General features: G+C 49.1%; 1 protein-coding gene across 1 annotated transcript; it reads right to left on the bottom strand.

Annotated features, from left to right (window-relative positions):
• Positions 1-219: 219 nt before the first annotated feature.
• Positions 220-108,388, bottom strand: ARK2C (arkadia (RNF111) C-terminal like ring finger ubiquitin ligase 2C). Its single transcript, XM_081263357.1, has 8 exons — positions 107,909-108,388; positions 20,488-20,803; positions 18,769-18,879; positions 11,449-11,578; positions 10,525-10,629; positions 10,154-10,249; positions 7,112-7,218; positions 220-6,623 (listed from the first exon to the last, which is right to left on the bottom strand). Exons 1-8 carry the CDS (start codon positions 107,967-107,969, stop codon positions 6,506-6,508), a joined length of 1,044 nt encoding a protein of 347 aa, XP_081119483.1. The 5' UTR covers positions 107,970-108,388; the 3' UTR covers positions 220-6,505.
• Positions 108,389-121,896: the final 13,508 nt, after the last annotated feature.

Raw genomic sequence — 121,896 nt, 5'->3', positions numbered from 1 at the left:
GAGACATGAAGGAGGAGGAAGGGTGGGGGTGGAGAAGAAGGAGGACAAGGGGGAGGGGGAGGGGGCAGGGGAGGGGGGATGGTCCAAGAGGGATGACAAAGAGGATCTGGCAATTTGATGGGAGCCAGATCATTGCTGCCACCTCATATCTCGGGCGAAGGCTTCCTTTGGATGTGACCTGGGTATGCGTAGAAATAAAGAGCCAGCACGAGTAAGGTGTAGTTAGCAATGCAGTTCATTTTTATTAGTTATAAATAAAGTACAAAAAATCCACCAAAAGTGAATCTAAGCATTTACACAATTCCTAATGTCTTCGCCTTTTCATTGATGCACTATTGCTTTAATATTCATAATAAATATTCTTCTAGCTTTCTGCTATAAAATAGTCTATGTAGCAAAATGTTGCACAGCACAACAGAACAGAACAGCAGGAGGATTACAAAAAAGGACAATCAACACTGAGGATAATCCTTTCACTTACCAGGGGCAACCAAATCACCCCCTGGTGTGGCCAGCTCCAGAGCTGAGAAATTAGCCACATCCATTGCCAGGGGTGGAAGAGGGGTGGGGGTGGTAGGGGAGGCTTGAGATTGGGGCACAGGCCAGCCAGGGCACAAGGCCCTGTTCACTCGGTCCCCGAGGAGCAGCGTAAGGCATGCCCATCCGGGAGCCCTGCCAGGGCAGTGTCTGCCAGGCCCGACAGCATGGTGGTCATACACCCACCAGCGTGATGGGGGACTCCACAGGCTGTGTCCAAGCAAAGCAAGGCTCCAGGGTGGAGGCCGAGGGCAAGCTGGGCAGCAGCAGGCAAGAAGCCCCAGGAAGGGTTCCTGTCCCCAGACTAGAGCAGAGATGGGTTTAGCGGCCATGCCCCATCTGGCCACTTGGGCAAGCCTAGCCAGACAGGGTGGCAACTCTAGGTGTCCACTTCCTCCCCCATGTCAGCACCATCTATCCCCATGGGGCCTCTTGTGGAGGGTGGAGTCCCCACCAGGCAAAGGCAGTGATGGCAAGAGCCAAGAGGGAAGGCAAGCTGGAAAGGAAGAGGAGGACGAGAGAGAGAGAGAGAGAGAGAGAGAGAGAGAGAGAGAGAGAGAGAGAGAGAGAGGAAGGGCGTGGGGCAGGTGCCAGCCCACTCAAAGGCTGCTCCCGAGGGCCTGGACCTCCTCTCCCCTTTTGGCTCAAAGACGCCTGGGCTCAGCACTGTGCCAGCTGTTGATGCCATTGTTTCCCCAGGCCTTCCCCCATCCCTTCTCTCTGGGGCAGTGACCCTGGAGTCCCACCCCTTATCCTCCATAGCAGCCTCCTGCCCACACCCATGGTCCAGGGGCAGGCCCAGGGGAGATACTGGGAGGAGAGACCACAGTCCAAACTGTGTCCCAGGCAGTTGTTGGTGGGTGATGTCCCAGTCACAAAGGCTCCTAGAGATGACAGGACAGGAGTGCCAACCCCCAACACCAGAGTCTGGGACTTGTACCTATCACATCCCTAAACCTAACAGGGCATGGACTTTAGCTTACTCTCCCAATGACCTGCTAAACTTCGTGAAAGGCCAGGTCCCATATCCAGGAATGTGTCCACCTAATTTACCTCCCTGTCGCCCTCCGGATGTTGCACTTAAAAGGACAGAAACCTTTGTGGACCTCTGCTCTGGGCAAATCTACGGGCTAAATCCTCCATCCGTTCCCTCTCTTCTCCTTTTCTTTCCTTTCCTTCCCTCCATCTTTTCTCTTTTCCTTTTTTTCCTGAGAGGGCGAGATAGGTCCCCCATCCCCAGATCTGCGTCATATTCTATCTGAATCAGAGGCATCCTAGAGATGCCCCCCCTTTCGCCTCCCTTCCCTAGCACAGAAAAAACTGACTTGGGGAGGTCAAGGACTGGCTCAGTCACAGGGAAGACCACAATGGATCTGATCTGAAAACCCAAGCCTCCTGGCCCCCCATCTAGGCTCGTGTAATCAGTCAGACTTTCAGTTTTCTTACACTCCTGCTGGCAATGTTCCCAGGGCTCCAATTCTGGAACCTTAGAAAGGTGGAGCCCAAGTGAAGACAAGGACCTCTAGAGCCCAGAGACCTCCTTCAGGGGTGGAAGCCTGGGTGGACTGAGGCTGTCTAAGAAGTGGGAAGGAAGAAAGAAAAGCAGGTTAATTGCAGGGGTGAAGGGGTCGGGGCGAGGGTGCCAAGGGTAGCAAGTGAAAGGATTACCCCAGTCTGCTGACGAGTGCAAATTATATTTATATATGTGCTAAATACAGTCACTATATTGGAGTTTTTCACTAAGTCACAGCATACAGAATCAAAGGTTTGCATTTCGTATGGAATGTATCCAAAGAGGCCAGCACCACAGTAGGACAGCTTGCAATCACACACCCTGATAGTTTGGACGAAATAAAGTTCGCGGAATTTTATTTAATTTTTTTTTTTTGTATTCGTAGTTGTTTGTCATCGTACCAATGCATGCAAAGCATTCCACTCCCAAAAACAACGCCGAAATGAGGTAATAGGAGTAATAAAAAAAATTAGTATCCTTTCTAAATAAATAAATTATAATTAAAAATGCAAAACAACTATAAAAATAATTAAATAAGAACCCACGATATCTACAAGTTAGTCATAAATTATGATTGTTAAATATAAGGCATTTAAACTCACAAAACCCTGTAAACTAGCAACGTGCCATGTTTTTTTTTTTTTTGTTTGTTTTTTTTTTCATTTTTGTTTTTCTATCAGCTGAAATCGCTCTAGCATTTGCTCTACGCGCGCAGGAGATGAAACACGAGGGGACCTGACAGACGTTGCTACAGCCCCACACGGGGAGTGTTGGTCCCGCCAGCGGGCGGGGGGCTTGGGGATTTCTTCAGGGGGAAAAAAAAATCTGGTGCTTTTTCTTCACCATTGAAAAAACTGTGCTTGTTCGTTAGGCGTAAAGAGTTAAGAATACTTGCTCGGAGGCTGAGAGCCTTTGCAGAAGAGAGCCTGAGTCCCGCCACAGGTGGTGGGCGAGGGCGACAGGGCCAGGGGTCCTGGCTGGGTGGAGGACACTGTGGCCCCTGCCCACCCTCTGCTGCGCCCAGCGGCTCGTGGCGTTGGGTTGATTGATTAGTGTCCTTGGTGGACCCGCTGCAGCCATGGCTGCGGTTTGGAGGCCCAACTTGAACCCTGGGGCTGCGCTTGCCCCAGAAGGCACTCATGCGTCTCAGTCAGGAAAGGGTCTGAGTCCCTTGAGTTGAGCAGGAGGACTATAGGTGTCTCCCTCCTGGAGGTGGTGGGTGTGAGATGCTGAGGCCTGAACCTGCCTCCTCTCCGCTCTTCCCAGGCTCCCGGGCCAGCTGGGATTGGGCGGGGCTCAAGGGAGCAGAAGCTGGCACCTGCTCTTCTCACCCAATTGGCTTCTCTGCTAAGGAAACAGGAGCCAGGAGGGTCAGAGTGGCTGTCCCCTCTCTCCTGTCCCTACCTGCAGGATACAAGGACCCCAGAGAGACAGGGAGGGGAGGGAGCTTCAGGATCTACTCCCTCCCCAGCCCAGTCCCGGTAGCCTGGGGCACTTGGAGAGCCTGCAGAGAATAGGAGGGAGGAGGGGACCAGGTCCCAGTCTCTTACTCAACGTGTGTACCCTCAGCCTCTGAAATGAATGTTCATGCCCGCAGAAGTCCTTTTCAATGGCCCGGTCAGCACACAGCTCTGACTTGAATGATGTGTTGATGTTGGGGGATCATAGAATGTGAGTGTTGGGAGAAATTCTAGCAAGCATCCACTCCAACTCTCCCGTGTCATAACTGGGGAAACAGGTGCAGAGAGACACAGGAGGAGGGTTCCAGCATCAACCAGTTTATCAGTGAGGAGCCAGGACTAGAACCTGGAATATGAGCTCTACTTCAACCCCAGTTCCCCCACAGACTCCCTTCCCCTGCTAGCCTTCCAGACCAGCCTCAGGGAAAGAAGAAAAGACTGACCCAGGAGAGGACTCGCCTACCCTATCCAGTCCACCCTGGTGATCTCCATTCCAGAGCCGCCTTCTGATGAATTCTTGGTTTTGACCCAGGCATTGGGGAGGAGGGGAGAAAATTCCCAACTCCCTGTGGCTATGAGTAAGCAGTATCTCCAGTGTCCTTCCCCACCAGTGGGATGTCCAGCCTTGTCCTGGAGACACTTCACACACTGCAATCACTGCCCCGGATGACCCAGTGCCCATCACTGCTGACCCTGAATCTTGAACTCTTCACTGTTTCTTGCACTATTGGACATGTCCTGTCTGGTCTTCGACTGTAAGCTCCTTCAGGCAGGGACGTTGTCTTCTTAGCTCTCATCTTTCCCAGCACCTGCACCGGTAGGCACTCAACAGAGATTGTATGGGACACCAGAAGATTGGTGCTGGGAGAGACCTTCATCTGGATAAGATTCTGGAGTGACATCCCTAGGGAGCTGCTTCCCCAACTCTGTCCCGGGGTGTCCAGAGTAGCCTTTGCTCCAAGTGGTGCAATGGTGTTAGAAGGTTCTACCTCAAGCTAAAATCAGTCTCCCTGTCATTGTCACCCACTGGTCCAGTTACCCCTGACAGCAGCAACATAGATTCAAATATCCTTAACTGCATGGAATTTCTTCATTTATGTGACGAGTGTCCTGTCCCTTAGTCTTTTTAATATGAGGGCATTGAGACTGGGCTAGGGGTTGAGGTGAGGGAGGCTTTGAAAGCAGTGCAAATGAGGAGAAGGGGGAGGGGTGGGGAAGGAGGAGGAGGAGGGGCAGAGGAAAGTCACAGAATTCCAACAGATCTGGTGTTTTCCACATATGGATAGAGAGTTGGGTTTGGGTTGGAATTTGATGGATTTCCCCATCTCTAGTCTTCTATCCTCCTATCTCTCTGTTCCTTTGGGAGGGGTCAGAAAAATTGTGGGATGATGCACAAAGACCACTGGGAGGTCACTTGGAACTTCCAGATCTGTCTCTTCTGGCACCCCCGACCCCAAACCCTAAGAAGTTCCCAGGAGAGAAGAGAGAATGCAGAAGATGGTGGACAGAGATATTAATCCTCAGGACATCTAGGTGAGGTAGAGGGAGTGGAAAGGGGATACACTGTTGTTTCTCCCCACTGGAAGGAGAAGGAAACTGAGGCACAGAGGAAGAAAGGGGCTTGCCCACGGTTATCTAAGATTCAGAGAAGGAGCCAGAGGTTAGGGACATAGGACCTCCCACACCCAGCCAAAGTGGTCTCAGAGCCAGGGCCATCTCTGAGGAAGAGATCAGGACTTGAAACATCCCAAAGAAAGCTCAAGTTCCTCCTCAGGTCCACGGTGCTTGACCTTAGCTCTGGGTGCTATGCTAGCTGGGAGCGTTTTGGCCAAGGTCAAGTGTCCATTGCCTATGCTATTTGATCTGCATCATCTGGTTAATTTTTTGCATAGGGAAGCAGTGGCTACATTGCCTCTTTGTGACAGGACAAGAGCCTATTCTAAAGAAAGAAGCTGGAGTGAGCAGGGGCCCCCTGTCCCGGGAAACACTGAGGCCGCGGTAACTGGAGGTCAAGTCCACGCTGGTTCAGTGTGGAATGCCGGGAGGGCGGGGATGGCCGGGCTAAGAGGTGAGCCCTAGAACTGGAAGCCCTCCCTCAGGACAGACTCACCCCCTTCCCCTGCTGGGCTCTACCTTCCTCATCTGGCCTGAACCCCTGGGAAACCCCTCGAAGACCCCCATCTGCTCTTTGTCCAGTCCTCCCCTGCCCGGATGCCCCTTCTACACTCCGTGCACTGTAAACATGAGAAAATCAAAAGCCAAGGAGAAAACAAAAACAACAGAACGAGAACCCCCCTCCCACCTCCCAACTGGGTGAAAAAAAAATCATCCTTTTTCACCGTAAACAGGATTTGGCTTTTCTTTCTTTCTTTTTTTTTTTTTCTTTTCACCTTTGATTCCTTTTTCCTTTCTCTCATAAAGACGGGAAGATTGGGGCTGTCGTTGGTTGGTTCAGTCAGGCACCAAAACAAGAAACTCAATGAGAAACATTTGGTGCAAGTTGGGCAATAGCGACATGTCCACCACAAGATGACTAGAGCACCACACACGACATTTTTCTTAAGCTAACATGCTCCGGCTGCCATCCACAGAAATAGCTAGAGACCCCTACATGGTTTCTACGTGGTCGAGAGGTATATGTACAATCCTTCGAAGGACAGGATTGAGGGGCCGGTCTATCAGCTAGTACCCTCGGATCACATCTGGGTTCTCCATAGCGTGGGCCCCCCACTCCCGCCCTGCTCTGGGCACGGCCAGCTCCCTCCCTCCTGTGCAGCAAGGCGGATGGGGGCAGTGGCCACTCTGGATGGGTGGGTCCTCCCCCACCCCCTCCTCTCCCTTGGACTCGGATACCACCAACTCCTCTTTCCACGAAATGTGCTTGCAGGCTTCTCCTCTACGTCAAATGGCTCAGAAGGCAAAGTTTGGCTGCAAGGGCTATGGCCGTGGGGGGACCTGGTGAAGGAAATGGGGCGTCCACTGGCTAACTCCTCCCTCAGCTGTCAGCTCCCAGTTGTGTCTCAATGTCCACTCGGCAGATGGGGCATTTCTTGCTCATGGCGAGCCACTGGTCCACGCAGAGTTGGTGGAAGAGATGCATACAGGGTAGGCGTCTGGAAGAGAGGAGGAAAGCCAGGTGACCAGCGTGGGGGTGAGGGGAACGGCTGCAGCAGGAGGTGATGTGAGGGATGTTGAGGGGACCAGGAGACACGCCCAGGACCACTAGGTAATTGCCAAAGGGGGAGCCTTGCAGGAGCCCTGCCCCAGAGTGGGGCTGTGGCTAAGTTAGGAAGCCGTGACAGGAAGGGAGCCTCAGGCCCTCCTCCATGAAGCCCAAAGCAAAGCCACGATGTGGCCCCAGACCATCCCCAGGCCAAACGTGGCATCGTTCTCCTAAACTTTCCCTCCATGCATCCTCACCCTCTGTCAACACATCTAGAACATTCCATGCCCCACACTCCCAGTGCAGTTCCGAAGCACACTAGAGCACACCTGGCACACTCACATGCACCTGCAAAGAAGCACCCTCACCCCAGACAGCGTGGTGGCCGCTCACCAATGCCTGTGACAGGAGGGAGAGAGAATCAAAGGGGCCTCCTACCTCACGTCTTCTCCATCTTCCAGCATAGACAGACAAATTGTGCATTTCTCATCTGTGTCGGATTCCTCGCCCTCATCCTTCTTGCCCTTGCCATCCTGGGGTCTTCTCTATGATAAGCAAAGAGAGGAGCATCTGTTACCTGGGGCCGACTCACCTGGTGGCCGTTGGCCTTTACCCACAGCCTCCTCCCCCTTGCAGCCCCCTCTTCCTGGGGGGTCAGTCTCTTTTTAAGTTTTCTTCCCTATCTCCTCCCACGTGCTGCAATAGAGAGAGAGGGTGCGAGCCACGTGAGGAAGAGGCCAAGTGGACTTCACCGTCCCAGGCACTATCAAGGAGCCCAGGTTGGGAAAGGGATCAGGTTCCTAAGGAATTGACCCTTTGCAAAGGTACAGCTCCTGCCTAGCAGCTTCCTGACTCTGTTCTGCTGTTACTATCCACTTCTCACACCTTGTCCAGTGTGGAATCCTGCCTCCGGGCTTCCCCTCTACCTTCAGGTTCAGCGTGATTCATTCCTGCACTCATTCATTCACTCATCCAGTCATTCTTTACCAGCGTCCCTTCAGGTCTGCTCTCATTACAGACGAGGATAAAATTCCACCCCCAGGATTAACTCCTCTAATTACTACCACACTGTTACCAGCTATTTTGTGTTATTGATTTCTCTTCCCATCCAGAATGTTCCCTTAGAGAAGGCACTAACTTTAAGACAAGGTTTGACATCATGCAGGCACGCTATGCATACCTGTTGACTTTAATATTACTATTTTCAATTCTTCACTAATTATTTGAAAACAGTTTTTCACTCTTTAGAAAGTTCCAAATTCTCAGATGGTGTGGACAATGGCTTACCATTTTTTATATTCCCACCTACATTTAACCAAGTTCAAGGCATAGCATTGTTCTTAATCAATATTTGGGGGAAGAGGGAATCTAGTGAATGGAATCAGCCCACCTTCCACGTTCCCATCTCTTTGCTCTAATGTGAAATAGTCTGATGATAACCATAGGAAGAAAACCATAAGCACACTTAAAGGTCATTTTATAAAAATAAAAATCTGGAGTCATAAGACAAAGACCATCCAGAAAAGGACCTTGGGGCCAAGCCTAAATGTCAGGTCCCCCTATTCCAGTCCATGGTCCTAAGTTCTGGAGCTCCTCATTTTAATTTAGTCTGGGAAAACCTGTGCCTTTGCTGGGATACATGAGAAACTCTATTGCTTCTGCTTTCAGCCTCTTTGTCTTCTATACAGCCCCTGCAAACCAGGCTGGGCTTCTAAGGTAGGTTTCCCCTCGTCAGAATTATAGCCATTGTAGCATACATTTGTGTGGAACTTGAATATGAATAGAATCATGATGATCTGCTTATGGGTCCAGCTGTTTGCAGGACCCATGTCTTTTGGACATCTAGAGATGTCCAAAAACCATGCTACGAAGCCTTAATATTAATATTATTATTATTACATGCTTATTTTCTGCTGTTCTCTATGGATTTTCATGATTCCCTTTTTATAGTTTAATAGATTATTAAATTAAGTATTAATTTTACCTTAAATATTACTCTGTTTTGCTGTGGTTAATCTTTTTTTTAAAGATTATTATTTTTTTTTTAGAGAGAGAGGGAGAGAGAGAATTTTTTAATATTTATTTTTCAGTTCTCGGCAGACACAACATCTTTGTATGTGGTGCTGAGGATCAAACCAGGGCCGCATGCATGCCAGGCGAGCGCGCTACCGCTTGAGCCACATCCCCAGCCCCTGCTGTGGCTAATCTTTACTTCTTTAGACTAGTCTTCCAATTCAAATCTTATTTCCTATTCTTAATCTTTTTTTTTTTTTTTTGGTATTCTGGTTTTTGTTTGCTCTTTATTATGTACATAACATTTTGGGGAGAGGAGGGGAGAGAGTGAACCCAGGGTGTCTCACCACTGTTTTATTTTGAGACAGGATCTTGCTAAGTTCCTTAGGCTCTCCCTAAGTTGCTGAGGCTGGCCTCCAACTTGAGATCCTCTTGCTGCAGCCTCCTGAGTTGCTGGGATCTCAGTCATGTGTCACTGTGCCAGACTCTCTACCTAACTTTCACCTTTAACTTCTTTCAGCATTTATTTCAGTGTTTATTTAATCCTTTTCACCCTTACCCTTTCCTTTTATTAACATTTCCTTTTAATTCTGATGTTCTCTATTTTTAATTCTGCACATTGGTTTTATGTCTTTTCCTAGTTCCCATTCCTTCCATATTTTTCTCTCATGATTGTTTATGTTTTCTATATTTTTTGTTCTCACATTATTACTATTTTAAAATATACTGTTTTATATTATTTTACTCTGAATCTGAGTTTCTAAAAGTGTTTTTGTTTGTTTATTTTGGCATTTTATTTGGATCCTAAACTTTGTTATTTCTCTTTTTTACTTCTTCTTACTTTTTTTAAATAACATTTTATTCTTTTGATTCTCCCTTTATTGTCCTGATTAATTTACTGTCTCCCATAATTTTACCTGAACCTCTGTCTCACTGATTCAATCCCTTTTCTCTTTTCATTCTCTGCTATTTTTCCACTATTTCCTTGTGCTCTGTTAAAATGATAGCAGGTGAGGTATGTCACCCTGGCAAAAATGAACACCCCGTGCCAGGAACACACACTGCTCTGGGCTCCCCAAATGCCACTCATTCTCCTCCACTTTCTCCAGTAATTCAAAGTCCTCTCTCCAGAGAAGGACCACTTTCCCCACGGAGATGAGACCCTTAGTCACTGAAATACTGTCACATCCCTTATTAATACACCTTCCAGTGTCTGACACATAGTAGGCACTTAATAAATATGGTTGAATTTGTTCATGAACAAACCCGATGCTACTGTGAGAAGATGCTTATGCCAACATCCAGGGTCTTCAGCACTGACACCTAAACTTCAGAGCGCCTAATGAAAGCAAGGGCTTCTGGATTTTGAACTGCACCCCCACTGGACAACCAGGCCAGCATTGAGTGGACCCTCTGACAAACCCCTCCCAGCCCGGACCATGCAGGCTGGCCTGCTGGCAGCCCCACCTTCTTGTACTTGTGGGGGAAGGTGAACCTCTCAATGGTGTTCTGCACAGCTCCCCGGGTCACATTTCCCAACCTGTCCTCCAGCTGCAGCAGCTCCTGTAAAGAGGAAAGCATAGATAGGTGGACTCAGCACCTAGAAGCACATACAGACCCACACAGGATGAGGAAGAGGCACCGGAAGATGTTAGTGGGAAGTGTTCACAGAGCCATCGAGAAGTACTTGTCTGGTGCTGAAGGCTGCAGTATCTCTCCTTGCTCTCTCCTGGGGCCTCCTCCATCCATGACCTACCCACCACCAGGAGGATGGATGGTAAGGGGACGATGGATGATAAGGGCATCAATGGTAGTTGGCACCAGACGCAGCGACTAACCTCATAGCTCTCCCGCACGGCAGAAGTGTGTCTGCTGGGATTTAGCCCCTGGAGAGCGAGGAAGTGAAGCTGGGGGTAAGGATAGTTTCGGATTTCATGGACGACCTGTAGGGGGACAAAATGGCTTAGACAGAGCAAAGGATTCCAGCTTCTCCATGAGCCCATCCCAATCCTGATGGCCAGCACAACCCTGAGATGCTGTGAGCTGGTGGCAGGGCTTTTGTGTTTCTCTCACCTCATCAAGTTGCAAATCTGGGCCCAGACCAGCTCAATCAATAAAGTGACAACTCACCCTGACTGGCCACCCATTTCATGGCTCACAATGAAATCTTCACAAGACACACCATACAAGCCATGGAATCCCAGAGTTGCCACGGACTTTAGAGACTATTCATCTTGGTTCAGCTAGGTGGTTCAGTGACAGAGGCAAGGGTGGGAAGAAGCAATGTGGAGCTGTCTGGAAATGGGGTTCCATCAGTCTTGCTGCTCGGTGGGGTGTCTTTACTTTCATTCCCTACAGTCTGCAACCCCAGACCCAACCTGACCCTCTGCAGCGTTTAGTACTCTGCAGTCACAAGAAGGCCGGCCCTAAGGAGGAAGGCAGAGCTGGACCAGCAAGCCAGGCTGAGGGCTTCCTCCAGGATCTGTCTTGAGCCTCATGCCAGCGCTGGGAGACAGGGCAGGGCAGGCACCCACATTCCCACTTCACAAACAGGTAAAACCAAACCCAGGGAGATAGGGCCACAAGAAATTAAATGAGGTCCTATGAGGGTCAGAATCCGTCCTTGCTTGTGGCCCCAGGTGTTCCCCTGCAAACCACCAGGGCACCAGGAAGCAGGGACACAGAGAGCTGCTGGGCCTCTGCCCAGCAGCGGCACCCAGGGGGCAGCAAGAGAGTTCATTTCCACAGGACCTTGCACTCACCATCTGCGTGGAGGAGGAGTTCCTGGGAAAGTGGTGCATTCGCGGAGTGGCTAGGTAATGCTGATAGTGCTGCGGGAGGGGCCGCACCTGGAACTGAGCAGGACTCAAGCCAGCGTCCACACTGAGATCCCTGCAGGGACATAGCCTCGGTCAGCACGGGGTGGGTGAGGCACTGTCAGGTTCCATGAGGGTCATCAAACCAAGTAGCACTCGACCAGGGTGGCTCAGAGCTCCCCATCACCCAGCTCTCCTCCCCTCTTTAGAAGGAGAAACTAGGTCCAGGGCTTCTGCCAGTTCTGAGGGGTCTGGAGCAGCCCAGGCCCTGTAAACCTTGAAATGAGGATCCAATCCTCCTACCCCTCACTAAACTCTTCCCTGAGAGAAATATTGAAAGAAAAATCCAAATGCAGAGAGTGTCAGGAATACACAGCAAAGAAAGGACAAGGTCCAGGGGAGGAGAGGACAGCGGCCAGCCGTATTTTTACCACTTTGAGAAAACAATGAAAGAGGAATCTCTATAGCTGGCTCTGCAGTCAGAAAAGCTATCCTAGCCCATTGCCTTCTGCTCCCTAAAAGCATAGGAAACTCATTTCACTTAAACATGGTTAATTACTTACACTCAAGAGGAACTAATGTCTAATTTGAATTATGTTTTATTTCAAGTCTATGGAGAAAATATGTAAAATGAGACAAAAACATTTTTGTCATAACTGAAGGCAAGAAAGCTATCAAAAGGCACCAGGGTCGTGGCAAAAGGATTCATGAATCACCCAGAAGAAGCTCCCCTGGGCCCCAAGTCAGGATAATTTGCATATCAATACCTATAGCTGAGCCAGTAGCACATGCCTGTAAGCTGAGACTGACACAGGAGGATCAAAGCCAGCCCCAGCAAAAGCAAGGCGAGAAGCAATTCAGTGAGACCCTGTCTCTAAACAAAATACAAAACAGGGCAGGGGATGTGACTCAGTGGTCAAGTGCCCTGAGTTCACTCCCTGGGTACCCCAAAACAAAAACAACAACAACAGCAACAAAAAATTATAATTGTAAAAGGTATGGAAGACCCCAAAACAGATTTGAATCCATAGGACTAAATGATGCTGAAGAAAACTGATTCTCTTTGAAGGATGCTAAGGAACCAACTCATCACTTAGGAAACTAGTAAATAAAAGGGAGAACCAAACAATTATCTTGTTTTCCCCTTAATAAGTGTACTTCAGGGTAATCGAATAGTTGAGGAGGGAAAATTTCCCTTAATAAAAGTTTCCCAGCAAATAAATGAATAAGGAATGATTGAATTATTTGCCACCATTTTCCACCCCTGAAGAAACAAAAGATCCAGGCAAAGATCTTCAATTACTGCTAACATCACAAAAGAAGAGACAACCAGACATTAGGTGCCTTCTGGTGGAAAGACACACTACCTCCCTGCAAAGTATCGCTAAGAAATAAGAGTCAAACACGTATCTGCTGAAGCCTTGACCTAGGTTCCCATGTATAGGGGCTATAGGAAACTGGGGGACATCTTAAGTGACACCTCTAGAGAGTACCAGCAAAATCCAGAGGAGGGGAAACTCTCCAGGAAGAACAGCCTGTTTTCTCCAATGAAAGCATTAAATATCTATCTATCTATCTAGACAGACAGACAAAGACAGTCATAAAAGAAATTTCTGTTTCCAGCCATAGGTGAGGATAGCAGGAATCAGATGCACCCTCCTATTGTAAACCACTAGAAAACCAGACAGGATATATGCAATCTGTTTTCAGACACTTGCAACATACAGCGCAGAGCAGTGATCCCCGGAAGAAGGAAAACAAGGTGAGCCCTGCCACCTCCCTACCTTTTCACAGGAAGGTGCCTCTAGACCGTGAGAAGGGAAGGGAACCCTAAGCAGAGCATGGTGGTCTCCATGAGTTGAGGATCAGAGATCCTATTTCAGGGAGAGTGTTTTGGAGAGGAGGAGCTCCAGAAAGCTACAGAGAGTCTTTATTTGAGTCCTTGTTGAATACTAAGATAATGTACATGTGGCACAGACCCCCATCAGGTTGAACAAAGAGCGCACATGGAACAGAAAGAAATAAGGAATACTTCCCAGGAGTTAGACAGGGTTGGGAAGCATTCAAGTCCTAACACATCAGCACAGAGTCCTGTGAATCACTCAGGGCATACAATGGAGACCCAGATGGCCTTTGAAGCTTGTGGATAAGCTTTTTTAGGGAAAGTCTTGAGAACTCTCTGATCTAGGCATATTCTAGAGCTCCTGTAATAAGACTTATCAAGCATCCAAAAGATCAAAATGAACTGCAAGTATTGCTCACCAGAACAAAGTCCAACACTCTCCAAATGAAGAAAACAAATCCAGTAACTCAACAATGTATAATTCATCAGGTCCATCATTCAATAGAAAATTATTGGACATGCTGAAAATGAGAATAACATGTCTCATAATCAGATGAAAAAATGAAGCCACAGAAACACCTCCAAGACACAGAAATGACAAAGATGGTGACTCAGCAAACAAAGATTCTCAAATAGCTATTCTAATCATATTTAAATTGTAAATGAAAACATACACACAGGGAAGAGAAAAATGGAATGTGGAGGGAAATGACCTAATAGAACGTCCAAAGACAAAAAATGCAACATTTGAAATAGAAAATTCCCTGGGTTGCATTAACAGCAGGTTAGATACCGTAGAACAAAAGATTAGTGACTTAGAGACAGTGATAAAAATATTCTCAAACAAAGCACACAAGCAAAAAAAAAAAAGACTGAAACATTAACACTCTCAGTGACAATACTCAGTGGTTGGTAAAATTCAAAGGGAGAAGATGGAAGGTAAAGGATTTTTAAAAATGTATTTTAGAGAAAAACTGACTGAAAAATTCCAAATCTGATGAATTCATAGATTCAAAGAGTTCAATAGACTTTGAGCAGAATAACACAAACAAAATCACCTTAAGGCACATAATAATCAAATTCCTAGAAAACATTAGTGAAGATAAAAAATTTAAACCAGAGCCAGACCAAGTGGTGAGCCACTTGGGAGGCTTGAGCCTAGGAGTTCAAGACCATGCTGGGCAACAGAGTAAGGCCCTATCTCAAATATATAAATAAATAAACCAACCCAAGGAAAAAAGACCTATTAGACACAGAAGAAAGTGGATAAGAATTATCATAAACTTTTCATTATCATAAACTAGAAACAAACAAAGCCAGAAAACAATGAAATAACATCTTTAATCTCCTGAAAGAAAACAAACAAACCAACCTAGAAAACCCAGCAAAAACATCCTTCAAAATGAAGGTGAAATAAGACATTTTCAGACAAACAGAATTTGAGAGAACGCACTACCAGTAGACCTGCACTAGAAATATTCAAGAAGGATCTATGGACAGAAGAAAAACAATACCAGATAGAAACGTAAATCTATACAAAGGAATAAAAAATGTCAGAGATGACAATTGTGTGGGGGATTTTTCTCCATTTAAAAACTTTTCTTTGAAGAGCAAAAATTGGCAATTTTTTTTTGTAAAGGATTAGAAGACAGTATTTTAGGGTTCAAGGACTATACTTTCTCTGCCACAACTACTCCAAATGTGTATTGTAGTTCAAAAGCAGCCACAAAATGCATGTAAACAAATAGGTGTAACTGTGTTCCAATAAAACTTTATTTTCAAAACAAAACAAGGTGTGGGCCAGACTGGACCTTCAAGTCATAGTTTGCTGAACTCCTGGTTTAAAGAAAAAATCCTAGCAATGTATTATAGGGGTTATAACATATGTATGGATAAAATCTACAAAAGGAATAACACGGATGGGAAAGGGATAATGAAAGTATACTGTTGTAAGAGTTTTATATTAGATACAAAACAGTATAATTCTATTTTAGATAAAGTAAAAAACTAAATATGCATATTGTAAGCCAAGTATGTTCACAAAATATAATAACAAAATAAAATGATATGACTATGAGGCCAATATTTAACCCTAAAAATACTCAACCAATGAAAAAGAAGACATGGAGTAGGAAATAATAATTTTAAAATGGGCAAATAGAAAGCAAAGAGTAAGATGGTGCATTTAATCCCAACCACATAGATAATTTTATTAAATGTAAATTTTATTAAATGTAAACATTCCCCTTAACAAACAGAGATTGTCAACTGGAAAACAGTAGCTAACTATATGCTGTCTATAAAGATTTGTCAAAAAAATAAATCATCCTAGATATTAGGAAATTCCTAGTCCTTAAAGAAAAATTCATAGCTTTATATGCTTATATTAGAAAAGAAGAAAGATCCAAATCATTACTTCAGATTCCACCTTAAGAAGCCACAAATAAGAAGAAAAGAACAATAGAGCCATTAGAAAAGACATTCCTGGACAAGGGCTTGGTCATCTGGGCACAGCTTCCCCAGCCCTTAAGCAGTCTAGATGGGAACTTGTCCTAGGAGGTATCAGTTCCTAAAGAAGCAGGGCTTCTCATTTTCTGCTGTTGCCACAGCCAATAAGAAACAGTTAACTGAGGTTCTTGACTTTTGTTTAGTTGGTTGGTTGATTGGTTGTTTTTTGGTTGGGGGTGTCCTAGGAATATCCCATGCGCCTAAAGTCACAGAGTTAACCCAGAACCACGTTTTAGAGACTTTTTGTGTGTATGTAGACTTTGTCTCCATGCATTTGTTTTTCATTTGTGTCTAAACAAACAGCTCAATCTTAGTTTTCTCTGTCAATTTTCTTAAAACATGGCATGCCCTGGTTGCTATGCAGACCCTCGGGTTCTCTTCAGGAAGCTGGACTTCAAAATGCCAGCACCATCTGTGGGTGACTTCAGGCTACAAGAGCTCTGGAGACTTGGCTAAGTCAGGGCTGCCTATGGGCAAGGGAGGCTCTCATGCTCCTCCCACCCTCTGCTCACAGGTCCCATGTCCCTGGAGACCTCTGCCTAGACAGGGCTAGGACCATGAGGAGCAGGCTTTGGTCTATGAGTTGCAAGGTCAGAGTTGGGATTGAGAAGCCAGGACTGAGAGAAGGAGAGTGACTAGGATGGGGACACTGAGGATACGGGGCTGTGGTTCAAGGTCAGGGTCAGGTTATTGGACAAGGCAAAGAGATGGGGAATTTTTGAGATTCATCTCCAAAGAGCTGCTGCTCCCACCAGAGCTCAGGCCAAGATGCCCAGCTGAAGAAGCTGCTCCAGGAAAGCAAAGATATTCCAAATAAGGGCAAAAGTCTGGGGCAGCCTTAAACCTGGGGCTAGACAAGGCCTGCTGCAGAATTCCCAAATGACCTAGGGCAGAATTCAATGTTTTTTGATAGTTCTGTAAAGAAAAGGGGGAGGGGGCTGCTGCAGACATACTACCCCATCCCCCAGAGGCTCCTTGCAGAGGGTGAGAGTAGCCCCTCCTACAATGCATTTCCTGTAATCCAATTACCAGGCTCCCATCTCCTGGCAGAAGAGGCCTCTCTGGGAAAGAGGGTTGGGATGCAGTTAGCATGATCACAATTACAAAACATCCCTGAGCACCGCTAGGCCAGCCCTTGCTGGAGCAGAGCTTATTATAAGGGAGGAGAAACTGCCCCTGCTGCTCTGGAAACAGCTTTCTATCTGGGAAGTGAGGGCTGGATAGGCAGATGGGGCTCAGGGATAGACCCAGGTAGAACTCTGAGACATGGACCAGCTTTGTTTCTTTGGACAGCAGGGGCCGAGAAGGAAGAGAAAATGTGGCTCAAGAAAGTAAACCAGGGGACAAGCTAACACCTGCACTGTTCCTCCTGACATCTGACCAGGACAATCCCTTCCTATCACCTGTCCAATCTCACATGCTTCATTGGACCCCGTGTGTGTATTCAAATTACTCAGCCGTATGCAACGGAGCTCCATGTGTGCTGAATGGAATCAAATTGAATTGACTTCACTGCTGAGGGACGGAATTTAATTCAAACCGCAATTAAATCTTCCTAATTTGAATCTGCTAATTAGAAAAAGGCTGGGTTAAGGTTGGCAGCAATGTAATCTATCTTTTAAGGGATTGTTCAATTTAGCAGAGAGTGTACCTGAGAATAAGCAGAGGACTGGGGACGACGGAACGTGCTGAACCAACTCTTCACTGCACTCAGAAGTGCCCCTGGCATTCAACCAATCAGAACTGCCCTTTTGAATCATTCCTAGGTGTCATGGAAGGGACTCCCAAAGCCACCCTTAACTAAGCCAGTTGCCTGACCAGATGGCTAGAAAATGACACAATGGCACATCCATTTTAAAAATAGTCCATTCTTTCCATTAAGGGATTATTTTTATTTTTACTGTTTTTAAAATATATTTTTCACCTAACAGTTGCAAGAAAAACAAAGAATTCCTGAATACCCTCAACCCAGATTCCTCAAATGTTACCATCTTACTACTTTACTGTATTTTTATTTCCCTCTGTGTCTTTCTCTCTCTCTCTCTCTCTCTCTCTCTCTCTCTCTCTCTCTCCCTATATATATGTGTGTGTGTGTGTGTTATATATACATATATAATATATGTCCACATACATACAGAATTACGTATATATACACATATATAACACATTAATATACATACACACCCACACACCTCTGTGGAGAGACAATTTTTTAAACTGAACTCTTTAGAAATACATTGCAGACGTGATGCTCTTTACCTCAAAATCCTCAGCAAACTGCACATCTTTTAAAAGTATTTGAGGGTTCTAATCAGACCCTAGTTAAATGAGCCCTCTTTTGAGCTAGAAACAGAGAGCTGGGTGGGGATCCAAAACCAAACAACCCTACATCCCAGGACAACAAAGACCTCTGTGCCAAGTGCAGGAAATGATGGGAAGACTTCACAGGCGCCCTCTGCCTTGAGACTCAACAAAACCAAAACTCTCAGCTTTCTCCCCACCTTTACCTCCAAGGTGGCCAGCTATCTCCATCCCTCAACACCACCCCCTCCAGGAAGCCTTCCCCAACTCCCTCACCTCCTTGGAATTGTTCTTCCTGTCTTTCTCCCAGGGATCACTAGTTCATAGCTCCACTGAACTTGGGAAATGTTTTGCATCCCTGACTCCCCGTCCCCTGCAGGACCATGAACACAGGGCCCCAGGCTGGACACATGGTGGTGCCCAGTTACATCTGAGCTAATTGCTGGAACAAGGCCCAGGTGAAGCCATCTGGCCATGAGAGTGGCTGTGAACAGGTGCAAAGGCTGGGGACTAAGGACAAGGCTTCCTACATCATTCAAAGTGAAGGAAAACAAAAAATCCCTGGATCTGGCAAGACCCACATTCTTCCCTCCCCTGGGACCCCAGAGACTCACCAGTCAGTGCCCTCAGCCAAATACCTGGGCTGAGGTGTCTGCAGTTGGTGGCCGAAGTCGAAGCTGGGGTGGAGGCGGTGGGGATGGACGGACACACGCTCCTGACTCCGCCTACACAGGAAAAGAAAGGGGTCCCAAGGTGTCAAGGGCTGCCTCAGCCAGCCCAGCTCCCAGGAGCTCTAAGTGACCCGGCCAACCTGAGGATGCCCCACTCCTCCAACCACCCACTGAGCCTACAGCCCACAGGGCAGTGGGCTCCACCTTCTCCTCAACCTCTGAGGAAGCTTCCCAGAGGCTCAGGAGTTGGTGACTCTGACATTCCAGCTGTCTCTAGGCTGCCCACTAAATTGACATCTCTCTCTAGGTGTGTCTGCAGTAGACCACCTGGCCCCCCTCAAACTGTCACCTCCTCAGCCTTTTCTGTTGCTCCTGCTCTGTCCCTAATGGACCATCTTCAAACATACAGAACCCTCTCCTGTTAGCCGTCTCCTCCTCTCCTCTGTTCCCACCATGTTCTTCTTCTCTTCTTCCTTCTCCATACTCTTCCAGTGTTCACGGCCCAGATCAAAGCCTGCCTCCACCAGGAAGGCTTTCCAGAACACCCCAGATCATGGTGACCTCTCCTTCCTGACCCCTTCAACGCTTACCTGTTGTCCCAGGCACCCCAAACCCTCCAGCCGTGGAAGCTTAGGGCTTTAGCGATCACGCAGTCCTGTGGCTCTCAAAGTGCCCCAGCACCCTTGGGGGTCCCCGAACCCCTTCCAGTGGTTCGAGAGCTCAAAACAATGTTCCTAACAAGACTATAATGTTATTTGCCTTTTCATCCTTATTTTCTCACAGGTGAACACTGGGGTTTCCCAGAAACTTTGTGCATGTGTTTCTGCAAGATTTAGTGCTGAAATAAACACAAAGACACAACTGTTTTCTACTAAGCTGAACATTAAAGAGATTTTCAAATACATTTTTAAAAAAACTCATTCTTCTCACTAAATTTATATATAGTCATTTTTAATAAAAATACTTTATTGGTTTAACATAGTTAGTTGTTGTTTTTACATGAGTTCCTAAATAATTTTTAAATTTCTAAAATGGGAAGCATCAACATTCTAACCTACATAAACACAAGTTCTCTAAAGTCATTAATTTTTAAGAATGTAAAAACAGTTTGGAGAACCAAAAATTTGAGAACCATTATGGTAATCCAATTCTTTTTCTTAGCAATTTGAGGGTCAGAGAGGTGAGGTGATTTGCCCAGGTCCCCACAGCTACTTCAGACCCGTTTGATTGGTGTTGACTAAATTTCCTCTCCAGCTGTTTCATGGTATATAACTGGACTCTTTGACTAGACCATCGCTTTTGAAGGCAGAGCTGGAACCAACATCCTTTGGTATTCTTTATAGTTCTTGGGTGTTAGAATCGGTTGATCAGGAGACTTAGGGGTCCTCCCACATGGGCAAAAGGTCCACTGTGAGCATCATGGACTGCTAGTTACCCAACCCCCAACCCTGCACCTGAATGATGTGACAGGGACACATACTAGGGTCACAGTAGTGCCCACTGCCTGAAATGAATGTCACCAACTGAGGCAAAAGCTACCTCCTGCACCGTCTCCTGGTGACTATAGGCCCAGTTTGGCGGGAAGAAGCCAGTGTCCTTGCCTTTGGCCCTGCCCTCTCCCTACCCTTTTCACTGGCCCCGCCCCCTCTCCAGGTAGCCCACCTGGGGTGCGAGACGAGCCTGCGGTGCTGGGCTTCCAGGAGCTGCTGCTGCAGGAGGTATTGCTGGTGCAGGGCCTGAGGTAGGAAGGAGGGACCTGTGACGTCCTGGAACTGCAGGGTGGGCAGCGGGGTCAGCGACTGGTGGAGGGCGCCGCTGTGCTGGTGGGCCGGGGCCATGTGGGCGCTGAGGCCCGGCTGCGACTGCACGGGGTGGGCCAGCGGGAAGTCTGGGGCGAGCTGCTGTGGCTGCGGAGGGCCGAGATGAAAGTGGCGGCAGGAGGTAGCGTGAGGATGCTGAGACCTTTGAAAGGGGGCACCTGGGGAGGCAAAGACAGAGAAGTCAGAGGGTCAGAGAGGTGAGGCGACTTGCCCAACTCTAGGGGGTGGACGGACGCATGCTCCTGACTCCGCCTACACAGGAAAAGAACAGGATCAACACCCGGGCCAGCCTGGAGCTGGTGAAACTCAAGACCCTTAGAACACAGCAAGCCCATCGCCTTTATACAAAATGGTCATCTTTAATGCCACCAAGTACAGGCTCTGCATGTTGTGCTGGAGGGGGGAAGAATGTGTATTTAAATAAATAGGTGAGCATCCTACTTATAAATAACACACTTGTTAAAGGGTTTCTAAGATCCCTAGCTGCGGTTTGGCTTTCTGGAATTAGACTTTTCCCATGCAATCTCATTGGCTGAAGCTTTTTAAAATAGATGTCACATAGAAAAAAAATGTAGGGCAGCCTAGCCAAGCTCTGAACTTCACCAAAGCCTTGGCTAGCCAAGACCCAACCAAGAGGAAGTCCTAATTTCCACAGAGGAAGCAACCAGAAGCTGCTTTGCATGCAGTTTTAAAGAGGGAGGGGAACTCACAGAAAATAATTGCTTTATTTAAATAATTATCAATTTATTACAGCAATGTAATTTCTTTAAAGACAAACATAGCCAGGTATAAGCTGGGCTCAAGTGACATTTAATTTATTAGACTCTGGTACTTTTCTAAAGAAAATTACATTTGATGACAGGAAAGCCTTACAAATGCTCCACGAGCAGAAGTCTAGATCTGGGTATTGGAGGAGACCTTTAAATGAGGTAAAGATGTCGACCTGGTACTGAAGGAAGGTCAGCAGATTCAGTACATCCCTGCTCTTTCCCAAACCCCGCCAAGATAAGAGCCAAGAAATAAAGAAGAAGATAAACATACAAGGACAGAGATGCCAGGAGGGGTGGCATCAAGCAAGCAAGAGATGTCAATAGATTTTTTAAAGATGGAAATCAGGGTCTGGGGATGTGGCTCAAGCGGTAGCGCACTCGCCTGGCATGCGTGCGGCCCGGGTTCGATCCTCAGCACCACATACCAACAAAGATGTTGTGTCCGCCGAAAACTAAAAAAATAAATATTAAAATTCTCTCTCTCTCTCCCTCACTCTCTCTTAAAAAAAAAAAAAAAAAGATGGAAATCAGATGGAGGAATTAGCAGAACTGAGAAATCAGAAACCAAGCACCTACCAAAGAGGCAATCAACAAGAAGGGGACAAGGCTTGCCACATGAGGCTGGAGGGGTCAGGAATTGGAGGCAGTGACTACTTTGCAAGTCAAGCTAAGAAGAGGAAGACTAGTGATAAGTCTGTCAAAAGGGGCAGTTACGCAAGGGGCTCATACCCTTTCCCATGCAGGGCAGTGACTTCCCCTCCCAGAAAGTTCCCAGTACAGCACTGGGCAAAACAAGATTAAGTGAAAATCTATCCATGGAACTTTGAGACTCTCTATCTTCTTCTGCCCCTTGGTTCCAAAAACCCTGTCATGAGGTGTGTAGACCCACACATCCTGGACTGGACACTGGAGAATGTTTCTCTAAAGAAAACCAGTGGTCTCAGAATGCTCGACAGATAGTTCCAGTTGGAGGCACCTCAATAAAATGGTTGGATTTAAGATGAGGTTGTGGCTCGGAGGTGGAACACTCACTTAGCATGCATGAGGCACTGGGCTTGATCCTCGGCACCACATAAAGTAAAATAAAGATATTGTGTCCACCTATAACTAAAAAATAAGAATTTTTTTAAAAAAATATGACTGTGTTCCCAACTGGCCAATCTTTAATGAAGCCCATTAGTCAAAAAGTCCTTTGTCATACACAGGGCTTTTGGAGAGCTTTTAGGAAGCTCTTTGACATGATCAGACAGCCCAAGGTGACCAGTCTCAGGAAGATTACAAAGTATAAGGGAGGGATCATACCAAATTTAAAAAGAAGAAAAAGAACTCAGAGGAGCAGGAAAAAAAATGCAAGAACTAGAAGGAAAATAAATTTCAAAACATTGTAATTAATATCCTCTGAGAAATAAGATGTTGGATCCAGGAAGCTCTTTTAAAGGGAGCAATGAGAACACAAGAAAGAGAGCTCTTAGAAATTATAAATACAAGAGGTGAAAGGTGAAGTTTAACAGCAGGGATGGAGATGAAGTCGGGGACATTTCCCAGGAAGCAGAATGAGAAAAGGTTGGGCAGAAGACTCCCTGAACATTTCACTAGTAAGAGGGAAAGAACCTAAGAAACACTGAAGAGGAAATTATGAAAAGAATTACAAAAACAACTTCCCAGAACTGAAGGTCTGTGTTTCTAGATAGGAAAGACCCTCTGAGTGCCCAGCAAAAGGGATGAGGACCAGAATCTCAGACTGAGGCACCACATTGTGAAATGTTCAAACAGAACAAAGAGACAATCTTCTAGCACCTTCCAGAGAGAAATCAGAGAGATCCCATGCAAAAGATCAGAAATCAGAATAGCATGGGATTTTTCAAACAATACTAAAAGCTTAAAAACTACAGAGGAACTTGCCTCCTGAGGCGGGGAAAATGATCTTCAATCTAGAATTCTCTGTTCAGCCAAACCATTAATCAAAGTGGGAATAGAATAAAGCCATTTAAAAAAAATTAACCTTCTTATTATCCTTTCTCAAATATGTACTGACTCAAACCAAGAAATAAGAGCAATGAAATAGGGGGTTGCACCCCAAAGGTGGGGTATTCCCAAACTGTGCAGGGGCTCCTCATCAGGGTGAGTATCCCCAAATAGTATTCAGAGGAGAGGGGAATGAAAACAATAAGATTGCTAATAAATATGGTTACAAGAAAATAATATTTGAAGGAATTTTACATATTGATTGAGAATTTGTTAAGAATGTGTAAAAATAACAAAGCAACGGGTAATGATTACTTCCAGGAAAAGAAAGTTGCACATGAAAGTGCAATTATTCTGCACCACTTGGCTCAGCAGTTAACAATATTTATATATTAACAAATAAAACTGCTAGAACAGAAAAGGACACTTGTTCCATAATATGAAGAACATAGACAGTGTCAAACTGAAAAATTAACAAATTGCATCTAATCATTTATTTTGAAATTTATTTAGTAATTTATATATATCAGGAAGTAAATGCCTGAAGAAGGGTTGGAAGTGCTGAGCTGGAGGGAGTTTGACTGACAAACTCGGTCAGACAGAGTTTGACCAAGGGGAGGGCAGAGGTCAACAATAGTTGTTTTACTAAATGTGTCTTATATCGTGTAGTCAAGTTTGGAAATTATGTGCATGTCATTGATAGATGTAAAAAAAAAAAAGACCACCAGGTGTGTGGCACACACTGAATTCCCAGCAGCAGCTCAGGAGGCTGAGACAGGATGATTGTGGATTTAAAATCAGCCTCAGCATCTTAGTGAGGCCCTAAGCAACTTAGGAAGAGAACTTGTCTCTAAATAAAATATAAAAAAGGACTGGGGGGTGTGGCTCACATCCTGGATTCAATCCCTGGGTTAAAAAAAAAAACAAATAAACAACAAACAAAAAAACCCTATTTATTTCCTAAAATAAATGAAAAAGAAGAACTTTCTGCTTGACTCCAAGTGAGCCACAAGTGTCTAGAACCTTAATTTCCATAAGTATTCCAAATAAGGCCAGGACCCTTCTGCCTTTCAGATTGTGACTTTGATGAGTCCAGGCACTGGGTCCCCTGCCCCTCACTTCACCACCCAGCCCTGCTAATAGATTTATAGCTTGAGCCATGGTGGTCATAAAATTTTTGAGTAGTCACCTTTAAAAAATAAAAAGAGAAAGGTGAAGTTAATTTTTGTTACATTAACTCAATATATCCAAAATGTTATTTTAACATGTATTTGATATAAAAAAGTATTGAGATATTCTACGTTCTTTTTTTTTCCCATAAGCCTTTGAAGTCTGGTGTTATTTGTTCTTACAGCACATCTGTTGAGCCTAGCCACATTCCAATTGCCCAGTAGCCACTAGTGGTTAGTGGCTTCCATATGAGACAGTGTGGCTCTAAAGGACAAAAGCCAATCCCATAAGTGGAGCAAAGGACTTTAACCAAGTTTCTCCGCTGGCTTGCCCTCAGGTGGAGAGCCCCCAGTGCTCACTGGTGAGGTCCAGACCTGCCTAGCCTGGATTAAAGTTCCATCCTGCCGAAGACTCCACCAAGCCCTCCCCAGCCCCCTGTGTTGGTCAACTCAGAATTCCAGGCACTTGGGCTCATTCCCACTGAGGACCTTTGCTGGCATTTCACCAGTGCCTTCCCCAAATCTTTAAAGGTCTTGCACCACCTCTGCACTCTTCCCCAAATGCCTTCCTGCCCACCAGCCCCCAGGGACGCCCTCCTCCTCCCAGCTCTGTAGAAATCGCTGGGCACCTGGCAGTGGCAACCTTGAGCTGTCCCTCACAGTGACCGCCCCCACCAGCTGAGCTCACAGCCCTGGCTGTTTCTGGATCCCCAGTGCACCTGCTTGGTGCTGGTGCTCAGGAAATATCTGGGTATATGCCTGATTATTGGAGGGAGTGAGGGGACAACAGTGTCTCAAAGGGACTGAGGTGCTAAAGCTGGATGAAGACATATTAGTAATTGAATGGGAAAGAGAGGGACACGTAGGCCCCGGGCGAGTCTGGGTTTTAACTATGTATGGCAGGGATGGGTCAAGTGGGATGGTCAGCATCCCCCCTCTGGGGCCCTGGTGGAGCCTCTCCTGCTGCTAGGAGCAGCAGCAGCAGTCTCCCGCTCTCCCACAACCCTCCTGCAGGGGGAGCCTCCCTTGCCCCAGGGAGCCTGCAGGTTGCTGTGGAGGCCCACAGAGCAGAGGACCACTGGCCCAGCTTGAGGAGGTTTCTGCCTCCTGCAGCCTGGGCCCTCCAGTTGACACACTGGGAAGTGAGAGCAGATGCCCCTCAAAGTGGGCTGCAAAGGAAAAGTGAATAAATGTTGCTGTGTTCCATAATATTTCAGGCAATCTCTGCCTGCCAAGGTCCTTTGACTTCCTTTCTGGGACTCTGCACTCCTTGCCTGTCATCTCCACCCCCACCTCATCTCCATCCCTCAGCCTCATCATCCTGCTCAGAAGCAAATTGAAGCCAGGAGACCCACCCCCCCCATTCTGAGCCTCTGGACCCATGCTCAGCTCTATGTCACATAGACTGTGACAGTACTAGGTAGCAGCTGCTCTGTTAGGTCTTGAAGACCCAGGGAATGAAGCTCGGGAATACACAGGTCTGTGACAAACCAATGACCAGTGAGATCTAAACAGCAGCGACATCCCCACATGCCTCCCCCATTAGTAGACAACCTGCAGTTCTTCCCATTAGAGTCGCTCTTTCAGGTTAAAAAAATAATCTCCAGATGTCCCTGATTACATGATGCATTTATCATATTTCCCCAAGGCCAAAATGCCACCAATTGAAAGATCCATCATGAGCTAAATAATGCCTTCAGGGAGTGGGGAGAAAGAAGAGTTTCCCAGAAACAAGAAAAGAAAAAATAATAAAATAAATAAAAGCCCAACATTAAATAAACACATCAATTGTAAGACACGAAATTAGTTTCAGAAGAAAAAATAATGTGTCTTAGGATTCTGGAAATTGATGCCAATGATTAGTGCCTCCTGAGACATGGCTCGATCTGTAGCTTTCAGCAGGGGGCTGGGCTTGAGCAAGGCAGGTGCAGACCTGAAGGGGGAAGGCCTGGGGCTGGCCCTGCACAGCTGTGACCAGGGAAGCCCACAGGTGTGCAGCTCACCTGATGCCCACTGGTCCACCTGGGACACAAAACAGGTGCTTCACAAATGCTGGGAACCAGTGGCTGCTTCATGCCTTGTAGGCAAGGAGCCTAAACAGGCTGACAGCTAGAAAGGGCGGCTCTGGGTTTTAACTTCGCAGGGCAGGGATGGGTCAGGTGGGATGGGTTAGCATCAAACGACCCCGATGGGGAAGGGAAGGAGAAGGAAAGGCAGGGGACACAGGGCTCAGGGCTGGGGGAAAGGTGGTAGAGACAACAGTGAGGAGGTGCTGAGTCTAGAATGTTCTTTGACTGCCTGGGACACCCATGACACCCATCTGCTAAGGGACAGACTAGAGATCTGAATGCAGGTGTTGCCTGATGGCCGTGTCGAGAAGGTACCTGCAGAGCCCCGGGAGCTAGGAGGCTTGACAAGCAGAGGTGACAGCGCAGGGGGCTATGGTCTGAAAACCCCAACTGCCATGTTGTCATATTGTGTGTGTGGGGGGGACATTAGGAGATGATGAGCTCTCATGAAAGAGATTAGTTTTCTTATCAAAGAGCCCAGAGAGCCAGCTAGCCCCTTCTACCCTGTGGGGAAAGAGCTGGAAGGTGCTATCTGTGAAGAAGGTGGACTTCACCAGACACCTACCCTGCCGGGGCCTTGATCTTGGACTTCCAGATTTTGGACGTGTGAGTGATAAACATCTCTTGTTCAGTAGTTCTCTAGTCTGTGCCTTTTGTTATAGCAGCCTGAAAAGACTAGGACCGGCCTGCTTGTGAGTACACACACACACACACACACACACACACACACACACACCAGTATTCATCCTACTCTGTTTGAAAGTGACTCTTCATCCCCAAGACTCCATGACTCAGAGGCACCACTTTGATGCCCTCAGATGAAGACAGAGATGAAGACATGGCTGAAGGAGAGAACAGGTGGTATTAGAAGCACCACAAGGGCCCCTGATGCAGCCCTGCCTGCTGCCCACCCAGGCCTCCTGGAGACAATGGCCTTCTGCCTGCAGGTATCTAAAGCACAGACAGAGTTCTATCACAGGCTGGCCACCCGACCAGGACCAGACCCACCCCCTCCTCCGGACACAGAAGACCCTGGGAGGGGAGGATGGAAACCAGACCCTCCAGGGCCTCCAGGGAAGCCAGAGGCTTCCTCCTCCCCAGGCTGGTTCTCAGGGTGTCCAGTTTCCTGATGTGCCTCAGCTCATTGACCCAGTGCTACTCCATCTCAGCACTGGGGCAGAACAGGGCCATGGCAGAGTCGAGGGAGGGGAAGGGGCACTTGGGTTGTGTGGGAGCATAGGTCAGGGGTCTGGCTGCTGGGATGGCAGGGCTGAGCCTCATCTCTGGGACTCAGCGTTTAACCCTTTTTGAAAAAGCCAAGGAAACCATTTTTGCAAAGCAGCTGTCTGCCCACAAGAGGCCACGAGGAAGCTGTCGCCACAGAGAAGCTGTCCAAGCAAGAGAGGTGTCCGTGTCAAGGCTCCATCTGAGAGGCCGGGGGCACCTCCCCTCGCAGTCACAAGAGACCTCTCCGGGCCTTAGTTTTGCCAGCTTGTGGCCTGGGGTGATGCCTGGTTGGGTCCACCTGCTGGAGCCTCGCAGCCAGCAGGGCCCTCATGCTCTCCTCCTGTTCATGGAAGCCAAGCAGAAGCACAGGAAGACACCCACAGACTGTTGTGGCCACCCCACTGTCCCACAGCTGGACTGAGATGACTGTGAGAAGTGGGCAAAAAGCGGAGAGAGGCAGGGATGCTGTCAGCATGGCTGTCCCAGATTGCTACACAGCACTGTCACTGTTTCTGAGCATTCCATTTCCCACCCGAGCTTCGCCCCTGCTCCCCCACTTCCCTGCGTGTTCTTCCCTCTCATCTGTCCCAGAACCCCAGACTCCTTGCCTGCCTCTGGGCCCTTGATGACAATTCTCTGCCCCAGCACTGCCACCATTCCTCACAGACTGTCACATCCCGCTCACCCTCCACTCCCCAGGGTGATGGCAAGGCCCCTCAGAACCCTCAAGCTCTTCCCAAATGACAAAGCTCCCCTCTCCCGTTGACTTGTGGCATTTAGCTTATGATACTTGGCATCTTGGCTGTGTGCAAATTTTATGCTGTGTGCAAATTTTATCTCCAGTAATAAGCTGGGAAGTGAGTGGTTTCAGAGTAAATACCATGAGGCAAATGTCCTTTGTTCTTAGAAGGAGCTTGGGGATAAGAGAGTGGCGGGAGGTGGAGGGGGCCGTAATCGTAAAAGGGAGGAGGGGGGAGGTCCATTATCCTAGAGAATTTGAGGACTGAATTACCAGCTGAGAGGAAATATGATTCTTCATGACATCATCAGATACGCAAGGCAAATGTGACTCAGATCATGTGACCGTCATCCTACAGATGGAGACCTCGAGGCTTGGAAATGAGAGCTGTTTTGTCGCAGGGCTTTCCTGTAGTCCAGGCCTCCTGAGTCCCAGTACAATGTGACCCTGTGCCTTTCTTGTCACTGCCCCTCCTCCCTGGATATGATACTTAAATATTCATACATGTCTACACAAGTTCATCCCAGAAAGGAATCCACATGCCCAAGTGACCTCAGAATGGGAATGACATGTGGTAGCCCTGGTGGTCCCATGTCCCCTCCCCTTCTGCCTTCTCTCTAGGAAGCTCCCTAGGAATTAGCCTACTCCTGCCCAAGGGAATAACCTGGAAGTGGCAAAGCCCCAGCCGCTGGCTTCCATGGGGAACAGTCTGGAATCTCTCTGTGAAGGGCTGAGCAGTGGCCATGGTGGTGAGGTTGCTTAGACACGGGCCAGTCCATCTTGGCCAAAATTCTCAGGTCCCCTCTGTAGCCTAAGAGGAAGGACAAGACCAAGAACAGGCAGGGGTGGGGGTGATGGGGGGAGGCTCTAGCAAGACAAATCCTACAGCACCTCTAACTGACCCAAATCCCTTGCACAGGGTCTAACTGATCAAAAGGATGGTGGAAACTTCTGGGACACTGAAACCAATTCAGGTCACCTGGTGCTAAGAGGGACATTGATGAACTGAACTCTGATGATGAAGAGTGTTCTGAGGGGATTCAAGTGGTCTGGCATGGGCAACAGTTGGAGATTTGGGTGCAAGCAGAGGAGGGGGCACTCAGCCAGGTCACAGCTACAGTCAAAGGTGTAAGATTAATAATTTTTTTTCTATCAAATTTAAACCTGTAATGCAACACACAAACATGTTTACTATAACTTAAACTTCACAATGTATAATGGAGCCATTTTTAAGTTAGGAAACCAAGTGGTCAGAATGTAGCCATTTTTAAATTCCCTAGCAGGTATCCTATCACAACGATAGCCTTTTCCCCATGCCCTCTGTAATTTTAAATTACTAATCACATAGATTGTAACCATGAACTTCTCCAAGGGGCTCTGATAGGGTTAAAAGCAGGCGAACTGCCCTCCCAGGGGTGCTTGCTTGCACGCTTCTTTTGGGGGGCACACCCTTCTGCAGAAGTACAGTTTTGCCTTGCTGACCCACTTCCAAGCACATGTTTGATTTCCTGCTGCACCTTGGTCATTCTAACAAAGGGACAAAGCTCTTTCTAATAGGCAGATTTGAGTCCATAAAAGGAAGACATTTTTCAGAAGGTGTCTGTCCCCCAGAGTTCCTCATCCTTGCAAATGCCCACACAGAGGCCAACTAACTGTCCCACAGAGGAGCATGAACACAAGCAAGTTAAAGGCCCTTCTAGACCCTCCATGAGACAAAGCAAACTCCCTGAAACATCTGCTCTCATTCTCTTCCCTTCATACAGGGTGGACTGATCATAGTTGAAGTTGCCAACTAGTCAGCACCCATCTGTGATGTCTGGGAGAAGGGAGGGAGGAGCTGGCGGCCAGGAAAGCAAGCCTGGGGTCCTTGGGGACCTGGCACCTGAGCCAGGGTGCAAGGAGGAGATGCAAGCCAGAGGCTGGTGTCCTAAGACAGGCTTCGCATTCTCCTCCACCGACCCACTGAGGAGTCTTCTCTTCCCTTCCCTTCGCAGGAAGCAGCTCAGAATTCTGTTTCTTAATCTCCAGAGCCCACACTGATTTCTGCAGCCTGGAAGACATTCAAACTGTGGCACTAGGGAATACATCCTTTGTGATTCATTCAGATGCAGAATGTTTGGGAATGTGCCACAGGGAAGAGGGGGAAGGGCAAATTGCAAGGAATCTGAATGGCAGGACTAGGAATCTGGGGTACATTTCATAAACTAATACTTGGTTATAAATCAGTCAAATCAGAAATGAAAATGAAAGTGGGCAGCTGCCCAGAATCCAAATGCCTAGGTCATTCTTCCTGGTTTCCTGGCCTCTTCCAGTTAACTCAGTTTAACCTCTTCTGTTCTGGTCTGATTAGCCCTAGAGGCCTATTCCCTGTCTCATCCCCTCAGGCTGCCAGATGTTGCTTTTCTTACTGTTCAAATGTGTTCCCTCTCCAATGGAGGACACCTGGGGCCTAGATAGGAAGTGATAGCCCAAAGGGGTCCTTAACACCCCACAGCAACTTGGAGATGCTTCCCCAGGGCCAGTCTTTGATCTCCGATGAGAAGCTCAGCTTTTTCCAAGGAACACAATTCTGGTTTTGAAAACACTAAAGGGAGGATATTTTGCATCCTTAAGAAGCCTACTTATCTATGGTTTTGAGACAATTAAATAGCAAACTCCTAGCCAGAAGCGAGGCCTGGTATATGGGTCAGTGGCCCCAAGGTCCAGGAGTAAGGGGAGGAAGCGTAGGAGGAGTAATTGTTCAGAGACAGAGTGCAACCAGAAGAGAAGCTCTGTGGGTAATGGAACAAGTCTTCAGGGCTGCCCATCTTAGAAGATGCCTTTCTCCATCTAAGCCAACAAGGCCTCTGCAAAACTTCTTACCGCAGATGTCACGGGGCATTTTGTGGACAGCATCTACAGTCAGAAGATGGTGCACTCTGTGAGGGCAGGACTTTGGATGTTGATACTGGATACTGGATGTTGATATGGATGCAGGATTTACTGAATGAATGGATGGATGTCAATGAATGCCTGAACATACCACCGGTAGCAGCGTCTTGCTAAAATGTTTGGTAGGATGCAGGCGGCTGCCTCCCCGTCCTGGAGGCCCTCATGGATTTGCACAGCTGGAGAGGAGCAAAGGCAGTTCAAGCAGTCTTGAAAAACTGCAGATAGAAAGATTGAGGACTCTGTGCTGAGTACAGGGGCCTGTTGCAAATCCAGTGTGGAGTGCATGAGCCGTCAGTGTGGATCACACAAAACTAACCCGAGACACAATTTCAGACCCAGAACAGCAGCCCTCCTGCTGCCACTCATGGCCAAGAGCAGAAGGCCTGCACTGGGCCACACTGGGCAGCTTTGTAAACCATGTGCCCACCCTCTTAGATCAAGAATTCAGATATTCCTCTATCATTGCATTCTTGATAGAAACCCAAATAAATTTTTAAAACCCTCAAGCCTCAACAATTTTCAGGAAGTCCTGGGTGGCTCCTGGGCCCACCTCACAAGATCATTGCCTGGTGTCCAGAATGGTGGAGAAAGTTCAGATTGCAGTTTCCACTGGGCCCTTCCCGTGGAGGCTACAGGGCACACATTACAGGCACACTGGCCCAGTGCTGGGGACACTATGGAGAGAACAGGAGGTTACCTCTTTCCTGGACCTCCACTGCTCCCAGGAGAATTCTGATGACATGCTCCCTGCACTCCTTTGCTCTGGCCCTGGGACTCCGCACTCATAAGTGCAGTGATGCAGAAGAGTGGAGGAGGGGAATTGGGATGGTGGCTTTTCTCAGGAGCAGATACATTTTAAGGAGATGGGTGTTAGGAAGTTCTAATAGCAGGATTTCAGACTGTAGCCTGCGCTGAGCAGCTTGGGAGCGCTTGACCTCTCCGTGCCTCTGAAGCCAGACCTCATCAGCAGCTGGGTCTCTGCTTGCTTTCAGAGGGAGCTGGATTCACAGGCAGGACAGCTCCTGGGCACCTACCCCATCCAGCCCGTGTGTGTGTGTGTGTGTGTGTGTGTGTGTGTGTACAGAGAAGGATATGAGGGAGGATGTGGGTGGAGAGAGAGAAGGTTGTAAAAGAGAACAGGTAGAAGATAGAAAAGAAAGAGGAGAGAGGCAGAGGATGCCTAGGAGAAGCAGGGCCCATCTCAGATCACCTCAAAAGACCCCATCAATCCCTTGGCTGCCCTGGTGTGGCCTGTGATTGTCCCTGTCCAGGCAGGCATGGTCCCGTGGTGCCCTTTCTCCCTCTGCTCATCACTTGGAATCCTATGGAGTTATTCCAGGCCAGCGTCCCCTCCACCAGGTCATGCCAACAGGACCAAGAGGCCTCTCAGGCCAATACTGTGCCCACTCCTGTGGAGGAGAGCCCTGGGCAAGCCCTCAGGGGAGCGAATGGGTCACATGGCCCCCTGCCTCTGCATTTCCACTTTCTGATCTGCAAAATGAGCAAGTGGCATCTCACTCTCTCAGGTGGCAGGGTGAATAGAATGAAGCATCACCTGTGAAAGTGACTCCCAAAGACCCATCTCTCTTCCACTAGGCTGCCCAGGCTGGCTCCAGACAAGCCGCTCAGGGCCTTCCCGAACTGGAGACACTCCAGAATGCTGAGAGCACCTGCTCCTCCTCAATCCTTGCTCTTCCTCTTCCAAGCCCCAGCATGATTTGGTGTGAAACAGCAGGCAGGGGAGAGGAGCCAGGCCACCCATCATCAGGCCACCCAAAGGAACCTGCCAACAGAAGCACCTGGCTGGCACCCTACTTTTAGGACCAACTCCGCAACATTGGGGAGGAGGATACAGCATTCCCACCAGAGCCAACCCCCTGCAGGAGAGAGTCTCTCGCTCCTCTCCCTTCTTCACAGCACACATGTGCAGAAGAGGGTGACAGATCAAATCCCTGCTGTCGGAGAGGATGAGCTTGCAAGACTTTCTGTCTGTTCAGAGAAAACGGAAAACATGGAGAAGCCGAAGAAAGTGGCAAGGCTCTGCGAGATAAACCACACCTAACCCCACCCCGGCTCTGCCCCAGCAGTCTGAGGAGCACAGCCAGACGCCTGCTCTTTCTGGGTCTCACACTCTCCTGCCACATCATTGCATTTGATTCAGAACCTGACTATTCATTCACCAAAGATTGATGGTTTGCCTACTGTGTGCCAGCTATTGTCCCAGGGGCATGGAGGTAGCCTTGAATAAAAGAGTCAAAACCCCTGGCCCCTGTGGAGCTGTGGTCCAGTTCTGCACTGCACAGGGTGCAAAATGAGCAAGTGTGAAATGTAGCGGGTCCAAACTGATGAGCATCAGACTTCAAACACTTAGTACAAAATATGTTTAATCAAAAACTTAAAATTTAAAATTAATTGCATGTTGAAATTAAAATATTTGTAATAATGTATATTGTAAAATAAATTTCACCTGCTTCTTTTTGCTTTTTAAAATGTAGGCTGCTAGAAAATTTTTAATCACATATGTCTTACATAGTACTTCTATTGGATTATATAGCAATAAGTAGATATATAAGAACACATGTCATTTATTGATGATGGTGAGAGAAAATGGAAGTGGAGAAGGATGAGGTGGGGAAGTGATTCCATTTTAAATAAGATGGCCAGGAGAACCTTCACTGAGAAGGTGACTTTTGCATAAAAAGCTAAAGGAGGTAGCTTTATGAACTGCAAATGCACAGGCCCTGTGGTGAGAGCAAGCCTGGCATTTTGAGAAACCCTAATGGGTTTGTGTGATAGGAGGTTAGTGAGATGGATCTTGGTGAGGGGGGGACAGATCATGCAAGATCTTGCTGGTCATCATAGGTGTTGGCTCTTACTCTGAGTAAGAAAAGGAGCAGAAAACTGATAGGTTTGACTCTCTTTTGTTGTTGTGTTTAGAATAGGCTGCAGAGGACAAAGGAAAGAAAGTACAACCAGGAAAGGGAGGACGGTTTCTTAGGGCGTTAAGGCTGAGGGAAGGGAAAGGAATGGTTACATGCAAAATATATTTCATTTCAAGGATCACGGTGACCAAATTTGCTCCTGGTTTGGATAGGGAACATGAGAGAGGACAAGATCTTGATCTTTTATCCTGAGCAACTACAAGAAGAGTATAGTTGATAGTTTGCAAAATTGAGCACCCCCAAAGCGCTCATCTACCGCAGCTCCTCCCACCAAGAGGCGGAGTCTAGGTCCCCACCTCTGGAATCTGGGTTTGGCCATGTGACTGACTTTGGCCAATAAAATGTAACAGAAGTGACATCATGCATGCCAGTTCTGAGTGTAGGCCTCCAGAGACCCCACTGTTACCATTCTCTTCCCCCAGTCCCCATTCTCTCTCCCAGTCCCCTGCCACCATAAGCACAAGCCCGGGCTAACCTGCTGGAGGATGAGAGGCCTGAGAAGCAGAGAGGGACTGTCTCAGCTACCCGAGCAGCTGACCACAGAAATACAGTGAACCTAGATGAGACCAAAAGGGCATCCCAGCTAAACCTAACCCAACTGACCACCCACAGAACTGTGAGCTGGGGTAAATGGTGGTGGTTTCAGGGCCACGTTTTGGAGTAGTAGTTGTATAGAAAAATCTAGCTGTTACAGATGGCACTGCTTGCTGTTCAGTGCAGTGGGGACTCAATTTTGAGTTATACTCTGATTGATTTGCATGTGAGTGTAAATGCTTAGAGAAAGAACCTCTTTTCTCTCCCAGTGACACCCAGTGCACCCTCAGGATGTGGCTGGATAGAATCTGGGTGCTCAGTAACCGCTAGATGGACAGATAGTGGGTGGATGGATAGATTAAGTGGATGGTTTATTAATTGCCACCCAATTCACCAGCCAGGTCCCTGTGTCGCCCTCTCCTGACAAAGCCAGAAGAGCTTTAACTGCCCCCCCCCCCACTGTCCCTTAAGAGTTCGCAGGTGCATGAACCTTGATTTCCTAGATCTTTCACCAGCGATAGCAACAGAGAATGGAAACTCACAGACCTGCGTATTTCCTTGAAAACGTGAAGCCGTGATTTTTAGCTTGGATTTTGACCTCCCACACCCAGCCTTTTCCCAGATGTGCTGGCAGACAGACAAATCAATTGTTTTGAGTTGTTCTTCCTCTCCACCCCCATGACATGTTAATGAGCAGTGAAGACGCCAGCCGCCGAGTCAGCAAGGCTGAGGACCGGCCCCAGCGCGGGCAGCCAGCTGGTGCAGCGCTGGCTGTCCTAACCCTGCCATCCCGAGCTGGCTTCCGTTTCCCCTGTTTCCGGCTTCCCTGCCCAGCTGTCCCCTGATCCTGGTGCGCTGGCTTCCTTGTGAGCTCTGCTTTGGGCCCTCTGTCATGGCCTCAGTAATGGCAGTGGATCACTTCACCTCTCACAGAGCTTTCCCCAAACTCTGCCCCAAGACCACTCTGTGCAGTGAATTGTGAAGAATATCCGCAAGTTAGAGATGGAGAAACTGAGGCCCAGAAGGTTAGAAAGACCTGTCCAATATCACATGGTCCAGGTTGGGGATTCGAAGCCTGTGTTTCTGGTTCTTGGCCTTCCTGTTGGCAGTGCCTACAGGATCCTGGTTTGCCAGTCCCTTCACTGTCAGCATCATCAAAACATGTTCTCAATAAAGGGACAAGTACGTTGGGAAGGGGCCCCGAGCCAGTCACCAGTGAGGCCATGGTCTGGGGTCTCACATGGCCCTTGTTTCAAGGGTGTCTGTCAATCTCCGGTCAAGGTCATTGGGCACTGGGAGAGATCTCCCCCAGGCCCTGGTGGCTGCTACCCACAAGGCAGATTTGGTTTCTGCTCCCTCACCTGCCCTATCTTCTGGGCTTTGTCTCCAGATGTCACTTAAAGCTAGTGAGATGCCCATGAGTTGAGAATAAAGGACTTGGGGTGTAGATGAAGCCTGATCTCACACGTCCTCCTGAGCTTAGGTATGGATCCACGTTTCCAATGTGCGGTGCTACGAAGATGCCTCCCGAGCCTGTCATGGCCTCTCATTCAGCATTTCCCAGTGACAGTCCCCTATGGGGGCCTAGGGAGACTCTGAAGACCAGGATTCCACTTGCTATGTTTGCCCTGCAGGGGTCTGAGAGCTGGATGTGTGTGTGCGCACGTGTGTGAGCTGTGTGAGTGTGCTTTGTGTGTACATTTGTATGTGCATATTGTGTAGTATATGTACATGCATGTGTGTTAGTGTAGAGCGTGTGTGTGTGTGTGTGTGTGTGTGTGTGTGTGTGTGAACATCAAGGGCAGCTGTGGTCTTGAGTATCCACCTGCCCCATGGCCTGCTGGGATTAGTCAGGCCTTCCTGTTGGCAGTGCCCACAGGACCCTGGTTTGCCAGGCCAATTATTATTTTTCTATTAAATAACTGTTGTCTGCCAACATAATAGAGCAGGAGGAAAGGATTTTTCCTGAAAGACACCATGGAATGTATTTGCTTGGAAAGTCAGGCAAGTGACATTTTCAAGTCCAGCCTTACATACTGTGTGACCTTAGGCAAATATATCTTAGCCTCTCTGAACCTCAGCTTCCAGATGTGCAAAGTACACATAAGAATGTTGCCTCCCAGACTGACATGGATTGGATGAGATGTGGTGGGGGAGACAGTAAAGTGCTTTGACTATGATAGAGACTCACACCAATGAGGCCTGGTGTCACAGATACTGCCACAAACAAACACAGGAGCCAGAGAATGCTGTACTAGCTTGGATTAAGTTGTGGTTTAGGTCACAGTGTGTATACAGCAAAATTAATATGCAGATGATTCTAGAAGAATCCATGAGGCATGACCACAGAGCTTCCTCATGAGGAGAGAAGCTGGGCATCTGGGCTGCCTATCCTGTCTCTCATCTGTCCATCCATCATCCACCTGCCCTTCTGTCATCTCCTATCTGTCCATCCCTATCTATCATCATCTATTTATAAATCCTTTTGTGCTATATGAATTTTGTATCACATGTGTCTAGGATGTTTTTAAAATACACCAAGTATTTTTAAAGTAAAATAATTTTCAAAGAGAAAGCTCAGCAGAATGGGGAACGTGGTCTCTTCCACCACCCCCACCAGCCCTGGGTGCCCAGGGCTCCCACAGCCCCCTCCACACCTCTCCTGAACTGCATGCAGCTCTCCTCCCCCAGGTAAGAGAAAAGTGAACTGAGACTAAAGGAAAGCACACCACACTGTCACATGTCCCAGGTCACAGGGCCAACAATACAGAGTAAGTGGCTCTAGGATCTGCAGTAAAGGTCTCAGGACAGCAGTGCCAGGGAGTGTCCGACCCCACTAGGAACTGATGGGAAACTGAAGGAGGGCCACCACCACACATGAGTGTGGGCTCAGCATATGTGACAGTGGAGAGGAGGCTGGGGAGGGTCTTTCCAGGGCCCCAAGGAGGTCTCCACATGGTTCAGGTAGGGCTGGGCTTATGTGACACTCTTTATAAAACTTGAGACTTAGTCCCCTTGCCATGTGTCAGGGCAGCCTGGCTTACTGTAATTCCCCTTGAGAGAAAGAAGAGGTCCTGGCAGGTCCCCATCTTGCAATGTTTGAACCAAATAATTCTGAAAACTGAGTTCAAGTTCTATCACCCAAAGTAACAAACTTGAACAGAGTCCGGTCCCTGCACTGAGCAGGAGCTTGGAACATCCGCCATTTCTGAGATGGGCTGAGTCATGTGAGGTCAAAGCACCCCTCATTCTCTACGTCCAAAAGCCTCAGACCTCTGGAGGGTCTTGCTCAGGGAGTGGGGGACCTGCCAGTGAGCTTGGCCAAGGGCTCCCTGTGGGACCTCTGTGTCCTCTGTAACAGAATGCAGTGGCACCTAGCTGCAGGTGCACTGTCTGGATCATGGAATGCTGTCACTCTACGCTGGCTCTGAATGGCACCTCCACATTCTTGACAGCTCCTGCGTGAGGTGGTCGGTCTTTCTCCAAGAGTGGGAAGAGGTGGGCGAGTCAGGACCACTCAGAATGGCACTTCCTGTCTGCCCTGCATCCCCTGGGAGGGAGCGTCTCTGAGCTAGCTACTGGGGTGGGGGCTGGGGGAGAGGAAGAACTAATGAGGAGAGGCAGACAAACGGAGCAGGGAGCAGCTCGTCAGCAGCCTGACAGAACGTCAGCCTCTCTGGAGCCCTCTGTACCTCCCTGGGCAGCGTGCAAGATGGGTCTCAGCTCCCAGCAGGAAGTGTGACAGGAAGGTGGCTGCTCTCTGCTCTGTCTTCAGAGCTTGACAGGCAGCTGTGAGCTGCTACCAAGAGTCAAAGACAGCAGCAGGGACACATTTGCCTGCAGGCTTAGGGGTGAGCCTCTGGGGCTGTCAGGCGACCAAGAGACCAGGGCTGTGGGCTCGCCTGCAGCCAGTCGGGCAGCAAGCCCAAATCAGAATATGTCGCCTGACCCTGTGGCCCGGGGAGTCCACCCTTCCCCAAACCAGGGCATGTGGTCTTGACAGGATTCATGGGCAGCTGCCCAATTTGAGATCTGATTTTGAAAGATGGAGATGGGAGAACTTCCTCTTGGGCGGCGGGGGCTGTGTTTGATTCCCAGGACTCAGAGATGAGCCGGCCTCTCCCGCTGAGCCGAGCTCTGCACTTGGAGAGAGAGGGCGTTTAAAAATAGCCCCGCTTGACTTGAATACCTCTGCTCCCTGCCTGCTGCAAGTCAGATCCAATTACTCTGCTGACAAGAGGCTTTTAGCCCGGGAGCCTAGATCATGGAAGCCACACCAGGGAGCCCAGCCCCCAGTGCCCCAACCCCTCCTTTCCCTGCTAGGCTTCCAAGGATCCAGAAGAAAGGGACCAAGGGGATGTAAAGATCTCCTGCCCATGGCCCAGCTCCGGGCTGTAATTCCAGCAGGTCCAATGCCTTGACTCAATCTGATTTCCTTCATCTATCCCCTTGTGTTGGCATTAGGCAAGCAGTCCCAAGTAATGACCCAGGCCTGAGATGCCACCACAAGAGCCTCACTCCTTTACAATGTGAAGCCCTTCTCAAGGTCCCCACTAAGGTCAAGTGCCCCTCCTCTGGATGGGTTCCTGATCATAGAAAGGGACACAAAGCTAGCACAATAGAATGTCATCTCCATGAGGTAGGACCTCAGCTGTCCAGCTGCCTGCTAGCACTTAGTAGGAGTTTACCAAATGTGTACTGAAAGGACACTACACGTGGTAAAGAGGATGTGGCAGGAAAATACAAAGGGCTTCATGCAACACCCCCCTTGACTGTAAGGGTTAAAGACAGGCTGACTCGGAAGCACTTATCCTAGCCACCATGATGACGTGCCATGTCTCATCAACAGAGGCCAAGTACAAGGCCCCTAGGAAATCTGAATCTTTCCTTTCTGCAGCCAACGCCTCTGGACAGAAGCTATCATTCAGCAAACTCACCCAACCAAAGCCACTTGCTGGTGACCCTGTGAAACCAGCAAATGGCTAGAGATGAAGCTCCCTCCTCCCAGGGCTCACCCCGCTTCTCCATGGATCTGTCCTCTCCTTTCTACCTGGGATCCCTCCCTTCATTAAACCCTCAACATTATCAGATGCTCAGAGAACAGGAACTGTGAGAACTGTCATGGGGTGCCAGAGCCATCAGGCATGGATAACCCGCCCTGTTGTGACACTTACCACTTTCTGCTCTATGCTTTGTCACAAGAAGCCTTGTCTCAGCAGTACCCTGGGGTGGAGGCAGGGTCTTCGTCACCTGCCATCCACACAGAGCCAGTGTCTGGCACATGCTAGTGCCCAGGAGACATTAGATTCATGAAGGGGTGGGCTTCAAGTGCTACACCAGCAGGGCAGGGAGCCTGGGGTTACTTGTTGGCCACTTTCATGAGCCTGGGAAACTTGGGGACTGATGCACCACCATGTCAATGACAAGAGCAGGAGAGACAAGGTGCTCCCCCATTTGCGGATCTCTTTACACTTTCTTGTAACAAATGTCCACTTGTTCGCTGGTCATCGTAGTTTATGCTCCACTTTCTCTACATCCAGGAATGATCATTAGTGACAGATTTGAGTGTTTGAGGGCATGGCTTCAGGTCACAACCAAGATCTAGGCCCTGCCAGTGCCTTCCTGGGTGAAATTACCACCAGGTCTCAGGAGCCTCATGTCAGGTCAAAGCAGGGATCCTTTAGCTGAAATCCCTGGAAGAACCCTGCATGGCCAGTCTGCTCCTCAGTCTCACTGTTGAGGGGTCCTGTCCTTTACCATAACACACATGGATGGATGGCCTCCTCCGCCATCTCCTCCTCCTCCCCTGCCTGTGGGAGGCCATGTGTGTGTGCACAGAAGCTGGATGACAGTTGCAGGCACAAGTAAGACACTGATCACCTGGACCTGGATCTCTCTCTCTCTCTCCCTCCCTCCATCTCTCTCTGGAGGCAGCTGGAGAGCAGAATCGCAAGATTAGAGGCATAACAGAAGTCTGGTACAAGCAGAGGAGCAGGCAGCCAGGTCAGGCTAAGTTTTTGTAACCAGAAATAGGGGCCAAAGCAGGGCCCTAAAGTCGTGTAACTTCAGAGGTAAGATGCACTAAAGCCGCTCGTCTCCACCCACCACTCCTCACCACAAAGGAGAGCAGTGGAGCCCGCGGCTTCACGGAGGATCATAACTTGGTGTAAGTTCTACAGAGGGTGATTTGGCAATGGCACAGAAATCACCCAAGCACAGCCCTTGCTGACCAGGGACTTCACCGTGTATCCTAAAAACAAATTCATATAACACCATGAAGATACATGTAAAGAATGTGCACCAAGGCTGCTTAAGTGCAAAAAACAACTGAAAACAACCAAATGTCTGCTGACGTGAGAATGTGCATTCAGGGGCTACTGTGTAGTCACGAGAAGTAATGGTCATGACCTCCAGGATGCTTTGAAGTGAAGAAAGCAAGGGGCTTGGAGGGCCCTTCAAGAGCCTCTTACTCTGAATGCCCAGGTTATAAAGACTGCTTCAGACAGAATGAGGAACGAGCAGCAGAAAACCAACCCTCAGCTGCCCAGAGCAAGCTCAGCCCTAGGCCAGGGCTGCCTGATTCCTGGTACAGAGGTCCCTCTGTGGATCCAGTGTCCACCTTGCTCAGAAGTGGCCAGGGGTCCACAGCCTCTTAGCCTCCACCTCCCTAGGGCTGGCAACCCCAAGTCACCCTTTACCTACAGATGACAAACCTCAATGGAGCCTCTGATCCCCTGCCTTCCCTTTTTCTCAGAAGATCATGTCTATCAAACAGAACTTACTCATTCTCGGTCACGGTGTCTGCTCCTCAGGACAGCATGCTGTCCTGGTCATGGGTACTCACATCAGTGCTCCCCTTTATCCTCCTTAATCCTTAAGTAGAAAACATACCCACATACTATCCTTTCTTTTTTCTTTCTTTTTTTCCCCCATGCTAGTGATAGAACCCCAGCATCTATGAGCCACACCCGCTCCTGACCAGTCTTTCTTTTGTGCATCAATGTTCTTTTCCTCAGTCTTAAGGCTTTAGTCACACAATAATGGCTGACGCTTATATTGCTCACAGTGTACGCCAGGCACCATCTTGTTCTTCATATATATTAATTCACTTAATCCTTAGAACTCTGTGGTATTGCTATTGTTATTGTCCCTGCTTAATCAACAAGGAGACCGAGGCACAAAGAGGCCAAGGAACTTGGCAGGAACAGAGTCTCAGAAGAAAATGCCCTGTGCGCAGCTAGGCAGTGAATAGCGAGCTAAGACTTGGAGCAAAACCCACAGTTTGCAGAAAAGCCTGTGAAGTGACTCATGACACAGATAAACAGCACTGGCAAACCTTCACGTTCATCTCAGACTATCAGACTATCACGCTCTTTTGACATCAGCTCATTCACAGCCATCTGTTCCAAGATGAGACCACAGACAAACTGAATGCAACAGTAATTCCACTCATGCTAGAATGTTCTACAGAAATTTCTGGTTGGTCCAGCAATTCCTACCATCTACAAACTCTGACGAAGACAAGTAGAACTCCAGCCCTCAGACTCTGTTTTGTTACCAGGGATTGAACCCAGGAGTGCTTAACCATTGAGCCACATCCCCAGCACTTTTTATATTTTATTTAGAGATGGGGCCTTGCTGAGGCTGGCTTTGAACTCACAATCCTTCTGCCTCAGCCTCCTGAGCCGCTGAGATTACAGGCTTGAGTCACTGAGCCCAGCTAGTTCCCAAACTCTGTAAGTTCCTCTCCTTGAACATCCCCTTTGAGCTGCCCCACAGTTTCCCCCGGTGTGTGGTCTCCCTCAGAGCAAAGCCTAATACCTCACTCTGACTACTCCCAACAACCTCCGTCCATGGCCCGTATCAGACAGTTCTGGAATGTGAATCTCAGAAGTCCGGCTCTGTGCTGAGCATGTGACCTCTCTGGACTCTCTACTGCTTCCACACTGTCATCACAGGTGTTGCACCAAGCTGGCACCAGGCAGATGAGCCTGAGGCCTGCTCTGGCTCTGGGTGGGCAGTGGGTGGGGCCAGGAGATGGCAAGCAAGCTCTGCCACTAGGCAATGCCCTCACCGTCTTGGTGTTTCTGAAAGCAGACTTAGGACACCTCTTGCTCACACTCCCCTGAATGGCAGCCTCAGTCATAGCACCCCATCAGCTAAGGTCACACCTGTAGCCAACCTGCCAAACTGAGTGACTTCCCAGCTCCACATGTCCTGGAGCTTTCCCACCTCCAAATATCTCTCCAGCCTCTTTCCCTGGTCGGAAGTGCACCCTTCCCCTATCCATCTGGCCCAAACTGATTCAGACTTCAAAGCTCAGCCACATGCCCCCTCCCCAGGAGGGCTTCCCTGACAACCCCACCAGATCTTTGCCACCCAAATTCCTGCAGACACTGTCAATCTCTGCAATTCTAGAAAGTCCAGGGCCCCAGGCAGCCTTGTGACACTAGTAATGATGTAGCATCTGTGGTTTCACCCAACTCTTTGAACAGGTGGATCTTGTCACCCCAACCGAATAGAAGCTCCTTACAAGCAGAGTTACCTGATATGCCCCAAGGCTTCCAGCCCTGTGCCAGCCCCAGCAAGTCCTTCCCTGCTCTCAGTTTTTAGAACCCAGCTATGAATAAGAGCTGTGACTCATTTTTTTTCCCATGCAGGCCATTTGCGGGACTCTCGGGTCTGAAAATGTCCTTTGCATGATTAGCCTCCAACTCCAAAAAACAAAACCAAAACCACTCATCTACTGAAGACCTCATCTGTCCAAACCTGGAAGGAAGAGTGCTTCCAGGCGGGCACGGTCCTGCTGGGCGACAGGATTATGAGCTGTATTTTTTCAAATTTCTTGTTCCAGGGTTTTATAATGGGGGCAGAAATAAAGCCATAGAATAACAATATTAAAAACAGCATGTCCCAGAGACAGAGAGGGCATCTGAGCAAAGAAGACGGGATCAGTCCACTCTAGCCAGTGGCAGCCATGCTGGGTGGGAGGTCACCCCTGAGGAGGAGGAAATGCAGTTTCTGCCAAAGATTGTGGGTTGAAAAGTGGACTGTCAGGCCAGAGCTGGTCCCTGACTCTGTGGGATGAAGACCGCAGTAACCTGGAGAGGGAGGCAGGAGCCAGGGCTGCTAATCCCAGGGTTTTCAATTGATCTCAAACACGAGAATTCGAGGCAAATAAAAGGAAACCCACCTCGGTGTGGCAGGGTGCAATTTGTAGGACTCATTCCTCCTGCCTCCCCCCCCCCCCGCCCGCCAGAGGTGGCAGAGGCAAGGACAAAAGTCAAGTTCAAGAAGGTTTTAGATAACTCTTAAGTAAAAGCTCCATAAATAGTCATTCTTAAAGGGAAACTAGGTTGTTTGAGAACATGAAAAGATCACCCATTGCCTAACCTGTCTTTGCGTTTCTCCATCAGGGTTTGGATTCTGGGATGGAAGGGACAGAGCCTGGAGCTGCCTGTCTACTTGGGCCTACATCCAATCCCTCTTGGGATCCATCTTCCCAGCTGGGGCACCCTGATGGCTCCTGCCCCAGACAGAGGGATCTGGTGTTCCAGTCCCCAGCTTGCCACCCCCTAGCAGCGAGACCCTGGGCAAGTCAGGCCCTCTCTGAGCCTCAGTCTTGTCATCTGCACAATGAGCCAATGAGGGGCTCTCTGGGGACCGCTGTAGTTTGACATCTGTTCTCTCCAAGGCCATCAGTCTCATGGTTCCTAAAGGCCCAGAATAGAGACCAGAAAGCCTTTAAGCCTTCAAAGTTTCCATGAGAGTTGGCCAGCCCCAGCCAGCACTCAGGGTCAATGGCAGTGAGGGGTGAGCCCCTTCCCCCTGTAGGCCACCTGGCTGAGCTGTGCCGTGGCTTCCAGGCATCGTTCCCCTGAAAAGAACCACTTTTGGGGAGGCTGAGAACAGCTGGTTTTATGCAGCAAGAGCTGAATAGGACTGGGCCTGTGTGAACCGTAAGGATGCACATGTATGAGGCGTGTGCGTGTGAGTGGGTGAGTGAGTGTATGAATGTACACAAGTTCAGGAGAGCAAGGATGCAGGTGTGTGTGGATGTGTGCACATGAGGGTGCTTGGGAGTGAATGTAAGTGTGCACAAGGACAGCATGGTGTGAGCATCATGTGCACATGTATACAGGGGAGTGTTATGTGAGTGTGTAAAGATGTGCACACATGTATAGCTATGATGTGTGGGGGGTTGAGCATGAGGATGTGTAAAGTTGTGCACATGTGTGTGGATATGTATGTAGGTGGGCATGGGGGAGCAGTTGGCATAAGTGTGGATGCCTGTGTCAGGGTACACAAGTGTGCACATGCCACACAGAATCTGTCTGAATGGGAGGCAGGGAATGTAGTCCTGCAGGAACCAGTGCTCTGGGTTCTGCTACCTAACCATCATGGTAGGAGTCCTCAAAGCTCTCCCATCTCCAGACCCCTGCCTGGGTGTCCCACATACACATCCTAATTGACTCACCCAGAGCAAATTCCTTTCCCTCTCCCACCTTCTCGTCTGACCCCATGGGGTGTACGAAGCTCACATGGATCCAGTAACCATCCATCTGCCTCCTGCAACCATCACCACGGCACCAACCACTCCACCCTCCTGCTGGTCTCGCTTTCAAACAGCTGACACGCTGCAGCCAGGCCCTGTCAGTTGGCCACAGCCACCTCCTGCAGGCCTTGCTATTTCCAAGAAGCCCTCAGAGCCGAAAGAGTCACTGAGGACCCTTGAGCTAAAGCTTCTCTCCAGGAAACTCAACAAATCACCGGACCTCCCCGTGTTCCAGAGGGCAACGCCCACACTCCTTCCACCACACGGTGTACAACAGATGTGCTCAAAAATAATAAGGTGACACTTTAGGAACCAGGCTCTACGTAAAAGGAATTATATAATGAGCCTTATCCAAAAATGGGGGCAGGGTTGCCACATCAAACTTGCTAGAGTTAAGCTCGGCTCTTGGTACAGTGGAAAGACAGGCAGCTTTGGAGCCAAAATGTGAATCTGCAACCAATATACAGCCACACCAGCTGGGTGACATTGAACATTTCACCTAATTTCTCCAACTTCTTCAGCCTCAGTCTCTCCAACTCTAAAATGGGACTCATGATCCCTACTCACTGTGTTCTGTGAGAGTGATATGAGTCACTGAATTCTGAATGCATTGCATGTCTGACACAAAATCAGTGTTTTATACCTGTTAGTTTCTGTCACCCTTCTCCCTGTCCTTGATCTACAGCCATCAAAATTACTTAGTAACTTGGACTGGGTTGGGGCTCAGTGGTTGCACACTTGTCTGGCATGTGTGAGACACTGGGTTTGATTCTCAGTACCACATATAAATAAATAAAAAATACAGGCCTAACAGCAACAAAAAAAATATATTTTAAAAAATTACTTAGTAACTCGTTAGATTAAGTTAAAAGGAGTGAGAGAGCCCTCGGTTCACTGGCCGTATCACATCTTCCCACAACATTAAATCACAATGCAGCTGTGGGAAGAACTTGCAGACATGACCCCAGAACCACTAAGGAGTTTTGAGGAATTGAGATCCACGGTGGAGGGGTTGCAGATCATAAATCATGTTTACATTTTCCTACAGGGAAAAAAGGTGAATTCCAGAACTTTCCATAAGAATATAAAACACCCTGACAAATTTGTAACAAAGTTTAAAATGGTTTATGATCACTTGAAAAGGGGAGGAGAAGAAGTGGGCACACATAATCAGGAGGGGCCCTGTGGAGCTCCTTTGTGACAAGAGTCAGCTGGGCTGGTGGATGAAGACTACTAGAGTGTGACAGATCCAGTGGTCATCAGGCATCTGGAATGTTGCAGAAGGAAACGTCCAATAGCTATTCATTGAAAAGGACGAATCAGAAAATTGAAGAAGACAGTTATGAAATGCTTGTGGATAGAAATGAGATATGTAGTCTGGGCAATAGATACTACACTTAGGTCAGGTGGCCCCATGAATGTGGGTTGATGTCAACCTAGAGGGAGGGAGGGGAGGTGGGAACTAGAGCCATGGGACATGGCTTGACAAGGCTAACACAATCCTAATATCACAGATGAAACTCCTAGCATGGAGGCCAGAGGAAGGGCCATGTACACCTCAGAAATACAGGAAGTTTTGGAACACTAGAGACACTGAGACCTGTCTTCAAACATCAGCAGGGCTTGAATTTTACATAAACAACAATATTTTTACTATAAGTATGTCCCTTGTGATAATTGGGATATACTTGTACCAAAAAATGATTTGTTGTTTATATGAATTAACAGGGTGTCTTGTGTTTTATCTGGCAGATGTGCCTTTCTGCCCTGTTTTGGGACCACAGAGGAGACACTCTGCTTCTCGGCTGTCAGGTGCCATGATTCCAGGAAGCTCCCTGGAGAGGCTTAGACCACTTGGGGCTGACTCAAGGGTTTGCATATATTCACTTAACAGTGTTCCTGGACACTAGGAACACTGTTCTAGGGGGCTCAGTGGAGGAACCCCAAGATGGAATGAGCCTCAGCTCTGTTCTTGTGTCCTCTGACCTGCACATGATGCAGTCACAGCCAGGCCCTGAGGAGCAGAGTGACCGTGGGCAAGTCACTGCCTCTCTGGAAGAGGATGAAGCGTTGGCTGAGTCCTTTTGTGCCCTCATGTTCTTGGATCCATGATAAAACTTAACTACAAAGAATCCTTCTTATTCTTAATTGATTGATATTGAGAGACCTGAAAAATTCCACAAGAAGAAAAAAATCTTGACAGCAGCAATAGGAGAAGTTAGGGTGGGGTGACACATTCATGAGCCCTCTGACATGGGCTGGAATCAAGTCTGCTGACTCATTCCAAGGTCATCTTGGACTCTGGTGGTCCTATCCCCAAGAAGAGGGACAGAGGCCAGACACCCTTGACACGCCAATGTTTGTTTCATCGCCTCCCCCTTCTCCTCCATTCTTGTCTGAGTGCCTGGGACACTCTGCTAATGGCCATCAGAGTGGGCGCTTTCCAGGAAGCTGCAGGCTTTGCCCAGTTCAAGGACACACATTCCCAGGACACATGCAGTCACAGTCTCCTGGGGGCACATTTGATGGGGGAAGGAGCAGGACATCCTGCACCGTGGGACCCCAGGGCGCACACAGCCATGCACAACCTGGCCCTTTCAGCTGTGCTGCCCATGAGCCGGCCCTGGAATCAAGAGTCCATTCCCTCATCCCAGTTCCACCTCTCCCTGTCACCCTGAGCTGTTCCTGGGAAGGCTTGTCTGTCCTCATGCAAACAATGGAAACCACTGGGACAACCCATAGGATAGCAGAGAGTTCAGAGGAACACCCTACAGTTGAAGATATCTTGTCCATCATAAAACATGTCACAGTTCCTCATGACCTCCTGGGGACTTTGCTAACTGCAGATTCCTGGGTCTGGTGGCAAACTCACTGCTTAGTGATCTCTGGAGGCCATTTCCATGAGTTTGAGCTTTAATAGGTGCTCCTGGGGTTCTTTGGCACAGTGAACTTCAAGCCACTGTCCTACATATGTGTCCTAGAAAGTGACTACATGTTGGTGACATGGTTGGTGACATGTCTCCTTAGCAATTAGAAGACAAAAGACAGAAGCACGTGGGAAGAAAGATCGTAACTACCCACCCACCCAGAAGCCCCGAGCGATAGAGGGAAGAGCCTTGGTATTTAGGATGTTTGGCCTCTCCTGTCACCAGTGCCAGATCCCTGGATGTCAGCAGCGTTAAGGCCACCAGTCTCCACCCTGGAGGCTGGAGAGTGGGCTCTCCACTCACCCTGTCCCACTAGTGTCAACCCAGCTCCAACCCCCTCTCCCTCAAACCCTCCCGGCCTCCTCGCCTCTGTGTGCCCCAGCCCTCAAGTCCCAGCCACACATCCCATGCTTCATGGGACATGGCCCAGCACTTCTGTGTAGTGGTCTCACTATGTCAGGCTCATGTCCTCACCTGCAGGCACCTGAGGGCAGAGAAGTGAGTTTCTCTTGGTGGACCATCCACAGTTTCTGACAGGGTCAGAATATCTGCCCTCCCACCTGTTTCCTTCCTTCCACCCAACCCTGCGACCTCACCATGACACCACACACACACACACACACACACACACACACACTCCCACCTCACCACACACACACACACACACACACACACACACACTCCCACCTCACCATGACCACATGCACCCACACACTCTCTCTACCTCTCTCTTCTCTAGCTCTGCTTTGACATCCAGTGAGAAGCCACACACACTGGTCTGATATGTCCTGCTCCGGAGGATTCCCACATTATCGCCCACTCCAATCCCAACTCCAGATCCCAGGAGAGGCTGAAGGTGGGGTGAGAGACAAGAATGGCATCTAGTGAAGGCCCCTCCTTGCCTCCTCCTGGAAGCTGCGGGGCAGGAAGAGCAGACGTCTCCAGCATGGTCCTCCAGGCCTGGCCCAGGGGAGGCGAGCCTCATTGACTCCTGGCAGAAGACAGCTTCCTGTTTCTAAGAATCCAGGCTTTGAGAGGCTCGGGTGCCCAGCTGCCCTTACACAGACAGTATTGTGGTGAATCTCAGCCGGCTCATATTTCCCTTGCAGAGCCCTCAAGCTTTCAAAGAAAAAGGGCGCCAGCAGGCTGCTTCAGATACCCGCTGGATTTGGCTGGTCTGAGGCAGTTGGAAAATCAGCAGAAAATCCACCCAAGCCACATCATGCCAAGATCTTGGGAAGTTTTCAGAGACTTGGGCCTCTGCCACACCCCTCCTTGGATGGCTCAGGCTGTCCCTGTCCGGGTGTGGAGTGCAAAGCCAGCACTACCAAAACAGTCCCAGCCCCTTCTTCATAGTCTCCTATTGACCATGCTGATAATTGGTTCCTGGCCCTGAAAGCAGGCTGAGAACTGAACAAGTCCTTCACCCCTCTTGGATTAAACAGCATTGAGCTCAACAGTTGGTAGGCACTTGACAAAGACCACTGAAATCCAGTTACGTTGAAGTGGTTGATGTGAGCAAAGTGAGTTGGGTTCACATTTAGTCACTATTAGCTTAGGCTTTACTATGTGCCAGGAACCTGCTAGGTCTTAGGACTTGGATGGGGGAAAGTATGGGAAGGACATAGTCTATACCTTCATGAAGCCTGTATCCTGATTGGTAACAGGAGACTTGCATCCAGACAGCTGGAATTTCTCTTCAGTTGCCTGCACCTGCTAATATTCCCCTTTCTTCTCTCAATGATGGGCCCTGGGATTCTGGTGGCCAAGCCAGAAGGCCAAATGAGAACCATGAGAAAAACACAAAATGGCTTCAGTGATGCCCTCTCTGTCTCCCCCTTCTTTTCAATGTGACCAGAATCTCCTCCAGTCAAATATAGAGCCTATTCTCTACCCTGCAATTCCGCTGGCTTTGGACTTGCTTTGGTCAGTAGAATAATGCAGAGAGGACTACTATAGTTCTGAGTCTAGACCTCAGAGCACCACATTCCTCTCTCTCTCTCAGATTCCTGCCTCTGCCATGTGAGCCAGGCTGAGCTAACCTGAAGGACCACATGTGGCCCCATGGAACAAAACCATGTCAACCCAATTGTCCCAGCCCAGGCCACAGACACAGAAGAGAGGTTAGGGAAGAGCAGCCAGCTATGCAATGAATGAGCCCTGATGAACTGACATGGGGCCTGAAGGATGGATTCTTTGTAGAATGATGAGCAATTATAAGACTATGGTTCTTGGCCCCTGAGTGTCGGGTGGATTATTAGGAAGCATCACTGTGGAAACAGATACCAATACCAGCCCAAACCAGACACCTACTGCAGACAGCTCTGCCACTCGACTTCTTCTTCCAATCTCCATCTGGCCCTAGAAAGCCACTGAAGAAAGAGAAACCCTAACTTGGAACTCTCACACTGAACATTGCCAATTAGCTCCTGTCTTCCAAATTCACTTAAGCACATTCCAGGTGCAGACCTACAGAGATCCTCAGATCCTTGGAGTTTCAGAGAATGAACAAGATCTTATCCCCTGCAGCAGGAATCATGGTTAAAATCACAGATGTGGAGGTGGACAGATTCAGATTTGAGTCCTGGCCCTGCCATTCACCAACTGAGTGACTTAAATCACTCAGAAAAGTGACTGAAGTGGTTCAGCCCTGGCAAACGCGTCTGTAAAGCAGGGGTGATACTCAAGTTGGTTCCTCAAAAGGAATCAACGATGAGGACCGGGTGTAATGATGTATGCTCAGTAATGATGTGTCCCCATTGTGGGTTATCTTGTCCCCTGGGGACATTTGGCAGAATCCAGAGATGTTTTGGGTTTCTTGGGGCAGGAGTACAGCTGGTGTCTAGTGGGGAGAAGCCAAGATGCTGCTGAGCATACAATATACGAGACAGCCCCCCAAAGAATTATCCAGTGCCAAAGTAAGAAGCCTAGCCTCTGGCTCTGCCTCTGGCACACAGCAAGCAGCAGAGGAGATGGTCAGACAGTCCCCTGGAAATGTAGGGCTCAGGAGCTCCTGCCCCTTCCTGAGAGACTCAGGGGGAAACACTAGTAGCAAACCTGGTGCTGAAAATAGCTCACTCGCCTTCCGTCTTTCAATCCATCCACCCTCTAGCTCTGTAAAATGGGAGTCCAGCTGGTCTGGACTGATTTAGGTGTAAGCTTGAGTTCCACAAATTCCTCCACAAGAGAAGTAAGGTTTTGCAAGGAATTCATTGAAGGCTTGGAGCAAAGCCCCATGCACGAGAACATTCCCCATTTGTCAAAAGCTCAGGTTCATGAAGTTACCCTGCATCCTCCACCAGGACAACTGTTCTCAAAGAACTAGCCATGATAAAATACACTGGAACCTTCCTTTGTCGATGCAGAAAGACTTTGGCTCTTGCAGAAACACCCTAGGGGCCGTGGTTAAGAGTCACAGCTGCCCTTGCACAGTGGTGGGGACAAGGAGGGAAGTTCTGGATTTTTCACTGTTGGAATTTGGGGTGGTGTGTGTAAGGGTCTATTAGAGCTAAAATTTAATCCCACCAGGGTCATTAGTTTATTATTCATATGCCTCAAACCAACTGAAACTGCTTTCAGTTTGATCAGTGGCTCAGAGTAACTCCCCCTCTGTGACCATAGTGCTTAGCTGAGAGCAAAATAAGAGTGAAGCCGAATGGCTGTGGGCAGTGGAGGGTGGAGAGATTCACCCACAGTGGCGGAAGTCCCCCAGGCTCACTTAAGTATCATGCAGCTGACCCTTTGGGAGGGAGAGGGAGAGGTCTCACAGGAGTAAACCCAGCACAGTTGAATTTCAGATGTCGCTGGCAGGCTAGAAAGAGGGCACTGTCCCAGCCTTGGGCAGGGCACATGATTGGTGGGACAGAGGCTGCACAATTACAGATTCCCAGGCTGGGCCCATGCTTGCCTTGGCCCAAGAAACATTACACTGTCATGATGGAATCAGAGCATGCACTTTGTCACTTCAAGTCCATGGTTTCACCCATCTTAAAGTCTGCAAGGGGCCACATTTGTCTTGCCATCACTAGTCACTTATTTCTAAGGGAGAAGGTTCTAGAGGAAGGAAATTATGAAAGCCTGGCTTGCAGCAGAATGTGTATCCTCCAGGGTCAGCAGGAAGCCAGCGGGAAGGTGCCTACAGCAGGCTCTGCCTGCTTCCCATGGTGCTGGGAGCTGCCCACTGCAATCTCCCCTGGAGCATCCTGGCCTCCATCAGGCAGTGGGTGCCCTTGTTCCTCCAAGCCTCATGGCAATGGGGATTCAGAAGAGTTAAAGGGCCCCATGGCTACTGCAGAGGCAGGCTTTGAACCCCCTCCAGCCAGACTACAGAGCCCACCTGCAGCACGCGAGCTCTTGTGACCTGGCTATCTCCCTGCTGGCCCCTGCACAGCAGCCCAAACCCCTGAGTATTGGGACATGGCTTCCCAGGATGGAAGGTTTGAGACACCTGGAAGGTACACCAAGGTTTGGAGTGAGCAATACAGGTGCAAGACCTCACACTTTGATAAGTCATGTAGCCCTGCCTGGACAGGAGGGGAGGGGCCCTGGCCCAGGCAGGGCTTGAAACTATGGAAAGAAAGAGAAGGAAGCCTCCTGACTGCTTTTAGGAAGCCCTGAGGCAGAAGAGGAAACAAGAATCTCAGATCTGAAACCACTGCTGGGCAGGGGGCCTCGCCCAGAGAATTCTGGCGGCTCAGGTGGGGTCTGGCCATCTGTCCCCTACTACCTTGGAATTCCTCTACCACCCTAAAATAAAGGTTGGGGCTATTCACCCCACAGAGTTCTCCTTGAACACTGCCAGGTGTGGTCAGGTGAAACTAGTGGCACAGCCTGTTGGCAAAGATCAGGGTTCATACACAATGCCTTGTCTGGGTGCTGCTTTTAACTATAGACCCACAATTTAAGCAAATCTGACCATGACAAGCCTGAGTTTGTGAGGATGATACACCAGCACTTGAGTCCCCAAGCTTTGCCGGGTTCATCCAGACACTAAGTGGCTATGGGACAATGAGCAAGTGCCTGGATCCCTCTGGATCTCTGCACCAAGGGAGCGAGGAGGCTACCTGGGGCCTCTGGTTTCCCTCTGAGCTCCTGCATGGGTTCCCGGAGGCTGGAGGCACAGGGATGCAGGTTGGAAGTCCCACCCTAATGCCCTCGTGTGAGTCATTTTGAACTGACAAGTTCAACTCCACAAAGGCATATTGTCTTCCTGGGTACAGAGGCAGCAGTGCCCACCTCTCCCACAGGCCCAATCTAAAGCCAGGTAGCTGGGAATGCCCAGTGGGGGACAGGGTCATGCTGAGCCCCAGCAATAGTCCAGGGTACATCAGCCTAGACCTCCCCCTGTGGGTCTTTTTTTTTTTTTTTTAAAGAGAGTGAGAGAGGAGAGAGAGAGAGAGAATTTTTAATATTTATTTTTTAGTTCTCGGCGGCCACAACATCTTTGTTGGTATGTGGTGCTGAGGATCGAACCCGGGCCGCACGCATGCCAGGCGAGCGTGCTACCGCTTGAGCCACATCCCCAGCCCTTTTTTTTTTTTTTTTAAAGAGAGAGTGAGAGAGGAGAGAGGAGAGAGAGAGAATTTTCAATATTTATTTTTTAGTTCTCGGCGGACACAACATCTTTGTTGGTATGTGGTGCTGAGGATCGAACCTGGGTCGCACGCATACCAGGCGAGCGCGCTACCGCTTGAACCACATCCCCAGCTCCCCCCCCTGTGGGTCTTGGCCAGTAGACAAACCCATCACCCCACCTATGTGCTCCCTGACCAGCTTCCTCTGAGCCCATATCCACTGCCCCATGGGACAGGTCTATGGGTCACAGGGAGCCTTCAAGGACTCTCAGAGTGGCTCTAAGGAGCTGTCCACTTCCACCCAGTATGGGCAGCAGGAGACCAAAAGAGAGCTCTGGGGGTCTCAGTTGGAGAAGCTTATGGGGTGAACACATAGGACCCCACGAGAAGCCCCAAGCTGAAACCCATCAAATGCTCCATTGGCCTTTCAGGCAGCAGAGGGGTCTGAAGTGATCCAAACACCTTTGGGGAAGAGGTGAGTTCACATAAAGGTCAGGGAAGGGGACAGGGTGACAGGGGAGTGGCGTGGGGAAAAACACATAGGCAGGAGTGAATGCTGAGTGTGCGTGTGTGTGTGTGGTGGGTGGGAGTGGGGAAACCTGCTGTGGGAAGGGGACACTGACACGTCTCAAGCTCATTCGTCACAGCACAGGAAAGCAGCTAGGTGACCACTAGTTCCGTGATGTGCAAACTTAATGTCCACAAACCAAGCAGAACAGCTCAGGAGAAGGTGGGAGAGCCTGCTGCTCATACTAGCCCTGCCCCCACCCCAGGGCTTGCCCCAGGAGGCCCCCAGGAGCCCAGGTTCCACGCATGATGGGTGGGGATGGGGTGGAGAAGCATTAAGCACACCGACATGGTCATTTCCTTGAATCGGGAGCATGCAATGAGCCAGGTACAGTGCACGGCTCTTGCACCAGGCTTCGAATTCTCAGGGCAACAGGAAAGAGCAGGGATGCCATCCATTGGGTAGACGGAGAGCAGGGAGAGAAAAGAGGCTGAGGGTCTTGCTCCAGTGAAGGCCAGTGAAGGAGGCACTGGCCTAAAACCCTGATCTCCTGCCCTACACCCAATGAGATGTTCTTGTGAAATAGAAGTCATGAAGTACTCTGTGAACTATAAACTGTAAAGAATGAATAACGAAATAAGCAACTCCTAAATTGGGTGTGGTGGTGCACACATGTAATCCTGCTCAAGAGGCTAAGGCAGGAGGATCGTGAGTTCAAAGCCAGCCTCAGCAATTGAGCGAGACCCTAAGCAACTTAGCAAGACCCTGTCTCAAAATTAAAAATAAAATAAAAAAAGCTGGGAATGTGGCTCAGTAGTTAAGTGCCCCTACACTCAATCCCTGGTGAAAGAAAGAAAGAGAGGGAGGGGAGAGGGAGGGAGGGAGGGAGGGAGGGAGATAGGAAAGAGAAGGAAGGAAGGAAGGAAGGAAGGAAGGAAGGAAGGAAGGAAGGAAGGAAGGAAGGAAGGAAGGAAGGAAGGAAGGAGGGAGGGAGGGAGGGAGGGAGAGAAGGAAGGAGGGAGGGAGGGAGGGAGGGAGGGAGGGAGGGAGGAATGGCCACCCGCTCTTGATGGAGAAATGACTGGTACCATTTTGTCCACAACCCTGGGAAGTGGGAACTCTTAGTCACAGCCACCCAGAGCCAAGTCAGAGCTGGCCAATCGGTCTTTCAGAATATTATGAAATGTAAGGAATTTCTCTCTATCACTTACTGCTTTCAAGAATTTCAGTGACCACTGTTTTATAGATGGCAGAGATGCCAGTCAACCAATATCCCCCTTCCATTTACTGAGTGCTTCCTAAAATGATTTATATGCCTTGTCCCCTTCGATCCTCACAGCCCTCTGTGGCATTAATATTTCCATTTTACAGATCAGGGAATTAAGTACCAAGATCAAGGAACCTGAGCCCAGTAATTCTGAGCCACCGTCTGCCCACAGTGCCTTCCTGTCTCCTTTGACATACTGACCACTCACTATAAGTGCCCGTGAAAGGGGCTGATGGTCTAACTGTCCTGCAGGAAAAAAGGAAAGAAGAAACTGGCCCGTGTGCATCACTCAGTGAAGTGTGACCCTTCTCCAGTCATTGCCATTTGCTGTCAGGCCAGGTACGGCCGATGGAGTCCGTGCAATTCCCTGCAAGACCCTCACCCTGGTGTAATCTCCCTCCCTGCACCAACGCCACCCCCGAGGGGCAAGAAGAAAGAATCACAGGATTCTGGGAGGGTGGGGAAGGCTGTGGGGTTTTGTTGCTGCTGGGAAAGATGGAGGCCGTTTAGACAGTGAAGGGAAGGAGGGGCTGGACATTGTGGATGAAGGTCAGAGCAGGAGTCAGCCCAGGTCCACTGGTTGGCTCCACTGGTCTGTCTCACCCCACCAGGAGGGGTCTCAAGGAATCATGAACAGGCGCAGCTAGGTATACAGAAAGGACAAGCCAGGGAGAAATGGGGACAGAGTGATGGCTGATTAGAAATGGCCACTTCACTTTTTGAGAGGACACCTCTGACATTAATAAAATCTAAGGAGGGCCCCCAAAGTCCCCTACCCCCCCTCACCTGGTGGCCTTTGGCTGGGTTGCTCCCTGTACCCCTTCAGAATTTCTCTGTGTCCACAGATGCACACAAAACAGAAGAGTCGAATTAGATGATTGATGTGCTTTGGTTTTTTTTTTCTTATGACATATTATGTGTCTGTCCCATGGGAATTTATCTAGCGCATTTAGAACATTGAATGATGTTTCATTTATCAACATTGTTGGGAAAGAGTAGCGTAAGTGAATTTTCCCTGTAACAGAAACTTACTCATTTAATCTCCATCATTTAACATGAAAACCTTTCCTAAACGTTCACAAGCTTGTTCTCCTGGCTCTTTAAACAGTGTCTAAATACAATGGACCCTTCCTTGTTTCTTTGGAATCCTAATTACCTAAAGGTGAGTTATGATACAGGATGATAATGTACCTGCTCCCCCTATTACAAGTTCTGGGGTCCATAGCTTGTCCTTCCCCTTTCAATTGGCTGTTCCCAATCTGTTGTAGACCTTGAGCCAAGAGAAAACTCTACCTCTAGTAGAAGCCTTTGTAAACTGAGGCAATAAACTATTAAAGAAATCCAATATGCTGTCCCTGAGTTAAGTAGACGTGTTTCATGACAACTATTTCAATGTTTTGTGTCTTTTGTTAAATCGTCTTCTTTTAACCTTTATATTAGATCCTTTTTTGCATGTTTGTGTGTTTATTTATTTTTTGTTTTTATTTTGTTTCTGTTTTCATGGTTCTGGGGACTGAACCAGGGCCTCCCGCATGCTAAGCAGGTGCCCTATCACTGAGCGGCACCCCAGTGGGGTGCTACCCTTTCTTTTACACCCACCTCTGCACACAAACACATCTCTGAGTTCTCTAGGTTTACTTCTAATTCAAGGAAATGGAACTTTCTTTGGTTAATCCTAAAACCACCCTCCAAAAGAGTCACTTATTCTTGTGGACTAGGATATAGTAAGCAGGTCCATGGTGCCCCCCGCCCCACCCGCACACTCTCCATCTGAGAAGACTAAACCACCAGAGTGAAAAGAAGCCATGAAGATACACTACACCCCAGACCCCAGCTGAGGGAAGCTTCACCTAGCTCTGACCCTCGGAGCACTCTGAGCCCTTGACCATGGGCAAGGGCAGACCCTGGAAACAGTGAGAGCTCTGCAGCCTGGTATGGTCAGTCTACAGGCTCCATCTGTCCTGGAATAAATTATTCTACAGATGGAGCAGTGTCCATGCCTCCAAAGGAATCCCAGGACCAAATGCATATAGGAAGCTCCAAGTTTAAAAGTCAAGTTCTCTCCTGCAGGCCCTTTCCAAGCCTTTCATACACCATGAGTAGTGAATCTTCAAGATGGAGGTGTTGTTATGCACAGGAGTTCTCAAAGTTGCTTAGCCAGCAAACCCAAGCCCACTCTGAGAATGCCACATTTCTCTCACTTCCCTCCTCTAATCCTAAAGAACCATGTGACCTTGAGCAAGGCCCTTTCCCATCTTTCGGCTTCATGTTCTTCATGTGTCCAGTGATCACCAATGGCAATGATAGATTGGGAATGGTAAAGAGCTTTGCAGGGAACCCATGTGCCAACTTGAATCTTGGAAAGTCACAGCCTATATATGCTGCCTAGGGGTTGAGGGAAAGTTACCATGGTTAATTAGACCTGTCTGCCCCCGTCTGATAGCCTGCATGCCCACACTGACTGTCCCTGTAACTGGACAACCCCTGTGATCACATTCTGCTTCAAGAGTTTGCTTTGAGCACAACCAGGCCCCTGACATGACCCTGGGCTTTCAGAACTCCATAGTCACAGGGATCTAAAGCCTCTCCACTCTCACCATAGGCCTCCAGAGCTAAAGCTGTTCCTGTCCATTGGCCTTACATAGCCTGCATGCTTGGCTCTTCCAACCGTCTCAAGTTGTGCTGAGAAACTCAGGGATTTCCACATTTTGCACAACCTCAAGAGGAATTTGGTAACAACATTTGGACAAGATTCCCTCCTACAAGTCCTGGAATAACACAGGTCCTTACACATTCTTTATCCCCAAAGCTAAGTGCCATTTTTATATTGGATTCACCTCTGAAGGCCTCCACTGTCCAAAGGAAACTGCTTTCCTCACCTCAGCACCACATGGGTATCACGGGGAGGGGGTGTTTTAATGAGGCCCCTATCCTCCACGCTCACTTACTGGGTGGAACTGCAGAGGTGGGACCTAGCCATCTGTCTTTTTTCACACTTGCTTCAGTTGGACACTGAAGTTGAGAACCACAGGACCTCAAGCAACTTGTCTCCTGAGCTGGCCAGACCAGGGCTGTGTACTGACAAGGTACAGCAAGATCTCACTGGGTGAAACCACCAGGAATCAGTTTTTCTGACCTGGCTCACTCACAAGGCACCTCATTCCTCATCCTGTCTGCTGCCTCTTGGGATTGTTGTGAGGAAAGAACTAAACAGATATCTTTGCAAATACCTGGTCCAGAACCAGCACCCAGCAATACCCCAAAATATCAGTGTCCTTCCCTCCCTCTGCTAATATGTAGCTGCTCCTCTGTCCCAATCTTGTTCACCCTGCCAGAGGTTCTAGAAATCAGAAGGTGGAGTATCCCCCCAAGAATTACCCAAATTCTCTGGGTATGGTGGTTCGCACCTGGGATGGTACATGCCTGTAATCCCAGCAGCTCGGGAGGCTGAGACAGGAAGATCACAAGCTTAAGACCAGCCTCAGACATGTAGCAAGGCCATAAGCAACTTAGCAAGATCCGGACTCATAATAAAAAAAAAAAAAATTAAAGTGGTTAAGAGCCCCTGGGTTCAATCACTGGTCCCCCCCAAAAAATTACCCAAATCCATTTTGCTGTGGGCAGAAGGAAGAAGGAAATGGTGGGATGTGATAACAAAATGTTCCTCTTAGAGCTTCATATCCAGGCTCCCACTGCATATCCTGCTCTTCCTACTAGAGATGATACAATTCCCAAAAGGAGAATCTCCCCCAAATCGACAGCTCTTGGGACAGGGTAAAAGTCCTTTTTTGTTCATTACTGCTTCAAGAGTCTGCTTTGTACATGGTTGGCATGAAATGAGCACATAATAATTATCTACTGTGTTGATGAATGATGGATGGATAGATGGATGCATGGGTAGATGAATAGGTGAATGGGTGGGTGTGTTTATAGGTGGATGGGTGGATAAACAAGATGGATGTGTGGATGGATGGATGGATGGGTGGATGGACAGATGAATGGGTAGATAGATGGATGTGAGGTCAAGACATAAGGCAACATAGGACAAGACCTGGATTCTGGTTCTGGCCTCAGGTCTTACTGGTTCTAAAAGAAAATTGCTGTTAACACATCTGAGCCTCTGCTTCTCATAAAACAATGGTGGTTATACCTAGCCCAGCTCCATCACCGAGGAAATTTGTGTCTCAGCTGGAATTACTACCTACAATGGTACTTAATAAACTATCAGATCATGCAAGTGTCAGAGGTGATGGTGAGGGTGATAGTGATGGTAAGAAAGAGCAGCCAGAGTGTCAGAGAGTTCACAGATCCTTCCATGGTAACGGGGAGGCCTTTTGTTCAGCCCACCTTGCCAGTGTAAGCAAGTAGGCAGCAGGAGGAAGACAAGCTGGGCACAGCGGGTACCCAGCTGCTTTCCTCTCTTACTCACAAGAACATTCCCCCGAAATGATGGACCAAGACATTTGTTCATGAAGCTGTGGGTGGACCCCAATACCTCCTTTTTGGCAAATCAACCAAGAAAGAGGCCCAGATGGCCTGGAAACAACTCCCCCCTGCAGACAAAGGGTTCAGAGAGCCAGAGTGTCAGAACTGCAAAAACCATGAGGTCATCTGGCCCCCATCCTCTCATTTTGTGGAGACAATATTACAGTCTTCTTGGCACCAATTAATAAATGCCACTCCTCCCACCCACGACACCTCACCAGGCTCCACTGGGACACTTATCACTTACAGAGGGGGGAAAAATCACTTTCCCAAGAGGAAGGCAAACACTGATTTATTAATTAATTACCTCAGGGGGTCCTGCAAACTGCAGACAGGGAGCAAGAGTCTGGGGAGGCGTGGAGAAGCTCTGAGAGGAGGTTGGGGGTGCTCGGCTCACACTCCAAGGGTGAGAGCTGACATTTCCAGATGGGTGCTGCAGGTGTGTTTTGAGACTTTCTCTGTGTGCTTGAAAGGAAGGCTTGTTACTGCTGCCACCCATCAGCAGAAAAGAACAGAATTGTAGGATAGGAGGGGTGGGCACTGGCTCTAGAGACTCTTCCATATGCTCCAGAGCAGCAGAACCACCAAGGAAAAGCTCCCAGCCTCAAATTCAGCATCCTTAGGCATGACCTTCCTCTTCAGAACCCCAACACACACACACACACACACACACACACACACACACACACCAACACACACACATATTGGGAACAGCAATAGAATTATAGTTTTGAACTATTCTGTGACAGAGGTGATGCTGCTTTGGAGAACTCTTGGTGTGAAGGTGCTCATCGAGATAGCCCAGTTGCTATGGTGACACCCTGTTCAATAGGAGGTTCTGTGCCAGCCAAAGAGCTATTCAATTCTTAACCTTGAGTTTCAGGTGCCAGTTGCACCAGAGTAGAAAGTTACGGGCACAAGCTGATAATCATAATCAGTCTGCTCATACTCATGACCTTGGCTGCTCTTGCTTTGAAGAATCTTTCCCACAATAACCTTTTCTATGATAAAACTTATAGAATAAATATGCTGAGCTGACTTGTGGTCATTGCACTCTATCAGAGTGTGGTGCCCATTGGATCCCAGCTTTTTCTCTTGTTGTGTGTCTGTTTGTTTTTTCTAATCCCCTTATTCAGTTTCCAAAATTAACTGTTTTGCAGGCCATCACACACACACACACACACACACACACACACACACACACGTCCATCTAACATCCAGAGCCCCCAGACAAGACAATCTATTGTCAATCATTTATACCCACTTGTGAAAATGAGCCCCCACTTCCATCTGCTTAAGAGAATTTAAGCACAGAAATGAGAAATGACTCTCATTTCTGTGCAATTGGATTTGGGACTCAGAAATCAGCCCTGTAATTGGTGGGGCAGAATAGGCTCCTCTGGCCCCTGACATCACACTGCCCTGGTCACCATATTCTCCAGCCTGTGGAACAAGGCTGGCTCCAGCATGGTGAGCAGAATTTCTAAGGATGTATGCCAATGCTCCCACTGGGAACTTTTGCCAACTGAGAGGTTGAAGGGAGCCCTGGAGACCACTCTGAACATCTCTGAGGAGGAGGAAATGGGGCCACCATCTGTAGAGGTGCTGCCCACTCAGTGCACTGAGGTGTCCAGCAAGGAGTGGGTCGGACTGAAGTAGCTATGTGTGTGCCCTGGCTCTGCGTTGCATCTGCCAAGGGAAGGGAGGCATTCTCTAGTTCATGCATAATGGGCCAGCCATGGACCAGATGGAAGAGGCGGAGGATGGAGATGAGCCTCCTTTCTATGAGGAGGCTCTCCTGCTTCCACAAGTCATCTGAGTGGGCTTGCTTATGTGACAGGGGTTATGTGTGGGCCTGTGAATCAGGAGAGCAGCAGAGGGGTGTCCATGTGTCCATGGGAAATTTTCAAGTAAAAAACAAAGAATTTGGGAAAGGATACAAAATAGGAACCAGTCAGCTCTGGGCAGAGCCCTGGGATAATAAGAAAGAATAATCACACACGCACACGCACGCGCACACACACACACACACACACACACACACACTCACTCACTCACACACACCAGTCTGAAGGTCCTCAGTAAGACTGGTCAACTACAGGAACCTCACTCACAGCTCTACAGCTTCATGAGGCCTTGGACCTGGACATGGGTCCAACTGAAGTGTTCAGCTTATTTTGATAACCAGAGTAGAATTTTAAATAGCTGGAGGAAGAGCAGGAATGGAAGTGGGGCCAGGACAGCCACTTTGGGTGTAAAGGTCCTGCTGTATCAACTAGATCTTGACCATCTCTGTCACAGTCTCTCTCTGGCTAGAATTTCTATTTCAATCCTTGACTGCTTCCCCCACTGTTAAAAAAAAATACATATCCAAAAATTTGAATTAAAGCAAAAAGAGGGCTGGCTGTGTGTCCCTCAGCCATGCCAGCACGTGGTCACACAGAGCTGCCTGAAGGGCATCTATCTGCCTTCCAGGATGAAATTACTGACTTACCACTGAGCAGAGCCCGGTTAGGTGCTAGCATTAGAGAACTGGTCCTGTGATGGTGATTTTGTCGAATGGACAGTATGACACCAAAGTTTATGATTTTATTGTCCTCCTGGACATTAACCCATTTTATATCTAATTTAGCAATCTTATTCCAGCATTCTTTTTCCCATCAACGTGTATGTTTATACATATAAATATATGTATACACATGTACACATGGACATACACATAGATGTGTATACATGTATACCTATTTTTTCTCATTCTATTTTCAACTGGGAGTATTAATCTCTTGGTTCCCTCATTTGCAAATTAAATAAATCTGCATATATTTGTAAGATAATTATGCCTTTAACAGTTTGAAACTTCTACTTTGACATTCATTTAGATGGACTTTCTGTCTTCAGTCCTTGATGCTCACTGACTCTCCCAGATGGCTGGGGTCTGACAGCGTCTCCCTCTTGGATAACATCTTTTGGTCCATGTCCACCATACTAACCAGTGAATATCTGGCCTGGACTGGCCCTCAGCCTGATTGTGGCCTAGCTGGTGATAGGAAGGGAGGTAAGAGGGGCATCCTGTGATCCAGCCATACTGTCATAAACAGCAATTCCCTAAAGCCCCATTGAAAAAGGAGTAGAAAACTCTGGGAAACTCCCCAGCACCGCAGGGACCTCCCCCACACCCCTGGCAGGCAGGAGAGGGCATGAGGTTCCAGAGCTGGAGGTGAGAGGGGGTATCTCAGGCTCTGCCCAGATTCTGCCTCCTCTCCATCCAGAGGGAAGGCTCCTACCAGCTCAGGCTCCAGGACCTCTCTCTCTTTTCCTACTCGTGGAGAAACCTCCTGCTCATTCTCATGGGACTGGGGTGGACATCAGAGGATGGACAATTGACGGAGGATATTTGGAAAGGCAGGAAACTTAAGATGCTCAAGTGCCAGCAGAGGATCCACAGGGAGGGCAGATTTTCTCTTCAGTAGTAAGCAAAATAAACAGTGGGAAACAAGAGACTGGCATTTGATGAATGTGTCCATTTTTTTAAAATATTAAATGTGTACAAGGGGAGGACTGAAGAAGAAAAGGAGGGGGAGAGCAAGAGGGGAAGCAGACAGACTCATCTCTGAAAGCCACAGGTTTGCAGCTGCAGCCCAGCGAGGGCCCAGCAGGAATCCAAGGCCAGAGGCACCTGTAGCCCTGAGGCCCTGATGGCACCAGGCCAGGGTGGCAGAACCCTGCTTCCTCCCCAGCGGCTGACCTGAGTGAACCCTGCCTTCCAGGGCCTGTCCTTCTCAGGAGGAGGGAAAGATGGCATTACAGGAGACATCCCAGCTGCCAGGGACCAAACCACCCGGATGCCAGGATTTACCATGTTGAAACCCTCATAACCTTTCTATTTAAGTCCTGAGCCCCCCAAACCAGCCCCTAAGAGATGTCCACATGAATGCAGCAGGAGAGCCTGAACCCGCCACACAGCTGCCCCAGGTGCTGCTGCAGGGCCTGAGGGATGCTCACCGAGGCCAAGGGAAGGAGGTGGTGATGGCGCATGAGCAGGACCCTGGGCCAGAGAGCCAGGGAAGAGACCATCTCTCCTAAAGACCTGAAGCATTGTTCTGAGGGTCTTAAAGGATGGACTCACCCCTCTCCAGAAGTAGGAAGAGCTTGAGAGAGGCAGTATTGATGCAGCTGACACCCCCATGAGACCTGGGCTAGGGGAGCCTGTGACCCACTGGGACAGGCTAGGCTTTGTGACTGGAGAGACAGCACAGGAAGGGGGAAGAGGGCAGTGAAGCACAGTGACCTGGGGCTGGAACGGCTTCGCTTCCCTTCCCTCATTCCCTGGAGCAGTGACAGTGACAACATTGTCCCCGTTTTACAGATGGGGACACTGAGACACAGCAGAGCACCACATCTAAGGCTTCACCACACTCCCACACACGGCCCAGGAGGTAAGGTGTGTGTCTCTGCCCAAGAGCCAAAGATGTTCTCTACACATATTTATGTCAGAGACAGACAGCAACCTGGGCCGGGCTGGGCCTGCTTCCTGTGCAGTCTTCCTCGGTCCCTGACCTCTGTCTGCAATATGGGCAGGTTCTGGAGTTTCTGAGACCAGGGGAGGAGGGCTGGAGAAAGTATGATAGGCACCAGAGAGGGGGTACCTGTCCTGCCCAGGCCTTTCTCTGGCCTTAGCTGGTGGCTACTCAGAAACATCCATCCTAGGACACACGGGCTGCATTCAGGGCTCCAGAACCACAGATACTGGGAACTCTGGGGACTCAGAAGCCACAGGCTCCCAGCTCCTCCTCACACGAGAGCCTCCAGCACCCCAGCAATGAGAACAGTGTCTCCTGAGACAGCAGGTTCACAAGGATGGAGTATCAGGTCCCGAGGAGCCAGAATCCTGGTCCTGAGCCGGAGTCCCCTTAGGTGAAGCGCTGGACAGTAGCTGGCAGGGCTCAAGTGCTATGGGAGCCTCTGCCATTGCTAGTACTGCCATGGTCTATGCGTTGCCAACAGCATCGTCATCCCTCATGTCCTTCTCTAGGGGAGCTTGCTGGACCTCCCTCAGGCCAGTGGATGCCCCCTGCACACCTCCCCCTCCGTTAACAGAGAAAGGGGGGACACCGTGGTGTACATCTTCCAGGGCCTGTTGAAGGGCCGCTGGGAAGGGGCTCCACACAGCCTGGCCACGGCACAGGAGACAGGCAGAGCCTAAAGGCCCTGGAGAGACCTTCTAGCTCCTGTCTCCCATTCTACAAAGGAGGAAGCCTAGGAGGTGGCGACGTAGGCAGAGGTCAAGGCCCTCCCCTCTTGCCCACGGTGAGCAGGTCTGGTGTGCAGCTAACTTAACCCAACAGCCAGCGCTCAGAGAGAGACTTTGAGGCCAGTGGTTGGGAGAGGTTTCAGGGCGGGGAGCTCTCGGTTGGCTCCTCATCTCTTCTCTCACGTTCCACTTCCATCTGAGATGAGCACAGCAAGCAGGGCTGGGGGCAGGAGGCTTCCAGTGAGCTGAGGTCCCCAGGGCAGGAAAGCCACTCAGACTGACAGTGCAGGTGGAAGTTTAGGGATAAATATACCAGGTACGGCCTTCAGGCACTTCTGAAAGGGACCCTGAAACACACCCTTGGTGTCAAACTCCTCCCCTGGCTGTGGCCCTTCAGACTTGGAAAGCTCATTAGCTCCCCGTGGTGGCAGGTTCAACTGTGGCCACCTCGGAGAGGTCATTCCTTCCCCAGGGAGGGAGGCCCCTGGGCAGGGAGAAGAATTCTGCAGGTGGCTTAAAGGAGGAGCTTTGCCATGTAGTCTTGGTGGAAAGACAGAAGATTGGGAGAAAGAGATGTGGACAGTGCTGTAGGTCAAGCCCAGAGGCTAGCCTAAGCACTGTGAGATCTCAGGTAGGTCACTTAACCTCTCTGGGCTTATCTCTTCATTTATAAAAATGGATGAAGGAGAAGGCAGTGGATATGAAGAAAAATGGAGATTTCTAGAATCTGGAAGAATGAGGTACAAGGCCTAAAAGGAAAACAGTGCTTTGTTTTGATTTGTTTGTTTGATTTGTTCTTTTAGATTTCAGATTGAGAATAAGAGAGAGACGTGACATCTACAAGTTTAAAAATCTCTGAACTAGAGGCCACCAAAGAAAGAGTAAAGAGGGACTTGCTAGGACAATATCATTTCTAGTAACTCATCGCACTTGGTAAAATCAGAGTGGGGCCACTCCCAGCAGGGACAAGAAGGACTCCAAGCCTTCCATTTTCCCAATGCCCCCCCCCACGCCCACCATGGGGACCAGATACCTGCTGCTGCCCTTTGGTGCTCCCTCCCCTCTCTCCCCAGTTCTAATGAAGCAAGAAGGCCTCATGCAGCACCCCAGGATCTCTCCCTTTGACATGGGTGGGTTTGGGCTCTATTCGTCTGCTCTGCGTGGGGACTGTGGGTGAGATATCCAGGGGGAAGGCTCCTGGAGACTCCACCCGACCTCCTTGGGCCTCTTCAATTTGGATGAGGAGTTGCAGAAAAAGGTGCAAAACCCCCCTACTCCCCACCCACTCCTCCCTCGGTGTTCAGAGGGATGAATGTTCTAGAAGATGTGCTCCAGGCTGGAAAGTCTGGGAGCCTGGCTTCTAACCCTGGCACTGAGTCTCTCTGCAACCAGCCACTGGGCCACAGTTTTCTCATGTGTAACATGGGAAGAGAGAAACCGCTGTGTGGTGGGGTAGAGACTGGAGCCAGGCCACCCAAGGAACATTGAGTCCTTACCTCGTTTTGAACACCAAGCCCTCAAGTTTGCTCCCCCAGTACAAGCTGAAAAATGGCTACGGAGCCTTAATGGAATCTGCAGAGCAGTTTGCTCAAATGCAAACCCAGGACCATCTTTCACAGGCCTCATCTCTCATGACTACCAACACCCACCACCATCTCCCCAAGCGCCTCGTGGACATGCTCCTCCTCTATTCCTGCACCTAATCCCTTGTGCAGATCAGCTGCGTGCAAAGCAGTTCTCCTGCCTCAGAACTTGGTCTGGGATCCTTGCTCATGCCAAGTCCCCCCAGCCCCCTGCTCTACATGTTGCCCTAGACATGGTGGCCTGCACACCACCTGCTAAATATACTACATGTTCAACTGTGTATTAGCTCATGCCATTCCTTTGCTCATTAAACTCCCACTCATCCCACAGTACCCAAACAGCAACTTCTCCCTGGAGCCTTTATCTATCCCCCACACCTCTGTCTTTGACTTAGCCAGACCATGCTCTGACCTCCCAGATGTTTGGCTAATAGTCTTCAAACATACCTGACGCCCTCTTCCAGATCCCTGCCCCAACTCCAGCCCTCCACCTTACAAACACCACTCTTCTCACCTCTCCCACAGTTTCTTCCCAGAAAACCTCTTCCAGAGGCTCCCAGGTCTGGGTGAAGCACTCTCCACACATAACCATTTTGAAACCAAGTTGCCATTGCCCTTGTGGAAGAACATGCATTTATTGTGTGTCTTGCACAATGCCTGGCACTAACTGGGTTCCAAGAAATAGTTGTTCAAGGAAGGGAAGGAAAGGAGAAAGGGGGAACATTAACTGTAAGTCTCAGGCTTCCAGTCTCAGTCTCATGAAACATCAAAGGCTGTTTACTGAAGAGGTAAATTTAAATGTGGTACATTTTATACCTTAAGATCATGCATATAAATATGTTCACCATTTAAAACAACCCGTGGTCGGGCTATGTGCTGATTTGGAGTTCTGAGACAAGCACCCTGTCTAAACTTCTCTTGACGCATGCGCCATACACCACCTCCCAGAAGCCTGAATGCTCCCCAGAGGGGAGGCCTGGGTGTGGCCTCTCCGAATCTCTCATAGTCACTGGACACAGTTGAGTTTAACCAGCACTTGCTGAATTAACTACAAATAAACTGCACTGAGGTCCCCAAAGATGTTCCTTCCCAAGTCACAGGGACAGAATTTTGCAACATCCTACAAAAGCTGGTCCAGGCCACAGGTGGGGTCCAAAACATCAGGGTGACTTCAAAAGAGACAAACATGTCCCCAAGGGGGTGTACCTTCTGTTTCCTTTATGCCAAGCTCCTGCTCTTCACCCATCAGCAGCAAATTTCCACACTGGGCAGGCCAGGGCCAGGCTGCAGCTTCGACTGTGCCCACTGTGCCCTGACTGTCTGTCCCCACCATGTGCTCCTTAACCACCCTGAACCTCATTTCCTGTGTAGACAGTGGGGGTAATGACTCTCATCTCACTGGAGTCTCACCACAGTCCACCCAGCTCAGTTCCCTTTGGGTCGTGTATTGGTGTAGAGAGGTCTGAAAGTGGAGGGAAGGACAGGCGACTTTTGCTGCCAGGGCTGTTTAAAAGCCAGGGGCCAACAACAGGTATGTAGCCCCCAGCCACAGGTGAGGGGAGATCCAGGTAGCCCATGCTTGCCTGGCTGGCTCCAGGCCACACCCTGTTCTGAGCATGGCATACTCTTCATCACTAGTCTGCAAAACTCTGTGAAACATGTTGTCCTAAATTACAGATAAGGAAATGGAAGTGTAGTCCCTCAAAGGCAGGGACTAAGCAAGTCTTGCTCTTTGCCCAGCCCTTAGTGTGGCCCTGGAACTGCCGGCAAAACGCCGTTGCCTGATAGAAGTGGAGTATTAGGTTGCAGGATGAATTGGGGGAATGCCCCAAAGATCCTCTGCCCCATGTGCTCCTTCCATCCATAATATGGCAGCATCTTACCCACCATGGGTTCTGGAATTCTAGGTGTGCTCCGGATATAAGTAAAACTGTTGGGAAGCAGGAGTGGTGTGACAAATGCAGAACTTCCAGGATGTGTAAGACCAAGAAACCACTCATAGAATCATGTGGTTAATACCAGACACTGAGCAAATAGGACTCAGGACAAGTCATTTCTGACAGCAGGGAAAGGAGGTGTCCAGAGTAGACATGTAGGTGAGGCCGGCAGGGGCAGAACAGAACAGAGTGGGGGCAGCCTGGAGGGAGTCAGAGGTGTGGGCAGGCAGAGCTGGGGAGGATGGGTGGTCTAGGATAGGGGAGCCAGGTCCTTTCTCCAGGCCCCAGAAGAGAGTCAAGTGCAGATAAAGTCAGCCTAGAGGAGGTTTGTAGGAAAAGCCCCAAATCCCACAGGCAAAGATGGTACATCTGGTCTCTAGGCCTCCACTGGATTAGACCTCCACTGGGTTAGACCTCCCATGAAGAGGATCCACAGGCTGGAGCTGAGGGCAGCAGGGAAGGCTGTAATGAGGGAGGCTGGCCTATGGGGAAGGCTGGCCCCTCAGTGCCAGCAGATGGGCTCAAGGGCCTCTCTCCCATGACCTGGCCTCCTTCCCTGCAGGTGTCTACTAGGGACAGAAGCCCAAGAGCTACCAGGAGAGTTCTCCAGGGACACCAAGGCTGAGGTTGGGGATCCCCAGCCCCTCCATTCAACACAGCGCCTCTTCTTTTGAAGGCCCTACATTCACTGAGCCTCTGTATAAGACTTTGGGGAGGGGTAAAGCTGGAAAAGGGTTTTCTTGCTTCTTCTTTTTTTTTTTTTAGCTTAGTAACTAAAGAATTAAAACTAAAGAGAAGGCATCAAGCCACCTGCTGGAGAAGGCAGTTCGGACACCTGCTTACTGCCCAGATGAACCCTGAAGGTGTTATGCTGATTGGAATAATCCAGACGCAACCCTATAGGACTCCACTTACGTGAGGAACCCGGAGCAGTCAAATTCACAGGGGCAGGAAATAGAATGAAGGCTTCCAGGGCCAGGGTGCTGGGAGGGGGAGTTGGGATTCAACGGGGACAGGGTTTCAGTTTGGGAAGATGAAGAGCTCTCTGGATGAATAATTGCTTCATTGTGGATGTGCTTAACGCCACTGACTGTGACACTTCCAAATGGTTAAATTGGTAAAGTGTGCTTTATATTATTTTACCACAATAAAAATTAATTAATTAAAACTATTTCAATAGATTGAGTCATGTGGCGGGTCCCCAGATCTCTCCGTGACCTCTGCCAGCTGCCTGTCCCAGTGTTCTTGTTTGTGAGAGGGACTCCATAGCAAGAGGGACTCCCCTTGGTGGGAGGGGAGGCAGGCGACGGGTTGACAAGAATGCCCAGCCGCCTGCACTCACCCGGAGGGAAGAAAAGAACACCAGGAGTAGCTGGGAACACAGGGCCTGAGCTTTCCATGGGAACCGCACGCGGGCGCCACGCAGCCCCTTTGTGAGAGCCACTGCCCATCTGCTTCTGGAAAACAGGCAGCTGCCAGGAGGGCTCAGAGCGCTGGGAGGGGCCTGAGGGCTCAGAGCCTCAGCTCTGCTCCCTGGGGCACCAAGCCGCGCTGAGCACAGCCTCCCCACGTGTGTGATGCAGCAGCTCCACACCCGTGTCAGCATCCTGTGTGTGCTGTCCCTGTGGCCTACTGAGCCACCGAGGGGTGCTCAGCCCTCGTCCTCGGAGTGAGCAGGAGTGAGTGAGCCCTTCTCAGTGCCCAGGAGCCGTGCTGTGTCTCATCACTGGGTCACTTTCTGCAGGGTTACCCATAGTGCAAGACACATCATGCCCTCTAGGATTCTCCTAACTCGACCAGTGCTCCTGACTCTGGGGCATGTGGGGAGGCCTGGACAGAGACCACTATTCATTTGGCTAGCCCAGCCCTTCAGTCCCCCTCTGGGCCTCCCTTTGCTCATGTGCCTGGAGAGCCAGCCACCTTTTCAGGGACTAAGGGGATAAATGACGGGATGGGCACCGTAGCTCTGGCTGAGCATTCACCATGCTACCCCAAGTGCTATGGTGTCCAGCTCAAGGCCCTGGAGGCTCCTGGAGGCCCAGTGGGGAGGCTACATTCTTGGGGGAGGGGACACATGGATGGGGTGGGAGGCTTTCCTTGTCACTCTGGTGTGTGGAAGGACAAGGACGAGAGCCCTCTGTGCACTGTCTGGGAGGAGAGTCCAGCCCACCCTTTGCACACCCTCCCATGCCCTCATGTGCACTTCCAGTTCTAAGCAGGAGGGTCCCCTCCATCACCATACCAGGGCTAGTGGCACCATTAAGAGACTGTGGGGAGAGAAGGAGGAGTGGAGGGGTGTAGCAGTGAGAAAGCTCCTTTTTCCTATGCCCCCAGTGGTTTCCTGGACACCACAGGCCCTTATGTAACAGCACTGCAGTGTGGTCAGAAGAAGGGAAACATGCAGATTTGGGCCTTTCAAAATGTCCAGGGTTTAGCAGAAGAAATAAAACTGCCTGGCCCAAAGCTACATACACAAGATCTCGGTTCCTGTAGCCCCAGCAGGAGAAAGCCCAGCTCCCTCCTGCTGTTTTCTGTCCCCAAGTCCCAACCAAAGAGCCCTGAGCCCCAGGCTAGCCTTTCCCAAGGCACCCCCTGCCTGCCCGTTGCCATGGTAACATGGGCTTGGTTCTCCATGGGGTGGACCCCCCTTCCAGGCCTGCAGTCAGCTAGAATGAGGGGTGAGCTGTGAGTGAGCCTAAGAAGGTAGCCCCAGACATGGATGATGGAGACCACAGGAGTGCCCTCTATGTCACAGAGCACTATTCCACGGTGTCCCCACAGTGACTTCTGAGAGTGTCATTTGTTCTCCAGCTGAGCAATGATGGAACCCAGTCAGGAAAAAGGGGAGTGTCTTGCCGAAGTGAGCAGGTGGCCTTGGTGACACAATTCACGTCTCCAATGGACTCACTCCAGAAAACCATGCCTCCACCTTGACCAGCACCCCCTGAAAGACCCTACATGAGGACCTCAGGTGGGCACTGACCTCAATTGGGTATTGCTGAGACATGCCACTCTCCTGTTTTTGAGGACCTGCCAGCCAACCCCCAGCCACCAGCACTGGTCTACCCGTAAGAAGGATGCTTCATCTTCAGGACACCTCCTGACATGGCCCATGCGGGATGCTATACTCAGCTTTCAGAAATAACACATGGCCAAGGGCAATTCATCATGAGTCAGTATTTGATAAACAGCTGTTGGGTGGGTGGATTTGAGTAGACAATGAACAAATGGTGTCCTGCCTATCTTGGAGAGCCCATCTGGACAGCGAGGACCGCTGTGGTGTAGAAGGCCCCATATTCAGGCACACTCCACCTGCCCCTTCTCGCTGCTTGACTCTAGCCCTGACATTGGCTTCTTCTGTCTTCGGTTTCCTCATCTGTATCACTGGGGAAAAAAACCTACATAAAGCTAGGATAGCATTCAGAAAAACACCAGCGCTTCCAAGAGAGGACCAGGATTTCATTCCCCCCAGTTCACCATTCATACTAACCACTGCTGGGTACCAGGTGCCCGATAGGGGCTCTATGCCACGACATAATCTCATCTTCATTACGACCCTTTTTGTTCAAACCCCTCTTTTGGTTGGAAATTTTTCTAAAATGCCTGATCTCCTTTAACTTCTCTCTTCACCAGAGAACATGGCTGAGTCTTGCTTGTATGACTGAGGATCCAGCAAGGGCCTGAGTCACTCATCCCTTGGATGGAATTTCACTGTCAGACTCCTCCCTGGCCCAGCCTCTGTTGCCCCTTCCCCTCATTGGACTCCATGTCCCTCCTTGCAATGGACCATCTTCTTGGCCAGGAAAATGCTAGGCTCAGTGCTGTTATCCCTGGCCTCCTCCTCACGTACTCAGAATGTGCTCCTTTCCTGTACCCAGTGCTCACTTGTCCCCCAAAGCCTACACTGACCTTTTGCTCCCTGAGCTCCAAGAGCCACTGGGATCTTGGCCTCTGGGATGGATCCCACTGCTCTCTGGGATGTCTTTCTACCACATGTGAATTTCTGTCACATCATAACTGTCCCTTGGGTCTTGTCACCTAGAGGGTGGTTCAAGAGAATGAGAACAGAGATGAAATCTTATCCTACTCCTGCATCCTGCACCTGCCATGGGTCAGGTTCTGGGGAGACCCTCACCCACACCTAGATTGTCTAAGATCAGATATGGAGAAGAGTGACAGGTAGGGATGACTGTAGCTGGGGGCCACACAAACCTTGGATCTTGAGTCTAAACACGAGTTTCTTTTTCCTACAATCAAGGACAGAAAAGGCATTTCTATGCATCAAGGGGCATGACTGAGAAGTAGAGTCTCCCCAGAACTTTCTCCTTCATCCACCAAAGCTCATGGAACTAGGGCAGCGTGAAAAAGTGAAGACATTAGCCCTGATTTCCTTGATTCAGATTTTATCTCAGCACCCTATTAACTGCCTTATTAACCCCTCAAGTCCGCAGTTTTCTTATCTGTAGAATGGGAAGAATGGTATCTCTTCACCCTTTCCCATAGGGATGTTATGAGGATAGCATATGAAGCCTTAGCACAAGACAAGTTTGGCGCACTGTGGGCTCACTAAATGCTAATTGTTATTTTGTATTGTTTTATTCCCTCTGTCAGAGCCAGAGAGAAGGTAGGGACCTAGGCTGGCAGATAATGTTGGAAAGAGACACTCTGGAGATAGAGGGCAGCAAGGCCTTTTTTAGTTCCTTGTCCTGGAAGCTTCTGTGGCCCCAAAGGTCCTGCCAGGATCATCTCCAAATGCAAGGGCTGTGTGCGTGTACACACACACGTGTATAGGGCCAGCAGTTTTCTTGGTGTTAATCTGTAGCAGATGGACCCATGGGGGCCTGGGCCACCAAGATCTCTGGAGGAAAAACAAACAAAGCCCGCCCTGCCTTGATGAGATGCACAAGCAAAATGTCATTTTGTCCACTGGAAACCAAAGCATCATCGAAGAAAAGCTGAACAGTGCAAAGTAAGGTCGACTGGAAAACTGCCCCCACCTCCAACAAGAAGCTGTCTCAGGCCAAAGTTGTCTGGCCGAATGGTGTGTTAGAAAGTGGGGGAGGGAACCCCTGCCCTGCACACTGGAACATCATCTCACCAGCCAGCGGAGGCTTCAGGCATCTATCACCTCCCCTGACACTCACAACAAGCCTCCAGAATTCCCCGGAAGCTGCCCTATCTCACCCTTTCTTCCACTCATTGCTCTCTCCCCCTCCTGCTGGCTCCCACTCACATGTGTGTGCACGTGCGCACACACACACACACACACACCCCAAACTCAGCTTTGGCCTCCTCCCCCTCCAGCAAGTCCCAGCTCAGGTGGCCCGAGTCTATAAGGATATGTCATTTTGCTTCGCCCTTCAGTTGGATATCTCATATCATCTATAAACAACCCCAATTGCTCTTAGATATAATGACAATTTTTTGTTGTTATTGTTGTTGTTTTCTTGTCTTCCACAGATCCCCAGCACAGGGGGGAAAGGCTTGGACTTTTAAGTCACAGCAACCTGGATTCAAATCCTGGATGGCCACTCATTATGTGAACTTGGGCAGATAGCTGACTTCCTCTGGACTGTGGGTTCTTAATCTCAGTACATTAACATTAAATCACAGGATTAAATGATATCAAACAACCCAAATAAACACCACAGTGCCTGGCACATCATAGAAATGAAGATAGTAAACACTTACGTGTTGTACACTGCTCTAAACTCCATGAGCATTTGCTCATCCTAAATCCTCCTGACCCTGCAAGATAGATGTTAGCATCAGTACCCCACTTTCTTTTTCTTTGGTGGTGCTGGGATTAAACCCAGGGCCTTGGGCATGCTAAGCAAGCACTGTACCCCTGAGCTACATCCCCAGCCCCATCATCTCACTTTTAACACGAGGACATTGAGGTTTAAAGAGATTAAACGATTTGCCTGAGGTTACAGCTAGTGAAGGGCAGAGCCGGGTTGGAGCCAGGTGTTCTCGCTCCTGTCTACAATGCTGACCATAATGCTAGGCTGTCCATACACTTCCTACTTAGGGACCACCTATGATCTCCTGTGCATCAGAGGAAGACTCAACTCCATTGAGCCATTCAAAAGAGAACAGAATTGAATTGCCTCGGGACAATTTCAACTGGCTTCTCCTAAATGGCCAATGGAACCAGAGACAAAGCCAGATCAAACCTTAACCAAGGTGACCTGAGAAGCTGGGGCCACTCATTGGCTTTTCCCTGTTCCCGCATCCCATGACCAGAACTTGTTCTGGAAATTTTGTTTTTCCACTCAAGGGCCTTAGTGAGGGTTTAGAGTGGTAGTGTGGACAGAGGATGGAGACAGGAATGGAGGCTGAGGGGAGAAGAGCTGAATGCTTTATCAGACACATTTTATTCTCTGTGTAGGCTCCCACACTCGAAGCCAATCTCAGCCAGCAGATGTAGGTAGGCAGGCCCAACCTACACCTCAAGCCATGAACAATAAACTTAGCCTGGGAAGGACTTCTTTGCTCAAGCACAAGAGCTTATGAGGTCTAAGGAAGCAGACAAGGTCTAGAGCAGTGGTTCCCACCATTAGCACGTATCAGAGTCACCCATTTAGACTCTCAGGTGCAATCCTAGAGATTCAAATTCAGTAGCTGTGGGGAGACCCCAGAAGTCTAAGTGTTTAACAAGCTCCCCAAGGGAGAACACTGCCTACAGAATCATGCTTGGGCACACACTGGCCACAGGGAGTAGTCTCAACCTAAACCAGGTCTCAGGATCATGTAGAGAGAGGTTTAAAGTACAAATGCGTGCCCTGACTATTCGCCACTATGGACCTATTATTTCCCATCACCCACCCTGAACTTCAATGCAGTCCTCCGATTTGAGCTCAAATCTCAGAGTCTCCTGAAAATCCATGAATTGCTGAATTCTAAGGCAGATGGAAACCCCAGGGGTCCTCTGATCTACTGGAGGGGAGGGGAAGAGAACCAGCAATGGGAGAGGGAACAGAGTGAACCCACTGAATGAGAAGCTAATTTCCACAAGGCCCTTGGAAAACCCCCTAGACTCCAACTGTGGAGAGCCCCCCATCCCCCAGCAGCCCCACTCGGCACAGGGTCTTCCTGTTGAGTTTGGTATTATAAGGTGCATGGTGTTGTTTTACTTGGTGATTTATTTCCTTTTTCTTGGAAATTAAGTATATGATGAATTTCCTCTTGGTGTGAATCCCAGAATCCCGACATGAGGACTGGGCCTCAAGCCAGTGTTAGAAAACCCATTCTTTCCAGCAGGACATGGAAGGCCTTTGTCTGGACATAGATCTTCACTCTTTGAGACAGTTGGGTTTGCTCCCTTGTGCACAGTGCTGGACAGTCTGTTATAATGGTGGGCAGTCTGTCCCTGTGTCCTAAGTAAATGAGCAGATGAGTGGCTGAGTAAACAAACTCACCTAATCCCAGGACCAGTAAGGGTAGGGGAACCTCTCAAGGAAGGCCTGAGCCATCCCAAAAGGAGACATCTTTCTCCCAGATTAGGAAATTTCCAGGTATTCTATTCTTCCTGTCAACCATGACTCTCACATCTAATAACCATGAGCTGGAAAGTTCTAGATTCCCCTGGCCCACACCCCTGGGGCCCTCTTATTTACTAAGGCAAGAAGGAACCCAGGAAGCAACTCTCCTGACCCCTTGGCAAGTTGTCTGGGGCTTATCAAGAAATGAACTTTGGCACATGAAGGGTGCATAGGGGAGGAATAAGAAGTCCTCAGCTGGGCTGGGCCGGGCTTGGGACTGAGGGAAAGGGAGCATTATCCATTTTCCCCAGCTTGTCTCTCCCCAAACTTTCAGAGAGGTTATGCCTGTATCACAGAGTCTGTTTGAATTAGGCCCCAAATTGTTCTGATCCCCGACTGTTCACTCACAAAATGAGACCTTTCCTGCACTAAGGATTGTGACTTCCTTCAGGGGACCCCCGTGTTCACACCTTTCCTGCAGTCATTCCTGTCCTTGACCACACCCTGCTCTCCAGGGAAATCGAGGCACAAAGTTGGAGTTCCCAAGACTAAATGAGGAGGTAGAGACCCAAGAGTAAAGTAGGATATCCAATGTCACCAAATGAAGAAGTCCCCCAGTCAGTCTCGAATGTGCGGCCTTCCATATATGTCAAGAGCCAGCATTCTTGTGAAGAAATGTGTATATCTGTTTTGTTAGCATAGAAAAGCCCTCCTTCCAGAGAATTCTAGAGATAGACACTGGTGACCTCCGAAACAGAGCCCCTGGACCCTTGACCCTGCCTGGCTGTGAATCAGGGATGTGTGTCAGCAGCACTGAGAGGAGATGCGGATCTTCCCTAAAGAGCCCATGTGAGGGGCTGGGGATGTGGCTCAAGTGGTACCATGCTCACCTGGCATGCGTGCGGCCCGGGTTTGATCCTCAGCACCACATACCAACAAAGATGTTGAGTCCGCCGAAAACTAAAAAATAAATATTAAAAAATTCTCTCTGTCTCTCTCTCTCTCTCTCTCTTTAAAAAAAAAAAAAAAAAAAAAAAAAAAGCCCATGTGAGAGCTCAAGGTCTGAAGGTGCCACCTGTCCCTCCTCCTGCCATCCACACCCCCTTTTCTCCAACAGGTCTGGTTCAGAAAAGCAACCCTGCTCTCCTCAACAGGAAGGTAGGAGACCACTCAGAGAGGATGTGGAATGAGAAGCAGGGAAAGATGGTGAAGCAGGAAGATGAGGAGCATCAGAGACTCAGATCTCAACCCTGCCCCCTTCTTCAGTCACAGAGGGAGAAACAGGCCCCTAGAGCCAGGGTGGGGTCACCTGGGACCCAAGGGTCCAGCCATCCTGAACCGTCAGTCAGTGCTCTTGGAGGGACATGGAGGAATGTATTGGATGGATTTCCCTAGTGGTTCTGTCCTCTTGGGGACCATGTGGTCCTCAGAAAGGGCCACCCCCAACCAGCCTGTAATCACAGATTATCAGAAGGGTCCTAAGGGCAGAACTGGCCCAAGCAAACTTTAGTCACCAGAGGATATTTCATGATGCCACCAGCCTCTCATTTGGCCACCTCTGAAGAAATTAAAACTAATTATAAACCAATTCTAAAATCTAGGCACCAAGCAGTAGGTGGAGGAGCTTTTTATATTTAAGTGGAAGGGGTCGCCTGAAGTCACATACATGGGTAATTACTTCACCTGTGTGTGAGGTAGGCATCATGAAGGGTCCTCTGGGGAACCCCACAAAATGAGCCCCTCTCCAGTTACTTTAGAGTGTGCAATCTGTCTTTGGTTCTCTTCATTGAACTTTTGCTAGACCACATCCAAACATGTTTTGTTCCATGCTGTAAACTCTTGTGGACTTTTGACCCAAGAAAACTTCTGATTGGGGACTAAGGTGGGGGTGAGCAGTGCCAGAACATCCCAGAAGACCTTAAGTCCTCAGGAAAGAGGTCCAGGAAGCCATTATTTTGTATAATTAATGTGCACTAAAAATTATAATAATTTTAAAAAGAGGTTCAGGGAACAGAGCCTGGACCTCGAGCTCTCTGAGAGGTGAGTCAGAAGGTCACACTCTCAAGAGGGCTCCCACTATTTCATGTGACCTCTTCAATTCCATTCAGAAAGTTCAAGGAGAGCCGAGTCAAGAAGGAATATTTCCTGGTCTCAAGGTTGCAGTCAGCTTGGGAGAAAGGCCAGCTCACTAGGAGAGGGAGAGTCTTAGCTCCATGTTGCCCCTTCAGCGTGACCACCTGCTTTCCCAGTGTCCCGACTCCTGGCCCCAGGACAGGGCTGTGCACAGAGTAGATGTAAACTAGCACATGGGAGAAAGGTGTATAGGAGCGAATTAGGACCCAGAGCTAACCAGCTGAATCCTAGCTCATGGGTGGCTCAAACAGAGGAGAGCAGAGGCCCTGGAAAATCTGGGCTTGGGTCCCTCTCCTCAGGGAACCTAGGCTTAGTAAACTGCACAGAACAGTTCAGGCACTGCCATGTCAATACATTCAGTATTTTAAATTTCTGGAACAGAGCCATCTGTTCTGCAGGTGGGAGACTTGGCCTGGGCTTTCTCTGCAACCACAAGAGGGAGAAAACTGAGTGCTCATGTTCAGGGCCACAGTCAAAACCCAGAGAAAGAGGGGTGTTCTTGGCTGACTGTACAACAAAGCCACATTTGCTCCAACTCTGCTGATTCAGGCAGTGATGTGATTGCCATCCACCCAGGCTGCAAGTATTGACTGAGCATTTACTATGCACCAGCCCTGGGGAGATGGCAGTGAGTAAAGGAAAACCCCATGAGCTTCCATTCTGGTGGCAGGAGAGGCTCACCTGTTTGACTACACTTTTATGCAAGTGTGGAAAGATCTCTGTGGACTCCATACAGGAGATCTGGGTGGATGGGCTTGCCCTTGTCCTGTGATTCTTCCCCTTTGGAACTCAGTTGCCACATCTGCAGAATGAAAGGGCTGAGTGAACACATGTCAAAGGCTCCTCTTGGCTGTGCTTCTATAGAGAAACGGTCAGGTGCATTGGCACAAGCCTGTTACCCCAGAGACTTGTGAGGCTGAAGAAGGAGGATTGCAAGTTTGAAGCCAGCCTGGGCAACTTAGTGAGAACTTGGTCTCAAAATAAAATAAAGAGGGATGGGGCCAGGCACAGTGGTGCACACCTGTAATCCCAGCAGCTCAGGAGGCTGAGACAGGAGGATTGCGAGTTCAAAGCCAGCCTCAGCAAAAGTGAGGCACTAAGCAACTCAGTGAGACCCTGTCTCCAAATAAAATACAAAATAGGGCTGGTACCCACAAAAAAAATGGTGGAGGAGGATGAGGATGTGGCTCAGTGGTAAAGCAACCAGGGATTCAAACCCCAGTCCTGTAATGAAAAGAACCAGAGGGGACTATGGAAAGAAAAACCTTGTTGAGCATTTTGAATTCATCCACTTAGGTGCATTTGAACTTAGTGTGGATATAGCAGGTCACTCCTGTTTCTTCCTGAAGTGACCTCCCAAAGCTTCACTGGCCAAGGCTAGATACCCTACACCTGTAAATCACAACGCTTTGAGGATTTCTTTAGTCCAAACAAGTGGAGATTGACTGGGCCACCTCCATTTGGGTGGCTTCTAAGCTGTCCTCAGGGTTTCCAAGGACAGAAAACCTTGGAGTCACAAGGAGGGTGTCCAGGACTAAATTCCAGGCTTTGCTAATGAACAGGTCAAGTCCTTGGGCCTGCCACTCCCAGCAAGGTCCTCATGGGAAATGTCTGCTCTCCCCTACGGGGCACCCTGGGGACCCACCCAGCCCAAGAAATTCAGGTAGAAACTCTATTTCTGACAAAATCCTAAAGTTAAAGCTGGTCTCCCCCATGAATTCATCCCCAGGGCCTGCTGTGCCCCACTCAGAGGTGATTGGATGTTGCTCCAGGGCCAGGCACTAGCACAGCACCCCTCCTGTTCTCATCCTCAATGGGAGGGAAGCTACTACCCCCTGACCCAACCCCTAATCCCAGAGCCTAGGCCACTCTGTGACACCCCCTGGAGTAGGGCTGGGGGCAGGGACCGGGAGTCCTTAGCAGGCCAACCACAGCTGAGCTCCGGCTCCATTTTCTTTGCCATCTAGAAATGCCTTTGAAATCCTTCAGGGACGTAAATGAGCTCTTATCTTCAATGCTGCTCTATTTCTTAATTTCTTTAAGTGGGGAAACGGGGCATGAAGTCGATAATAGGATCATGGAAAGTTGAGCTAAATGAGATCTTGGAGAGCATATCACCCAATCCCCTCCTCCACTAGTGCAGAAGACTGAGGTCTGGAGAGGATCAGAGATTCTGTCGTCCAGGAGCAGGGGTAACCTCAGCCTACAACATCTGCATCTGCATATGGACATATACAATGATTTATGTGTTATTATAAATGTATGTAATTAATGTTTTCTTCATTTCTAGAAAATCAAGGCTGCAGGGTTGAGGTTAGAATTTCACTGTGGAGAGCAAGGTTGAGAGTCCACCTTTTCCTTTGCTTGTCCCATCTGTAGTTGGGGTTCATACCCCATTGGAGCACCCAGGTTCAAGAAGCCAGTACCCGGTCTGACTAGACCATAAGCGGTGGGCACAGAGATTTATAAAACCCTTCCCACTGGGCATCAGGAAAAGGCACTCATGGCCCAGCTTTCTCCAGCTATTGGTGAGACCGTGGGCAAGTGGCTCTCCTCTTCCCAGCACACATCCCAACCTGCCTCTTTTATTGCTCAAGGAGAGGTTGCTAGAGGCTTAAATGTTTTCTAGTTACAAAGACCTCCCTTAAAATGCTGTTCCACAGAAGCCCACTTGGAAAGCAAAAGCAAAGTGTCCTGCTGTGGGGCAGAAGCCCTGTCCCTCCTTCTCTACAGTTCCACAGCCCTAAGAGCAGCACAAGGCTGGATAGCCTTAGGCTTCTCTACCAGCAAGGTGCTCCCCAGGGGGAATTCCACACCCCACCCCAGGAGTATCAGAGGACAGGCAGGCCTGTGGGAGGCAGGGGAGAAGGCAGCCCTGGGCTGGTGGATCTCCCATTAGCAACACTAATGCTGAGGTCTCTTCCTGGAGATGCCTCATGCTTTGGCCCCAAAAGAGAAAAGGAGGAATAGGTTGGAAATCAGGGGTTGCCCTGAAAATGTCTTCAAGTAAAGGACACAAGCAACCTGGGTCTTTTTTGTAAATGAGGACTTTGGACTCCCGGTTGTTTTTCAGTAGGAACCCTAGGTTCCCAGGCTAGCCCACAGGAGCAGGAAGTCTGCTTGTTCACATGGGCCTGACCTCCCAGCCCCCGGTGAAGACCATCCTCTGTGTTGCTCCAGGGCCAGGCACTAGCACAGCACCCCTCCTGTCCTCATCCTCAGTGGGAGGGAAGGTCTTAATACCCTCAATGGAGAATGTAGGTGTCATGGAGGAGAACAGTCCCTGAGTGAACCACTCTGGTGGGGGGAGGATGGCTTCATCTGGGTGAGCTGGAGGCCCTCAATGGAGCCAGTAATGGACTCACAATGTCTTTCAGGATATTGTGGACCTACAGCACCCCTCACCACTAAGAAGTAAGTGACTATCGTAGAGACCTTGAGTTGCCCCCCAACATACCTCTTTGCCTCTTTCCATAGTAATAAAACCCCTCCTTCTTAGTTGTCACATGGATATCTGGAATAAAGATACCTCCCAGCTTTCCTTGCAGCTCAGTGTGACCATGTGAGTAAACTCTGTGTATTTAAGTGACATGGTGCATGCCATGTGTAGGAAGTGACTTCATATCAGAAAGCATCCCCATCCCTTCCTCCCTTGAATCTGCTAGAATGAAGATACAAGAACTGGAGCTTTAGCAGCCACTTTAGGTCATGAGTGACTTTGGAAATGGAAGACATGAATGGCAGAGTAATAGTAAGTGGCAGAGCCCGGGTCCCTGAGTTGATGCCACACCACATCAGTCCTGGATGGAGACCCCCAGACTTCTTTCTGAACAGGTGAGAGAAATGAACTGTAGATTTTAAACTAAATTGAATACTAACCAATATGATGGGCGTCCGTCCTGGCTGTCTGGCCCCAGTTCTCACACCTGCTTTGCTCCAGACACCAGACTACTCTCTCCTTCCAGCCACAGGTGACACAGGCCAGGAGCTTCAACTGCCAAGATGCTGCTCCTTCTGCAGAGAACTATTTCCCCACCCTTAGCCCGGCCAATGCCTCTATGTTGGCCAAATGACCTCTTCTGTGCCACCTCCTCAGGAAGGCTTGACCTGACCCTAAATCAGCTGAAATCCCATCTGCCTCTTGGTGCTGTCTGCACACTTCCCTTGCAGTACTCATCATTTGGGAAACGCCTTAGATAAAAATCCATCTTTCCCAGAAGACTGACCATAACCCCTGTGGGCAGGGAGGAGCCTTGTCCTTGTCCACCCTGAATCCCTGGGCCTGGCAGCATGCTCAAATTGCTGGGCAGGAGCTCAGATTGTGGCACCCAGTTGAACTGCGCAGTTCTAGCTTCTCACAGCTGTTTGCTTGGCCTCTCCTGTTAGCCCTGGGAAGAGAAAATGACATGCCTGGGCTCAGGGACAGGACTCGAGCCCAGTGCTGACCCACAGTGGTAAAGATGAAAGGTGGGAGACTTAGGCTATGTAGGGGCAAAATTGGAGGGGAAGGGGCTAGGGTTATGGCTCAGTGGTAAAGCGCTTGCCTAGCATGTGTGAGGCACTGGGTTCAATTCTCAGCACCACATATAAATAAAGAAAATAAAGGTCCATTAACATATATATATATATATATATATATATATATATATATATATAAGATTGGAGGGGTGGGCAGGGTGCAAATAATGCATTCGCATCTCTCTAGGGTCTTAAGTCAAAAAGTGGATTTCTCATGAGTCTGCTCTGAGCAGGACCTTCTTCAGGTTCCAGGAAAGGAGTGCTGAACAAGGTACCGCCTACCATTTCTCCCTGGGCATATGAGAAGGAAAGGGATGACCGTGTGATGACAAGGAGAAGAAGGGACTGTCCTGGGTGTTTGCAGCATGTCATCAAGAGGCTCTGGCTGTCATCTCATGTCATCATGAGTCCAGGTGACAGTCACTCCTCTTCTTCTGCAGACACCATACAAGAAGGCCAGAGCCGACAGGAGCTGGGAAAGTCACAGAAGGAGGCTGAGAGCCCCCAGAGTAGGACATGCTGCAGGCTTCATTGTGGCCGTGGCCTCGTTCCACTGGACTCCGTTCTAGAAGATGGCTCTGAGGAGATTTGCGCCTGCTCCTGCCGCGTGTGTACTTCTGAGTTCCTGCCTCTACCTGCACTCATGCTCACACTTTGCTCACCCTCCTCCCTGTATTCACAAACCCTCCCCCCCAAAGCATGGAGGCCTCTCTTTCCTGAAGTCTGCAAGTCCCCAGGCTCCTTCTCCAGATCCTTGCTGCCCTCTCAGCTGTCCTGTTCCCTGGGGCTATGTGACTCATTCTTGTCCTGAGTTGAGTTGTGCAGCCTCAAAAAAGATATGTTCAAGTCCTAACCCCAGGGCTTGTGTCTGTGATCTTATTTAGAAATTGGATGCTGCCCAGACATGGTGGCACATGTAATCCCAGCTACCCAGGAGGCTAAAGCAGGAGGTTCACAAGTTCAAGGCCAACTTGGGTAACTTAGCAAGACCTGTCTCAAAATAAAATGAAAAGGGCTGGGGATATAGCTCAGTAGGAGAGCACCCTGGATTCAATCCCCAGTACTGCAAGGGAATAAAAAAATAGAAATAGAGTTTTTACAGATGTCATCAAGTTAAGATGAGTTCATATAAACAGGTATCATTATAAAGCCCTGGGGAGACACTGAAAGACACAGAAAAAAAAAAAAAAAAAAACACCTGGTGACAGGCAAAGGCTGGGGTGATGTGTCCACAGCCAGGGAGCCCCAAGGACTATCAGCAATCACCAGAAGACACAGGAGATGAGGAAGAGTCTGTCCTGGTTTCTTCAAAAGGAGCTGGTCCTACCAACACCTTGATTTCACACTCCTGACCCCAAGAACTGGGAGAGATTACATTTCTGTCATTCTTAAGCTGTACAGTTGGTGGGACTTTGTTGCAGCTGTCACAGGAAATCAACACAATCCTTATCCTGGATGAAGTCCTGCCTCCTGAGCTGGACAGTAGCTCCCAAGCACTGGGAATGGTCTTGCTCCCCTCTCTAGCACAGGCACTGAGCTCAGTGCCCCTCAGTGAGGAGTAGAGAAAGGCTGTGGCTTAAATCAAGGGCTCCCAGAGCCTGAGGATCCTTCACAACCACCTGGGATTCTGGAAAGGAGGTCAGGAACACCTCACTCCATCCCCTCACCACCCTAGCACAGCCCACCAAAATTATGTCATCCTTGCTAAAATGTGTTCACAGTTGGACATTTATCTGTGGGTTGTTTGCTTATGCTGTCTCCTCCTTGAGACTACAAGCTCCAGGAGGGCAGGGGCCACTGTTCACCACAGTGTATACATTGTCCAACGCAGTGCTGGGTAGATATAAATGAGGGGTAGTGACGTGTGTCTGGGGAAGGGGCCTGATGGCCAATGGGAAATAACAGGAGAAAGAGATACACTTACTAAGCAGAGATGGGTCCTCCATTTTGCTTTTTCCTATGTGCATTTCTATCTTCTTGAATGTCAAAGCAACTAGCTCATATTTTAAATTCACAAATACATAAAATGGCAGATCCCTACCAATCCCTGCAATGCACACCTATAATCCCAGCTACTCAGGAGGCAGAGGCAGGAGGATTGCAAGTTCAAGGCCAGCCTGGGCAGCTTAGACTCTGTCTCAAAATTTTAAAAGGGCTGGGAATGTATCAGTGGTCAAGTGTCCCTGGGCTCAATCCCAGTACCATCGATAGATCAATCAAACAATCAACCAATGATTCCCATCTCAGAAAAGTTGACCTTAGGTGGGGCCTGTCAATGTGGATTTCTGCAAGCTGCCAGGCAACCCTAATACAGGCAAGAGAGCTGGACAAAGCTAGTTGTCCCCTGCCTGAACCCAATACTGCAGCTCCAGGACACAGAAGGCTGCCTCCCCCAGAATCTCTGGCTCAAGAAAATGACTCTGTAACCTCAGGAGTCTTTGTTCTCCCTAAATGTAAAATCTCTTCACCTGCCCCACGACTGGATGAGACCCCAGGTAGGAAGTTGGTGGGATGACAGGGACATGACACCATGATAAGATCAGATAATAAAGCCATGGAAGACTTGTAATCATGGAGCCTTGGGATGGGGTATGGAGGTCTAGGTCCCCTCTGCACATTTAAAGTGAGCACAGTCTCCCCTGGTTATCCTCAGGGGATTGGTTCCAGGATCCCCCAGAGATTCCAAATCTGAGGACCCTCCAGTCCCTTATATAAAATGGTGCAGCTATTCACCTGTAACCTATACACAGCCTCCCATGTACTTTAAATCATCTATAGATGACTTAAAATACCTGCTATGTTTGGATATGAGGTGTTCTCCCAAAGCTCCCGTGTTTGTGCAGAAATGTTCCGAGGTGAAATGATAGGATTTTGAAAGCTGTAACCTGATCAGTCCACCCCAGTTTGAAAGGACTGACTGGGTGCTAACTGCAGGCAGGTAGGGCCTGGCTGGAGGAGGTGGGTCACTGGGCGTGTGCCCTGGAAGGGCTCATCTTGCCTGCAGGGTCTTCCCTTTCTCTGCTTCCTGGGTTCCATGATAGAAGAGCTTCCCACCTTGAAGCTCTGCCTCACCAGAGCCATGGAGTCCGCCCATCATGGACTGAAACCATGAACCAAAATAAACTTTCCCTCCTCTAAGCTGTTCTTGTCAGGTATTTTAGTCACAATGACACAAAGATGACTAACACAATTCCTAAACAATGTAAATGCTGTGTAAATAGTTATTATACTGCATTGTTTAGGGAATAATGATAAGAATGGAGTCTGTACATGTTCAATACAGATGCAATTTCCCCCCACCCCGAGACGTCTCCTCTGAGATTGGTTGAATCCCTGGATGAGGAACTCATGGATACAGAGGGCTAAGTGTACTGTACTCTGAAGTCAGTAGGCAGGAGTTATCCACACCTCACCACGCTCACGACAAGGGAGACAAGCCTCACCTCCTAGTGTCTGCTGGGCTCCCTCTCTCACTGCCTGAGACCTCAGGGCTCTGGGAATCACCAGGCTAAGCACAAGGCATTTCCTGAGTATCAGACATACAACAAGCACCTCCCTCACATCTTGCCCCACCAGCATCCCCGGGTCCATTCTCCTGCGCCATTTTGACCATAGCTTGTATCATCTCGGACTTGCTACCTACTGACCTGACTACTTGTTTTCTGCCCACCTTCCCCGATATAAGCTCATAAAGCTCATAAAGTCAAGGCATCATTCACTATAGTGTTCCCAGCACCTAGAACAGGCCTGGAATTGGACGTTCTGGCCACTCGATCAACAGTTGCAGAATGAATGAATGAATGAATGAGTAGACAATAGAGCAATTTCTTTTCCAGTTTCTGCATACTTCCTTGCACAGATGAGGGCCTTAATAAACATTAAAGTGCTAAATAAAAGAGAGAATAAGTAGGGCGGGATTTGGACCAGGGGCCTGCACCAAGCCTAGTTCACCCTGCCTGAGGGCCAAGGGCCAAGGGCAACTTGCCAAGGATCAAACTGGTGCCTGGCCCTACAGCCCCATCAGCTGGCCATGCCTCCACCTCACTCAAAGCCCTTCTGCTTCATCGTTATCATCAACATGAACATCATCAACCATGGTGGCCATGTACCAGTATGATGGGACCACATTGAAGAGCTGGGTGCAGGGGTCCTACAAGCATAGCATGGTCATGTGAGGTTTGGGACCATCTGTGCAAAGTTGGGTTTAGAAAAAGTCTTGAGGAAGCAGCTGAGCATATGAGAGGTGGAAAGATAGAACCGGAGAACCAGAGACCCAGAGTCCTGCCAGGAGACCGGGCAGGCACTGAACACAGCAGGTGGCAGAGGCCCTGAGAAGGGACATTTCAGGGTACTTAGAGACCATGGCTGCTGGAGGAGAACAAGGAGGAATGAAAGTGTCTTTGCTGAAGATCACCCACGTGCCCAGGAGATTCTCAGTCCTTAGAGGAATACAGGAAGGGAGTTGGAGTTGGGGGAGAAGAAAGCTTGAGGAAGTTAATGTTTTTCTAGAATTTTAACTCTGGGGCATTAAATGTGTCCCTTCCAAGCCTTTTAAAACAACAAGTAACTCCTGTGAGCCTCATCAGGGGCTAAAGAGTGAAGCAGAAAGAGGAGCGTCATCCTTGAGTCAATGAGGAGCCCAAGGTCCTGAGAAAGAAGAATGAGGCTGGTCCTCACAGGAGGGACCCAGGACACCAGCCTCCCAATGCCATGACTTCTGACCCTCTCCCAAGTGTACATCCCCCTGAATCCTTGGGTCATATTTAAAATGACAAAAACAAGACCATGAAGAATGTCTAGGGTGAGAAAGAAACTTCAATCTCATAAATCACAAACTTGGCACTGATGTTTGCATTTAAGGATCCAATAGATTTATCTGTGGCCCCAAAAGCTTTGTGTATAGAGCCCATAAAAAAAAAGGAATGCCAAGTGGCGTCAACACTACAAGGCCATCAATTGCATGGTGATCACTTTATGAACCACTAAAAGATTTTTAGGAGGCAATTAAACTAGGACACACTGTTGTTTATAAGGCACATTCCAATTTCCAAGATGTGGAATGTGGGTAAGTGTATATCTTGGAGTCCTACCGGTGCTACAGCTGAGAAGAGTGGGATATCTTTTGAAAAGTATCAGTTAGGGACCCTGCAGATACTCCAGCCAATTCCCAAGTCTCCGGTAAAGGTTTGTGCAGTTGGGTCTCTGGGAGAGAAGAGTACCACATCTTGTCAATGGCACTGTTGGGTATAGGCACTTACAGACCCGGTCAAGGGTCCTCCCGTCCTGTGTTCTGTGCATGAGGAACCTCTTCTGTGCAGTCCGAATGTCTGAATGGTCCCTCACAGTTTACAGATGTGAGTGAGTTAATCTCCCCTCTAACACCCAGAGTCATCTGACTTTGCTTACACTGCCTTCAGCATGCACCAGGGAGCCGCAGAGATGGTATCTGAGCCCAATCCATGCCCTGCAAAGCTCCTACTCCACCACAGATGCCTCCCCCAAGAGGTTTTCTCCCTCCACTCCTCATGCCTCTGCTAATGTACATGCCCCTCTGGGCCTTTTTTATATTCAATGACAATAAAGCATTGGAAGAAACAGAATAATCCATAATTGCAGGCAGAAGGAAGAGGAGAAAGGTCAGGGAGCAGGGTGACCCTGTGGCTCCTGCTCTCCTGACCCAGGAGAGTGAGTGGAGACAGAAATGTGGGGACCTGAGTCTTCATCTCTAAGTGATCCTGGCCAAGTCCCTTTCCCTCCCTATAAAATGAGGGGCTGAGGGATGGCCTAATATCACTGGGGTCCCTTCTAGGCTAATAACGCTGAAAACTGGGTCTTGGTGGACAGGAAGATAGAATTACCTGGGGCCCCTGCTATACCAGCCCTCGGCCCCAGAGCCTAGAGCTCTCCATGGGCTGCCTGTGTCTGGTTATCTCTTCTGGGTGGCAGTCATATTTCCCTCAGCAGAGTGAGCACTGAGGCAGGAGCATGGGCTAGTGGATAGAGTCCTGCCTAAGAAGCCGGAATCCTGTCAGCAGCTTTGTCTCCTACCCACCCCCCATCACTCTGCTCCAACTCCCCTGTGCTTCCATATGCAGAGATGGGTGCAGTTAAGGGATTTTTAGATAACATCTCTGATCAAAGGCAGCGGGGCATGCTAGCATCCATTGAGTGCTAGTGACTAACCAGGTATCTATGCTAAAAGTGACAAAACCCCATTTCTTTTTCACAACAGATTTCTCAGGGAGCTGCAGACTCTGACTCTCACCCTGCCGCCTGACCCAGTCCAAGGTCTTGTAGAGTCTCACTGGATCTACCCAATAACCCAAGGGGGGAGGCACATTCCAATTTCTTAGATAAGTAAACTGAGGCACAAAGAAGTTGAATAGCTTGCCCAAGGATGTGCAGCCTTCATTTAGGACCTACTGCCCAGCACACTCAGTGCATCCTCTCATTTCACTTATGTTTCCTACATATATCTCGTGGACAAGGAGGAAGCACAAGCCAGTCACAAGGATGAGGAGGGTTTGCAGTGAAGCGAGTGAGCACATCCAATCCACACAGGTCAGCGGTGTGACTCCAACTTGGAGGATGGCTTATCACTTCCTGCCACGGAGCTCTGCTTTATCTATTTAGGTGAAGCAACAGAGGACGTGGGGGCCTATCTATGCTGCCACTAAATAAGAAAGTGATCACAGGACCATCCTTAACCAGGATCAATGTAAGGCCTGACGTGTGGTCCTAAGAATAAACTCAGGCAGAGATGACTAGTTGGCATCCAACATTGGTTGGATGGTAATAGAAACCCCAAATTTAGCTGGGCATATGGCCTTCCAGAATAAACTACACTTCCCATGCTCCTTTGCAGCTAAGTATAGTCATGTGGCCTGGTTCCAGTCAATGGATGGGCAGCATGGTGTTGTACCCTGTACCCTTCCTGTCCTTTCTGGTCTTGCTCCATCCTGATGCTTAGAAAGTATGAAGAGTTGTTCCACACACCCTAAGGAAGGTAGAACAACAAGACAGGAAGCACCTGAGCCCCAAAGGGGCTTGGGTGCCACACCTGCCCAAGACACACTGACTCTGGGCTCTTCTGAGCAGATATCCCTCTAATCCCCCTTATTTGGGGCCTGTCACCAGAGGCAGACTTAGCTCCCACCCAATAAGCCTCCTCCACCAGACTGATATATCACTAAGCAGATGTGACCAGATCCAATTCTGGTCCATATGAATTAAGCTCAGCCACAGGGTGATGTGGGTCTAGAACATCCTATGCAAATGAGATTACATGAATGTAAGAGTAGCTTCTAGGCAAGGAAAGGGGTCTGATGGGGCCCAGACTAATTTCCTTCCCACCAGTTCTTCCAGGGTAACTTCCTAGAGGGGAACCAAAGATCCCGAAGAGAGGAGACCAAGGACAGTTAGCCCAGAGGGTTCTCAGATGTCTCTAGCAAGCCCTGCAAAGGCTTTGAGAGACAAACTAAGGATGTAGCTCAATGGCAAAGTGCTTGCCCAGCATGCTCAAGACTCCAGCACCACACAAAAAAAAAAAAAAAAAAAAAAATGAAGAAAGAAAAAAAAGTGATGATGGGAAGAGAAGGCCAAGACCCGGGAGGCAGAGGATCTAGAGCTGCCTTCCTGCGACACAGGCTTAGATAAAGTAGGAAAGTAGCACAGGGGGCAAGGTCACCATCCATGGGCTGCAAATATTTTCCCCAGTGAGCTGCAGCTGACAGGGCTGGCCAGGCCACAAAGGGAAAAAAATTCCATTATGGTCTGACAGCTATTCACTCTAGATGCCTCGGGGAAATAACTACTCCTGCTCCATGCACTACTGTGTCCATATGCATCAATTCATGGCCCATCCCTGTCCCCAGCAAGGAACAATTGCCTCAGATCACGGTAGAGGCATGAGCTTGGATATAAGCCAGCCTCAGTTTCCAGGCTCTGTCACTGAGAGTCACCTCTTGCAACAACTCAGTTATCTTTCTATTGGGTTTTTAAAAGACAACCCAAAGATCAACACCAGAGGACAAAATGATAATGTCTCCAAAGTCCCCAGCATGGCATCCATGAACAATGCTTCTCTGCTACTGGGCAGGAAGGGACTGGCAGCGAATGGAGTGGTGACAATAGTGAGTGGCTCTGTAGGTGCAAACCTCATCACTTTGCTTAAGGACCTAACCTCCTTATCTGTTCCTCTCACCCCTTCTACTCAGACTTCCAGGGAAGGGAAGGCTTGGCTTGGAGCAGGGGGACTTGAAGCAGGGGGACTTGAAAGGGACCTTCCCTGCCTGTCTCGCAGCCCACCCCTCCCCTAACCCTGCTCAGGCCAAGCTTCATGGAGGCAGGAGTGTGTTGGGCAGGACACCCCTGAGAAAACCCCAGACTTGGGGAATCCCAAGCCCCATCCCTGGAGATGGTGACCCTGTAGGACTGGGGGAAGCTGTATTTTAAGAAGCTTCTAGATGATTATCACTTAGTATGAACTCAAGAGGATGAAGCTCCCTGGCCAGGTGACCTCCCAGGGTCTCTCCTGGCATAGATGACTCTGCAGGGCACCCAGACCCACACATGAGCACCAACCAGGTCCTGTCTGCCTGGGTCGCTGCCAGCTCTCAGCGCTGGCCTCTACCAGGATTTATGGCTGAGATTCACGCAGGCACTCCGAGGCAGAGGCACCCAGAACGCCATTCACAAATTAAACCCAGCCTTCTCTCCTCCCAGGTAATGGGCCCATCTGATGATAGAAGAGCTTATAAACAACTATCATCAAATTAATCTCGATGTGGGAGAAATAACAGCAGCCGTAAATAAGACTAGCACGCCTGGCCCGCCAGCTGTTTAGACACTTTATAAAACAGAGCAGCCACATTAATATCATATGGACTCTTTCAGACCCCGGCCACCTGTGTGACAGAAGTGAGCACTAGTTGAGGGGTCTCCCAGCTATGAGGACTGCTGCCAGGGGCCAGGGCCACCATTGGGGCAGCAAGAGGAAATGTCAGTAGAGTAGGGCTGCTGGACACTTCCTGGACCTCCCACTTCCTCCTCTGCCTAAACTGTCCCCACATCTGCTGCTGGGGACCTTGGAGTTGGGGGGGGGGGACCATCAGGCACAATCACTTCTTTTGTTGCCATCATGCAGTGTGGAGGCTCTGCACTCTGCCCCAGCTCAAGACCCACCCCTCGGGAGCCCTCACAAAAGGCAAATGTGGCCTCTCCAAAGGCAAATGTCTGCTTTACCCACCATAGTGGAGATCACAGCCACTCCGTCATACCCCTCTGTTATACCCCACACAGGCCACTGTCCCTCCTGATGCACAAGCACCCATGGAGATTGCAGAGCCCTGAGGGCAGTGGCCAGTTGGTGTGTGGACCCTACAGCTGCTGGCCTGGGCACACAGGCACACTCCGATCTTATGGTACCATCCTGGTTGATGGCCTCCGCCTCCTTGCTGGTATGTTTATTGTGTAAATTCAGTAATGGCAGGGTAGTGACTTCACAGGGGCTTAGGGGAAACATCAGAGAAAAGTAGAAAAGGAACCTAATGCAGGAGCCGTGGGATGGACGTGTGACGTGTGTGTGCAAGTTACAATAGTGTGTGTGGCGCCTCAGGAACAGGACTGGTGCCCTGACAAGAGACTCTCTCTTCTTCTGCCTTGTGGTCTTACAGCAAAAAGACTACCCTCCAGGAAGTGGGTCCTCACCAGGCACAACTCCTGGTGCCTTGATGCTGGACTTTCCAGCCTCTAGAACGGTGAAAAATCAATTTCTGTAGTTTATAAATCATCCAGCCTCTGGCATTTTATTGTAGCAATCCAAATGGACTAAGACAATAAGAAGGATGACACCCTTGGAAGGAAGACTAGAGTTGGGGGACCTTGAGACAGGCAGTCACCAAGCAATGAATCACCTTGTGTGGCCTTTCCCTCAGTGCCCCTCCCCCCTCAGTGTAAGGAAGCAATTTTAGGGTAGTCTTGAGTTAGGTGACCCAGTTCCCAGACCAGCATCTCCCAAACTGTGCTCCAAGCACCAAGTTCAAAGGATGTTTCTAGAAGTCATGCATACCCAGAGTTCCGTGGTCAGATCATTTGGGGAAATGCTACTGAAGTAAAGCCCAGGGCTCTCCTTCCTGCAGGTCAGAACAGGGCTTCCAATGTGCTGACAGGCGACGGCACTCACCAAGCCAGGAGTGTAGGGCGTAGGGTGTGGCGTTTCCAACTCTTTGAAACATGTGACTCTTTTGCAGAATCAATTTTAGCAGAAGGGCCTCTGTGTTTGGTTGGACAGTGCGAGAAACGCTGTTCCAAGTCCCTGCTTCAAGGTCAGCTCCACCCTGTGTCTTCCAGGAGGTCTCCCAGACACCACAGCTCTGCCCCTCCACTCCACCTGGCGACCCCCACCCTCCGAGGCAGAGCATGATGACCCTCTTACTGTGGAGGGCGCTGCCCCCTCATGTTCCATGGGACTTTGAGGACTCCTGCCTGGTTTTTAGCACTTGAAGGCTGGCACCCAGGTCTCGCCTAAGCCCTGTGCTCAAGCTCAAGCTCAAGCCGGGGCTCTGAGTAGGCTGTGCGCCCTTCAGTCCTGACAGCAGCCACTCACTACCAGCAGTGCTGACAAAGCCCCAGCCAGCTCAGCGGGGGACACGACCCTGTGGCTTCTCTGCAGCATTCTCTTTCTGGCCTTTCACCCCTGTGGTGGCACCTTCACCCGCCTCTTCTGCTCAGCCCTGCACATCCTTTAAGACCCACTCAGGCATCAGGAACTCCGGACATCGGGCCTGGCCTCCCACAGGATGTCAGACGCCAGGCTGAGAGCACCCAACACAGACAGCAGGATCGTACTTTGAGACCGCTCATGCATCTGCTTCCCAGCAGACTTGGTTTCTTTAGGACAGGTAAGGTGACTGGGGGAGTGCCTGGCACAGAGTGAGCGCTATGTGAGCATCTGCTGCTGTTCTTGTGTTGTTATCTTCCTTTCCCCAGGGCCAATGCAGACACCTGTGCTCAAATCACATCTGTTGGATGAGCTGAGCAGACCCATGATCAAATCTGAGCCGCCTTATAACCATGCTGGGCAGTTACTATGATTGCTTCCATTTTACAGACGAGAACACTGAGGCTCAGGGTTCTTCCCTCCCACCCCCATTGTTTCCCTTACCACAGTCAAGGTACCTACTAGGAACAGGCAGGGGGAGTCTGCAGATGGTTACCTCCAGCAGGCAGCCACACATAGCAAGAGCGGCCCTGCTTTGTGCCAGGCCAGGGATCATGGTGGGTGTGTTACGTTCCAGTGTCACTTAATCCTCGCTCAGCCTGGCAGGTGAGCATGAGCACCCGTTCTCAGGGAACAGAATCAATGCCCTAGGAGGGCTGTTTGCTTCAGGAGGCCACGAAACCCCCGTTCCTTGGGCAGCCTCCCCCCTCCATAAGGCTCTCTTCCAGGGGACGGCGCAGCGACCCATGGGAGGGCTCAGGCAGAGGGGCAGGAGAGGAGGCAGAGAATGACAGCAGAAATGGCCAAGCCAGGGGAACAGCAGGGAGGAAGGGGGCTGGAATGGGTGGGATGAGAATGAAATGAGAAGGCCCAATGCTTCAGAAAAGAAAAAGAAAACTCAGACGAGGGTGACAGCCACGGACTCTGATATTCACCTCTTGGGTGGGATCTGGATCTTTGCCAGAAAGGGGCAGGGCTGATCTGACCTGCAGCAAAGCTGCTGCTCTTCCTCCTCAGGGACAGCTCCGGTCCTGCTTCCTCCAGGGACTCCCTCCCCAAGAGGTCTGCAAGCTTCACTGACCTCTCCCCATCTCATGGGCCAAGATGCTGCCGACTGGCTGGACCACACTTTCTAACCAGCACCACCATCGATTTGGCCCTCTGTGTGGCCTGGTCTATGGTCTATTCATTCCCCCACCAACTTTGGGGATGCTCAGGGGTCTCCCATCTAGGCTGTGGCCTGGTGCTGCCAGTACCTGTTGCCCACAGCCCAAAGTGGATTCTCAGTAACTGCTTAGGCAATTACATGCCCAGTCCCTTCCTGTCTGCCTAGTCCCCTTTGCACTCTCCTAAATCCCCTTAGACTGTTCCTGGCCTGAAGAGGCAGGTCTATGTGTTTGCAGAGGGGGAGTGGGGTGCATAAGTGGCAATGAGCATCTCTTGCTAAGTACTTTCCAGGATTCTATATGCCTCATATTTTACATCCATCAGCACTTACTTTTATCCTCACTTCCCCGTGACACTGGTGTTCATATCAATTATCTCTATCTCTCCAGAAGGTTTAGAAAGGTCCAAAGTCACCGAGCTTGTAAGTGGTAAAGCCAGATTGCCCAATGGCAAAATCTCCGCATCTATTGCTACCACTTAATACCCTGTCCCTGACCATCCTGGCCCTTCCTCCAGGAGACCTAACAAGTACAGCTCTATCCTGCCTGGGAACAGGAAAAACTAAGGGAGCCCTTATTTGTTTGGAGTGATTAAAGAAGGTTTTGGAAATAGAAAGTGGTTATGGTTGCACAACAATGTGTGTGAGTGTATTGAAGGCCACTGAATTGTACACTCTTAAATGGTTTAACATGCTTAAAATGGGGCTGGGGATGCAGCTCAGTGCTTGCCTAGCCTACGCAAGGCCCTGGGTTCCATCCCCAGCACCACCAAAAAAAAAAACAAAAACAAGTTAAAATGCAAATTTTATGTTATATGTATGCTTTCACAATAAAAGAAATAATCTTTAGTGTACCAGGAGCAGCCCTGGCTGGGTGACCCCTTAGGAGCCTCCCTCACCACCTGTTCATAGATTCGTCTCCATGTTCCAATTTCCTGGCTCCTCTGCTCACCTTACACCCACATTGTCTTCAAGCCTCACCTGGGCATGTATGCCACAAAGCAGCCTCAGCTAGAGCTGCTGGGGCTCATGTGGCTTCCAAATGGCCTTGAGTGGAAACCTGAGGAGCACCCTGGCCCTCTGAGTCAAAAGACCCAGTTCCAGTGGTGGGGGACTCTTGCTCCAGCCACTGGACAGCTTGGGTCTCCAATGCCGGGGAGAGGAGACCTTGGGCCGACCCCTGTGTATATCCCTCACACTGAACATGTCACCAAAATTCTACATCTTCACTCAACAGTTCATGTAAAATTTGCACCTGGAGGCATAACTTCCTAATTTAGTTTAATATAAAAATCAAAGTTTTTGCTGGGCACAGTGGTACACACCTGTAATCTCAGACACTTGGGAGGTTGAGGCAGGAAGAGCATAAGATCAAGGTCAGTCTCAGAAACCTAGTGAGACTTTGACTCCAAATAAAAGCCAAAATGGACTGAGAGGGTAGGTAAGTGGTAAAGTGTCCCTGGGCTCCATTCCAGAGCCAAAAAAAAAAAATCACTTTTTCCCCAAATTGAGAGGTAAAACCGAGAAGCTGCACCAAGTTTATCCTGTGGCCCGTTTTTGCCCTCGCTCAAGGTTCTGCTATATGCTGAACACAGACCTGGTCCCCCCTGCAGTATGGATACTATAAGATGGCAGACTCCTACTCCCAAGCAGGACCTCGAAGGTGCCAGCACAGACTTGGGAACCATGTGGGATGGATGAGTGTCCCTGCTGAGGGGTAGGGAGTGACCACAGAACAAGGCTCCAGCCACCTCTCCCACCTTCTGGCCCTGCTCCTTCTCCACTCCATCTCTCTCCTGGGGGAACCTGGACTTGTCAGGACCCTCGGGGTGAACTGCCATCCCAGGTCAGTGGCTGCGCTCCACTTTCACCTTCTGGATCTCATTCCCACCTCACCAGCCCAGGCAGATCAAGCTTGCCCAGGTGAACTCGGCTTTCCCACAGCCCCGCCTCCTCGCTCCAAGGCCTGGGTCTTGGTGTAGGCGAGCCCAGTCTTGCCACTCAGCACCTCTTGCTGTCCATCTCCTGGGGCTCTGTGGCAGGTACCTGCTCTGTGTGCCCAGCACCCCATTCTGGTGCTGGGTACACCCCATCACCTTGGCCAAAGGAAGTCTGGCCCGGCTTCCTTCCTGACAGCCCTCCTTCCACCTTTACCCACCAAAGGTGAGGCCAGCACCATGGCCTACTCACCCTGGTGTCCAAGATGTGGGCTCTGGTGAACCCAGGGCTCTTCCCAGCTACTCTGTGGTCTCCCTCCCTCATCAGGAGTTGGGGACACCTGGCACTGTGGTAACTGGTGACTGATGGTGTGGAGAACCTTGAGGAGGTAGCCAGCCCCATGGGACCAGCCACCCCTCACCTTCCCCACAATCCCTCACCTCCCCCACTATCAGAATCTCAGCTCTCTAGTCAGCAGGTCCATGCCTCCTGGGTGGAGGGACAAGCCCAGTGACCCTTCCCACCTGCCCTCCCAGAAACAAGCCCTGTCATGGAGGCTGAGGCCTGGTGCAAAGGTATCCTTTGGTTTCAGGTAGTCCAGTGTCTGCAGCCCAGGGTGGGAGTGGGGACATTAGCCCATCAGCTCCCATAGGATTTGGTAGCAGAAGTAATTGCCCTGAGGTCAGGGAGAGGGGTAGGCCCTTAGCTCTCCAGAAGGAGGTGGCTTGGGAGTCCTGGCAGCTGGGGGAGGAGAGCCAGAGCTAAGCTGACTAGAGGGACAAGGAGCAAGCCACCCCTTCCCCACCCCCTCAGTCCCAAGAGGAGCAGCTGCTGTTGGAGCTTCCTGCCTTCCTTGAGACAGGTGCTGGCTCCGTTCTGGCTTCCTCCTGCCTCCAGAGCACCCAATCCCACAGCAGGTGGGCGCTGACTCAGCCCCACCACTTCCGCTTCTAGGCCTGGGAGGCCCACATGCAAAGCTGGGGATGCGCCTTGGCACTGTTGCAGCCAAACCATGATGCGGGTAATGTCACCATCCTTTGTTGGCTGGGGGACTTCCTGGAGGGCACCCCTGCCCCAAGGCAGCGCACCTCGGGGCAAGTTTGAAGGAAGGCAGCTTCCTGGTCTAGGCCAACAAGAGGCACAGCAGAAGCAATTCCAACCCTAACTCAGGCTGGGGAGCCCTGGGGTGTACCCAGCACCCCATTCTGGTGCAGTCACAGCCCTGGATGGGCCACCAGTGAAGCAGAGGCCATGACTGCTCCCTTCCCACCTATGGTGCTGTGTGACCAGGCCAGGGAAAGGGCACGTGCCACTGAGTGCTGAGGAGTGTGTGGCTGCTGTCCCAATGGGAGGGAGAAAAAGCAAGAAAAGCATAAGTTATTGTCATCGGGAGGAAGTCACAGTTTCTCCGAGCAGGAAGGGGCAATTAGGTCAATTATCTCCCTTGGCAGATAGAAAGTGAAGGGGCCGAGCAGTCAGACTTGGCCAACATCACATGGGTGATTATTGACAGAGCAGGACTCGAAGCCAGGACTATTTCCATTGTGCACGATGCTAGTCACCATCATTACTCTTCCCTTTGGCTGGTTTCTCCGTCTGTTGCATATGCATTACTTCATGTGACAAGACCCGTAAGGCACAAACCGTGGACTCAGCCACTTGACAGGTAACTGAGAACTAATGGGAGGAAAGGACTTGCTCAAGATCACCATGGGAGCCAGGCGCAGTGGCGCAGGCCTGTAATCCCAGTGGCTCAGGAGGCTGAGGTAGGAGGACTTCAAGTTCAAAGCCAGCCTCAGCAATTTAATGAGGCCCTCAGCAACCCAGGGAGACCCTGTCTCTAAATAAAATATTAAAAAAAAAAAAAAAAGCTGAGGATATGGCTCAGTGGTTAAGCACCCCTGGGTTTAATCCCTGGTACCAAAAAGAAGAGTGAGAGATCACAGTGGGTGTTTGTGGCAGAACAATGGCCAGAATCCAGGCCACAGAAAGAGTTTATCCCAATCTTAATCCTTTCCCAGGCCCTTCTATCTTGCACACCCATGGAACTTGTTGGTGAGCAGAGGGGCTTGGGGCCTGTTGGGCCAGTCCACTAGCCCTCCTTCCCACATGGCTTAGTACAGTTGAAGGCACGCAGGGGTGGACTAGCACAGACAGTCCCTGTGACCTGTGGCAATCTGAGCGCATCAGAAGTCACCAGCCCTGACAATTAAGCCACCATTCAAGTGGAATACTATGCAATGACTAAAAGTGATGTTTGTGATGTAACGTTAAATTAAAAATGAGAGACTGCCAAGTTGTATATTCACCATGTTTATAGATCTACAAAACACACACAAATGTATGAGCAAAAAGGTGGAAAGCATTTCACTCATGTGATCACAGGGGCTGGGCTCCTAAGAGACATTTCCCCTTTGGTTTCCTTTCTCAACTTTCCAAAATGGAATTATACTACCTCCATGATGTAAGAGATCTAATTTGAGAAAGCATCAAAAGTATCTACAAAAAGATGCAAAATATGCTCAAGACACAGCTGAGGCAAAACTGGGAAGCAGATACCTATTATTTCAATGGAAATCAGAGCACAGACTGCACCACCCTCAGGGGCCCCCAGTGAGCTGGCCAGGCTTCCTCTGAGGTGGCACCTGAGGCTAAAGAACTCACCACCCCAGGTCCCAGCCCCTTGCGTCTTTCCTACCCAAGATGTTCTTTGGTCTTCCAGGCACCCACATAGGCCAGCCCCTGTCTATCTCTAAGCTCGGTGCAGGGAACTTAAACTCCCTTGTAGCTTGACAGGCCATGAGACGGGAAGAGGCCTCTCCTGGTGTCACAAGCAGTAGCGGACACGGGCATGGCTCCCTGGGGCTTGTCTAGTCTTGATGGGTCCTGGCAGCCTGCAAGCTGTGGAGGGCAAAGCGGGAAGCCGAGGCTGAGCTCTCAGTCACATGACTCAGCCAGTTACTAGCTGAGGGCAAGGGCCTCCCCCCACTCTCTCCGCCTCAGTTTTCCCCTCTCCACCCCAATTACCTTCTCACTAGCTACGTCCAGGAGGAAGTGAGACAATGGAAGAGGAAGAGCCTTGAATCCTTTGACTGGGGGAAATCCCTCACTGCAGACAAGGACCAATCCTGAGGCCAGAGCCCTGCCCCTCCTTCACCCTCGCCCTTGTCCCATTTACCACACCCCTGCCTTGGTCTCCCACTCTGCCATCCAGGGCGGCCCCCTCCTGCTCCTCCTTCTCCATGGGGGGGGGGGGGGTGAGTGACCTTTTTGCCAATCCATGGAGGCAAGAATCCTGGCACTTGCCTGTCCTGCGTCTTGCTTCTTGGGAAGAAGGAAATTCGGTAAAACTTGTTCAAAATGAGATACCACGGTAGAGTGGTACAGCTGCTGAGGGGCTAACTTTGTAGGAGAGGCTGCTCCTAGGGTTAAATAGCCCTGTGAACCACTCAGTACAGGGATGTCGGGCTTGGAGATAATGTTTTGAGGGACTGTCGTGCAAATATGAAGAATTTTTACTGTTGAAGTTCATTTCCTACCCCAGTTGGAGCTCTGCGTTTAAAAGTACTAGAAGTCTCTACTCCCAGACTCTACGCCCTTCGCTCTGCCAAATTCTACATTTATCCACACGCTGGACTCATTTGTCCCCAAAGCTGGCTGCTCCTCCCATCTTCCTGGTTTGTCCTCATGGCCGGCCATACATTCTCCCAGGCACGCCAAAGACATTCTGCCCCTCAGCTGCCCCCGGCATGGCCTCAGTCCTTCTTGCTCCTTCCTTGTGGTAAAATCTTTTATGCTGGGCCTCTTCCCATTCCCCAGGCCTAGGGTTTGGGTCCCCATCATCCCTAGAAGCCTGCCATGTCCTCCTCCCTGGCCTTAGCCCCTTAGTCTCACCCTTCTGTCATCAACAGAATAAGCTATCTAAACACTCTGACCCCAGAGAGCTCCCAGTGGCCACAGGAGCAAGCCCTACTTCCAAAGGCTTTCAAATCTCTTGCAGCCTTTTCCCCACATTCTGCAGACCTCCTGCTGTGTGGCTCCTATGGAGAGCCATTCAGAGCAGGACAATGACCCTGCTGCCCCTGTCACCCACAAACCCACCCACACTCCCCTCTCCCTCCTTATGTGCATGTTCCTATGTTCCATTCTTAACAAAACAGCAGAGCCACTGGCCTTGGCCCAAAACTCATTTGTTCCCCACTCCCACCTAGTGCTCTCCCCTCTTTCTCCACCCCCATGTGCTAACCAGTTGACTGTCCTACCCCACCCTGAGGTCGTCTCTCACTTTATTTGGTCCTCAAGCCAGTACAGTTGGAGAGGGGAGAGGCAGCCAGCTGCTAGTCCTTGCTCCTGCTTGTGACATGTGATTTGAATGCACCCTATCAGGAGGGTTCCATGATGGTCATTGTTCAGATGATGCTCAGAGCTATGGTCTACCTTCACCCCTCCAGTCAGGATAGGCCTCGGACTCAAACCCTGGGCTGCTCCCCGCTGCCTCGCTGGCCAGGATGTCTTGCCATTCACTTGGATGCTTCAGCTCAGACATCTTAGACAGCATCTGGTTTCCTACACAGTCTTCTCTCGGCCTCAGCACAAACCCCTGAAGGTTCCCCTTTCTTCTGCATCCCCCTTAGCACAGTGTATAGCCCCAAGCAGGTATTTAATGAACACTCATTAACTAATGAACAAACCAGTGAGTGAATGAATGAATGACTGGGCACATGAGGTTCAGGCATTGCGAGGGGTGCAACTGTAGGGTCCGCTTTGTTTTTCACTCTTAAATTATCCTGAAAAATCTGGGCTGGGGTTGTAGCTCAGTGGCACAGTACTTGCCTAGCATGTGTGAGGCACTGGGTTTGGTCCTCAGCACCACATTAAAAAATAAATTGAATAAAGGCATGCTGTCCATGCCATTTTTAAAAGATTTTTTAAAAATTATCCTGAAAAATCTGAGTCCTTTCAAGGCAAGCCTGCCCCTCCCCCAATTCTCTTAGAAATACATTGGCTCAGCTGTGGCTAAACCACACCAGATACTAATAAATACTAACTTGAATTCATACTGTATTAAGCCAAGAATTTTAAAAAGCTCTTTAGATTCATAGAGAAACTAAGGCAAGAGTGTTCCACCCATCTGTGCACCTATGGTGGGTAGAATTGACAGAACCAAAGTCATGTCCAGATCAATGAAGGGCATGTTGTCTCATGGCCTTCCCCCCAGGAAAGGGCCCCACCATGAACGTGAATCCAGCACAGAGCTGTAGCTTCGCTTGCCTAGCAAACCACCAAGTTTTCCAATGTGACACTGCAGGATGCTTATTTAAAGATGAGGAGGACACAGGCAAAGGGTGGGGCAGGAAATGAGAAAACTGCAAGAGAGAGATGGCTTAGGCTCTGTTGTCTGCATATGAGGGTTCCAGCTCTCTCGGTGACCTTTTTCCCTAACCTCAAAAGTATTTGCTGGTTTGTGAGAAATTGTTATCTAAGGAAACTCACTAATTAAGTAGGCTTTATCTGATGCTAGTCAAGAGAGAAGTCCTCAAGTTCAGAAAGAACTGTAAACAAAAGCTGTGCTCCATCTTATTACAGAGTAGGAGGCAGAGAGTCCACCTAACAGGTGGCTTTTCCAAGATCCTAGAGTCAAAAGCTATTAAAGCAGATATGTGTCAGAAGGTTGAGAGAATATACCTAATGTACAACAGCTTTGCAGTTCTTGAATCATCCAGTCCTTAATATAATAAGTGTTTAGTTCTGACAACCTGGGTGAAATATAGTGTGTACTTGATAAATTGTTAAAACATAATTACCCACTAACCCCAATGCTTCCTATATTATTACTAGGCTACTAAACTATCCTCAAACGGCACTGTCAAATACAACACTCATTTTGAGAAATAAAATCTTAAGAGTTGGCTAATGATGTCATCTTTAGGACAAAAAAGAAATTGGCCTCCTGATTTAGGAGAGTTTTTTTATTGCAGAGGTTGAATTGGGGGTGGTTTATTTTGATTTCTCCAACAAGGAATAAAATCAAAAGTCTTGTGTAAACAAAAAAAATTTTTTTTAAGAAGAGGGGGAAAAAAATCCACAACAGACTGTAGACCTACGTATCCCCTCTCGCACACTATACAGCACCTGCCTCTGCCTGGAACATCCATATGTGTCCATGTGTCACGGTAAATCAGCTCAGCTTTCCCACTGGGCTGGGAAGAGCAGGAGAACAAAGGGCCAGAGCCGAGAGGGCACCATGATTCAGAGGGGAGTTGTTGCCTGAATACACAAGGTGAGGAAGCCCAGTGGTCAGGCAGGGTGGTCAGGCAGGGTAGTCAGGCAGGGTGTGCCTGCTGGCAGGGGAAAGACAAGGGGCAGGCCAGGGAGAGAGCCCAGAGGAATGAGGACCAGGCACATCCGCCAACACAGAGACAGCTTCAAAATGATGACCTTTTGAAGGAACCATGAATTTCTTTAATCAACTGATTTCCTTGCGTGTCTATGATGCTTCATTTAGCAAGGCTTGTTCTGGGCTGAAATGGAATAGGTGTAAATTAACAAATGCTTGGAATCGGGTTCCACTCTGGAGAAAAAAAATACCTCTCCACTGGCTCCTCCAATGCAATTAAAGGGAAAAGACATATTTTAAGGGTTCTTCTTCGAATTCAATTTGAAGGTAGGTCTTGACTTTCCTCCTGACCTCCCCCACCCCCACTCCAACACACACACACTTAGACAATGGCGGGGATCTGGCTTGCTTTCTCCAAAGAGAGGCCCTAGGGTCACAGACGAAGCAGCTGTCAGGCAAGCGGGCTATAATCAGCTTTAACCAGCTCGCAGCCTGCAGAGGGCATAGACCTGCTTATTCCTACGGAACCAGATTGGGCTGCCGGCCCAGGATGGGGTGGGGGTAGTCTCGCTTTCTGTTTGAAATATCTTCCTTATCCAGGATCTCAATGTCCAACTTACACTGTAGGTCCTGAGAATTTAAATATGCACATAGAAGAGGGTCCTTTAAAATTCCAAATCATGACTTCCACTACATGTCACATGTCACCCCCAGCATGATTTATAAGGACAGTAAATCAATGAGACAGGAAACAGAAAAGTTAAAACACAACTCAAAATGGGGTTTTCAGGCGAATCTGAAATGCTACAAGATTGCTAGTTAAGAACAGTATCCCTTTTCTCAACCTTGGTGTCATCTCCCCTTCCCTCACCAGCGACAGACACTCAGTGCCTGTGTAACTTGGAAACTAACATGAAATGTGGAGGCTATTGAATATACAGGTGGCCAAAGATAGGGGCCCTCTCTAGCAGTTGAGCTGTTTCAGGGTGACAGAACTGACCTCTCCCATTGCCCCAGACTTCTATTGTTAAAAGATATGGACTAGATGAGACTAAAGTCACCATATCTGTACCACGAGAAAAAAAAAAAAGAAAGTAAAAAGAAAAGGCATTCACTCAAATCTTACAATGGGAGGTGGGGGTGGTGGGTGAGGGGTGGGGATAGAAAAGCAAGGGGGAAATCTAAACAGCGGGATACGACAATAAATGGGAAAACAGCAAGAGAAAAAGCACACTAGGTTAATATAGGAAAACTAGTTCTTTATTGAGAGATTGTATATTAGTATTAGTGGATTCTGTGTGTAACAATGTCGTCATGCACACGATACAAAAAAAAAGGCTGGGCCCACCATGCTTCGGAAGGGCAACAGAACAAAAGCAGCGTACAATGAGCAGATGGCCCGGGCTGCACGACCACAGTACCACAGTACGGTTCAGCGGGGTAACATCTCTAACCGAGCGCTGTACAGTGTCAACTGGGGGATGTAAAAAAATACAGATCATGCTTTAGTTTTAGTACAAGAAAAGGTGAAAAAGATACACAACCAAAAGGATATTTGATACAGAAAAAATTACCCACAAAATAAGAACAGGAAGTAATTCAGCACAGCAGAACACGCTACCCCTGTTTAATGGAAAACCATTTTGCTGAGATTTTTTCTTTCTTTCTTTCTTTTTTTTTTTTTCCTCTTTCTTTTCAGATTGCCAAATGGCAGTCTGGGGAGGCTACTTGGGACTTTATTTTGGAAGGGCCCTCGAAGTAGGGGCCTTATTCTTTCATGATTGCTGCTGTTTTGTTTCAGTTTTTGAGCAGGTCTGGCTGGCCAAGCAGCAGAAGGGAGCCGGCTGTTAAAGGGGCAGTTCTGAGGGCCAGGGCAGATGTCCAAAGATGCTCTTGACATTGTACAATTAAATAATTAAGACCCTATGGCCACAGCCCCTCAAGCCAGAGACCTTGGTACACCAAATTTTCAGAGGCTTAAAAGCAGCAACTGCCATTTCATCAAAGATTTTTCTTTTTAACAGATAGATATTAAATAATTTTGCCTCCAACTAAATGCAATCCTCAGTTACGTCTGGGTGCTGCCTGGAAGCCAGCCAATGGCCACCCGGACAACTGGAAAATGGGGTGCTGCAGCCTCTATGCCAAGGCAAAAGGAATCCACTTAACAGGGATTTACAGTGCAATGTATTCGGCTAAACAGGATGAAGATACAAAAATGGTTATTTCTCTGCATCTATTCTGAAATGGCCTACATCCTACACTACTACAATGGATACTAAAAGGAACAGATTTAAGCTGGCAGACTATCTAATAGTTTTACAAGAAGATTGTGGTTTAGGACCTTGTTGAGTTAAGCATTAGTATCCTCTATCGGAAGGTCATGATTTCTTAGCACATTGTGCTAAATTTTACTCACAGCCCAACTCACCCCTCAGCCCTTAAATTTCCTGTGGGCGTGTTTGCCATGAAAGTAAACTTTGACTGATGGGCAGAATTTGTTTTGTTGGGATTTTTTTGTGGGGGGGAGTGGTATTAAAAATAAAATTTAAAGGCAGCTGAACAATTTGAATTTCAAAACATGAAACCGCATCCTGCAATGGTATTTAGAGATTGGTGGTATTAATGAGGATGATAATGATTTAATCAGGATAATTATACTTTCAGGCTCAACATCCTTCTTAATCATTTTTGAATTTCTGCCTAGTGTAATGTTCCACACCCGTTTTAAGAGGAAATGCCAAGTAATAAGAGATAATTGTGCTTTGGGGGTGGGGGCTGGCATTTCCAAGAGTCTCATGCAGCACCCCCCCCTTCTTCCTCACAAACCCCTTCACCCCCCACCTAGACTGGCCTGAGATAGGGGATACTGCAGCTTAAATAGCAATGCCTTCCTCAGATGGAGACAGGAAATGGTTAAGAGGGTGTCACAATACAGCTAAATGCGAGGCAGAAGGGTCACAGCGCGCACAGCAGCGAGTTGACCATTCACTGAGCTACACAATGAAGAAAAAAAAAGATTTGATAAATGCAGAATGTCATCATTCTATCATCACACAAAAAACTGCGGTTCAAACAGGCCTAAGGGGGCCAACCTTGCCTTTTGGGTTCTGGGGACAGGCGCGGGGCTGGGGACAGCTGGGCTGGAAGAAGGAGGGCCGGGCTTTCCTTGCCTGGCCCAATCCGGCCCCTGGGGCGCACTGAAGCGCTGGCCCTGCGACCCCGCCCCCCACTCTGGCTCCGTGAAGGAGCCAGGTCGGCAGAGGGAAGACATCATTCTGTGTGTGAGGGAGGGGGTGGGAGAGGAGGGCCTTAGCCAGCAGGGATTTAAGCAGACGTGGAGTGGGAGAGAAGAAACATTTCCAAGAAGAGAAATGTGAGTCCAGAGGCAGAATACAAAAAGAAAAAAAAAATGAAATGCATCTTGGATTTGCTTTGGGAGGTGGGAATATTTGATTAAAAGAAAATGGAAGAAATGTGGGGTGGGGGGAAGAAGAGGGGGAAATCAAGCTATTGCTGTAGCAGAATGTAAGGAAAAGGGGATGTGGGAAAGGGGGACCGTGCAAACACACCCCGTATATCACAGTTAAAAACAAAGCCCGCGCTGGCCTGCTGCTTGGTCAACCGCTGCCTGGGGCAAAGGCCTGGCACGGGGCAGCTTCCCACCTCACCCTCACACACAGCGCAACACCCAAGGGCCAGACACCCCACTCCGGCAGGACTCAGGGGTGCACGGCAGCGCACGTCTGATCTCTGAGGCGCGCACACACACATGCATGCACACATACACACGCACACACACACAAGCATTTTGAACCCGTAAATGCAACTGTCATACAAAGACAACTGGGAAGTGGGGAGAGGGGGATGTGAGCAGGGCCACAGCACAAGGGTAATAACATAAAATGGGTTAAAGGAGAGAAAAGGATGGGACGGGAAATCTTGCAAGTGCTCACCAGAGGGTGGGGGCTGGGGCATGGGATGGGGCAGATACCCAGATCCCAGCTCACAAGCCATCGGTATTAATAACCAAAAAAATGAAAAAATACAAAACACACACAACAGAAAATACACATAGACTTCAAAAAAGCAAAATTACAGAAAACCAAGCATGCTTTCTCTTCTCTCTCTCTCTCTCTCTCTCTCTCTCTCTCTCTCTCCACACACACACACACACACACACACACACACACACACAGAGTCATATATCTCTCCTTCTTTCGATCATACAGGGTTAGGTATTAGGGGAAGGGGCTGTGATTTGGGGGAACCACGTCCGCCGCAAAGAATAAAAATGGGGCTAGGGAGGGAGGGACCCAAATTCGCCAAACCCTAACTTCACTACAAAAGCTCCCACGAGGGCGGCCACCCCGACACTCGGGGGGTCTCCCCAAAAGGGTGTGGGGAGCGGCCACCGCTCGCCCTGCGTCCTCACGGGTGTGCCCTGAGCCCCCGGCCGCCCGCGGCGCCCGCCCCCGCCCCGGTGCCTGCGGCGATCCACGCTCGGAAGCAGACCCCGAAAGGAAAAAGCGATACCTCTGTTTCGCACAGAGCCAAACACTGGAAGCACGAGATAGCCGACGTGGACCAGGACCATCCTGGCTCCTCGCGCGGCGGCGGCGGCGGCGGCGGCTGCGCGCGGGCCCTTTGTGGCGCGGCTCCGGGGCGCGGGCGCGGGCGGCGGCGGGGCTGCGGGAGCCGCCGGGGCGGGAGGCGGAGCGCGGGGCGCGGGCGGCGGTGGGGCGGCGGCTGGCGGGGAGACAGATGGCCCATGGAAAGGCTCCCTTCCCGGCCCCTCTCGACATTCAAAGGCGCTGGGGCCGCAGCTGCCGCCACACAAAGGCGCGCGCAGCCAATGGGAGCGGAGCGCAGCGCGGCGCGGCCTCGCCGGAACCGCGGGGGACAGCGGGGACCGCGGGCGCGCGGGTGGCGGGGGAGGGGGGAGGGAGGGGTGAGGGCTGGGAGGGAGCGGGCGGCCAATCGCCGCGGCCTGCTGCGGGGCGCACGGGGGAGGGGTCACCCCCACGGGACGCGTGAAGCCCTGTGCGGGTCCCTGGACGCCAGCGGGTCGGAGCGCGCGCAGCGCCCTATACACGCATATACACACGGGCGGCGTGCACACGGAACGTGCACATATGGAAAAGGACGTGCTCTCAGACATGTGGAGGTGCGTTCGTTAGTGCAGAGAGTCAGACACGCGTACAAAGTGCACACGACCCAGAGGTCCCTGCACATCGCGCACAGGTCACTCAGGGACGTGCGCATGGAGGCTGGCGCACGTGCAGTGCCTGACTGCGGGCACAAGTGAAGCTGGAAAGCAAGCAGGCAGCTGCAAACAGGACTCAGGCACTGCTGCACAGACACACACACACACAGCGAAAAAACGCCTTGTTAAGGCAGGACACGTGCCAAGAACGTATTCCCAAAGACACACAGAGGGGACACACAATGCAGACACAGGTAAGACTGTACACTCAGGCTGACACACCACAATCTTGCTCTTGCAGAACGGAAAGCTCCCAATAATTTGCTGAATTGAAAACTACACATTCACAGAGATGTGTGCTCACAGTCCATACACTGACATACTGTCCACAACTCAGGGCTACCCAGCGCAGACTCTGACACAGGCATACCCAACCATATGCACAGACACACCCACTTCCACAGTCTGCAGGCAGATATGTGAATCGGGGCTCCTGCAGATTCACTTGTGGTAGCACAGCTAGCATGTCACGTGTGACTGTGGCTGGCCATCTGGGTACTCACAAAACAAGTGAAGACCCCTCATCCTGAAGCCCTCTTCTCAAGTGGACTGTTTAAGGGCATATTCATGCACACTTAGTCAACCTGCCATGAAAACCCCCAACTCAACCATAGACCAGACTCAATGTCCACACCAAAGCCAGGGAATACTTGGGGGCCCATCCACAGACATTTCCTATTCTGGGGCTTCTCTTCAAAACCCAATGATTCCTTTATTTAAAGAGTCTGCTAAAAACAGATGATATACATAGTATGTGAAGCTGGAAAGAATCTAACCCCACCCAGCCTGCCCACTCTTAGAGACAAGGAGAAAGGGCCATTCCTGCAATCCATGCTGAGCATGAGTCAGGGTACAGGGAGGAGATCCAGATCAGCTTGGGATCCCAATCCTGGTAGCCGAGAGGGAGCCTTCAGTAATGTCATCAGGCAGTCACCACAGCCTGCTGTGTGCTGAGATGGGCCACAGAAACAGGGCATGGGGAAGGCTGCCAGTGTGTGAGAGTTGGGGGAGCAGTTGGAGTTGACTCCAAGAAAACCTCTTGTAAGACTTCTGAGACTTGAATGAAGAATCAGAGATGTGTGGTGAAGCAAAGGAAGACAAGTTTGGCCTAGACTGTTTCCGTAGTTACAGAGGCAGTGGCAGGGCAGAATCATTTCTCTCCTATACAAGCTGAGGGATCCATCAAGCCCCAGCCCCTGTTATGCTCGAATTCGGGACCCCCAAAGACCACCAGAGACCCAAGATCGATGTAAGCAGCAAAGAGGTGTTTATTGCAAGCTAGCTCGGTCCTCCGCGCGCGCACACACACACACACACACACACACAGCAACTGGTGACGCTGAGAGGCCCCGAACTCAGTGTTTGCAGCAGTTTTATACATTCTTTGGAGAGGGCGGGGACTTCACATACATCATAGCAAATCATCACACACCGTGGAAAAATCAAATAACAACTCTAAAACATGATTAGCACATTCACTGGCAGGAACAGGTCGGGCAGGGGTGATTGGTCAGTACAAAAGGGGTATTCGTTTGAACTGATTGGTTTGAGCCAAGAGGGGTGTTCGTGCTGAACTACATGGTTTCCCAATATGTTATCAACCACCATAAACTACTGGGAGGGTCATCTGGCATCCCAGGTATTTCCCTGTCTCATGCTGATTGGTGGCTGCTAGGGGGTTGCTATGGATCCCTACCTAGCCTGACTGAGTCAGGGACACCTGGGGCAGCAGATCTCTCCTGTTATTGGTAGATAAACAACTTAGCAGGGTGGGAATGTGCCTAGGAGTGCTCTGTGGGTTTTTCCAAGGACAAAGGTCATGTCCCTTTCTGAAAGGGAAAATCAAACAACAATTCTTAAACCTGATTAGTACATTCATTGGCGGGAACAGGTCGGGCGGGGGTGATTGGTCACTCCTAAGCGGGGTACACATTCAAACTGATTGGTTCGGGCCCTGTATATCTACGTGACAAGCTGCACAGGGCCCTAGGCTATTAATCAACTAAATGGCCAGTAGGGCGTTGTCTTAACTGCCTCAGGAATTTCAGGTTCTGGGTGTAGCAGAGGAACTTAACAATACCTGGTCCTTCACTTTTTAACTCAGGCCTTGCAGCTTAGAAACTTTTTTTTTTTTTTTTTTTTTTTTAGAGAGAGAGTGAGAGAGGGTAGAGAGAGAGAGAGAGAATTTTTAATATTTATTTTTTAGTTCTCGGCGGACACAACATCTTTGTTGGTATGTGGTGCTGAGAAAAGGTCTCACTGAGTTGCTTAGGATCTCCCTAAGGCTTTGACCTTGTGATCCTCCTGCCTCAGCCTCCTTAGCCACTGGGATTGCAGACATGCACCAAAAGCCCAGCCCCACATATTACTTTTTAAAAAGATGAAAGTCATTGTCAATGGTATGTCAGTTCCTTTATTCCTCTGAAATCTTGCTAGCTTTGGGAGGACATTCTTTATTTTATTTTATTTTGACTTTTTGTTAGAGCAGCTCACAAAGCCTCATGACCTTAATAGAAGAATAGTTAGAGTACAAACTCTGAAATCAGATTGCCTGGGTCCACATCCTGGCTCCAACACTTTTTAGTTTGGACAAGTTATTTAACTTCTCTAGATCTTGGTTTCAGTATTTGTTAAATGTGCATAGTGAGAAACCTTCCTCCTAGGATTAACATGAGAATTAAGTAATACTGGTGGAGTACTTACACTAGTGTCTGGCTGTTCCACTTTTAATTCTTTGCCCTTTCCTTGTCCATCTCTCCTTGCCCATCTCCTCCCTCCACCCAGGTAATAATTAAGATTGCCTATTTAAGGGGCTGGGGATGTGGCTCAAGCGGTAGCGCGCTCGCCTGGCATGCGTGCGGCCCAGGTTCGATCCTCAGCACCACATACAAACAAAGATATTGTGCCCACCGAAAACTAAAAAAATAAATAAATAAATATTAAAAAAAACATTCTCTCTCTCTCTCACTCTCTCTTTAAAAAAAAAAAAGAGAGAGAGGTAGAGTAATTTATGGGCTGGGGACGTGGCTCAAGTGGTAGTGTGCTCGCCTGGCATGCATGTGACCCGGGTTCAATCCTCAGCACCACATACCAACAAAGATGTTGTGTCCGCTGAGAACTAAAAAATAAATATTAAAAAAATTGTCTCTCTCTCTCTCCTCTCTCTCTCCTCTCTCACTCTCTCTTTAAAAAAAAAAAAAAAGATTGCCTATTTAATACATTTAGTGTAAATTATACCATTACAGAACACCCGACAGGTAAAAGCAATCACATCAAAGGATAGACCAGCAATGTAAACCTAGAGAAATCATAAGTCCATCTAACAATTATACCCTTTACATATCTTATATATCCATCCACAAGCTTGAGCCTGCTGCTAAGAGTATTGTGGATCAGGAGGAAGAGTTTCATTTTTAATAAAATCTTGAGCAAACACCTTCCATTCCTCAGCCTCAACACATCATCTGTCTAATAAGCCTAATAAGAATGTCTGCCAGATCTACTACCTTGTAGATTTATTGTGAGGATCAAAATGAGGAGATACTATGGTGTCTGTAAATGTTAAAGAGAATGCTAAAAGTATAAATACAGCTGTATCTCCAAGAATGAAACTTGATTATTATCTTACCCATCACTTATTTTATGGAAAAGGAATCTGAGGCTCAGACACAGGGTTGTGAACAAGGTCACAATATTCATGGCCAAGTTAGAAACAGATTTCTAGTTTTGCTCCTGCTTCCTATTTTCCACCATCATGTCAGGATGGCTGTTTTTCCAGCCACTCCCATTGAAGCCAGATTTAAAATTAGGTAGTCAGTGTAGTTAGGTAAATCTAATATCATATCGAGTGAAATCTAAAATGGAGGCCATGCTGATAATGATTCTGGGGAAAGGCAGGACAACTCATGGAATGTTAATGAAGTCCCAGAAAGGCCCTAGGCCAAAATCCACCCCAAAGAAATGTTAATGGAACCCAGGAAACAGCCCCCAACAGATTTGGAGATAGCCCATCTCAAAGAAGTGATAATGAAGTCCTTCCTGCCCAAATTACTTGTTTGGCCCACCTATATCCCAACCCTTCCCCCTCACATTCCATCACCAAAACTATAAAAAGGGGAGACAACCGCACTTCCACGGATTCCACCTCTTGGGTCCCCTTCTTTCTCAGGGAGAAGTCTTTTCTGCTGTCCTTTAATAAACTTCTAATTTCTACTCTGACCTTGCCTCAGCGTGCTCTCTGGTGTTATTCTTCAACATTGGGGAAGCAAGGATTCGTCACCAGTCAACAACGGTAACACCATTAGATAAAGTCCATAGATGTACAATGAAACAGATTTCTGAGAAGAGAAAGATTTGCAAAAATATTTCATTCATAGGGGCTTTGCATGTTCTTTCCATCCCTTGCCAAAATCAATGTCTAGTATGTGTTTAGGGGCTTGGTATGTGAGACTCAGAATCATACAATGCCGCAGTCTGGCTGGGCACAAAATAACCAAGCTGCAAGGAGGCACTTGTAGGTTCAAACAGGAACTCCTTTATTGCCGGAACTCCCTCCACCGCAACCTCACCAACCAAGCACTCACCAGAACTCAAGGGGAACTCAACTGGATGATGCTGGATTGAAACAGGCTCAATGGGGGCGCCACCCTATTGCAGGACAGCAGGGGTCCATATACAACTGAATAGACAGCCTGTTTCAATCCAGCATCATCCAGTCACAGCAATTATACACAGCTTAACTTAATTATCATCATCTTAATGGCTCCTTGGCATCACCTCTCAACCACTCCTTCTGGTAATATGCCAGGTGCCATTCCAACTCGGCTGTGGCTCTCAACAATACAATATGAAAGGTAAGGTCCATCTATACTTCCTGACCCAAAACAGAAAAACACAACCCTCTAATGTAGACAGAGCATTGTCACAGTGATCCCTGCCCCACACTTTGATTGCTCACTCTCTGTGGCTCCACTACAGCCACCTACAGCAATTGCATGTTTCTGGGGCCCAGAAGCATCTGATTAGAGAACAACTGTAGAGCCCAATATCGGATCCAGGCTACAACCACCATGTCCTTTAATCAACAAATGAAAAGGAATCTACCACATCAGTCACGTAGACATCAAACATTTCCAAGACTGATGACAGAATTCCTGCTCTTCTCCACACTGTGTTGGCATCGAGTGGAGACAGCTTTCAGAATCGGTGCAAAGCAGCTGTGCTTCAGTGAACCCACCGTGACTAGTGTCACAACAGCCCTGTGATAAATATGGCTGAGATTCTAGATGCAGCCTGCTTCAGAGAGGAACATGGCCTCTGGCACTGACAGCCCTCTGGGGATCAGGTCACAAACACAAGAAAATAAAGAGTGATCAAGAGGAATGGTCCATAACCCAGGATGATAGGGAGGCAGGCAGAAGTCAAAGTGGCTGTGGGTAATCAAGAAATTCTTTGGCTGGGGTTGGGAGTGTAGCTTAGTGGTAGAGTACTTAGCATGCATGAGGCCCTGGACTCCACCCCCAGTACCAAAGCAAAAAGAAAAAGAAAGAAAGAAAGAAAGAGAAGAAATCCTTCAGATGGACAGAGTGAGATGAGAGACCCTAAAGAATGGACTCATTTGTAATGGACTGAGAAAATGAGGGAGCCCTTGGGTCCCTACATGTACAAGGCCTGGGAGTACATGTAGAAGAAAGAGGAGGAAAGAAAGGGAAAAGGAAGGAAGAAGAGGAGGAGAGAAAAAGAGGGAAAGGGGAAGGGAAGCAGCAGAGGCCTAGGCTGAGTGAGCTCAATGACCTGAGGCTGGCCCTGGCATGGTGGCACCTGCCTGTAGTCCCAACAGCTTGGGAGTCTGAGGCAAGTTCAAAGCCAGCCTCAGCAATTTAGCAAGACCCTGTCTCAAAATAAAAATTTAAAAGGGGCTAGGGATGGGGCTCAGTGGCTCAGGGCCCCTGGATTCAATCCCTGCTACCAAAGGCTGAATAGGGAACATGACATGGATGGCAGCAGGGAGGACGGGACCACTTACTCATGGGTCCCATGCACAGTCACAGAACCCTGTGTGCGCAGGAAGTACAAGGGACAAATTGGGGGAAGCACTTCAGCCTTCACTCAGGTATGGACCAACAGGATGCGAAGCAGCTACCCAGGCTCCGCGATCTTCCTCTCCAGCATCACAGGGAAATTGTCTGAGCAGCTGGCTGCCCAGGTGAAGTGCTAAAGATTCTGGATGCCCTGACAGTGAGCGGAGCTAAATGATGAAGTCCTGGGAAGGGGTGGAAGCAGGAATGTTGTGGGATGGCTTTCTTAGAAGATAAAGCTCAGGGGATTAAAGAGAAAGAAGCACTGATCATATTTTTCACATATATTCTCAATTATTTTGAGATAACAAAATATTTCATAGGAGACATTTCTCTTTAGAGAAGTATTGGCTAGCGGGGTGTGGTGGCCCACACATGTAATCTCAGCAACTTGGGAAGCTGAAGCAGGATGAACACATGTTCAAAGTCAGCCTGGAAAACTTAGTGAGACCCTATCTAAAATAAAATTTAAAAGGCTGGGGATGGAGCTGGAGTTGAGGCTCAGTGGTAGAGCACTTGCCTAGTATGTGTGAGATACTGGGTTCAATTCTCTATCAATAACTAATAAAAATGTTTACAAAAAAAAAAAAAAAGGCTGGGGATGTAGCTCAGTGGTAGAGCACTTGCCTAGCAGGCATGAATTGCTGGCTTCCATCCCCAGCACCGCCCCCCCCCCAACACACACACAGTATTGGTTAATAAATTAAATAGAAATGATAAAATGAGAATATCATCCTAACAAAGTAATAGTTCTAGGCAAAGACCCTTAACACTGCTACTATGATGAAAAGAGAAGCAATGGGACATAATGTGTCCCCTGGTAGAACACACCCCACCTTGAAGTAGTCATTCTAGGAAATGGTACCTGAAACTGCCAAGCCTACAGATCTAATTACCAATCTATAGGCAGCACAAGACACAGAGAGATTTATTAAAAGGGGCCTTTGGGATACAATCTGAAACTCTCTGAGACAAACCAACCATTTTCTTAAAAATAAATAACCAGGTGAAAGAAGGAGATGGAGGGGGAAACAGATAGAGATATAAAGGTTTAATCAATCAAATGCAATGTTTAGATTTTTGTGAAATGTGATTTGAACAAATAAGCTATAAAAATCATTGGGGAAAGGCAAACATTGACTCCATCTTACTGATACCAAGGAATTGTTTTATTTTAGATGAGATAATGGTATTGTGATGATGTCTACACAAACAACTTTCATATTTACAGACGATTTCCAGATGACATTAAATGATGTCTAGAAGGTTCTCAGGAGAAGGGACAGGTGAGTGCGAGTATAGGTTAAACTATACCCATGTAGATTGGCAGTGATTGGTAATTGTGGAAATTGGATGATGGATACATGAAGGTTCATTGTATCATTCTTTCTACTTTTGTTTATATTTGAAAGTTTTCAAAAACTACAGTAAAAAACAAAAACAAAAAAGACAGCTAGCACATATCCTTGAGTTCTGAAGATTCACAAAAAGATCCTCTCTCTCTGGGTAGGCAAGTTAGAAAACGGGCTCTTCATCACATTTGACACAGCTAGGCCAGAAGCTCAGGCCACATTTCAGTTTCCTCTCGCCCCTTGGATTGCCACCTTTTGGCCACATGACATCTCATCCTCTGGAACACAAACGACTCCAGCTCACGACCCCAGTCCAGGACCACCATGGACAGTTCACTCACTCCAGACCCTTGGTGTGCGAGAAAAATAACCTCTCGTTTATACTACTGAGACTTTGGTCTCGATGTTCACAGTCAAACCTAATACTGAGTGACAGTAGAAGTGATTCCTACCTAAAGAAAGGACTGAAAATACTGTAGAGGGCTCAGACAAGGAAAGAGCATGTCTAGTCAGGTGGATGGATCATTGGCTACTGCTGCAAAAGTATTATGTCATAAATAAAAATAACAGTCCAGTTGCACATACCAGTAGCATTTATCCTCACAGGTCTGTGGGCTAGACAGAGCCACTTCTGCTCCAGGGCAGTTGTGGTTGTTTCTCATGGAGTCAGGTCTGTGCATTGCCAGGTATCTCTCATCCTCCTTCAACTAGTCAAGGAACGTGTGGTTTCCCACAGTGGTGGCAAGGAGACATCTGCAAAGCCTCCAAAAACATGCCAGAGGTGACAGCTTATGCAGAGACCCAGGGTGAATTAAGAGAACACACATAGGTTTATGTGATGGGAATAGAAAAATGCATGCACGTGCTTATGGGAGAGTGTGTGTGAGAACCAGAGAGAGCTCATGTATGCACTTACTGCGGGAATCAGGAGTTATTTGGTAGATGTTGGGGGCACACTGACTAGAAGATTCTGAACCTTTAAGTTAAGTGTCAGGAAGTCATCTACCGTCTATGCATGAAACGAATGGGTGTATAGGTAGATTCTAGGAACTGGGGAATCAGTTAGATGGGATTGAAAGTCAGGCTTGGGAATGGCACACTGATCCTGCAGGCAGGGAGTAAGGGAGGAACAGAGAACATGCCTGACAGGGTTAACCAGAGAAAAGCGTGTCCTATAGCCACTCCTTTCCTTATGACATATAATATTCCAAAAGTGTCTCTGGACCCAGACGTTCCCAAACACAAAGTGGCACAACTGGAAAGACTCTGATGTACTCATCTCTGCAAAGTTAAGCTTTCCTCTTATTACCTTTGGAATGATGTCATTGTTGCTAACTTCTTCACATGTTCTCTGATTTTGCTTTTGTTGGACATTAGGCAGTTATATATACTCATAAATCAACCCCCAAATAGGCTTCACTGTAGCTAACATGCCTCAGCTTGAGGAAGATGACTATGGTGCTGCAGAGACATCCAAAAGCCTGAGTTTGCTTTCCTTCCTCCTTGGACAACACAACCACTGACGTTTTACCGACCCACTGGCTACCTAGAAGGAAGACCACATTTCCCATATTGCTCTGCAGTCAGGTGTGGCTATGTGACTAAATTCTGACTGATGGGATATAAGCAGAACTTCATCTGTGACTCCCAGGGAGAGTTCCTCAAGACCAGAAGGTGTATCTTTCTTCTCTTTATCATCTGTACCAAGTGCAAGTTGGATGTAAGGGCTAGACCTGGAGCAGTCATGTCGAGCACTAATGTGAAAAGTATATGCTAAAGACAAGGCAAGTTTGAAAGATGCTGGGATGCTGAATGATCTCATGAAGCCACACTGACTGACCCCAGAAAGCCTGATGACTTCTTTAAAATAAGAAAGAATTAAATTTCCGTCTCTCGGGGCTGGGGATGTGGCTCAAGCGGTAGCGCGCTCGCCTGGCATGCATGCGGCTCGGGTTCGATCCTCAGTACCACATACAAACAAAGATGTTGTGTCCGCCGAGAACTAAAAAATAAATAAATAAATATTTAAAAATTCTCTCTCTCTCTCTCCTCTCTCACTCTCTCTTTAAAAAAAAAAAAAAACCCCGTCTCTCTGAAGCCATTGCTATTTTGTAGTTTTGACTTTCTCCCACCTGCAATCAGGTGTAAAATCTCCACATGACCACTGATTTCTCCCTGTGTGGGCACTGGGCTGAGGTGACACATTTTGGCTGTGAGGTAAGACTTTGTAAAGGTTTGTAGAAACGGGTCAGCTTTAAGTTCAGAAGACAGGCGCTACCCCAGTGCACTCGGAGAGGGCCCCAGGAAGGGGAGAGCAAGAGGATGAGGCCCGGGTGTACTCGTGAATGTTAAAGGCATATTGAACAAATCAGGTGCAGCAGGATGGATTGATTAAGGTTTTTCCTCCAGATAATGGAGACATTATGGCCTTATCTTAGTCCTTTAGTTCCCTCTGGGCACTTCCTTCTCATCTGGGGGGGGGGGGTGAAGAGGGGTGAAAGTGCTTGAATATAGAGGGCACAAGGTAGTCCCTGGTGCACCAGGGACCTCAGTGGGCTGGTTCTCACACAAGCATAAGAATCAGGTGGAGACCAAATTTAAAAGGTAAATACCCAGGCCCCAGCCCCTGAAATTCTGACTCAGGACACTGCAGGGCAGGGCTCAGGAACTGTATAAAAGTACCACCTCCTTCTGAGGGAATTTTATGTAGGTTTCCTCTTTGAAAATCACAGTTTTGAGATCCAGACCATCTGTGCTGAGATCGATGCACTCCGTCTTCTACACTGTCCACTGAGTGTCCAGTGCCGCACATTGCTGGCCGCAGGGGCTGCCCAAGCATGAGAAGCGGTGTGAGTTTTTGTTGTTGTTGTTGTTGTTTTTTGTGGTGGTGCTGAGGATTGAACCCAGGGCCTTGTGTATGTGAGGCAAGCACTCTACCAACTGAGCTACATCTGCAGCCCTCCATGTGAGTTCTTGAGCAGGAGTGATCCAAAGAACACACCTTCCCTTCTTCTGGCTCTGCTGCTCTGGAATCTGCTGCAGAAGAACAAATGAGATTTCAAATCCAACAGGAATAGAGGTTCTTTAAAAAAAAAAAATTAGGTTCTCAGGCTAGCATTTTGACCCTATTCTGGCTCAGCCTACTTTCTGACTTGGCGGCTGGAATGTGATTGGCCCACAGTGAACTCTAGATCAGAGTCATCTTTTTAAGCCAGGTGTACTGTCATACACCTATAATTCCAGGGAGGCTGAGGCAGGAGGATCACAAGTTCAAGGACAGCCTCAACAACTTACCTAGACCCCTGTCTCAAAATAAAAAATAAAAAGGATTGGTTGGAGATGTAGCTCAATGGTAAAAGTGCCCCTGGGTTCAATCCCCAGTATCAAAACAAAACAAAATCAAAAGTTCACAAAGAACAAATAAAGTAAGTCATCCTTTTAAAGACAGGGACCTGAGTTGTTGAGAGAAGAGGTCAAGTTCGGTCCTGAGACCTGTGGTGGGAATATACTCAGTGCTTCACGTGGATGTGGCTCTTTCCTGAGTCCTCAAGTCCTCTTACGGAGGCTCAGCATCTCTCCCTTCAGTGGGCCCAGTGGCTCTGCTTATCACTCATGGCGGAGGAACTTGAGGCTCTTGGAGTTTAGATTTTTTTTTTTTTTTGTACTGGAAATTGAACTCAAGGACACTTAACTACTGAGCCACGTCCCTAGTCCTTTTTCATATTTTACTTAGAAGCAGGGTCTCACTGAGTTGCTTAGGACCTCGCTCAGTTGCTGAGGCTGGCTTTGAACTCATGATCCTCCTGTCTTAGCCTCCCCAACCGCTGGGATTACAGGCATGCACCACCATGCTTGGTCGAATTTAGGATTCTTTATCCAAGTCAAGGATTCTTGGGCTGGGGATGTGGCTCAAGCGGTGGGGCGCTCGCCTGGCATGTGTGCGGCCCGGGTTCGATCCTCAGCACCACATACAAACAAAGATGTTGTGTCTGCCGATAACTAGAAAATAAATATTAAAAAAAAAAAAAAAACTCTCTCTCTCTCCCCCACTCTCTCCTTAAAAAAAAAAAAGTATTTATAAAAAAAAAAAAAAAGGATTCTTTATCCAAGTCAAGGAGGCCAGACTCACCCTGGGTATACACCCAGGCACCTCCTACTGCAGTCCTTCCACCCCATGGCACTTGCTCATGGTTTACAACCTGCAGAAGCAAAGCAAGGTTGCCTGCAGCACACCTCGGCAATGTCATGGCCTCACCTTACAGTGGAACCCAGAGGAGTGTCACAGCATCCCCTCAAATTTTCCAAAACTCAGGCACAGAAAATGCCATGGGCTGGCCCTCACCGCTCTGGGTTCAAGCCTTGTTTCTGGCTTAAAATGTGGCCTGTCAACCCTCTAGAAGCCAAGTCTCCCCGCTGGGAACTCAGCTCAGCCTAGCAACATATTCACCAAGGCGGGTGAATTGACCTACAGAGTCTTTTGTCCCCCCTCTGCCTCTCCTGAGTCCCCTGTCACTCAGTGAAACCTGAGACCGTGCTTCTCTAGGGAGTCACAAGGCCCGGGGTCAGATGCCTGGACTCTAAAGATAGAGTTTCAGGGTTTGGGCCAAGCAAGGGGATAGATCTGAGTGGGCTGCAGAGGCCCAGGAAAGGCCACTGCTAACGTCTAAGGCTGGTCTTGGGGACCCATCGTAGAAGGCAGCAAATGCCCTAGAGTAGAGGAATGGCCCTGCAGGGTGGGGGAGGTGCAAGGGGACAGAGGCCAGGCAGACCCCCAGGGATGCAGCCCTGCAAGGCAGATGTGGTCCAGGCTCCACCCCGCAATATGTTCAGGTCGCATCATTAGGGATGAATTGATGGCTGATTACCGATAATAACTGCTCCAAAGCAAAGCCAGATGGGGAGTGTTTGCATTTAATGGAGAAGGAAATGAGCTGCCATCCACTGAAAGAGTGGCTTCGTGGGGGGCCTCGGATCAGGGACTCTCAGAGCCAGAAGGGGCTGTTTACAAAATCAGTCCACCTCCTGACTCAGGAAGAGTGTCCCCACAGTTGTCTCACCCACAAGTGGTCACTCAGCCCTTGCAAGAAGGCTTCCGGTGGCCAGAGGCTCTCTACTCCCTGTGGATGTCTTTCTGATCCCATCTACTCAGTCCCTGCTGCTTGGACACTCTCTGGCCCTCAGACTCCAAAATCCAGAGGACTCTCTGCCTGTGGGGACAGCAGTCCCAGATGAAGGGAAGGTCTAAGTGTCCTGTCAAGGGTTGGGGATACTTTAATCCAGGTGCTTCTAACAAGGCCGTGAGAGTGGGCGTAGGTCCCTGAACAGACAGGGGGTCAAACTGAAGCCAGATTTAAAGTGAGGTAGTCAGTGTAGTTAGGTAAATCGGGTCTAATACCGAGTGAAATCTAAAATGGAGGCCATGCTGGGAATGACTCAGGGAAAACACAGGACAACTCATGGAATGTTAATGAAGTCCCGAAAAGGCCCTAGGCCAAAGTCCACCTCAAAGAAACAGCCCCCAACAGATTTGGAGATAGCCCATCCCAGAGAAGTGATAAGCCCATCCCAAAAGTCCTTCCTGCCCGTTTGGCCCACCTGTGTCCTAACCCTTCCCACCTACATTCCATCACCAAAACTATAAAAAGGGGAGACAACCGCACTTCCACGGATTCCACCTCTTGGGTCCCCTTCTTCCTCCGGGAGAAGTCTTTTCTGCTGTCCTTTAATAAACTTCTAATTTCTACTCTGACCTTGCCTCGACGTGTGCTTTTCTGGTGTTATTCTTCAACATTGGGGAAGCAAGAACTCGTCACCGGTCAACAGCGGTAA

The sequence above is a fragment of the Spermophilus citellus genome (assembly GCF_964194105.1).
Source record: "Spermophilus citellus genome assembly, chromosome: 12".
Classification (NCBI taxonomy): domain Eukaryota; kingdom Metazoa; phylum Chordata; class Mammalia; order Rodentia; family Sciuridae; genus Spermophilus; species Spermophilus citellus.
This window is presented reverse-complemented; position numbering and strand designations above follow the sequence as displayed.

Coding starts and splice junctions, on each gene's coding strand:
- ARK2C (XM_081263357.1), bottom strand. CDS start 107,969: ATGGTCCTGGTCCACGTCGGCTATCTCGTGCTTCCAGTGTTTGGCTCT. Junction 10,250..10,524: donor CCGTGCGGGAGAGCTATGAG/GTTAGTCGCTGC, acceptor TCCTCTTTACAG/GAGCTGCTGCAGCTGGAGGA. Junction 6,624..7,111: donor GAAGATGGAGAAGACGTGAG/GTAGGAGGCCCC, acceptor CCTCTCTTCCAG/ACGCCTACCCTGTATGCATC.